This window comes from Pagrus pagrus (assembly GCF_965226575.1).
Source record: "Pagrus pagrus genome assembly, chromosome: 20".
In the NCBI taxonomy this organism is placed as follows: domain Eukaryota; kingdom Metazoa; phylum Chordata; class Actinopteri; order Spariformes; family Sparidae; genus Pagrus; species Pagrus pagrus.
The window spans coordinates 13,926,454-14,061,839 of NC_140207.1; the positions used below are offsets into that span (position 1 = coordinate 13,926,454).

General features: G+C 42.4%; 3 protein-coding genes across 8 annotated transcripts; all 3 read left to right on the forward strand.

The window, feature by feature from the left end:
• The first annotated feature begins 28,196 nt into the window (after positions 1 to 28,196).
• neto1l (neuropilin (NRP) and tolloid (TLL)-like 1, like) lies at positions 28,197 to 98,712 on the forward strand. Of its 6 annotated transcripts, XR_014621111.1 has the most exons (13): positions 28,197 to 28,906; positions 29,680 to 29,736; positions 29,858 to 29,992; positions 30,408 to 30,656; positions 74,802 to 74,843; positions 75,866 to 75,993; positions 82,457 to 82,539; positions 83,199 to 83,344; positions 90,517 to 90,630; positions 92,932 to 93,559; positions 94,437 to 94,511; positions 95,963 to 97,814; positions 97,917 to 98,712. XR_014621111.1 is itself a non-coding variant. In XM_084339826.1 (12 exons), exons 1-11 carry the CDS (start codon positions 28,879 to 28,881, stop codon positions 94,495 to 94,497), a joined length of 1,671 nt encoding a protein of 556 aa, XP_084195952.1. In that variant the 5' UTR covers positions 28,197 to 28,878; the 3' UTR covers positions 94,498 to 94,511; positions 97,917 to 98,712. The 6 variants fall into 6 exon arrangements, 5 of the variants coding, with proteins under 5 accessions (XP_084195952.1, XP_084195953.1, XP_084195954.1 ...); XM_084339826.1 differs by lacking the exon at positions 95,963 to 97,814; XM_084339827.1 differs by lacking the exons at positions 94,437 to 94,511; positions 95,963 to 97,814.
• A 2,240-nt stretch (positions 98,713 to 100,952) lies between these two features.
• On the forward strand, positions 100,953 to 103,332 carry timm21 (translocase of inner mitochondrial membrane 21). The gene is made up of 6 exons (XM_084340426.1): positions 100,953 to 101,504; positions 101,832 to 101,894; positions 101,990 to 102,087; positions 102,278 to 102,351; positions 102,634 to 102,739; positions 102,858 to 103,332. Exons 1-6 carry the CDS (start codon positions 101,219 to 101,221, stop codon positions 102,975 to 102,977), a joined length of 747 nt encoding a protein of 248 aa, XP_084196552.1. The 5' UTR covers positions 100,953 to 101,218; the 3' UTR covers positions 102,978 to 103,332.
• Positions 103,333 to 104,155: 823 nt separating this feature from the next.
• LOC311249546 (uncharacterized protein) lies at positions 104,156 to 114,292 on the forward strand. Its single transcript, XM_084340656.1, has 5 exons — positions 104,156 to 104,692; positions 104,980 to 105,079; positions 105,183 to 105,342; positions 109,190 to 109,322; positions 111,978 to 114,292. Exons 2-5 carry the CDS (start codon positions 105,060 to 105,062, stop codon positions 112,196 to 112,198), a joined length of 534 nt encoding a protein of 177 aa, XP_084196782.1. The 5' UTR covers positions 104,156 to 104,692; positions 104,980 to 105,059; the 3' UTR covers positions 112,199 to 114,292.
• The last annotated feature ends 21,094 nt before the right edge of the window (positions 114,293 to 135,386 follow it).

Consider the following 135,386-nt stretch of genomic DNA (forward strand, 5'->3'; position numbering starts at 1 on the left):
GAGATATCTACTGAAGTTAGCATGCTAACTGGCTAGCCTTGGCCCATCCTTACTTGTAATACCACCCCTAGCTCCCAGTTTGGACCGCTGGCTACAAGGCTAACTGAGCTAAGTTGTTAGTTAGCGGTTACTCCAGTTATATCTTGCCCCCTGTTTGTTTGGAGTATGAATTTGAGAGGCGGCCATTTCTTAGATATTACACCTATTGTGCTTTTTTTCCCCCTTTTTTTTTTCCTTCAGCATTTCTATAAAGGTTCCTTTGCATGTTAAAGATCATAAAAATTAAGAAGTCTGCACCAACAACAGCTCCTCTCTCCCACAGAAAACACTGCTCCTGAAACACCTCGTCAGTATACTCTCTACTCTCTACTCTCTTATGACATCACACCATGTCACCATGTCACACATTTGCATAATTAATGCTTAGCGTCTAGTTTGTCTTGTAAGAATTGATTTAGCACAGCTCCTCTGTTGTTGTTTGCAGTGCTTGCTCAGACATGTGTGAGCTGACCAATCAGAATAGACTGGTTACAGGTGATACCGGTAATAGGGACAGCATATCACCAGTGTAGCTAACGGCTGCTAGCTGTATTGTGTTTATGACTGTAGCCACTCTTAGCTTGTTAGCTCAGTTAGCCATGAAGCTAGCTGAGCTGTTGGTGTTTGCACAGCTAACGCAGCAGTGTTGAACGGCTGGGAGAAAGAGGATTTCAAGCCCAGCTAGCTGGTTAGCATGCTAACTTCAGTAGATATCTCTGCAACTCAATACATAGACGTAACTCTTTCCTTCACACTCCGTTGATAATTTTACATGATTTTTGAACGCTTTCAAGTAAAACAGAGCGTCTCGGACGGAGGGGGGAATACAGTGACGAAGCAGCTGGACAGTCTGAGAAAACTGATGCGTCTTTTGAGCACTGAAGCATGTAAACCTAAACTCAAAATAAAATGAACCCAAAAATGAGCATAATGTCTCCTTTAAGAGCAAACTAAAAACTATATTCCTGAGTGCGATAAGTTAGCAGGTGTTGCCAGCTTCTCTTTACACACACCATCCTGTGTGTTAATGAGGCAAGGATACGCTCCCTCTCCCTCTGTTCTTCCCTGATTGACTTCCTATTTCCATCCCTCATTCTTAGATAGGGTCGTTATTAAGCAAATGAGTTGCCGCTCCAGCGGGCTTTGCCATCAGATAGCCGTGACTGAAGGTTAATGACAGAGTTGTTCAACGGGGAAATAGAAGCAAAGGGAGCGGAGGGGGGCCCCACCAAGCATGACGCCCTTGCTATGTACTGTACATGTGCCCTTTGACCTGCTGTCACCTGTCTCACGCTCAGGGTCCTGACTGCCAGGGGCGCACGATGTCCGCGCACAGGCGGCACCAGATGCTCTACGCTTAACCGAAACAACATCATTAATCAGAGAAGGTAAAGGTGTTCTTAGTTTACTTCGTGTTTATTACAGTAATGCACACCAAGCAGCAGGGTGGCTGTCATACAATAAATTAGCTAGAAGTCGAGGCTAATGCACCCAAGACGCAGAGGAGAGGGAGGCTGACTTGAATGTGCCTCAGGTTGTTCTAAATCAAACTGTTGCTGTAATTTACCCCGCAAGCTCACACTTAATTGTACTTCTTAATATTTCCTATTATGTCAGCAGCAATAATCTTGTGTAAAGATGCTTGCCTGCTGGCAATATGCTAATCAGGTGATTGCTGAAGTATGTAATGACAGAGCGGCATGACATCAGAGCTGCGCTTGAAATAACTTGAATGCGGCTCAAATGAATCGCTCCCCGTGTTTGATTTACTGTTACTACTCTGCAAAACTTTCCCCCTTGTACCGATTTGTTGTTTAACTTCATTTAAGTCGCTGTGTTGTTAAAGCCGTTTGCATCTGCTCTATAATTAGGTTCTCTGCCTCGCTCCCTTTTTCCCGTCAAAGCGAACCAAACAGCAGCGAAGGAGTTTAGCTTCCCTTTTCTGACAAATCCAAAATCCGCACCGAAAATCTTTTGCCGCAGGTTAATTGCCGCGTTTGAAAAGTCGACCTCCTTTGCCGGTCTTGAATGAATCCTTTCTTTGTCTCCTGTGTGCCAAACATAAAAAGAAGAAAAATAAATAGCTAGAATCCTTAGGGCTGCCAGTGCCAACAGACATTGTGCTTGGCTCCGTGCCTGGTTTCAAGAGAAGATTCTTTCATTTGCAGCAGGCTTTCCTCCCTCAACAGGGGGATAGAGGGGGGATAGAGGTGGATTTTCCTGCATTACACCAGAAAATCACTCTTTTAATTTGAAATCTGGGTATTTCTTGTCACTTTTGTCTTTAGTGGAAAAATATGGCAGCTATTCTCAGATGAGCAGCGGGATTCACAGTATATTCAATTTGGTGTCTCAGTGGCTGTGAGGAAATATTAAACTAGTAACAGTCAAAACAAAACTGAGATAGCTACTGTGGGAGATTTACACGAGTCTCCAGGTAGCAAACACACAAATTAAACCTCTAATTAACGTATTTCTCTCTATGTTGAGTTCTGGTGTACAAACATTAAAAGAAAAAAACATGCTGATGTTGCAGCGTTAACACTTGCAGTCAGATAATCACAGCAAAACAGTACTTTAGGCAACATTTCTGATTTCATCGAACTACATAAGCCCTGCCTTAGGTAGGCTTCTGCAAAGACCTTTAAGTAGATAAAGCTTTCTGGGATGATCCCTCTTCTTATTCATGTGTGAATATGTGGATTACAAGACACTGTTTCTTACACAAATTCTGATATTCTCTGATAAACATGAAAGAGTGCGCGCGTTAAAATATGAGCCGCGATCTTGAACAAAAACTCAGGCCTGTGGCTCTAATCATCAACTGAATAAAGAAGAGTTTGCAGGAAGTCGTGCACGTTATTGACGCAATATCATTTATTCCTCACATCATGTTGCCAGAGAATTGTTTTAATATTGGACAATTCTGCAAAGCCGCAGAATGTGATGAATATGACCGCATGACTCTGTGAGTCAGTCAAGAGAGTGCTGTGGTGGTGACTTTGTATTTTTTGTAGGCTAACCTTGAAGTTAGCACCGCCCTGGTTCCCTCAACAAAAAGCCCATGGGAGTTTTCAATTGGATTTTGAATTATGATACTTACACATTTTTACTTACACACATGAACACCACTTTAATGATTCTTGAAGAGTTAACAAAGCTGCCAAATGTAAAAAGCAAAAGTAATGATATACACGAATTGAGAGTCAACGCCACTAAGCTCCCTGCTACTCTATACTTTACGCACTTTAAAAGAATGACAGAACATTCAACAGAATATAAATAATCAACTGAAGTTTGCATGCTAACCATCTAGCCCTGGCCCGTCACGGCCCAAAGCCCCAGTGCTAGCGGTGTAATCACTGGATTTGAGTTCAAAATATAATGAAATTTTATTGCATTCATCCAGTAAAACAGAAGAAGTTTTTGGCCCGACATAGTTCACATAAAACGCTCAATATGTGTGTAACGGACCGAGCGTGTGACTCTTTGCTCTGGAGTGTGGGGAGGGTTAAAGTCTATAGGGCTGGTTGATAAGGGTGAATGCTGTGGGACTGACACTTGTCCAGCTGTGCGTGGTGCGGCTGACACTGACGGACCAGAAAAGAGGCAGTTGTTTGTATGGAAGAGGTCAGAAGGAGCCCTCTTTTCCTCTCGGCTCGCTCTGACACTGAACACAGCCATCAGCCAACGATGTTCCCAGCCAGTCAAATGACATGGTTGCAGATTTTGCCTTGCAGTGGGATGGAGGGAAACAAGGAGAAAATCGACTGCATTGTCTTCAGAGAGTACAGAGACATTGATTGCCAGTCTGAGATGAGCCTGTCAATCAGTCCTCATCTCCATATCCCTGCGCGTGTTGACATTTTCAGAGAGACGGGAGCTTTTTTTTTGCTCATTTCATGAATTCATTTGCTGCTTTACATCTGCGGATCATTGCTTTTATCTGGCCGGCAGAGCACAGTGTGCCAGCCACATTATTAATTACTTGCTCAGTGGTTAATTACAACAGATTAATAGGTATAGAAAAAACAATTTACAATGTGATTAAGTGCGTATTTACATGGCACAATCAATAAAGCAGCTCATAATCAGAATTAGCAAAAACATTCATTAATTAATCAGTCTATTGATTATTCATTATTCTGTCTTTGAGCTTTGAATACATTTCGCAATTTATGAATGGATTTTGCCAAATTATGTTGGAGCCTGATATTGTCTTCTATTCTAATTCAGATATGCAAAACACAATTGGCAGTTGTTTGTTCAAAGTTTCCTGTATTGAATAAATTAGCGGTGTCCTGAAGTGTTTGCGATGGCGTTAGGAGTTTAGCAGGAGTGAATAAAAATGAACTGGCCGTAGAAAACACTTAAGATTAACTGCAGCACAGCCTCTTTCACACACGCCTCGCTTTATGTAAATGCGTTGGCAATAATTATACATGTTGGCCACATGTCTATATAAGTGAGCCAAGTCACTTTTACATAAAAGAAATGATGTTAATCTTAATAGGCTGGACCTTCAAACACAAATCTGGATAGAACTGACATCGTTTTAAAGATCAACATAAAGACCGGGGTACTTCAGGGTTAAATACATCGTAAGCCCCTTCCGCACTTGCAGTCCATTCCTGAAATGATCAGGAACATTTCCTGCATGGGGTCAGGCACTGATATTCAGGGAAATCTATACCACCCAAGTGACCTTTCAGGGAGACTATACAGCTTTATGTGTTGTGAATCAAAAACAGTAACATTGCAGGAACAAGCACGTAAAGGGTTACGTCCGTCTGATGACACGTTCACATGGTGCGGATTAATCACACAAGATTTCACTTGTTTGTGGTTTACTTTTCTTGCAAACATGCTGAATTTAAAGGAAACCTATTATGCTTTTTCATTGTTTTCCCAAGTACTTATAAAAGTCCATGCCGATGAGCGCTCTCCTCTCCCATGGAAAACACTGCTCCTGAAGTGCATGAAACACCTCGTAGCTGTCCTGCCTTTAATCCTGTGACTTTGTGACATCACTCCGAAGTGTGAAGTGAAGTGAAGCCAACCGGTGGCTGAAAACACCACAGAGCCGGCCGGAGACACAATGAGCGGTGCTGGCTCAGGCGTGTGTGAGCTGACCAATCAGAGCAGACTGGGTATTCAGGAAGGGGGGGCCTTAAAGAGACAGGAGCATTTCAGACAGAGGGGGAATACAGTGCTAAAGTTGATGCGTTTTTGAGCATTAAAGCATGTAAACTATTCTAGTAATAACCCAAAATAAAATTATGAACCTGAAAATGGGCATAACATGTCTCTTATATCTTCCTTCTGTCCACCTGACAAAAACAGCTCCTTGCACGCCATCTTCTGCATTTGGCCTTGCCCCATCTTCTTCTTCCTCCTCATTTGAGTTTTACAAGTTTATATTTCGAGTTCTGCTGCTTTGATTTGGATGTTTTTTTTAAGAACTCTCCTTCACAAGTCTGACATGTTATAAGAGTGCAACTTTAAATTGGCGTAAAACTCTTTCAAGTGCAAAGTTGGATGTGGTCTGACGGATGCTGCCATATCGCCGCAAGCTCATTTCTGGAGCAGTTTTTGAAGACACTGATAAACAACCTATTTTGCTGTTAGGTATGAGAACTCATTGCCTGGATACAATAATGCTGCAGGGTCAGTCTTTGTAAATTAAATAAAAGATACAGGCAGCTTTTATAGAAATGAGTATCAGAAGCCTGGACTCTGCAAATGAGTAGATGATTAAAGCCTTTCCGATTGATTTTTTCAGCACATTACCTGATCTTACTCTCCATTTGGCTCCTTTATTACAGACTTATGACTAATAGATGACACACGAGGGATGGCTGTTTCAATTCCATTCACCTTTTTCAATTAGAAATTAATTATTCAGGAAGCTATCTCAGTTAACTGCCAAACCTTGCCACTCAGACATCTTTCATTGCCCATTTGATTAGTGATCATTTGTTCATCGGCTTGATAACGTTTAATAGAGTGTCCACAGACAGCTGAGTCTGCGATTCTGAAGTGAGCCATCTGAGAAAGAAAAGCCCTGAGGGGAAATGATTATGTCACAAGTTACTGCTCTTTTCTTTCTTTCTTTCTTTTGCCCTTTTCTAGCCCAACTGAGCTCGCCAGCTCAAGATCAGCGCTTTGGCCCAGAAGTTCAAACATTTCATTTCCCAGTGAGGAAGAGGAGGAGGCAATTAGACCCATAAATAAGAGAGAAGCCCAAACCCAAAGGGAGCCAGGCAGCCTGTTTTGTCATCGCGCCGGGTTCATAAAGAGGTCAAGTGTTAAATACGGTCCGTCAAAGCGAGGTAGCAGAACTGTGGTGAGGAAGAAATGTCCGGAAGTTTGTGCGCCACACAATATTGTCAGAAGACGCCACAGCCTGCAAATATCATCTTTAATCATTTATGTATAAGTTCCCATGACAGCATGTTTCTTGCAGTTGGAGTTGACCTATTTATCAGGCCCACTGCGGGCAGTAAATTATGTCTTGTATTATTAACACTGTCTCCGACGGACAATTGTCTCCCCGTGTAACCCACCATGGAGCATGGTTCCCAATGCATAATTTATACTGTGCAATTAAGTGGGATCAAGCAAACTAGCTGGGTTTTTTTAAAATGTATGATATTTGAGTTTGTACCCTCTGTAGAGGCCATATATCAGCATCGAGTACGACACAGAGATCAGACCTTACTTGAAAACGTCGCACTTTCATCCCAGATCCAGTGTCCAGTTTGAAAGTGGACTTTTTCTGTATCTAATTTGAATCTCTAAAGCTGAACTTGCCGGATTTCTTAGATCAAAACCAATTTATTTTACAACTTGCAAGACTAATCAATTGAACCTCTCTTTTGTGATTCTTTTCTGGGGCAAATCAGTTTCAGCACCTACGACCCCATTACCTGCATCGACTCGGACCAGAGTGACAGTGCAAGATGGAGTTTATCAAAGACTTGAGAATAAAGGTGAACTGAAGAAGAAAGTTAAGGTCAGTGCCAGCTGAAGACAGGTACGGCTTCACTTCGTCCTACTTCTGCTTGACCTGTCCTGCCGGTGTGTGTTGCGTACGTCTGTGCAGCATTATGCTTGACTGCGAGCTGCAGCGAAGGAAAGACAGTGGCCCAGGGGACACTGATGCGGTATCATGAGGGTCACAGCAGACCAAGAGGAATTCAGCAACTCTTTATCACCAGGGAAGGGAAAGGACAGAATGGGAGGTCACATGTTTAAAGCATTGTTTTTCTTCTGAACACAGTCATTCTCTCTGCTGCTCTGTCTGTTACCAGTGGCAGTGAGGCTGCAAGTTTTTATATTTTGAGCTGGATGAATTGGGGAATTTGCGTAGGACTGATGCAAAAGGTAAGATTGTAAGCTTAGTGTATGAATGGTTTGATTTATCTAAGTATAAAGCAAGGAAGCTCTATATGTCGATATGTTTGCATATCTCAAGAACCATTCGTCTGATCTACTTCACACTTGGCTGAGGACCTAAGGAAGTGCAGTGTAAAAATTTGGAGCATGCAACACATTCGATATTAATACATTTTAAATAAACAGCTTCAGCGCTCTGGCATCACGGCTTTGCAGTCTGAAGCTGGGCTCACATGTGATCCCTCTCACATGATCTCATGGGGAAGCAGACTTAAACACAATGGAGATTAGTGCGGTGCAACCACTTCCTGTGGTAAAAGCAGAAGGTGGAATGAGTCTGGGTGACTGGGAAGACACCAACACAGGTTTTCGATTTTTCAGCGAGATCTGGAGGTGAGATTGAGAAGTTTCTGTCGACAGTAGCATACTAGCTAACGTAAGCGTCAAGGGCTACAATGTTTACCGTTGCTTAATGAACCTGTTAGCAAACACTTGCCTATGTATAAACACATGGAGAGAAATATTACAAATTATTTGGATTTGGATTTGTCTAAATCCAATATTTCTTTGTTTTGAGTCTCCTCCTGAGAGGAATATCTGTTCCTTTAGCTGCTAAGTGTTGCTAAATGCTAGCAACTTGCTAGCAACTTGCTAGCAAGCGAACACGGTACTTTGTTTTTAGAGTGTTTTCTAATAAAATAGCTTCCTGCTGAGGCTAGAGACAATGCTATGACAACGAGGGAGATTGATAGAATTCGATGAAAGAGTGAACGGACAGGTATCCACTTGAAGGAGAGCGTACATGTGTTGTATCAAAGTCTGTACCCCAATTTGGGTTCCCCTTTACCAGCCCGGCTTCAAAACCGGTTCAAAACCGACATTCTTTCTACTGGATCAGTAAGGAACAAAACCTGCCGACTTACTAATACAGCCAAGTGTTTTACTCTAACTTTTTGTCACACCGACATTAGGGTTCTGAGTTGTTTCTTTGCTTCGGAGAGTAGACGGGCTGCTAGCGGTAGCCATGTTGCTAGCGAGAAAGTTGAAAAGTTGTCTATTTTTTGGTGTTGTGGCAAATAGATTTCCATATGATGCTTTACATGTTTGACTTTTCTGTCCATCACTTTCATGTTTGCTTGTTAGAATCTGTGAGCACCACACTGTCCAACAACACATATGCAATCCTGCACATAATAATATTAGAAACGTATTGTACCAGATCTTGCAGGTCACTAGAAAAGTTTATTGCAGATACACTCCCTTTACTTTCACACAAATTTTAACCCATTAAACTTTTGAGGAGATTTGAAAAACATGTACGGCAATTTCATGGCTGTTGTATTTTCTGCGAAGCCACATTTAATTAGAAATCGTCTGAGTGTGAACACGATCAACAACAAGCTCGTTACAAGCCTACAAATTACACTTACGGCTGATAATTTATTCAACAGACAAATACTTACTTGCCTCCAGATTCCAGGTTTATTTTTACGGGTGCAATTTTAGAAAACAATCAGCATTATTCCAGTGAATAATCAGAATTTATGTGTACCCTATTTCAGACTTTTGAGCCTTAATTTTCCAAAAATAACACGTGTGCCTCGGGAGACAGGATTAGTGGGAAAGTAAGAGGGGATTGTGAAGTTTAAAGTGTGGTCAAGGGAGCATGGCTAGATGCTGTTAGTGAGTTGAGTAATGACTTCTATTAGTAAGCCAATTACAGGAACATCAGAAGGAACAGCATACTGATATAGACATCTATTCATCATTTAGAGCTGAACAACTCTGTAGGTAGTAATAGAAATACCCATGCATCTTAAAACTAACTGAGGAATGGTAATGTGTGTCATTACAGCCTGTTGATTTCTCTCTCACTGAAAAGTGTTTTCAGTCAGGATTGTGGTCACATGATTGATGGAGATGGTAAAAACTGTTATTATCATGTGATTTGTTACTAATCATCATCATCCATCTCTTCAGCTCCTGCGAAACCTCTTCATCCCATTGATTTTTCATTAGACAGTAAATTATAGTGTTTCCAGTGTTTGTTCTATCTACTTTTTTTCTGTTCGCAGTTAATATTCTCTGGAGATTTTGGTTCAACGTAATTTGGACTTCAACGTAAAACGATGACGCACCGAGAGCATTCACAGTTTCACTGCTGACCCTTGTATTTTTTGAGTGTGTGTGTGTTAATGTGTATCTGACAGGTATGACAGAGAGGAGATGGAGAAATTACCTCAAACATATACTTTCAGCCACAGGGACATTATGTCTTGGGTTTAGCGTGAAGCTTCGGCAGCAGCTATGAGTCAGCCTCCATAATGACTTCAGACCTTCAAACCTTCACGATGCAGAGGTAGTTGTGTTTGTAACCTAGTTACCACAAAGTGTGTGTGTGTGTGTGTGTCATTCATCCAAGACGGCCGAGCCAAGTGGCTCACTTAAAAAGCAACACATCACCCTCACATCACAGTCGGGCTGTCAGTTTTTATTCAAAATTCAAACTGCCATTTGAACATGGGGAAACATTTTACATTTAGTGTAATCTGTTCAGAGTGTTTAGGCGCAACAGGCTTGTAAAAAGCACTGACTGCAGCAGTCGCCAGAATAAAATGGTGGTATTTTGTGTACGTCTACACAAACCAAATTCAAATTTGTACATGTCATACAGCACGAACCATCAACATGGATGCTAACCAGTTCTCAGCCTCAAAACCTCCTCCTTCTGGTGGTCCAAAGCTCCTACGCTAGTGGTATAAACACCAACACCGGTGGTCCCAACTTCCAGACTCAAGTCAGCTGAAAGGATCGCTAGCTGCACTGCTAACTGAGCAAACAAGCGAAAAGCAGCCTCAATTATCAGCAGTCAGAGATTAATCTGGTGATATGCTGTTTGTTTTGAGTATGAATTTTGTAAAGGAGGCCAATTCTTCCATATCGCACTGAAATATTTACTAATTTTGATCATTTCGAGCACATTCATTTGCTTGTGAGAGACACAGAAATGTTTCATTGCGTTTATTTTGGAGGATTTAACAGCTCTTTCCATTGAAACGAAGCTGGTAAGTGGCCAACTGCTGTTAAACAGATGGTACGCCATACTTTCTTTTTTCCATACTCCATTCAATACATCAAAATCACAACGATAGCCACCAATGAACATAACATGAACATATACAGATGTGATTCATGCGACGTCTGCATAAATATAGGAGGAATGGTAGGATCTTACACACAGAGGGATGGCGTTGCACAATAAATTATCAAATAAGTCCACGTTGTTCTGCAGCAGGCGTAAAGTCTTAAGTAACGCTGAAAGTAAAACAAATATGGAGCCTTCTCATTTAGCCATATAGCTGCTGTGCTGAGTGGTGTGTACATGTCAGTGTGTATGTACAATAAGCCCAAGTGGATGGCGTGTTTGTGCGTGCACCTGTTAGATGTACCCACATGCTCGTAAATTACAAGTGCCCCCACTCCAGATCCTTTGGCCCCAATAATTTCAGTTTGATTGTGTGGCTGTTTCACTCAACACGAAGGTCTACAGAGGTAATAAATATGTGGGGGGATATGTGGATTGGGGACACTCGAGCATGAACGTCTGGAAGAGCAAGCACTCAACAGCTCAATTTCAGCTTTAATTTGTCTCCCACATGAGCAAAGCTATCACACGCGAGCATTTTTTCATCCCTCCGTCGTCTCTGAGCACTTTTAAATGGCTCACCTTGTTGTTCGAAATGCATCGAGTCAAAAGTGGAGCCTCCTCGTTCCCTCTCTATTCTGTTCAGAGAGAAAAGGGCACAGATGGATGCACCTCAGTCGACAACTCGACACACTTTTGATTGCTCTTTCGGCTGTCATATCTCTGCTTTTTCATTCAGTCCTTTATGCTGCTTAGCGATACTTCTAATAAGAGCCATCAGTGGACTTTCTTGCTTTCTTCCTCTTCTTTTAATCTTACGACAGTATAATCAGATATTTCACACCACACAATAAAAGGCCAAGGGCTAAAGGAAGAATCCCCGTCTACTGAGTTTGGTAGCTAATCACCCTCAGCGATCTGTGGGTAATATGTGCAACCTTCTGGACATTAACAGTGGCTTATTGGCTGCAAGTGACAGCAGAGTGCTGTTTTTCAAGGCTGGGGATGCGGGGTGCTGTTTAATATGCAGGGACTGACTAATTACAGCCCTCTTACTCTAATGATGTGGCCTTGAGACTGGCATGCAGAGGAATGGGTTCAAATATGTATTCACACACACACACACACGCGCGCGCGCGCGTGGCCTGTCTTTTTCACACGCCCACACACACAAGTCGCCAAAACACACAACAGTCAAGCTGGATAAGTTCGAATCAATCTGAGGAAGGATACCCTTGAGCAAATCAGCATGTTAGTGGAAATTTGAGATGGTGGTGCGTAGGTTTGCAAAGCGCATACGCCATAACAGATAAAACACGACACGGGCGCGCAGGCGAGAGCGACAGAAAAGAAACATCTGACCTGTTCTTATTCATGGAAATGTATGTGAAAAAAAAGATAAAACGTCTCTCCCAGTATAGGCCAAGGTAATTTCAAAGCTGTTTTTTTGGCTCTTTTAAAGGTTATAAGCTGATTTGTTTTCCTAACCTTTTTAAAGGCTCTGTAAGCGCAATAATCTATAGCAGTTTGAACACACTGAATATATTATTTATTTTTCTCGCCTACATTTTTCAATGCAAAAAAGAGCCTGCAGATGACCTGTAACTGCCCTGTTAGCTGAAAAATACAATGGGTCGCCATCATGCAGTCTTACATGGTCCAAGTTCAAATTAGATAACAATATCACTGAAAATTAATCCTCAAAACGTGTTTTTCTAGGGAATTATCCAGGGGCCTGGCAAGAAAAATGCCAGTGTGTGACCTGAAAATACCCCTGCTTGAGAGAAACAGGAGCATAAACTCATTAGAGATCTCTATCTGTTATGTACACTAACGTTAGGCATATAGAATAGTCAAAAATAAATGCTTAGGTGGAAAAACAGCCTATTCAAAGAGTAAAACGTATAAAACGACATCATCTTGCATAACATCCAAGTCTACGGCTTTAAAAAACTGATATAAACTATATATTGGTGGATTGGAAATCTCATTGGCTACACGATGCATCAATCATCCGGAGGCTGGCCTGTAAGTCTTGAAATGGTTTGCAGGAATAGAATTATGAGAATCTAAGCTTTCTAATGATATATGGCGTGACTGTACACTTAAATTGAGGCATTAGCCCTTTTTTTGCTTTGTTGTGGTTGTATTGTTTGGCGAACTAGCGGAAGGAGCGTGGGCGAGCCTGTGTTTCGTAGTTAAAAATGAAAAAAGAAACACTATCTAGAGAGATCCATACAGATATAGCCGATTTATGGCTTACCGAGAGAAAATTACAGAAGAACACAAGACGCCCAGAGAAAATTGATATGTCAATCGGCCGATCAGAAGAGTGATTTTGCTTTTCGGGTACACGAGGTTCTGATTCTGTTCCTCCTCCAAAGCTGACACTAGGACATGACATGAGAAGCCACCTAGCACACTGTCACAAGTGTGAGAGAGCAATCTGAAGTCTTCCCTCCTGACGCCCTAATCAACCATCTATCATACCGCTGTCTGCAGCTCTCCAGGAAAAACACTGCATGTACATCACACTCTTTGTGCCTGCGCACAATTATTTATCTGCCCACGTCTTTCCCTCCAACGTTCAGGCACAAAAGCTGCAAACTCCCCCGGTACTTTTGTTTCTGTCGCTGTCTCTCTGTCACTTAGGTAAACACACACTCCTTCTCTCTGGCACTCTCCGAAGGCACAGTGGGAGCTTTGCCGCGGCGGAGGCATTAAACACATGGAAGCAGAATATCCTGTTTGAGCCAGGGCACACTGACACGACAATGCAGCCACGCTCTTTGATGAACGCCCAGCTGAAATTTAGAAAACACACTTCAGCAAAAAAACACAGCGGATTCCGAGGCTGCCCCTGTGTCGTGGGAGGTGATTGCATTGTGTTTGAATTATTAATTCACACAGCACAGAAAACGTATTCCACAATTGTCACGCTGTGTCGCATTACCGTGAATTGTGCCACAACGGGACGTGTTTTTTATTTCATTTTCTTATGAAGGGGTCTTGTACGAAGATGCTCTGGCAATTCCCTTGAGAGAGCTCAGGCTGAAATTGAAAGCAAGGCATCCAAATTGTTCCTCAGCCCTCAGCAGGGCTTCTGCTGCTACACGGCAGAAATTCCACAGCTCCGCGCTGCACCGCGGCTAGCAGAGGGGGAGATTACAGCATTGTGCATGCTTTTCTGAAGCCGTATCTTCGCCCCCTGCTCTGCGGGTGGCTTTCACACCCACAAAATGGATCAATTATCCAGTCACAGACAGCCATCCACACCACTCTCACACAATTAACTCAGCTTGACACATGACGAGAGGACTGGATGATTTGGGAACAGCTTCCTCAGTTGCAAAATCGATCTAAATGCATACCCTCTCAACCTTCTCCAAAAATAACAAATCTGTCTTTTTTTCTTTCTTTTTTTTTTTTTTGACTGTTTCACTGTGGCTTTCCTTCAATCACAACCGAGCCCATCTGTGGTCGCCTCATGTTGTGACAGTAGTGCTGATGATCCCTTAACGCTGCCATATGTAGGAATGTGCCTACCAAACTGTCTGGACTTAATGAGATGCGAGCGAAGCTGAGACGCGCAGTCGTTTGAACGGTCTCCAGCATTGACCCAATTGGCAGAGTCATATTGGTAACAAAGCAATATGCTCTGAATGTGAACCCCCCCCTCCCCCCCGTGGTTCGTTGACAGGGAACACCATGTTGTTTTAACTGCTGTTTTTGCAGAGGACGCAATGAGGCAGCCAGGGAGACATGTCACAGACCAGAGTGATACACAGTGTTATAATGTTTGTCCTGATTGGCCTAAACTTAACTGTAATCATGTGACGTTTACTTTCATTATAATAATATAAAACAATATGCGAGGAATTGCCCTTTTCTTATCATAGGTTTCATAATAACAAGCGTGGCTTTCAGTGAAGGTCCGAGAAGATAATAAAAACACACTGACAAGGTAATGCATTACTTTAGCGCAAGAGTAAGAGCTCTGCATTGTTCCAGTCTCATAAGTCAGCTAAGAGCACACAACGTACAACATGAAAACAAAAATGAGTCACATTTTTTTAGCTTCTCTTTTTAGCTTCCTTAATCCCATATCTCCAGTTCAGGCGCAGAGCTAACATGAGGCAGATCAGTCCGTCAACTGAAAGCAGAGAGAGGAGTTTAAATACAAACCTCACATCAGGCTCCGAGCACAGCACACAAGTAAACACCCAAATTGTGAGGTAACGACAATAGTGGCATGGAACGGGTCCGCAGGGGCATTTTCCAGACGTGAGCATCGGACACTTGACCAACGCAGGCCACAAAACTCCTGGATCATGTGGACATGTACCGATGGGGACGAAAATGGAAAAATGACTAAGGCATTGCTTTGCATTGATTGTTTCTGACTTTCTGACATTCCCAGCTTTACTTTAAAGTGACAATTATCAATTGTTTTATTATAACTATGTGTGAAATGACAATGTCTAAACAAAAATATGAAAAGGATCGCTCAAAGTGTTTACAGCGACTTTCAGCTGCTCATTGTTTAGCTGTCCGCCCCGATCTTTTACAGAGCTTGGTTCACTCCACAGTAGTAGTGCTTCAGCTTAACTGCGGCGGGTTCGGACATAAAAAAAAACAGATTGCCTGTCGAGTTCGGGTTGGGCTCGGTCACTACTCTGGACTCGGTCTGGTTCAGACAGAAAAAATGCAGCCGAAGCAGCACTCTGGTTTGAATCTGTCTTTTAATGTAGCCGGGCTAGAAAAACAAAGTAATGTAACTCATGAATTCTGCTCATCGTGTAATTACTTTTTCATCGAGTAGTTGATAACATCTTTACGGTGACTTTCCCAGCTCCGGTAAGGATACACACAAACTAGTCCGCGACACACGCGCACCTCTGATGAATCGTCGTACCTTTCGAGCCTGATCTTGCAGGTTAAGAGCATGTAGTCATTCATCGTGCAGCCCACTGTGAACTCATGTGTGTGTGTGTGACAGTAAAGAGAGGTGTTGGAGGAGAGGGGTAAGGTGGAGGGAAAAAGGCTCTGTGAAGGACAAAGCTGGCTCAGCACTCCGAAAACTCCAACATCCTCAACTAGATAACCTCATCACGCTTGGGGGTGATCATCACAGCATCACACTGCACGAGCGGGAGTAACAACATCCGCTTTGCTACATTCAATACGATCATTATATGAAGTCATAAATAACGCCGTCACATTGTGGCAATTACTTTGGTACAAACTTTTCGGAACAACTCACATTTCCATTAGCATATGTTCCGCCAGACATTTTATTGCCTCCCTGGATTTTTTTTATTGCTCCAGCAGATGTTCTAGTGGCTATCATCAAAGAGATTTATGCAAGCTGATTACAGCCAAAGAGTCTCCAGAACTGAATAAACATATTCAAGCCGGAAATGGACCCAGGCTCCTTCTGTAGCTGAATAAGGTCTGGTCTCCTTTGGTCTGTGGTTTAACCTGCGTGTGGAGAGAGTCTGACGTGCTGGAAGTTAAAAAGTCAGGACTCTGCTCAAGACTTGAGTGTGCTATGTTTTAAAAGTAAACTGTAATAAACACGCATAAAGTGGCTGCACATGAAGACTTGTTTTCCCTCCGTTTTTGTTTCCTTTTTGTTATTGTGTCATCTCAAGTTTGCAGTTCAGTCCTATCCCTGCGATGTCGCTGCAACAAACTGTCAACCAGTTAGGAATATTTCACCAATTATCACCCGCTATTATGAGTAGAGGTCAAATAAAATCAACCGTGACCTCAACAAATCCTGCATTCTTCTAACCAGAATATAATATAATGTCCCCCCTGACGCAGGCTTACTCAATGTGTATAGCTCCCAGCGAGCATCACCAATTAATATGTCAGAATGCTAGATGTAAGCCTATAACTGCACCTCCAATATCTATATATATAATATAACATCTAAACCCTCCATTTTATTTAAGAGTCATATTGGGAGTTGTACAGGGAAATAGGTAGTACCTCGTACTAAAGGCTTGATTCAATATAGGGCCCAAAAAAGTTAACAAAACCAAACATTCGGCACTAAAAACTCAATTTTTCCTTTTGGAAATGATGGTAAACATCCAGCTATTAACATTTTAAAGCTTACCTCATTTTCACCGGTGGACAACAAAAGTGCCCCCTTGGGTGCCCTTCCAGTGGACAATGGAATTCCTGAGTCCGCCACTGCTCATTGTTGTTTGAGCAAAATGAAATAAAATCTCACAAACACTTTTTCATTATTGGCTGTTTTTAATCCAGTCCTAACCGGGCTGCAAAAATGCGTGTCCGTGCAGTCCTGTCTGTGTTTGTACGTGTTTATTTCCACATGTTCTATTGTGTCCTGGTGAACCTGCTGCCAATGCTTCAGTCAGTGACTGTGAACAGCCAGGCCAAGAGTGGCAGCTGACAATGCTACGTGCCCGTTCCCTCTCCGTGCCTCCACCGCACCACTGACGGCGATGAATTAAGCAGTAAACAGGTTGTTTGTCTACGCCGAAACATTTAATTAGAACCCTCCGACTGCATGCCTTCAAATAATGATAATGGGAGTCCCCATTGGCCTGTGCAGGCCTGTGGCTTGACCTATCTATCAGTATTCAGTAACTACTGGAAACATTCAGCATAAAGTGACACCAATTCATTACAGACGGGCAGCGCGAGAGCCGCTGCTGCCGTCTCCTGGGCTCCGGGCTGTCAATATGAAGGACAGGAAAACAGCAACAGTCAGCCCAAATCAGCAATTAACAAATAACCTTTCACATTAATTTATGGCGAACTCTTAAATCAAACTGGGAAAGTAAATACCGTACACTGTATAGCTCTCATGAGTGTTAAAATTCACTTTTACTGGCAGCACTGGGGCATTGGGTTAATGAATTCTACTTTGAAAATCCAAAGCAGAAGAAATTCACGAGTAATATGATAATCAGCGAGGATGAGATAAGTCATGTTTTGGATTTCCTCACATTTATTATCCTGAATGTTTAGTATGTAAATAAACTGTCAGTGAAACAACACTGCCTTTTTTTTAAAGAGCTTTATTCAATGTCACCTGGGTCAGATTTGTATCGCTGGTGTGTAATCACACAGAGCTGTTTCAGAGACTCAAAGGGGATTTTAATTCGTAATAAAAGTCTATTACGGATATATTTAGGGCAGAGGCATTTATTATTAGTTTATCAGAGAGGTGTGGCAGCATTTTTTAAAGAGAGTATTTAAAACCAAATTGCAAATGTTTTCCACTCAACTGCTCAGATGTTCATTAGTCGTCTGATGTGTGAGTTTTACAACATAAACGCTTTGTTCGAACACCAGAGTGGCCCCGGAGCAATTAATGTCTTCTATTAGCGAGCAAAAATCTTATCTGTTACTGACACAGCACTATCCTCCTCCAGTCCGTGGGGGGTTCTGCTGCTTTCATGATGAGCTCTCGTCGAGGGCTGAAAAGATTGATTAAAACACCAGAATTATGTGTCTCGCAGCACAATTAAAATCATTGATTTTCTAGAGGGCGGCTAAAAGGGATTTCTGTCCTCATTGATTGTTTGTCCATTCCAATTTGTTGATTATTTCAATTGATTTGAAGCACCGGTGTGATGACACTTAACTGAGTTAAGAGCAGTTTTTACACTAGACTCAGACATTCAAGGGCTTAAGTGTAAGGAATGGATAAAACTGTATTACTAAAGTGATAACAGTAACATAACGTCACTTCCAAAACTATCCTCTTCTACTATCTGGCGCCTGTGCAGGTACTTGCGTCATCGTAACTTGGTTTTGACCACATCCAAAATATTCACCAACTCTCTCTTCGTAATTGTTTCCAAACCAATGCTGCTCTTTTATTTTCAGTGTCTTCTAAATGGATATACATCTGTTATTTTTCATAAACCTGTTGCTTAAGCCCAATGGTCCATATTACCTGCGTGAGCAGCGCTTGACGGCCCTGTTGCTAAGTGCTGCGACTCTCGCGCACGTGTCCACGATGTTTTTTCGTGCAGTTTGCCTTTGATAATGATCAATAAAGATGTTGACATGATTTTCCTTTCGCCTCGTTGAGGGAGAAGGAGAAAGAAAAAGAGAGCGCATCAGAAAACTGTTGTGAAACGCAGGTAGCATGTCAATATTGCTATTGAGCCAGGGCTGATCGCGGCCGTTCTTGACAATGCTCGTGTTTGCGATACAGCACGTTTCAGCAGCGTCCCAGAACCGAAGATTACGTGCAGAGTCTATTTTTGATGGAAGTGGACCGCAGCTGATCAAGCAATACAGGAAGTCGGACAGCAGAATGGCATAGTGCATCCAGTCAATTTTAAAAATAAAACATCCTGTGCAGACTCGGGATCTATAGCACAGCAAAGTTGGAAATATTAACAAGAAATACACAATACAATCGGCAGTATCAGTCAGGCATGACGCTCCGCTCCTGAAACGCTTCCAGTGGGATATAAAGCCGTGTGGAGGACAGGACAAAACAACACTGCACACGGGTAACTCTTTTAGCATTTAAAAAGCTGTGCGCACTTTGTTCTAGTTTCGTAAAAGTCAGCTAGACAAAGAGCTTTCGACCAAATCACTGCGCCAACGTTAATTAGCTACTTAGCTACAATAAAATATGCTCATGACAGTTGTCAGTTCAACCATCAAAACCACAGGTTACACTTGTTTTTACATACTACATCGAGTCTATTTCTCAGATTGCTGCAGCACCTACATTTTCCTATGCTTCACGCTGAATTCAAGCCAAATTCCAGCTTTGAAGATGTTTACATCCATATGCAAATCTTACTTATGTCTGTATTTGCACCTAACAGGTCTAAACACACACACACACACACACACACACTCACACAGAGAAGTTGGATCTGAGTTGGTGTGGGCCTGTGAAGCACCTTCTAGGCTTACTCCCTGTGGTCTGCTGCTGGCTAAGCCTCTGTTAATTCCACTAACCACCTTGGCCATCTTCTCCACAGTCATCATTAATCATCTCCTCTCCTCTCCTCTCCTCTCCTCTCCACACCCTCTCCTCTATTTTCCCACTCCACAGTATCTTTTCCGCTCTCTTCTGCTGTCTAGTGCTCCAGCATTTGTGCAAGAGCTGCAGTGATGAGATAACACCAACAGGCCTAATGGCAAGAATGCAATAAAGTTGACAAAGAAGCTCGTCCATACAAATTATACAGATAATGCGCTGCTACGCTGTTGTGGAACTGTGTGAACCAGCGAGTGCAATAAACCATCTGCAGCGAGAATAAAACATATATATGTTTTTACATGACATCTTCATTATGCAAGTCTTTAAAGGCTGCGGACTAAAGTGTTGACGGGTACACAAATCTAAGCCTGCAGCTTCTGTCTTACTCGTTATAATTAATGACATACACTGGTATAATGTTATGTTCCTGAGCTGCAGAGGTCAGCGCCTGCATCAAACAGATTGATCTATAGTCTCAGTCAGAGAAAGACCTTGAGGCAGACATGAAGAATAATTTACCATCATGACACTAAAGCATTCATTTGGTCTTGTGAGATGAATCTGTTTTTAATATAATGGAAGCTAGTTTACATACCAAACAAATATACGTGCTATAGAACAGAAAATGGGATACAAGTCGGTTAATTCAGGTGAGAGATCACAGAAAAATCATCCACAGCATCCAATGAAGTGTACATGGTAACGGATCAGGGCAATATGGCAAGAGCCCCCTCTTTGATGAATTATTGAACTGCCATATTGCAACATTTGGGCAGGCCTGTGATTCACTCATGAATCCATATGCCACCGCGTCCCTTTTGTTTTTTTTTTTGTTTGAAATAAACGCATGTGAAGACATCAAGTTCTCAGCTCATTTGCTCACGAAATCTGCCAAACCGTTAACTGTTTACACCACACATTCACAGATGGGGAATGCAGCTGTCTCTCCTAAAAATTACATCGATATGATTATATTTTACAACGGCAATTGTAACATAATGCCACCTGAATGATGTTCAGCGAGAAATGTTTTTATTTCTGCACCATCAGTCTGTTGAATACTGCCACAGCAAAGACCATCCTTTACATCGCCTTCATTTATCTACACTGAAGGACACGACGGCGGCGTAACGCTGTGCCGGTGTGTGCTTTTAGATGCCCGCGTTCTGCAAGCAAAAGCGGGTGACGTGTAACAAATAAACACCAGCCAGCGCTTTCTGAAGAATGGCAAAGCACGGCAGTCTTTTTTCAGCTCGCTGCTAACTAGCTGAAACGATCACTGACAATAACATCCAACACCTGCTTATCATAAATAGAGCATAAATACCGAAACAGTGAAACTTAACTTTACATTCTTGTGTCCCAAGTTTGTCATTTATTGTTCTGGTCCAACTCTATTGTACACACATTTTCATTTTGTGTCAGAGATTAACATGGTTTTATCTAAATGGCTTTTTAACTAAGCGCCAAACTCTTGAGATTAAACTTCAATAAAGTTTGTACAAAACTTTGCTCTTTCGCTGAGACAAAATCATTTCTTCCATTGTAGACATAAACTGCTGCCCTGCGCCCCAGAAAACTGAATTTGTCACACATCAATGACTTGACTTCACACATCAATGACTTGACTTCACATATCAATGAGTAGGTTAGGACTATTTCACATCGCACAGCTTCTAGCCCAGCAGTGCCTCTAAGGAAGATGAGAAAGCTCTTGTTGGAAAGTCAAGTTATGTTACAGAACGCAGTTTGTATGTGCTGAAAGAAATGAACACCACTGGATCTTTACCTCTACATTTTATTCCTCACAACCAAAATCTCCCATATGATCCTGACTTATTTCCCCAAAGAATGCCTCACTGTGACATTTTCAAAAGCAACATCACTTGCTGCAGTTCAACTGAATGAAATGTACCATGCACAAACACGGAGGTAACAGACAGTGTGAAAACGGAGCTGGGATGTTTAAGGGTGAGAGGATCTCACCAGCCATGCTGCTTCTTCAAACATTGGGGCCAATATAAAAGGTCATCTCTCACCACTACACACAGCCCACCTGGCATTTCAGTGGAAGTGATCTCTATCCCTGCCAGGCTACAGTGGGGCGCCTTGAGCGCAGGGCGGGGACGGATAATGTTTTAACACCTGCACAGAAGGTGCAGAGCAAGTGTGAATTAAATATTCCTGTTTTTTGTCATTTTTATTAACAGAGTGACCTTGAATTTTTGTTGAGGTTATTTTCACTAATCCCTTCCCTTCTTTATTAATGTTTCTACTCCTGTTAAGCTATCCCTTCATAAAATGTATACGTGAAGCTGCTGGTAATATACCTAGCAGTGTACTTAAAAAAATGGGCCAGTCAGCTAGCTGATGTTGTTACTGACATTTTTAAAATCTCCCTCTCACAGGAGACTGTTCTGTCTGTCCTCAAGACAGCCTTCATCGTCCCTGCACCTAAAAAGTCTGCTGCGTCTACTCTTAATGACTACCGCCCTGTGACACCCTCATCCTGATGAAGTGCTTTGAGAATCTCGTTCTCCAGTACGTCAAAGACAAAACCCTTGCCAGCCTGGACCCTTGGCAGTATGCTTTTAGATCCAACAGATCAACAGAGGATGCCATATCCACTGCCCTCCGCTCAGTCTTCCCGAAAATGGAGATTTAGAGCAGCTACATCATAATGCTGTTTGTTCATTTCAGCTCAGCACTGAATACAATCTCACCCATGAAGCTGATTGGAAATCTTCACACTCTGGGCTTGAGTACCACACTGTGCATTTGGATATTGGACAAACAGACCTGAGGGGGTTCAGATTGGCAGTCACACCTCCTCTACTTTAGTGCCCAACACCGGAGCCCCCCAGGGTTGTGTGCTCAGCCCCCTCCTGTTCATACTCTTTACCTATGACTGCACTCCCAGACTAGGAGGACTCTATGGTGAAGAATGCATATAAATAACAATGTTCATATCAGGAGGGAATAAACAATGTTGCAGAGTGGTGCAGAGAGAGCAATCTGCTGCTCAATGTCAGCAAAACCAAAGAGCTGATTGGTGATTTTAGAAAAAAGGAGGAAAAAGACACACACCCCTGTCTACATCAGTGGAGCTGAGGTGGAGCAGGTGAACTCAGACTTTGTTTTGTTTTTGAAACCCTAGCAAGAAAATGACAAATAAATGACCTAGTACTGTGTGACTTGTTTCCACATGCGGAGAAGGCTTGGCTGGTCTGCTGTGCTTGGTTAAAATCGCTAAGCTGTGATTAGACAACCACTGTTCGGCACGGGGTTTGATTAATTGTCAGTTGCAATTACTTTTCTAATAAATACAATTAAAATTCACATCATATCAGCAGCTCTATTATTTTGAAAAGCATCTGATTTGAACCATGGCCTCTAGATGCCATAAATAAACAGAGGGCTGAATCAGTGTCAGCTATAATTCTGGCTTCACTCCCCAAGCCTCAATCCAAAAAAGCATGTGTGTTTGTGGCGGTATGACATCAACCCTCCCATCGGGGGTGTTATGGCCCACAGAGTGTCTGTGGCACCCCCCCCACCAAGTGGTTAATGAGGTCAAATGACAAATTACATGCTCAGTTTAACCCAGGAGCTCAGGGCTTCATACACAGAGGGTATATTAGCCCAAATCCAGGACACCTGTGAAGCAGCACGTCACTGTTTCCATCATGCTGGATCATATGGACGGGAGGGCGGAGTGAAAGACATCCAGAGGAAACATGAAGACAAAAGATCTGCTGAAGTGTTAAAAGAAATAGCCCTTTTCATTTTACTCCTCTCCGTACTATAACTAGAGCAGAAAACTGCAGACCAGGCGTAGCAATTCAGCAGACGTTTAGGTTCATAGCCAGTGCAGCTGCCCCTCTTGGGCTGAGATTAATTGCTGGATGGATAAAGCCACAGTGATTGACAGATGAGTTGCGGCATTGAAGAGACATGAGAGAGATGAATGTGGAGCAGTTCAAAGTGAAATTTGCACTCGCGACTTTGAATTCCTCAAAAGAAAGTATGCTGGAATCAAACATTTTGGAGTTTATCTTGCAAAATATGACTTGAGCTTCATCAGTGTTACCAACACGGGGCTGATTTATAGATGTCACAGGTGTCTGGGGTTTTGTTCCGACTGTGCAATCATTTGCAGACATTTTTGACAACCACTATAAAAATGTCTGACAACCCAAAACCTTAAAAAAGAACATGCTCGGGCTGTTCTGCTGCGTATCCATGCAGTATTAAGTGACTCCGTGGCAGTATGTACAGTATTTTTCACCTGAAGGTCATGTTGTTCATGTCACCTCCATCTGTAAATGTGATAAAGGTAACAAAGCACATTTGACCTTCTGGAGGTTCTACAACATATATAGACTGTGTGAACACATAATGAAGAGAGAAGTGACAGAAAGCACTTCCCGAGCTTTCATCACGTTACAGTCATAACAGCCTTTTCATGCAGCCACATCAACATGTCAGCTCTAGCCTTTACTGTTACAACAACAACTTTGCTCAGTTATTTGCATGTACCTTTACCTTCACAGGCTGAATAAATTATCTTCAAAGCTGATCAACAAATCTGTTTAAAGGCGTTTTTTTTAAGCAGAGATGCCAAAAATCCACAAGATCTAACTTTTAAAATGGGACTATTTACTGGTTTTCTTAGCCTTCTATGATAGTGAATTTCAGACAAAACAAGCACTTTCATGATATCAAAGGTAAGTATGTAAGTACTGCCACTTGGGGTCTCTCAGTTAAAACAATGAAAACAAAAAGTTATGTAAGAATTTTGATTGAAAACATTAAAATATTATACTAACATTATCAACAAAATTGGAATAATAGTTCTGACATCACGACGTGTAAGAACTATCTACTGAGATGAGCTGTGCCAGCAGTGTAAACACCAACACTCCCCCAGTTCCCCAAACTCCCAGTGCAGACCGCTAGATGCATGGCTAACTGAGCTAACTACCTAGTTAGGTAGCAGATGTTAATGTTAAATCAAGTGATATTTATGGAATCCTCCAAGTTCGAAAACTGTTGCAAATATTAAGGATAATGTAAGTACACAAATAAATATAAAATATACCATATGAAAAAATATATATCACAAAGATCTGGTTGTTTTTAGACAAAAATGTTACATACCACATCTTTAACTGATATTTTTAGACCAAACATTTAACTGATTTAATTGAGAAAATAATTGGCAGAATAATCATGAGTTGCATCTCGACTACAATGTCATTCCACAATATTATTATTTTTCTTCTACACAACAGTTGCACACCTGGCAAATACATTTTTATTTTCCTCCTCTGAGAAGTTTTGTGTCAAACACAGTTCACTTTCACCATGTGTCCATCTGATTTTTCACACCTTCCCTCATTTTTTGCATAATATAAGATGTTCTACTACTTTAAATGGAGAGAGCGAGAGTGAGCATGGGGCTTAAAATGGCATGCTGTATTGCAGACTAACAAAGGCACCTCGACAGAAATGGAGCCACAGGTAGTTTTCCGGCCTATCATCTGATGGAATTATTTCCACACTGGCTCCAGGTGCAGGGCCGGGATAAAGGCAGTCAATCACCAGAGACCCAGACAGCTAATGTAGCATAAAGAGCAGCTCAAAATTCGCCCGTGGTCGGAGCGACCCTTTTCTTGTAACTGGGTCTTGCTTAATGAACTACAAGGCGCCTTGAATGACAAATAAATTGTGTTTATTTTAGGCCAACAAACTGCTCAATGCATCACTAATAAGGTTAATTTGAGTCCCACTGGGCAGAAGGCATTAGCCTAAGTGTTTATCCGCTTTAGAGCTGTCCCCTGTTAGACTGACAAAAAGAAACAGTGCTGGCAGTGTCATTAGAATGACACTAAGTAGAAGGTGAACGCCCAATTTACTCATCAGGTCTGAGTCAAATGAACAGGATGCAAACACGACTTACTTGCTGGTTCGTATATGCGACAAGGTGATGTAGTTGTTGTGACTGTTATTCTGCATGTTTTACAGGAAGTGAAGCTCATGAGCCTCTGGGAAAGTAGCCAGGGTGACTGTAGTGAGGAAACTGAAGCTGGACTCGGAGCAATAATGTGATTTAATGGACGGCCTTGTTCCTCTGACATCAAACTCAGCTGAAACGTTGTTGGCCTGCTGCTTTCTAGGGTGCAAGTTATATAAACATAAGCCATCTGACTAATTGTTATCATTTCACTGTTTCCTGAATGATTAGCAACTGTAAAGACAATGGATGGTTTGATCCGGAGGGACATCGAACCATATTTCCGTGGCTTCAGTGACAACCGGTTAGCTTCCATTAGACAACAGCTAACGTTAGCATACAACCAAAGTCTAAAGTTAACGTTACTCTTTGATACGATACCGTTTATTTGCTATGATGGTGACATTTGACTAAACCCTGAACGCACCGGATGTGATCAAATGGTGATGTTAGCTGGGAAGTAGCTGAATGCTAACATCAACAAATGAGTTATAAAAACTGCTGTTTTACCTACAAATATGGCCTGATGGATCTCCAGATTGTCACTGTTCGCCATTTTTCCAGCTGCTAATCAATTGGGAAGCTTTAAAATGACAACAACTTGTCAGATTACCCGCGTTTACACGACTCGCAACCTTGAACACAGCATTTAAGCTTCCCACCCAAAATGGCTGCCGTGCCAATAAGATAAAACAGCAAAGAAGACCAGTAAACGTGTAAAATATTGATTCCTTTACCTGTCCGTGTGCTGTATGTATGTATTCTTCCCAGCCTGGATGTCCCATTTCCCCAACCTGATTACAATTACAACTTCAGCTTAGGCCGACGCAGCACAACAGTTATCTCCGGCCCAAATGATAGACTTCATAATTAAAAATGGCAGACTTTGAGACTGCTCTTGAATGCATTTCTTTCCCCCAGATGCTCCCACCATTCAGTCAGTTTATACATGCCGGAGAGCTAAACCGGAGGCTGCTGTTAAATTCACCAGGGCTACTGTTGCATACAGTGCGCCAGATAAGCCTCATTTGAATAATTCCCATATAGCTCTGCCGCTTTATCTACGAGTTTACCCATCAGAAACGTGTGGTGCTGTGCTTATAAAGTTGTCCGACACCGCAGCAGCACCACTGTTAATCAATAACAAGCTCTGGGCATTGCATTGTATTTTGGCGCAGATATTACTGACATCCCCTCAGACTTTAAGATCTATAATAGGCTTTGCCTTTGCGAGAAAAAAAATGACATTTTAAATTCTTTCTGGCCGTCTCTGTTGTTGTGTTTGTGAAATTTGAGAGAACGCAGAGTGAGGCCCTCGCCACACTGCGGGCTTCAAGCTTCATGGGAGTTGATTGTACAGTAGCAAGAAAGTGACTGGCTAAGCTCCAGATCTCGCGTTGAGGGGGTCTAAATCCCAAGTCCATTAAATCACTCTGTATAACAGATTAGCGGGAGCCTATTAGGTGAAAAGAGTTCTGAGATTTCCCACTCCCACATGCATTCTCAGAGTCAGCGTGGCACCCGCATTACCTGCTATAAAAACCCTCCACTTTTGGAGTGGTGAGTAAGAGGCCAATCTCTGGGACAGGATGTAATTAAGAGGAGGACGTTGGAGACGATAGCAAGTCTTTATCTCGGGAATCTCAAGAGGGGGAAAGAGCGCACGGAGAACAGACAAAGTCACTGTACTCAAGTCTGTCATGGGCATAACAGCATCCACTATCAGGGCGGTTCATTAGCGGTGTATTTTAAGCTGATCCAAATGCTAACCAGTGACATTAACATACACACAGTGGGAGGGAGCGAGTCCAAGACTGCCTCTGCTCTGCAGCAGGAGTATCTGAAGATGGATATTGTCTGCTGGGTGCCAAGACTATTTTTGGGAGCCTGAGCCCCTGACTTGTCCCTGGGCACCCTCTGATCAGCTTTGTCATCAGGTGTGTGAGGGCGACTACACACTGCGCACACACCCGGACACTCACACATCAGGAAAAGTAGAGGGTTTTTTTTTGTTGTTGTTTTTTTGACACTTGAATGCAGCTTCTCCGCCTACTTCACTGCTCTCTGTTCCTTTCTGGAGAGTCCTGCCATGTTGCACTTGTGCGGCTTTTGCTGTGTTTTACATCCCGAATAGAAAAAAGAGACATTTTGATGAAAAGCAGGACTTTTATGTGGTTTTAACAAGAAATAAAGCTTTGACAGTGGATGAGCAAAACCAGGATGAAAGACATGCTTTGATGCTGTTTGAAGCTGCATTTCTATTTCATTCCTGTGTTAGATCAAGCTGATAGAAGTCACTCTGACACCTCGTTGCTTGTTTGCTTCATTGCTCATCTCATTGCCTTGTTTTTTTTTTTTTTGTCTGCTTACCTCTCCATGTTCAAACATCAGCTCTTCTGCCTTCTCTACTTTTTACAGTGCGCGTTCACGGGCGTGTGTGTGTGTGTGTGTGTGTCCTGGAGAAGTTTTTGCAACGCGTGCGTCAAAAGGCGCGTGAGGATTGCGGCGCGTTGGACGGCCGTAGTGTTGAATGAGCGGGAGGAGGAGGAGGAGGAGGAGGAGGAGGGAGAGATCATACATTAACTCCTGCTGGCTGCGGGGACTCTCCAGTTGAGAGAAGCCAAGACAGACACGCAGAGGGATGCGCTCACAACAACACTGACCGCTTTCTTTTCTTTTCTTTCTTTACAAGAGAGCCACAAATGAAAACCACGCGAGGAGCCACTTGATCATTTGGGCGTCTTTTCGGCGGATCTTTACGCACCAGAAGAGAGTGGAAGAAAACGCTGCAGAGATGAGTGTTGCGCGGTTCCCCCCGCTCCTGAAGGACCCCCTCTCCTGATAAAGGGACCAAAGAGGACAAAAACAAGGCTGTCCATGATATTTTCCAAAAAGAAGACTGCAAAGGTGGAGCGCTTAGTGGAGGGCTGATGACGGGACTATTAATCCTTTCAGTGCACCAAAGGCACCAAAGGGTATTAGAAACGCTTGGATGGAAATCGGGCGAGTGTTTAGAACTGTTCTTGGTTCTGTATGAAACTGGTGATTAGTTGATGTGACATATCTGCAAGGATTTTCTTTTTTTTTTTGGGTTGTTTTCTTTCTTTCTTCCAGTCCCAACTGAAGATTTCTGATGGAGGAAGTCATGTGTTTCCCCCTGCTCACCGAGAGGTTGCGTCGCATGGTGTGAAAACTCTCCTCCTCTATCTGTTTTTATTTTCCTCTTCAAGTATTCAATCTAAATGGAATTAGTTGAGTCTGAGGCCGGTTGTGAAAGGAACAGACATGGTACATGGGCACAGCTTCCCTCACGGTAAGATCATCACCACCGCGCTCCGAGCTCCTCGCCGCTCGCACGTAGAAAATAAGTATAGTGATGCTTTAAGGGACGCCAAATATTAGAGCAACAGATCAAACTGAGAGCAGAACCAGAATTATGATTTGCTGGCGTGAGCACAAGTGCCAGGAGGTGTCACACAGCACAGACATGCTGCATCCTGCAACCTGTAAACTCACTGTTGAAGGTCACGCCGTAAGTTCTTGTAGGCTGTTTTCCAAAATTATGTAATTTTTTTTTTTTTTTTTTTTTGAAGGAGAAAATACTCATTAATTCAACTGCTTTGTGTGAACTCGTGATAGAAATATCATTCTGAATCATTTGTATGCGATTTTCTTTAAAAACACTATTTTTTTAAACGGAGTTTGGTGCAGGCTTATTGCAGATGAAGGTGATAGGTGTGCAAAAAGTTACAATTCAGGCGCACAGGTTATGTTTTGAGCTTTTTTGAGTCTGTGAGCACTGTAAAGGCTTCCATTCTTTATGTTACAGATAATATAGATCCCCATTTTTGATAATTTATTAAAAAAAAAGCCCTTTCTTATGACTAATGTAGGTATTGTGTGCTGTTTCTGGACAGCTTTAGCATTAGCATAACGTTGGTGTACAGCCCATGAAATCCAAAAGCTGGAATTCTGACTCAACCCTCCCCCAGCTGAGATCAAGCTGTGCACAAACCAGAGACAATAGCAGGAAATAATAAATAAGCAATATATGCATCATCAAAAATGTATTTTTCTGTCTTACAGTTGTTGCAAGTCTTCTCATACTTGGGTTGTCTGGGGCAACAAGGAAGGATTCAGCAGGTAATCTCCATCGCCGCAGCCGTGCATCTTTGACTCCCCTAAATACCCACCCCGCTTCGCTTCAGAGCTTTAATCTCTCACTTTTTTTTCTCCTTTCTGTCTTTTGCTGCGCATGTTTCAGTGAAAAACAACTCTGGAGTGAAGCCTGCAGGTCAATGTGGAACGTGGGTGAAGGAACCAGAAGGAGGGCTCTTCACGTCTCCCAACTACCCAAACAAATACCCCCCAGACACAGAGTGTGTTTACATCCTTGAAGGTAAATATTCTCTTTAAGCACAGCGGCGGGCGAGAAGAGTCGAGGAGATGAGGCAATTTATTCTCTCAAGCCGGAGCAGTCCTGGGGTTATCCTGGAGGGGGAGACTGATGAGATGTATTGAGCGCGCGAGACAGTGAGAGGCTACTTCAGGCTGGTGTTTTTCAAATTAAGAGCTGATTCTTGATTGATCAGCGCAGATAATAAGGTTTAAAGAATCACCAAAGTGAATGCAGGAGCTGAAGCCCATCACAGCTCCGGTGTTGTAGAGATGAATTGACTAACAGCCAGGGCTGGTATTGAACGTGTGGGCGTGCTGATAATGAAACAAGCAGAACGTTCGTCAATGGAAAGCATGACTAATATCTCACTCCCCGCTTTGTGCTAGGTGGTAATTATTTTCATTGTGTCTTCCAGCCCCCCCAAGGCAGTGTATCGATCTGCACTTCGAGGAGAATTATTCAATCGAGTCCTCTTGGGAATGTAAATTTGACAACATCGAGGTTCGGGATGGACCGTTTGGCTTCTCCCCAATGCTCGGACGCTACTGTGGTCAGCACAGCCCGCCCGATATCAGGAGTAGCGGCCGATATCTGTGGATAAAATTTGTTACGGATGGCGAGCTGGAAGCGGTGGGATTTTCGGCGAATTACAACTTCACTGCAGGTACAGTTTTTTGTGCTTGTTTTCCTGCCTTCCTGCTCTTGTCAATTCATGTAACCGAGTTATGTAGCTGGAACAGCAAGGCTCCAAATGAATAACAAACATCATCCAGGGAACTCGGCCATGTGGGAGCTCTCTTGCAGTTTTATTGATTGTCTGTCTGCACACACTCACTATTTCCATTGGCAATATGCTGTCATTGGCTGGGACAGCCTTGTGTTATTTCTTTCCTCTCTTCCCGACTGATGTGGAGCAGCGTCAGGTTTTTCAGTTCAGCAGCACCACTCCTCAGTTTTGCAGTTGCCGGAAGAGGCAGCGAACTGATAGGTATTGTCGAACACAACCGTGGCCATTATGGTTGTGTGTAAAACACTGGCTTTCTTAATTTCGCCTCGTCTTTGGTTGAGGATCCCATTACTGGAGCAGCGTGAGGATTGATGACAAAGAATCAGGGCATGGCCGTGATTTAATATTCCTTCACCTACACTTGACTGGTTTTAATAACACTGTCAACTTTTTCAGTGCGTTCGAGGCTTGAAAGGCACAGTGCCAGGGAAACACGAGCAGTGTGCCAATTTGCCTCCACATCCGCTGAACCTTCAGGGATATTTTACCACTGGAGGTTTAAGTGTGTCATTGTTTATATGAGGAACGCTTACGCAGTACATCGACCTCTCATCCGCAAAACATGCTACTAGCCACGGGCTATTGAAAATAAAGCTATCGAGGTGAAGAGGGAGTATGGATTTATCTCTCAAGGCTTTTGTGCGCGTGTTTCTATCGAGAGATCAGGATGTTGAAGCCCTTCATGGGAAATTAGGGTGAAGAAGAGCAGTCAATGGCACTGTGATCTACTGAGGGATAAAGTGAAGGACTTCATAACATGGGTTGTTAAGCAGAAGTACTGCTACTTTTCTGATATCTGTCAGAGAAAGTCAATATAAAACCACAGGAAGGTAAAACCGGAGGAGTTTGAAAGAAAAAAAAAACGAGCACAAAGAAAGTAAATCATGAATCGACAGTGTCAGGTGTGGATATGTGCTGTGTTATAGATATTGCCCTCTGCTGAGGCATGAATCTATAATCCTGCAGCTGTGTCATACACGTCAGCTGCTCTGTCAGCTTTGAGTTTGAGAAGTTTTATTCAGGAATACACCCATATTGTGAGCTTCTTGATGCTCTTTAGCAGCAGTGTTATAGTAAGTAACTTAGTAACAACTGAGCTAAACATTTACCAGACAATAATATCATCGGATGGATGAGCTCATGTTAACTATGTCACCATTAAAGGTGCAATATGTAGGAATTTTAGTTGAAAACACTTTTTTTTTAAAATTAGCTAAAATTATCAACACTGTGGAGAAATAATAGTTTTTACATTATAACGTCAAATTAGGTGATTGTGTCAGCAGTTAGCATGCTAACCAGCTAGCCCTAGCCCGTCCTGGACCAAACACACCGCCATCGCTCCGAGCCCCCGGTCACCAAAGTTAAGACGGACTGAAGCAAATGAGTATTTTTGAAAATGTTGCACTATTTCTTAAAGGAATTTGAGCAGTTAAAGGTCCAGTGTGTAGGATTTAGGGGGATTCAGGGGCTGAAGCCAGAGCCTTTTATATCTACAAAAGGAGCGGGTCCTCTTGCGGGGAGTCTGCCATGTTTTTACGGTAGCCCAGAACAGACAAACCAAACACAGGGGACGAGAATGCTACTAAATCCTACACACTGGTCCTTTAATATAACCATATGTTTTTTAATCATTATCATTTTATTTTTATGATGACATCTACATTATATGCTTATCCAGGTTTCCTGGTGAAGTGAGGAATAGATAACAAAGTTGCAATCGCCAATGGATATGACTAAAAATTTAAGTACATCATTGCATCATACTGTAAATAATAAAAATAAAATAACTACGCAAGAAGGATCATTGTTCCCTCCAGCCCTGATAGTCATAGATGGAGAATCGGGACCACATTTTCTGTAATGCGCAGTTGAAGTATTGTTTCCCCCGCCCGCTTCTCTCGGGAGTCTCATTGAAAATTTGCTGAGAGGAAAGAAAAAAGCTCTGCCTCTCGACTTGATAGGAAATATCTGTGGCATATGATTTACATAATTAGAGAAGATTAAAGTCCTGAATTCACTCGACTTGATACTCCGAAAATCTGGCTGTGTGAATAGCGTCTCACATCTGCAGCTGCTCGGCTAACCGCGCTAATTCGCACGGCCCTCGTCTGATGAATGGGAGCGGGAAAAAAAGAGGCAACAAAGGTGACATGAATCAGCCCCTCTTACTCTCTTTGCTCAGTCATTTTCGGAGCGGAGAGATAAAAACTCTCATGCCTCTCCTTCACATTCTGCCAGTGTCCTTTCAGAGCCTCGTGCTCTTGATGACTAATGCGGTTAGTACAGCCGCCAGTGAATGGAGGAGCAGTGACTGGAATCTCACAATATCCGGTATCATATTATATGTTGAGGTACTTCAGCTGAGCACTTACAGTCTGCAAAGGCTATGCATTTAATTTATATGTGGCTTCAGAGGAAGGAAGAGACGCTGCTGCAAAGGCTCTAGAGATTCACTCAGAGGACTGACTAAATGAACTTGGCTGCCGTAGTGATGTGATGCGCAATTTACTTGTCAAACAAATTACACCCAGATGCCTCATAGTTTTGTTTTCTTTTTCTTGTCTCACAAAAGTTTTTGACACTGGTCCTTTTTTCCTCCGCAGAACACATTGTACCTTGTCTTTGCATGGGTTTGAAAGCTAAAAATCAAACATTCAACTTCACGCTATTGAATTAAATCAGCTACGACGAGCAGCTGAGTGAGGATCCGTGCACGAAAAGCTTACCAGGCTGCATGTGTGACTCACTTTACTTACCTGACTGAAAGAGTGTACCTTACTCTGTAGTCAGGAAATACCTCTGCCCATCAAACAAGCGTGGACTCCCAAGTGAGTCATGCAGTTCTTCATAGACGCCATCCTAACACGGAAAATACGCTTATTCGCTTTCTTGCTGAGAAGATTGTCACAACTTTTACATGTCTGTATGGCGAGTAGAGAGCTAGTGCCAGCAGCTGGTTAGCTTAGCTTAGCATAATGCCTGGAAATAGAAGGTGACAGCAAACCCGGCTCTGTCAAATGGCAACTCGATAAGGAAAAACACGATCGGTGGCGATCAGATCAAACACCACTCAGTTGCGACCACAATCGTGACAAGAACATCCATCACCTAACTCTTCTTCAAGTGCCCAGGAAGAGCGCCAGGCTTTCGTAGTGGTCAAACCTTGTAACTACAATGTCACGTGACGTACGGGGGGCCAAAATTACTTTTTCCGATAAGCTTACATTACGAAAGAAGTGGCTATACAGCGGTGGATTATTTTTTTCTAGCGTCACAACCGCCACAAAATGAGCTATTCGGTCCAAAAACATTTGGAAAGTCTAGAAGATTCAATCATTACATCCAGGAAGTTGAGCTTTTTTGGTTTTTGAAGCCTGTTCTCTGTTTTCAGTCATTGTCTAAGCTGAGCTAAGGTAACTGGTTGTTGGCGGTGACTTTACATTTACTGCAGTGACATGGAAGTGGTACCAATCTTCACATCTAGTTCTTGCCAAGAAAATGAATAAACATGTGAACCTCCCCTAGATTCACATCACATCTGAAGGTCAGTGACAAGGCCTTTTTCCACAAGCAGCCTTGTAGTATAGACACACAAAACTGCAGCAGAATAGTTGAATACATCACGTGCAGAGGGGGGGAATTGCTGTCCTGAGAAACCATTGTGTGTACATTTCTGTGTGTTTGTGTGTGTGCAAGTCTGTGGGGGAATTTGAGCAGCGTTCTGCTTTTCAGGTCGTCCTAGGGCGCCGTGACCTTAGCACCCTGTGGACCGGTAGATTAAGTGGTGTTTCGGCAACTTAAGCCAAAGCCAGAGCAAATAAAAGCTGCAAGTTCTCCCCCTCTCGCCTCCTGCACCTCCGATCGTTGGCTGTTTGCAGAGCCAAGACCCGCTGGTGAGGCAGATGCTGCTATACGGAGGATCAGGCGGTATTTGTGCATTTACCTTGATCTTAAGACTTGTGATTTATTGTTCCTTCATTGCAAGCATTGTGTGGGAAAAAGTGTTTTTACACAGTATGCTTATGGAGCTGATTAGGGTTTCAGATGCTTCTAAGATTTTAATAAAAATCTCTTTTGTGGGTCTGTGAACACATGTAAAGATGAACTCTGTGTTGAGAAATTACACAAATGAGTTGGATTTGTGTCGTTGTGAGTTTATAATGTACGTATCTGAGTTTGTAGGGGAAATGTTTGTTCAGATTTGTCGGGCCTTGGCTCCAACATTTGTCACTTAAATGAGGAAATGATGCAAATTTTGCCAAACACAAACTAATATTCATCATCATGATAAACAACTGATCTCTGTTTTGCTTTCACGAAATGAAAAGGTGAAATAGAAACTGGTCAGCGTGCAGTTCCTTCCCTCCACCTTCAGTTCCTCTGTGTGTTTTATGACTAATGACTAATGAGTCAATAGTAAAGATGACACTGATTGATCTGCCTTATAGCTCAACCGAGCTCTAACTGGACTGAGAGTCTTTGTGCAACGAGATGACTCAAATGGCATTTAAGATTATGGCTGGAATAGGATATATGGGCCTATCATAAAGGAGGCAGGGCCATGAGATTGAACCTAGATGGGCTCAAACTGGAAAATTGGAAATTGAACTGTAGAGATCGAATCTCCGCTCGTGGACTTTGGCGGCGCCACTGCTGGAGCTGGACAGAAAGTTCAGCGACTTCCCGGTTTCACATCTACCTCCAGAGTCACTCGCCAGTGGCAACACCCGACATTTAAATGTTTGAGTCGCTTTTTTGTTCATTCGCATCCTCTGGATTTGCAGAATGGTGTCAAAGTCATTGACATTCATGGGACTGGCAGGAGGCATATTATATTTCATGATGGTTTTCATTTGCTGGATTTTAGGGCTGAATTTAACACTAACCCAAGTAATACGATGAGACAGAGGTAGCTAGAGAGGTAGATCTGAGGCTCGTACTGGCTCTTACTACTCTGAAATTTCAATTCAATAACAGTCAGGATAAATGAGCAATCCAGCTGAGCATTATTCAAGTATTTTGCTATCTCGGTATTTTACTTTATTGCACAAGTGTCCATGTATTTTTTGATGCAGACACAATGAGATAAGATGGTAAATACCTAGTGGTACAAAATCATCAGTGAAGTAGCTCACAGTCTTACAGACCTTTACGAAAATAACTTTTTTCTCAGACTTCACACTTTTTTGGTTTAAAGTCAGAATTCTGAGAAAAGTCCGAGGAAAATAAAGTCAGTCTTTCGTACTACTGATCATCCAAAGAAAAACGTTGTAATTATCAGGTGAGAAAAAGACACTGCAGTCATGACAAGTACCGAAATTTAAACAGATGTCATACAGGAAACTGAGCTTGTGAGATGTGGTCTGGCTTCTTCTCTTGTGATACCCCTCAACCTAAATCCATTAAAAACATTGTCAAAACTTTGTCCCACACTGGTTCAGCACACTGGTACAGCACCTCAGGCACTAAGAGCAAAATTTAATTTTCCACGGCCCAACACTGGCCGAGGCTCAGACTCACAAAGGAGCACAGAGGAAAGGTAGCTGGAATTCATGAGTAGAAATGATGGAGAGAGGAGTCTCGTGGTGCAGCGCCGGGCGATTCATCACATTTTTACTTTCAATTACAATTTTGGCTTTCAACCATTATGAAAACAAAACAATCAAGATAAAACGTTTAATATCCCGCATTCTGTTCTGCAACAACGCTCTCGTTTTGTCTTGTGTTGTCTGTGTTTCTTTCACAGCCATGCTGCACCCCTCCCTAAAAGCCCAGACTTTACTCTCAGTCAGGCTGTGGCCTGCTCGGTTCAGCTCACTGCGGTAGAGTGAGCCGTTGTTTTCGAGAACCCTTTCAAGCCAGCCGCCCAGCTGCTCTGTCGCTGCTTGGAGCATCCAAAATAAATGAAAAAGTGGTATATCACCAATCCTTTCTCACATTTTATATACCAAAAAAGAAACAAGATTATAATACACATCGTATATTAAAGCTGCGGCAGGAAACTTTAATCTTTTGTTGATTCTGGCGGCCCCTGTGGACAAAAGTGGTATCGGCACCACCGCCTCCTGTTTTGAAGATCTCGATCTGGCAATTGTGTGCTTTTATTTTGGAAGCGAGTGAAAGAAAGCCATTCGCAGGATGCACGGTGATGAGGTTTTGTGTCTATCTAAGATTTAAAGCTGTAATATGACAACGGAGACACAAAAGACAAGAAGGTTTTAGTGCTGTGCTGTATAACGGACGACAGAGCAGCTGTATTTCATCCTCAGCGCCCCGCCATTAAAGAAAGAGCTTAAATTTTAATGACTTTTTTGACCCGGATGAGTCAGAATCTGACCTGGTGATAGCCATTAATTATAAATATAATCATTATATAGAAAATAGCCAATCTTCTTCCTGATGGTCTCACTTCTGTAGGTCATAGAGGCATCAGCATTAAATGGTTTTAGCTTTAATGCTTTAAGTTCCATGTAGTACATTGAAATAAGTCCTTATCTTTGTTATGTTATATTATATTACCATTATAAGACATTTTGTATTGTTTTTTTAGTTGAATTATATTTAAAGGTCGAGGGAATGGATTGTTAAAAAAACAATTTAAAAATGTTTTCCAAAGTCAGTGAGTAATCATGTCACATAGAGGTTATTTCAATATTTAACCAATAATAAAACATATAAATAATCCTGATAATTATTGTGACCATCACTGAGCGGACTTAATGTGGTGCATTCTCTGGTGTTTTCCCAAGATCTCAGGGAAGAGTGTGTTTGCCTGAATGAGTTGATAAATCACAAACAATAAAGACCTTCCTTCCAATGTTTCGCTCTAATGCTTATTGTCATTAGTGCTCCCGACAGTGCGAGCGACTTTCCCTGGGAGTTTTCACCCTGATTGTCTGTTGCTGCCTACTGTTTCTCTGATCATCATTACCCACAGTGTAGGTATGATCCTCCCGTGTGACTTACTTCAATTTTAAAAAGCTGATAGCAGTTTTGGACAAAAGGAACCTGGCTCTCTCTTTTTTAGTTTTCCTGTATGAAACACCTTGCGTTGTGTTTTTGATTCCTGGCTGCCAACATCAGTCTCATATCAAAAAGAATCTCCTGCACTCAGAGAATGACGATTGCTGCGTTTGAGCTCGGCTGAAGACACCCTTTCCCTCCACACTGCCTCTGTTTTAGCAAAACGAGATGGATGGAGTGAGTTAGCATTGCAGGCACACCTCTTGCAGCTGTGAAAGAGGTCGATCGCACCCTCGCTCTCCTCACTCATCTCTCTGTCTCTCGTTTTCTCAACGAACACTGCCTCTTTTCTTCTCTCCTCGCTTCTCCCCCCCTCCGACCTGCCTGGCTCATGCTTCTCTGTGTGTTATGCACCAGACCCATGTGAAGGGAGACATCCACACATATATATTTTTAAATGCTTTCTGTGGTGCTGCAGGAAATTCAGTTTTGCAACTACAAACGGCCCACATTAAAAGGGATAGTTCAAGTTTGTCACAACCTGTTTCCTATTTTTCCATAGCTTTCTCATCAGTTCTATTTGCAGTTAAAACATTGGACTTACCAAGCTAATAGCAGGAATCTGTGAATGTGGCAACAATAAAATTTGTTATAGTGTGGTTTGAAAATACGTTAGAGACAGCAGTCAGTGGTTAAATAAGCCACGTGTCTTGAAACTGTGAATTAATTTAGCAACAAAGCTAACTAGGCTAGCTTGCTAACTGACAACATGACAACTGACAAAATAACTTCACTAGCTAGTAAACTAGCTGGGTCGGAGAGTTATTGGGACCAATTAGCATCAGCATGTTAGCAGCTAGCTAGCCAGCTACAGTAACAGTACCTGTGAGTTGTTAGTCCAAAACAGGGGATGCTAAGTCGTAGCTTATGCGAGAGAGAGGCGTCATACAGGCGTAAATTAATTTGGCAACCACAGCTAACTAGCCTAGCTTGCTGATAACTTTAAGTCACTGGCAACATAACACTTGATAAAATATCTTAACTAGCTAGCTAGCTGGGTTGAAGAGTTATTGCAATTGGCGATGTTAGCAATTAGCTAGCTTGGAGTGTGGTTGGTAAATAGTTAAGCTAAGCTAAGCATAGTTAAGCTAAGTGTCTTGAAACTGTGAAATTATTCAGCGACCAAGCAAAAGCTATTGTAGTTGACTAGCACCAGGCAGGACGTGCACGTTTTCAGTATAAAAGCCAGCAGTACAAGCTGCGAGACGTGTGGCTAAAACTTCCCGTGTCTCATTCTGGTATACTTTCTTCTCTTCCTCTTCCTGTCCTACTTCCACTTTACTCCACTCCCGTCCTGCCCCTCCTCTGACTTCACACCTTGCTCCTTCCTGCCCGGCGGAAAAAGTCCCGGCACAAAATGTTCACCAGCTTATCAGACACGAGCCTTCACTCGGGGGACAACCAGTCAGAGTTTATCGCTCCGTGGAACTTAACTCACCGTCCAACAGGATGGCTGATATTTATGTCCTTTGGCTGTTTCAGCGGCTCCAAGCCAATTACCCTGCAGATCAATCAGTAGCTCAGCCTGCCTCCTGCCTCCATCCTCTGTGGCAGTTTGTTAGCCAGGCCTGCTGTTCAGCTACAGATGCTGTGGGGGTCAGGGCACCGCGCTGTTGTAGCTGGAAGTCTGCAGTAATGTAAACCATGCTGCGTGTGGGGGTTTGTTTGTGGCCTGGTTTGGGAATTGTGAGTGAAGGTGTTGCAAGTGTATGTGTGTATCCAGTGTACACACACACCATATGTATCAATACAGTATAGTGTGTGTACATGTGTATTTATGTGTGTGTTTGTACACACCATGCATCTTTCCAATCTGTAGCACAATCTTGGCTGCTTTCCTCCTCAAACCCCCGCGTCCTTCCTGTGCTACATCCACAATAGAGCGACCTATTGTGTATTCACACAGTGTTCACCACATTAAACACATGATGCATATGGTCCTCGCTCTCAGAACTGCATTGGAAATTAGCTGTGTTGTTGTAAGTGTGTGTTTTTCCTTTTTTTTTTCTTCCGTCCTCTGTAGGTATAACAGCTCGCCTAGGGCTCTTCGTTTCATTAGCCTATCACCGCGGTGGATCCTTGGCTGTCACGCTGAGAGCCTGACTCTCTCCATTATGCTGTATTAGGCAGCCACGAGATTGAGCTGTGTGTTTTATCTCCGCACACATTAGGGCTTCAACCCGTCGAAAATGTCTCGAAGAATTATTCTCTTAAGAGTTGATTGAAAAGGTCTTTACATTTTTGGAAGGTGAACGAGGTTTGTTTGCTCATCGCTCCTGATTTGTACCCCCTGATTTCAAAGGACATCACAGAGCACGTTGCTTTCCACGCTTGGCGAGTTTTGTTTTCATCTTTGTCATCAGTGGGATACGTCCTGAGGGAGTTCCTGTATTAACATGCAGGGATAAAAACTCTGAAAATCATCTGAAAAGGACGTGCAGTTTCTGTTTCTGTTGTGTACACGTCGCTCCCGCCCATTTCCTCCCATCCTTCTTGGCAGTGGATTGGACTCCCAGCTTATCATCTAAGAGCAAATTTCAAAAGGGACCTAAATCACATTTGGCATCGGGTAATCTAATAGGTAATGGCAAGCTTTTGTTTTGCCGCTGGGAGAATGATGTCAACAATGAAGGAGGGCAAGACCATGATGGGATTATGAAATGTGGAATTTGAGTAATCCTCACAACATTTCCGAACGATAAAACAGTTGTGGATTCGAGCAGACGCCCACAGCAATATATAATACTCCCTTATAGGGAATGACTTGATGGTGCATTTCATGAAATGAAAGTGCAGCTCGTGTCATATACCAGCTGTCCCATCGTATATACCGTTGGAGGGTTAATGCATATCATTACCGCCTGATAGGCTTATAGAAAAGCCATGACAAGTGGTTTATGGTTTACAACTGGCTCTCCAGCTCCTCTCATACCATCACGTTCTGTTTATTCTCAGCTGCAACCGAGCAAGAAATACTCAATGTGATAATGGAACCTACTTGTATACAAAGCCGAATAGAAGAAGTCTGTATCTGTACTGGGTTTTGCAGCTCATTCGTAACCATAATAGACCATAGTCACATGGCGGCCATTTTCCTCAAACATTAAGCTCAGGGTGGGAGGCTGAAATGCTGGGATAGTGTTATACTGTTCAGTTCCAGCAGTGTACAAACATAGGAAACCAAATTATGAGTACAAATAGTTATTTCACCACTTTCTGATGAAAAGATGATGTACATATTTGAGTAGCATTAGCTTCTGTAAGACAACTACTAATGTTAGCATTCAACCACTTCCTAGCTAACGTTACAGTTTTATAGTGTTACACTATACGACAGGAAAGGCCTAAATTAATTTAAAAATATCAAAACACACATCTCGGACAGATTTATTTAAGCCTGAACAGGAAACACACTGGATTTAATCAAACAACAATGTTATCAATCACTTCCCGATTGATCAGCAACTGAAAAGATGATGGATAGTGGAAATTTTGAGGGACACCGGGCCATATTTCAAAATAAAAGAACCCTATTCCATAACCCATTAGCTAACGTTAGCATTCAGTCACATCCTAGCTAACGTTACAGTTTGATTATATTCTGCGCGTTTCGCTTCCAGGCTTAAATAAATGTGTCAAGATATCTGTTGATGTTTTACAATTCATTTAAACGCTCCCAATCCTATCTGTTTGAACGCAATCAAACAGTAATGTTAGCTCGGAAGTGGCTGAATGCTAACATTTGCTGTTGCTAACGGATTATCAAATGTGTTGTTTTACCTGATGTTCCTCTGGATTTCTTGCTATCCATTATCTTTTCAGTTGCTGATCATGAAATAATATCAATTTGTCAGATTTCTATGGTTAATGGACGTGCAACCTGGAACGCAGCTGTCCGCATTGGAGCTTCCCGCCCTGACTGTGATATCAGAAGGAAAGGGCCGCCGCCTGAATATGGTCTACGGCAGTTTCCAGCAGGCCAAGGCTAAGTTTTCCACCAAAAAAAAGGGATCAGCTTGGTCGTCCTGGCCCCCCCTGTTTTCCCCTGTCTGTTTAAAGGACTGCTATAGCCCCCAGCGGATTTATCATGGGAGCTCGTGGGCTCTGCCAAACAGTTCCTACAAGATAGACCAGGTCAAATTTGAATGTTTACTCTTTGACGTCCTAAAGGTGAGCGCGGTTGACACTTGGTTTCCTGCAGGCATGAGACAGATTGTGCGATGTTCTGTGCAGTTGCTTCATTTCACTTCCAGCCTTTTCGCTGAAGGTGTCAAGCGTTTGCTCGGCTCTGAAACCTTGAGTCACGAAGGCTGAAAGAAAGTGTCAAGATGACAACATAACAAACACGAACCCGTCCCTAGCGAGGTGTTGCTTTCCATCAGCCTCTTTTCTGGCACATTCTGTCTTCTTTCGTCCTTGTCAGAGCTCAAATTGCTCATCCATCTGTGATTATTGAGGTGCAGGGGGTGTGCGGCAGAACATTTTTATTTCCTTCTAGGTCCACTGACTGTACACCAATGGAGTCCAGCAAGTCAATTAAGACCATCTTCTTCCGTTGGGGCGACTGGAGCCTTTCTGGCAGATTGCCGAGAGCAAGGACCTGGAAAAGTCAGGAAGTCGATCATGTGTGTTCATCTCTGTTTCTCACTCAAACAAACACTAGCAGCCTCCTGAACAGCATGGCCTTGCTGGCATTTCATTTTCCATTTGGCAAGCTCGATTAATCACAGCACTCCTATACAATGCGACGCACGTGGCCACCCATCGCTGCTGGCTCTCATTATTCCCCTACGCTAGGAAAATGCACGGGCCGGGGGAGAGAGTGAGGCTGAGGAAGAAGGAAGAAGAACGCCGTAGCTGCTCTGCTGCATGTACTGCATATAGCGATACAAGGAAAAAAGAAAAGGGAAGAAGAATTCAGCGATACAGAGAAAGATTTGGATCGCTGTGAATAGGTTATGGCTACGCTGTGAGGAGGACTGATAAAAGATTGGTGCTGCTCCATGTCCCCTCAAGGCTCTGCTTCCATCTGAATATTCATTGAGCTGACACTGGCTTTTCTCGCCACCGTCTATAAAAGGATGCCAATTGGCTTTTACCTTGTGGCCTCTAATAAGCCGCTGTGCCTAACATGCATACAAACGACTCCTCATGATACACAGACGCACGCAGCGATTCCCGCACTTCCTGATAAACAGCCTCGAAACAGCTTAAACTGTCTTAACAGTTTTGCTCCGCGTACGTTTAAACTGCCGCGCTCGAAAAAACACATTACTGCAGCACATAATGGTTTTACGTGACAGTCGTATGGCTTCAAATCTCCAGGATTGACATTGAGACTTGCTGACTTTATCTTCTTTCATGCATGCACCATGGTTGTTTCATCATTCTGTAAAATGAAATATCTGATCTGCTGCGGGGGGATCAAATTATTTAGGGAAATCCTTCGGTTTGTCGTAAAAAAAAAGTAGGTTATTCATCCGTTCAGCACGTTCATATCATTTTAATTCCATTATGTGATCCTGGAATTGTAACTTTGCGCGAGACAGAAGCGTTATTTGCTGACAGCGCTGAACCTGAATCTGTTTTCTGGGAAATCTGATACAACATCCTTCATACAACCTTCATTGTCTATGTAGAAAGCCGCGCAATGCGTCCTGTCAGCGGTGCGTTGTGTTGCTCGCCGTATTCAGGGGCGCGCGGCACGATGCCATACCTCTGGAAACTAGTGAAAAAACGATAAAAACTAAACACTATCAAGTTTAAATGAAGAAAGTTCCTGCTACTGCGTGGCTTATTGACACTGAGCAAACACACGAGTGGCGTTCATCCATTCAGGTGCAGCCAAAAAAACCCACACCATATCATCGCAAATTGGCGTGTCCAGCCAGGTGTTGTGTTTCCATCACAGCCGCTAAACACCCAGCGAATGACAATTGCACCCATTCACATTAAAGACAAAAGCCAGATGTTAGTGGAGGCTTTTTTTGTCCGGTGTGAAAGGAGTATAGTCGTCATACATGTGCAAAAACACAAGGTCGCTCTTATTTTGGCATCCTCGTGTGCCGGAGAGGACATCTCTCATCCAGTGCTTGAGTCAAGCAGGATTGCAGCTGGGGGAAACTACTCAAATCTGTATGCTGCTCCTAATCCCTGCGCACAAACACAGACATACACGCTGGACCTCCGCTGAGCAGCTACATCAGTTCAGATCAAAAAATCCTTTTCATTTTGCACTCCGGTTTATTTGTGCCGGCTGCGAACACGGGCATGTTTGAAAGGAAGAGAGGAGTGAAATAAGGTGAGGCTCATCTTCATGTGGAATAAACGCACAGAGGACAGCACCGCACACATTTCCCCTTAAAAATAGTTATTCACAGCCACCCCTCGCCGTGTACAGCAATCTTAAATATTCAGGCATAATCCTTTTGAGGCTCTTCTGGTAAGATGTAGAAATCAAGTGAGATTGAAATCACCATCCCTTCCCTGGATAGCCGTGTGCCACGAGGACATAATTTTCTTTTTCTTAAATTAGAAAAGATTAGGTCGAATCTGCGGGGCTCGGCTCGGAATTTTGTCGCCCTGTGGGCAACATTTTATTTCCTGGTATTTCGAAAAAGTCTGCCAACTTTACCTTCTGATTTAGTTGATACTTCACAGTCTCTCTCTAACTCTCCGTCTCTTTGTTATCGGAGGGGATAATATGTGTGTGGGTGCTGCCGGCTGCACCGGTGATTCATAAGAGAGGAAGATAATTTGTCTTTGTGCGAAAGGAACTTCACTTAGGACTTCAGAGATCTTCTCCTCTGGTGCTGGACGCTCTGAAACCACATTTCACCGCACACACACAGCATTACATTTACTGTGTTTGCAATCACACATCGGTGAACTAATCTCCTCTGCCACAGCATTTATTTCACCATAATGTCAGCAGAGTAAGGTAAGAGGGCCTTAAACAGAATTACAGGGTCATACATCACAGAGAAATAAAGAAATGTGGGAGATGGCGGTGGGATTAGGTTTAAACCCCCCGAAAAAAAAAACCTCATTGTGTGTTCGTAGCTTATAGAAGAGATTGACTGTGATCAGGAGGGAAGTCTGACTCATTGATTTTATCGTGTTTTGCCTCTGAAGAGGCGAGGCTTTGTGGAAACTTAGATTGTGTGTAGAAAAAGCTCAGTGAAAATGCTTAAATGGAGTGTGTGGAGAGGAGGGCTTTGGTGTGGCTTAAATATTCATTTGCTGGTGGCACCAGCTCCGGGGTGAGCTTTTAGCTGCTAGCGGTGGATCTCCCGACACACGACTTGTCAAGCGTCTGTGGTCGCGCGCCTCTGGCTGAAACAAGGGGTGTTTTAAAAAATCAGGCATTTTCATATTGTTGCAAAATATTCAGTTTTCTGCCATTTTGGAAACAGAGAGAGTAGCCACACCAGGGTTTCATGTGTGACTGTCTTAACATGTTCACACATATGTACTCAAAGCAGCAGGTTCAGGTGAGCACTCACCTCAGACTGGACACTTGTACTTTGCTGTCTTTACAACAAGCTGCTACTTTCTTGACTTACAGTGTCTTTTAAATTGACAAACATCATATGTGTAATTCATGGCACAAGACAAAAGAGATAAAAAAATCAGCAACAACCAGATTTTCAACACATCTATTTAAAGTGCTTTTACAGGGTCAAGCTGGAGTAAAAAGAACTGCGGTGCTTTTGTGTCCCAAGATGATCAAAACAAGCGTGATTGTTTGGGCAACCCAGATAGCAAAATGGTTGTGGCACAATCTGGCCCACACCAGACACGTTAATCCGGCCCATACTGGCCGAAGTCTGGGCTAGATCCAGCCCACCAGAGTAGGAATGAACTGTGGCACAGACTGGGTCCAGTTCTGGTGCATTCAGTTCGCTCTTGGCAGACGTGTGGCCATGCTGTGGGCTGCTTGTGGCTCAGATCTGACCACCCGAGTGCCATCATTCCACGCGGTATGTGGATTGGATGAAGGTGATGGGGAACTTTTGACTCCATGATGTTATTTGGTAGCACCCGCTGTTACTGTGAGATGCCTCAACTAGCAGGAGTCGCTGGTCTAGTGCCAAGTACGTGATCCCTCACTGGCTTACCAACATGTGAACACATTCAGCTGTTTTAGTTGAAATGTGCTGCCAAGCCTGAGACAGCCCTCAGTGGTGAAGGTTAATGTAAGTTTAATGCTAAATTGGGTAATCATTTTAACTTAAAGATATCCCCAGTTGATTCTTACATCAAGGCCGTTATTTTTCTGTATTACAAGTTTTCTGAAACGTTTTCTGAACATACCTTAATGTGTATTTCTAATATTTTCTCTCCCCTTGCCTGAGAGAAGACACGTTACGGAAGCAAAATCTGAAGCCTAAAATCCCTAAATTGACCTGCGCCTGAAAAAGTGATGTTTTCCCCGCTGTGCCCGGCCTTAAAGCCAACAACTTTCCACACACCGTTGCCCTTTTCAGCAGCGGGGGCAATCGCAATGATGTTGTTACGATACGATCTACAGCGCGGACGGCAGTTGCCGAGTCGGCAGCTGAGTTGTAAGAGTTGTGAAATTGAAGGAGCCTCCGCTAAAAATGGAAAAACACGACAGCTAGCAGACACCGAACTGCTCACCCTGTTGAATTTGATGCATTTAAATACAAACATGCTGTGGAAGGCATCTCTGTGAGTGTGCGGAGTCAGTGTAGTTTTTTTTCCCAGGTGTTGTGCTTCAGCATCACTCAGCCGCGCTAAACTGTGGAAGAAAACATTGCTTTTTTTTTTTTAAAACAGTGAGTGTTGTGTTAATTTGTTTGGCACAGCTTGTGTTTTATGCCTCAAAATCTCTTTCGGGTGTTCGCAGCGCAATCTTGATTGGGATTTGGTTTTTCATTTCATTAAATGTGTGGAGGATTTCATCAGCTCGAGGCTACAGTTTGCCTGGGGTTCAAAAGATGTGTGCAGCAGCAGAAATGATGGTATTTTCCTCCACAAACTAACAGATGGGATTATACGAGAGGCATTAGACACCGAGCGACAAAAGAGTTTACGCGAGGGCAGGCTGTGTCAACCGATGAGCCCGTCTCTTGCGCCAAAGCTTTTATTACATGTTTTATAACAGCGGGTTGCCATTGCATCTTAATCGCCTTTTTCCCACCTCTGTCATTGCACCTTTTTTGGAGCAATCCGTGCAGCGGCGTGAAGAGCAGCGTTTCATTACATCGGAGTGAGATCTTTATTTGATCCGTCTCTTTCAGCATATTTCCCTGTTAATACCCCTTCTGATGTCTGATTCAAACTCTTCCAGTAATGTGCCTGCAACCCACACACACACACACACACACACACCCTCTATCAGACACAAAAAGCCAATTTGAGAAAATTAAAAATCTTTTAAAAGGATGTAGTTATCTCACCCCTTTCCGACGGACATTTTTATGTAACTCAATTGATGCATGACTGCTTCCATTAACTTCTGATCCCTAAGTTGGTATAAATACTCTTTTCAATTTAGATAGTGGCGAGTGGTGAATGGGGGCGTTGCGTCGGCGTGCATGTAGAGTACCGACCTCCGCCAGACTTCCTGACGAATCATTCATTCTTTTATGATTGAGCTCGTGTTCACCTACTGCGGCACCCCAGCTGTCTCCGGTGACGCTGGAGATGTACATCTGCCGGTCCTTTATGCTTACTAAAGCCCGAAATTGCCTATGTAAATCTCTTCGTGACATGACCCCTGACGCCTCGATCTGATTCCTTTCACTCATCTCAATCAATTTGCCGTCTCTTTCTGTAAGCAGATGCCGGTTATTTATCCTCTCATCAGTCATCTTCTTCGCTCACTTACTCAGAATTTATGCAGTGTCGACGCAACCTTGTATTTTTGCCCTCACCCCCTCGTTCCTCTGAGGCTCATAGCCTGTAAGTGTGTGCGAGAAAGAGGAAGTGAAAGAGAGAGCGGGAGAGAGGGACACTCTAATAGGGTTTATCAAAGTCAACCTGAATACTCTAACAGTCTGGGCCTCGACATCAAAGCCTAGTCTCCACTCCACTGCCAACTACTCTGGACATCCATCAAACACCCGGGCAGGAGAAAGCCCAAATTGACTAAATTGGGTGACGGAAATGTTTGTATTGTAAGGACAAATACTCTGACGACGGGCTAATCGCGGCGTGTCAATGTCACGGTGATAAAACCTGACATTTTTTCGGGGGCGTTTCGGCTCAAAGGTGTCGCAAGAAGCTCCTCTCTGTTTGAAACTGTGTGAAAGAATGAAGAAGCAGTCATCCTCTTCGGTAGATTATGGCAGAGCGCTGCGAGGTCTGCTCCAACATACTTTATGACATGCTATCGATTCAAGGGAAGATGAAAGGAAATGCTGTGTGATTTGATTTCTCATTCAGGGGTCTTAATTCCCCCTGACACGCGTTGAGAAACAGACGGTCCTTTTGATTGCAGTGAATCTGACCAACAGGGTTATTCTCTCTGGGAGATCAGAGTGTTTCTCCCCATTTTTACTAGACTTCAAAGGTTACATACAGAAATAAATGCAGTGCATATACAGTATGTAACTATATCTATATATATATATCCATCTTTTTGATAGCTGTAGGCAGACTTTAATCCATCATGTAGCGTGATGTTTGCATACTGTCCTGACAGTGATAAATAAAACTCTACTTTTATGATAAAAAAACCGTCGACGCTTTGCATGTAAGGGATGGAAATCCATTATGTGGAGTGCACTTTGCATTCCTCGCAGGTCACAGAAACATGTATTTGCATAAAGCTGATCATGCTTCCCTTTGAATTGCGCAGTGACATCTTCTCAGCGGCCATATTTTGCCGCTCTTAAATGGAGCTCCCCAGTTAGGACTGGGCATCAAATGGAAATGGATTTTGGTATTATGATGCTCAGTGAGATTACAGCTCCCCCTTCTCGGCTGTATTTATGGCTGTAATACTGTGAAAGGAGATGAAAGGACCGTATTGACCTCCTGCCTCAGTTTGTAGCCGAGCGGAGTCTTGATGAGAAGCAATTCAGTCCGTCCTAATCAATTAAAATGATTTCTTCAACATGTTTAAAGAATTGGCACGGCAATGATGCCTCATAATGAAAAAGGAAATGCAGTGAATTTACCTGCGCCCGCAACAAGAACAAGCAGCCGTGTTAGCATTTGTGCTGAGGCTGTGCTATGCATTAAATGACAACATGTGATCGACAATGCTAATATGTAAAATGTCTACCTTGCTCAGTGTCTTGGTTGAGCATGTTAGCATGCTAACGGTAGCTAAATAGTCCTAACACAAAGTAGGCTACATCTGAGGCTGAGGCTAGCTGCAAGGCTAACAGTAGCGGTACAGAATACAGTCAGCAGTTACTCTGGTGATAATGTTGCCCCTATTTGTTGGGGGTATGAATTTAACAGGTGGGTAATTCTTACATACTGCATCTTTAAAGAAAGTGAGAAATAATTCCTGGATTTGGTCTTTATCCGGATCTGCACCAAAAGTTAATGGGGTCTATTCTGGGCTGAGACACATCCTCCTTCCAAGTTTCGTGGAAATGCGTTCAGTAGTTTTTGTACAAGCCTGCTGACAAACCAACAAACAAACAAACAGACAGACACAAGCAAGGGGTAGGACTTTTGGCATTAAAATTGCTCGATCCCGCAAAAGAACGGTCGCATCTGCTAACTTGTTTAGGTTCATACCATTAGCGGCCAGGTCAGGGTTAGGCTGATATGCTGATGCTAGCTCGGAAGTTATTGTTGTTTGCCGTAGCAACAGTGATTCTGAAAATGGTAACCTCTAGATAAGGGAAAGGAAGGAGAATGCAGACTGATGGTGGGCAATGGCAGGCTCTCTGCCCAGAGGCTACCCGGTGAGTCAGAGTAAGACAAATAAATTAGCCAAAATTACAATAGGTTATTGTAGATAGGTGGGTATCAGTGTCACCATTACATAACTGCTACATAATTTGTCCACCAGTTCAAGTAAAATGTCCCTCTCACCATATTAAAAAAAAATCTACAGGAGCCACATCAGGATTATTTGTTTACGCTATAAAATAAAAACAAAACATCGGCTGACATCTTGTTTTTTTTTTTTTTAAGAATTCATTATCGATGAAAAATTACTGACAGACGTGCTCGTGCACACACTCACATATCACTCTCATAACCATATATTTCTGTCCAATTGCAGCACCGTGAGTGCAGCGTAAGCAACCTGCAAAGCCCACTGCACCAGTAACACACATGCACACACAGTCACACACACACACCTTAACTGTATAGTTATTGATTGCTCCTCTCTATTTTGCTGAGACAGATGCTGTTTCTCCCAGGATGCTACTAGACCACTTGGCTGGTGGCCTTTCTCTCTCCCCCGTTCGCCTCTCCCCCTTTCCTGCTAGATAGCTATCCTTCATCCGTGGCCGCGTGCACACATGCACACACAGACGCTCACCTCAAGTCATCACATCACCACTAATCACCTGCCTCCCTCTCTTCTATTCAGACAGCTTGCAGTCCTTCACAGTTGTCTTTCTGCCTCTGTCAGCCTCTGTTTTTCCCATTTCTCCATCAGGTTTTCCCCCCATTTCACGATTCTGTTTCATAGCATGTATTCTTTCACTTCCTCCCCTCTCTCCAGCCGCTGCCATTTCTCCACCATCTGCTGTTACCTTATTCTCTTTCTTCTCTTAAACCCCTCCGTCTCTCTCCTTCACTCACTTTTCTCGACAGCCAGGGCCAATTTTCTCTCGACCGTGTCACTCTTTGTGTGTCAGCCTGTTATTCCTGCCATTTTGCGATGGACAGGTTTTTACCCTGCCTCTGTCTTCTTAGCGCCACGCTGGGCATCTCGTCGACGTACCGCTCACCCTTGGTCGATACTGTCCGTGTCATACGAGGTTATTTACAAAGCTACTGCTCTGTATGTCTTCCTTTTTATCGCTTCATTGCCAAGCTTCAGTATGGTTTAGAGCAATTAGATGAATGATTTCCCTGCACTAATTATTTCCTAAATTAAGACTGCAATTAGGGCTTTTTGATTAAGCAATTCATTTTTTTTTTGTCAGTAAAATGACAGGAAATATTAAAAAATGCCCATAAAATTCCCAGCCAAGCCCCAAATAGTCTTCAGTGTGCAGTCTGAAATCCAAATATATTCAGTTTACAATGATATAAACCAAAGCCAAGCAGTAAATCTCGACTTTTAAGATGAACTACAGACTGTTTGGCATTTTTCCTGGACAAATAAGTTAAGATGATCAACTGGTCCTCAAAATTGTTGTTCATCAACTAATTGTTTCAGCTCCAGCCTGAATACAGTATCTAAACGCAGCGTGCAACGTGAAAACATCTTACATAATTACATATTAACATATCAATGTGATCAATTGAGAGAAACAGAGAACGATGTCTCTTTCCAGAGACAATATCCTGCTAACTCTGGATAAGACCTCACTGTGAACAGTTGTAATTGAGAGCAAAGTTCATGGTTTATTTTATTTTTGTTTCCACATCTGGAAATTCTATCCACATGGGCAAAAAAGCTTATTGTGTATGTTAAAATGTAAATTTCTTATGTCAAAAGTTGTGCTTCAAATGTGAAAAAAAATCCCTAGTGAAATTGTCCAGTTCACTCGTGACATTAATGTATTTTCACGTAAAAAAATTAGGTCATGTGTGAAAATAGCCAGTCCCGTGTGATAATGTGTGCAAATGTGGAATTCACATGTGAATAAGCTATCGTTACGTGATGTCGTGTGCCATGTTTTGTTGCTGCATGAGGACATTTTCATTCATACATGAAAAAAAAGACAATTACTTGCGAAGATGTTGAGTTTACATACAACATTATTTTAGTTTATACGTGAAATTTTGATTATGTCGGTGACCACTCGAGGGGGCAGATGATTCGAAAAACAGCTGCGTTGTGATGTGCATGCGAATGCAATGGTGGGGGGGGGATTGAATGCTACATTCACTGTCTTTATGTGATCAATAACACCTGTGTATATGTGTATATTTTCTGTGTTATTAAATAGGAAGCACACAGGCATGTTTTTCGCTCAGCAGTTGGTCGGGATACAGGATTAGTTGAGTGAAAACACCATTAGGTTGTTTTTTTTTACATTAGACTGCTGATGGAGAGACAAGCGGTGGAGGAAATTGAGCTGAGCAATGAATTCAAACGTATATTGAACGCTGTCCTTTACGAACTGCCGTTAAAGCAAGAAAGAAAACCTCCCCGGTGTAGGGGAAGTGTTTACAAGACTTTGATGAAACAAGCTTCAGTTAAACCCGACCAATGGTGGAGCAGCAGCTGATGTTTTCAGCGTCCGTCTCGTTCTCGGAAGGCTCCCTTGTTTTCTAACAAGTGAACTGTGACCTGTTGAGTAATTTGGTTGTGGGACCCACAGTCGGAGCAGCTTAACCCGCAGTAATCTCCTCATCTGGCACCAAGCGCTGTGTCAAGCACAAGTGGGCTTTATTTCACTTATTCGTTGGCACCCATCAAAAATAGATAGAACTATTTTTAACTTGGCACCTGTGAAATAATGCATGTGAGGAAAGGATAATGAATGATCATAGCAGGTGTCAGAAGTATTCTGGTTTAAAGCCTCCGGGCTGAGGGAAAATTGGACAGATCTTGCTGTGTTTACTTATTCATGCTCGAATCTGGCAGACACGTAGGGAAAGCTATGTTGCGGTACAGCTTCCCTGCTGCTTAGACCCCTACAGCCAGCGCTGAGAGCTAGTGCTTGGCTAGCTTCCTGTTGCCTTCTTATTGTGCTGGTGGCAGGCAAGCGTCGCACTGCCAAGTAGGCCTTATCCTTCCTTTAAGCTGCAAGTGTTTTTTTGGGGCGGGAAAGCACCATCACTGCTCATAAAATGAGGTTGATGGAAATTTTTAACTCTTTTAAACTCAAAATGTTGCTAAATGGTCACTTTCAAAAAGTTACAGTAGTTTCTTCTTAAGCGCGTACAAAAACAAATTATCTTTACAAATTATACACTTAAGGGGGCACTACGCCGTTTTGGAGAAGAAATTTAAACTCAGAATTTTTATATTAACAATATTAATGAGGTAATAGTACAAACTCAGAAATATTTGTTTTTTCCATAACTGAACAAACAAGCTGTTCTCAGAGGAAAATAAGGTCCCCAGAACACTGTTTGAAGCTAGAAAGGTGGCAGGGCCCGCCAAATATAAACAAACAGTATGAAATCTTGTTGTCCTTTAAGGTCCGTTTGTATATTCAGTTTATTCAGTCATGAAAACAAAGAGAGTTTATTTATTTTTATTGTTTAGGCATACAACAGTCAGTCAATGAAATTTCTTCCCCACAACTACGTAGTGCACCTTTAAAGTAAAGTTTAATCCAAGCCCTGAATAACTGTGATTAAAAACAAGGTGCATTCCAAGGCATCAAAACCTCCTCCTACTGTAATGACAGCTCAGAAATTTTAATTTCCAGTGACTGAAAGTGGAAAATAAGACTAATTTGAATTTATGAATCTTGTTAGTCAAATGTTCAAGAAAGCGTAAGAGAGAGAAAAAGCCTGTAGTTGTACTCACCAATTAGCTTTTCACAACTGGTAAATAGCTGCACTCTTACTACTTCCCTCATAAACAAGTGCACACACACTTGCAGTAAAGCGCACACACACAGTTGCAGTTAAACACACACACACACGCAGGGAGGAGAGCCTGTCACAGGAACTGCATCAGGAACTGCATCAGTATCTGCGCTGACAGGGTAGATATTTTGCAGAGCTTGTGTCAGTAATGATAAAATGTGTTTCAGGGTCTCGCTGGAGGAGGTTCTAAATGTTTTCTTGACTTCAGATAGTTTTCTCTGCAGTGGAGGTCCGGCGTTGTGCTCAAGGTGTTTCTGTGTGTTTTCAGCGAGCTCAAAGAGGAAACCTCAAACCTTCACGCTGCTGTCGATCTCCCCTGTAGAGGCGAGGCGAGGCGAGCTGGGGATAGATTAAATGAAGTCTCACACACACGGTACACCAACACTCAGATTTATGTACCGAACATCTTTACCCACACAGCCACAGTGTGTGCATAACATATGAACTGTAAAACACACGCAGTTACTCAGACACGCACACTAATCCGACAACAGCCTCCTCATAAAGCTCATGATGCAAACTCATAAAGCAAACTAATATAAAGTCGTTCATTTACACTCTGTGTTTTACAATATGAACTTTATGAAGTTCTCATATATTTTGCATGTCTATCTGTAGGATATACAGACCTGAAGGCGGTGTAGAACCGACTAAGTGGTTCTGAAGGTCGTTTGAAAACCTCGTTGGTGACGTAATTTGCTCCCCGGCTCTGATTCAGCTTTATTGATCATCAGCTCAATCATCCGACAGCGTCAAGTGGGCAACTTACATAAAACGACTTAAAATCTTTGCACATATTTTAAAATATTAAACTGACAACTAAGAATTTTACACTGAAAGTTGTTGCTGCAGGATGTTCAGACATCACAAAGTATCTGGGCCACAGGAGGAATGATGTGAGGAGCACTTTACTGTGTTGAGAATGCAAATGTGGAAAAGATTCGCCTCATTACCATTCATTTTAATTTGAATCCACAAGAGTTTTTTTTTGTTTCTGAATCTAATTATATTTGATTTATTTTCATTCTTTTGTGTCTTTAATTACAATCACGACACTTTATTTGTCATAATGAAATTATCTTAGCTCATTTATAATGTTAAATTAAAGGAGCCCTGTGGAGTTTTTGACCACTGGCGGCGCTGTGGAGCAGTGTTGACATGAGTGGGTTAGGGTTTTGTTTTGTTTGTATCCTGGAAACACATGAGGACCCACATGTCTGCGATAGAATGGCTGTGTACCTGTGGCATCGACGACCTGAGAACGTCCACCTGTGCGCCCCTGGGCGTGGTGGTCTTAAAACAAGGTGTGGTCAGGCGGCTTGATGGCGGATTGCTATCTTGAGGCAGCAGACAGTGACAGCGCCATAGAACGACCAAAAGCTGGTCTAAAGTCCACAGCGCAGACTGTTTCCTGCTATTCAAAGGCGGGTTCACACTGTTCATACACTCTCATTTCATGATTTGAGAGGCTTCTATCAGTTATTTTAAACATTTCCTTGAACACAATCACATACTGTAACATATGTCGTGACACATTTAATCAGCAAAACTGAAAGCTGTAGTCATAAACTCTCCAGAGGAAACGAGTCAGGAGTTTAAAATAATTAATTGAGTTTATCAGCTGTTCCTTGTGCGCAGAAGCGCATGTTAATGTAGAGATGCACACATCGTTTCTGCTGCTGGAGGATCACTGCAGGTAATGTCATCCATATTTTCCTCATTAAGGATGTACTTCTCCCCTCACATCCCACCCGTTATTGATCAGGATGATTTTTTTTTTATGATCTGTGCTGCCTGATCCACGGACTGAGAAGGGGACGCAGCAGCACTGCTGTTCCTCCTCAGTTTGATATCAGTTTATTCTTCCATATGCATTCAAACAAAGTGGTTGATGGGACAGATGATTGTCAAATGGTGGGGCAGAGGGTCCAGCAGCCTTGGATCACATCCCTTTCCCTCAGCGAAGACGAGTGATACTGTTTAATATGTGCCAGGCCCTGGCGCACCTGGCTCTTTAAGGGAATGGGAGAAGACACTTGGATTGGTTTGATTTATTTTCCGCCCAGAACACACCCATGACTAAATCAGAGTCTAAATACCAACTCTTTGCGCCACACTTTGCACCCACATTATCCTCCATTTATCTAGCAAAATGGACTTGGACACGCCCTAAACGCAATAGCACGATGTGCTTTAGACCACCTGAGTAGGGTCCCATGTGTGGAAAACACCAGCTCCAATACCATGGTTAGTAAAGCCATCATAAAATATGGAAAACTGTCCACGTTAGTTAAGCTGCCATAATACCTTGCGCAAATTACGGGCGTGACTTCCGGCGTGTCCTGTTGCTTAACCGGAACCGGCGTTTCCCATGGTAACAGAATGCTAATCCTTGTTTGTAGAGTGATTGGTATATTCATTCATTCGTGAAGATCTGGGTTAGCGACTCTATTGTGCAAATACGGCTAACACTATTGTTATTGCTTAGCCACTTAGCTTCTAACACTTCTAAAGCCTCGAAAGCGCCACAAATGCGACGGTTACTATGATACTTTGTGACTGACGGCAGTTCTGACAGGAACCGGCATCTTTTATTATCTGTATGTACGAGACAGACAAGCAACTCAACATCCACACTGTGATAGATGGAGAAAACAGCTATGTTACCAAAAATACAGACAAGACTGTGCTGTTCGATCTAAACAGCCAGCAGTCTTGGACAGGGCCATTGTAACTCCTCTGTCTGCTCCTGTTCACCCTACTGCCTGGTCTTTCTTGGCACGTAAAAAGTCATTTCACTTTAATGGACAGTTAAAAATGGGGACATTTCTGGGGACAGGTCCAGCTGGGGGCAGATCACCAAAGAACTGTCCCCGGAAGACAAGGACGTCTGGTCAGCCTACTTTAAGTCTTGGTGAAAATAGAGGTAACACAATTTTGGAAACAAGCTGTTGAGAGAAAATGACAATACAGAGCTTCACTGCTCGTGTAAATGTGAACGTATGTGTGACTTGCAACCTTGTGCAATATCATACTGACATTGTCGCTCATGAAGCCGGGTGCCACCACACAGATGTCACATTGCTAACAAGGCGACGCTCGACATCCCTGATGCGACGTGATGCTGGCTTTCTGTGTGACACGTAGATGCAGACCTCAGGGTCTTAGTCTGACGTCTCTGTTTCTGGGTTATCATCGCTCTCACAAGTCCAAGGCTAGTGACCTTAGACCCTCACAATGACAGCGGAGCACAGAGACCACATATCCAGAAACCTTTTGCCGAAGCTGTCTGAATGAATCCCAAACATATGGAGCTCGGATGTTAAACGGGAACCAATGCGCCGCCTGTGTTGGACACGCGATTTGATGGGCGAAAGCGTTGACAGTATATCATACAGTGGTTCAATGGCAGTCTGTCTGACATTTCCAACTCAAGAGTGATGGGCAAAGGCCGGAAGATGAAGGTGGAGAGCGGAGAGGGGAAGAGAGGCTTTCCTAACCCCTCTCTGTTCTGCACCATGGGATAGCGAGCACCAGCAGGAGGAGGCTGACATGACAGAAGAGAGGAAGGTTGGCATGTTGACAGCTGCAATCTCTCTCTGTCCCTCACACACAAACATGCATATGAAAGAAGAAGGGCTGATTTAAATACAAAAATCCTGCTGTCACAGGTCAGGCGCACGGCTCTTTTCATCATAATTTGTTAAAAATAAAAAAAAGTAGGTGCCCCGTCAACACTTTCACCTTGACAAGTGAACTATAAAGTTCGGTTTTTTAGGATGCAAAGTGTGCCACGAGCTCCCTGGAGAGCATTGTTAAAATATTTTAGCTAGGATAATAACACAAGTGTGCTGCAGGAGCCGATAGAGGGCAAAGCCATCAAAACTGAGAGTATGCAGAGCCCTTAGGGAGGATCTGGCACGGGTTGTAAACTTAACTTTTTCATTGTTTTACAGATTAAAATCAACCAAACCTTTATCGAAAAATATAGATGATAAATGGTGGTTTAAAAAAACACGTGGTAAAATATTGTTTTACTCTGCCTCCACAGTATATAGGCTGTAATAAAAAATCCGCAATCTTAGTAAATCTACACAAAAAGATTACTGTATTGATAGCCACTGTAATCTGCAGTGTCTCTCCTTGACTCCTTGTATCCTTAGCTGATATTTCAGTGGGGTGCTGGGGGTTGAGTGCAGCGACTTCAATGGAATTGAAAATAGATACTGAAGAAGCGGTAGATGAAAAAAAGAAAGAAAAAAAAAGACACAGGATATGAATAAGGTCCAAAAGAGGCAGTGCAACATTGCAGTCATTAGACCTTTCCCCCTCACGCTCGAGCCCGTGAGTGTCCACGCTTGGAGCCGCTACATTTCATGGACATCCTAAACACAAGAGACACGTATAGATTAGCCCTCAAGGGCAGTCTCACACTGAGCCCTTTGGTGCTGACTGATTAAAGATTCAGCTTGACGGTTCTGCTCCTGCTTCGACTAAGGATATCAGTAGAGGGGGACGCCGCCGCTGGATCCTTCCTAAAGTCACAGGCGAGATTATGGTGGATATTGTCCTACAAAAACTTTAATCTCACTCTGAACCCATTTCTTTGTCAGTCAGGCTGCACCCTGTTTTATATTCATATGCAGCTATAAACTTTCCCTCACTGGAAATGCTCACTTCAGGCAGTCTTCTAGTGTTTTTACAATGCAGCTGCAGCTTATTTTGGGTGTAAAGCAGTTGGAGAGGTGGCTGGTGGAGTGTAAGATATTCACTTTAATCTCTCTGATTTGAGCAAGTGGCCCTCAAGCCTGGTTCTCCAACCTTTGAGCCTGTGTCAACTAAAATGCTTCCATTGTATATCATGAAATTGCTTCCGATGTAAACGAGACTCAGAGCCTGCAGCCATGCCAGCATCTCTTTGAGGCTGCACTCGGAGCGTAAATGCTGACTGCAGCATGCTAACATGGTCACAATGGCGATGGCGATGCTCGAGGAAAAGTCAGAGGATCACCTAAAGGTCCCATCTCATAGAAAGTGAGATTTCCATGTCTTTTTGATTATGAAGCAGGTTGAGGCGCTTCGTAAACACTGTGAAAATATCAAAATTGATCCGCGAAGAAATGCACACAACCCGTTTTCAGGAACCGCGTCATCGAATGAGCCGTCAGGACCACAATTGCGCCAAATTACATGGCAACCAACAGACGCACACTGCCGTCCCTTGAGCCAGTGTTGCTAGCATGGCTAAAAATGTTACCTTCAAATGATAACACAAGAAAACTGTTTTATAGCGGGAACTCTGGCTTTTCTAATGTTTTTCTGCATTTCATCAAGGACTGTAAGACCTATTTTAATTCAAACCTCACTTTCATATTCAAATGAGGTTTTATTCTTCTTCTACACGTAGGTCAGATTGTCGGGTCAGCAACAGAACAGCGCATCTTGAGAAGCTTGAAGCTACGCCTCAAAACCTTTGCATTTTGGCTGATACTTACTTATACATTATACAGTAGGAACTTTCTGCATAAGACCAGCAATATGCTAACTACTTCAGGAAATAAATGAGAGACTCTTTCATTATCTGCTGAAAGGCTTTCTTTCTTTGTATGAGTGCTTATCAGATTGTCAGCCTGACAACCCCGAACACAGTTGAATATGACTGTCCATCAGTGGTTGGAGCGCAGACTCTGGCAGCAGTCCAGTCTTATTAGAAGGCATTTCAGGGGCCTTTGCTGACTGAAATTATGAGCCTGTCAGAGAAGATGTGTCCATATGGGAGCATGTCAGAGCAGTCGTAAAAGCAATGACAGCAAGCCGTACGACAAAATGGAACATCTGGGCACTTAAAGCCGAGCACGCATGCAAATCTTGAATGTACATACGCACCCACATAATTGGATGAGGTTGCTATTGCATGCGCCCACATACTTGCACACATATAGGCACGTATACAGACGAATGCAGAGTCTCTTCGCTACAGTTTGATCGACCACAACACCATAACAACCTCATATCTCACCCTCCTCTCAATGAAATCTGTCGCTGCTGACAGCGATCAGTCATATGCTGAGATGGGGGTGCACCGAAATTTATTGCGCGATGCTCAAGCGGCCTCTCCCCTATAGCGTGTTGTTGATGGCGAGGAGGAAAGATGGGCACGGCAGTGTTGGTGGGCTTCGGCTGATGGTTCATCAGTAGCTCAGTGTGCATGCTGATATTTGTTGCTGTGCCAACAGGGACTTAATCAAGTGCCACTGCAGTGAGTGGAGGTGTATTTATGTGTGCACACCTATTTATGTCCGTATGAGAAAGCGGTGGGATTGAACATCTTGTTTTACTGTCGTGAGTAAATCTCAGAGGTCTTTCCTGTTGCGAGGGTGTCGATGTAAAGGAACAGTTTTTGGAAATACGCTTATTCTCTTTCTTTTCTGCTAGTAAAGCCAATCACCACACCATGTCTTTAATCCTAAAGAAAAAAAACGAAGCTTAAAATCGATAGCGTTGCACATAACTCCGTGTAACACCACAGTGTGCTGTTTTTACACTTGTTGGTTTAAAATAAGTGTTAAATAGCTCTATATTCCAACAGTAATCACTGTAGAGCGATGTGGTCAGTGACCGATGTCTCTCCTCCCCTTGCTAAAAGAGAAAATACACTTTCTGGTATCCCTGCCTACTTTATCCAATCAGGACAGAGAACTCCATAAAGAGGCGGTCCTGTCTGCTCGCGACCGCTCAGAGAGCAGGATCCTCCTGTTCGCTGCCACCGAGCATTCATGTGGTGACGTGGAGAGGAGGGAGAACAGGCCCCCTGTTTTCATGATATCTTTACGCTATGCTAAGCTAACAGGCTCCTGGTTTTAGCATCATAATGAAATAATGAAATAATAGTGGTATAAATCTCTTCATGTAGCTCTCTGTAAGAACATTTTCCCAAAAATGTCAGTGTTTTCCTCTCGGGGGCTTAATGTTTGTGTTAATATAAGCTAGGTCAGGTGCTAAAACTTAGCACAGGTCCGTGACTGCACGTAATACTTGTCGCTCTGATTGTGAAGGTGACACCACTCTGTAGACTATACTGTAGGCTGGGATATAGTATATAACTTATAGTGTATAGTTTAGAGAATATTATAGATCCTTAATGAAGCTGACAGAAGGGTGGGACTGAGGGGAGAAAGACGCAATTACAAATCCATCTGCTACTGCAGCACCACGGGCAGCGCCATGGATTTATCAATACACGGCAGTTAGGCTAGTGATATTTCAGAGCCGTGGTCGAGGCCATGGATTCCAACTCGCACAAACTTCAGTCAGATAGAGGATAAATGATTCAGGAAGACTTGACAAGTATATTCATCTAAACAACCCGGCGAGATGGCGGGGTAACAAGGGGGATGCATTTTTGGTCATTTTGCTAACAAAGGGGACGGCACCCCCCTCCTCATATCGCCTAGCCCATGTCCTTGTATGTGTATATTATGCATATTTGCATTTGTGCTGATATCAATGTCGTGTTATGGATTATTGGCTTCCAGTGCCAGCCATAGGTGAGACTGCAGTCTCAGTAGATGAAAGCAAAGTAACCCTGACTGTAAAAGTACATCAGTGCAGAACTTTTAGACCTGGATCAGTGGGAGTTATTGACAGACACTCAAACAATCTGACCTCCTCCGCTCCGCTGTGAGTTCAGGAAGGATATGCTACAGTCAGCATTTTTCTTTTTTCTTTTTTTTACACGCAGTAGTAGCTGCTGGAGAAGACTTTCCCTGAGAAACACCTGCAGGATTTTCCAAACAGGCCCTCTTGGGGATGAAGCAACAGATAAAGGATGAGATAAACCTGAAATTAAAATTCAGTCGTTAACTACTCACCCTCATGCCTCATAGCAAAACAGAGCTGCAGCATTCTCCTGAACAACTGAAACAGACGGGGAATTGTTTTAAAGCATGAAAATCAACCCAGTAAAGGGCTCCATACAGCTCCTCCACCATTATACAAGTCTCTGGAAGCCCCAAGATCCAAAATTGATTTAAAAAGACAATATCCACACTCTCGACCTGCGGTTGAGGTTGTGCACCCACTTCAAACACCTTTAGCTTAACAACTGCAGTGAGGATTTGGCTCTATAAAGAGTTTAAACAATGTTTTTTTAATCAATTTGGGATCTTTAGCCTACCAAAGACTTGGATTAGGCCATGGAGCCATTTTATATTTCCTTTTCAGTCGTTTCTTTACGTTTTAAAACAAGTCCCCATCTACTTCAGTAGTTTTGGAGAATGCTGTTTTGCTGTGAGGCTCCAGAAATGTTTTGTGGACAACGAAACTTCACCCGACTTTTCATCAACATGGGGGGCGATTAGATAACGACTGAATTTTCACTTTTGGGCAAACTTATCCTTTAAGGAGGCATGTTCAACAAGGGACTGGGTTCTGTGTTACTCTCAGCGGATATTTAGCACATTCGGTATTAATCTCAATTACCCAAAGTGAATTTATAATAAGATGAACGCACGCTTGAGCGCTCGCTGTCGCTGTGATCCTACGGGGGCACAGGATGTGTGAAGAAAGAGACAGCAGGGAAATGTCCTCATCTTTTCTTCGACAAAAACTTTGATGACAGATTCTTTCTTTCTTTATTTTTTTTGTCAATACCAGTTTGACTCATTTAACAGCGTAAAATGCAAATAACAAAGAGTTCAAACTACTGAAATACTTAAGGGTGTGGATTTCTAAAGCAGCCCCCCCATTTCATTTCAGTGTTCAGGCATTTCAGCTGTTTCATTGTTCCCAAATCGCTGGCGAAATGAAGTCCAACACCGCGGTCACCCTCCATTACCCTCTAGCCTGCTCTGCTGGGAGTTGTTTGGAACAGTAAAACCTGAGGTTGCAAGTGTAAATGCAGTTTTCAGCGTGCAGATAGAAATTTAATTTCTATTAGTATGTGACTACAGACCCACCACCCTCTCTCTTTCTCCGCTGATTGCATTTACTTATTTGGATGTAATGGCCACAGCTTGAAAATATGCCATGCTGCAAGGAAAGCACTCAGCCCTGGGTATTTGCCACCATTATGTTTAACCACTCTGGGTGATTACTTACCTGGCAATTTCATGCGATTTCATACTTAATGTGACGTTTTGGGAGAATTGACACAATCTTTGATGCACACAAAGTGAATGTTCTTCTTCTCCAAATAATATCCAATGAAATGAGCGTTCCGGCGGCTGTGACACCAGATTTGTCGGTTCACTGCCAGTCACCCCCGTCGAGCAGTGTGTCCAAGAATACTTTGCTGACTGGCATAAATACTTTCTGCCTGTTATGGCCTTAATGCACAATCAGGGTTGGCTAAATTTAGCAGGCTTAAGTGTTTTGGAAATAGACTGCGTAGAGAGAGCCGGGGAGGGGGAGAGCAAGGAAGACAATGGCACAAAGAGTGCAGTGTATTACTTTTATGATGAGCTTATGATTTTGTGGAGAGGAAATGAATCCAGTTCAAACAGATCAGACCATCGTTTATTGTCATGAACAAAAAAATACTGCAAGAGGAAATTAATCCAGTTCCGTTTGAACAAATATGGAATGAATTAACACGAGGGTCAAAAATGGCCTTCTGTGTCCCCATACAGCTGCTGTTTCCATCATTGGTTGAAGAGACTCCAGCCCTGCATGGATTATCCTCTGGGCTCAGTGGGGAGAGACTCAGACCTAACACAGGTAGCCCACCACACTGAATATTTCCATTCTGATTCAGCCAATTTAACACCTGATGTCTCCCAACAGACAGGGGTCAGAGTGAGGAAGACAGGAGATCGAAGCTTGTGGGTTTGTGCGAGTCAGGGTCCGGCAGCCTCACTTCATTTATCTCCCATGACGGGCTCACTTGGCTCGGTTAGCTTTTTGGATGTTGCGCGGTCAGAGAGGCTGGTGTCTGGGGTTTGAAAAGAGGCTGCGTGTCCCCGCATGTGATAGCAGAAAGCAGCATCCTCCTGACGTGTTTAAAGAAAGTAGTTGTTCAGGGGGAAAAAGTCCATTAGAAGTCCAGTCACACATGTAATTCGATGGAGAGAAGATGGGACTGTTATTTTGTAATATATTATAGCATGTTAAGACTTTTGAAATGATTATTGAACTCTTTTTTTTGACTCTGAGGATGCTGCATCTTGGCTTCGTGGCCAACAACTTTATTGTTTTGGTTCAGTTTCACTGCTCTCATAGCATGCGTAGCTACTTTACGCTACACAACTTAGCAATTAGCTGCTGAACAGAGAACTTAAAGGTGAGTCAATATTGGACTTTCAATAATCAAGTGGCCAGAATCACAGCCTCAAATGTTGCTCCGTGTCTGCTGGACGCAAAAATAGCTAACTGCCAACAAGTTCACCACATCAGCTTTAAACGTGAAATATACTTCCTTCCGTTGCCCCTATTTGCAAAAAAAAAGTGTATTAAAAGACAAATTCGCCATTGCAAAATTTTAACCTTTCTCTGTTTGTGTCTTTTCCAAAACTACATAGTGCGCCTTTAAGTCTTGCTAATAGGTAAAACTCCAAAAGCCCTGGACCCATGCAGTGTGATAGGATCTTTTCCATGAAAGCAGCCCTGCCTTGTCACATTCACATCTTTTCTAACCCCACGTTAGAAAAGTTTGTTTGCAGGCTTTCTTGTAAAAAATAAATAAAATAGCAGTCCAGAATTCCCTGGTGACATAACTTCTGGAGCCGCAGAAGCGAAATACTGTCGCTTTGGGTAACATTTGCTGTTTTCTCAAGTGCTCAATGTTCAGAATATCTCCCTTGAGATTTGTCCTCAAAGTGAATGTGTCATTCTCTAAATGCCTCACTTCTGTGCACGAGTTAACTGCACTCCATTCTGCCAGCCTTGTTTCTGGAAACACATATTAGAAGTAGCTGTTGTAGTCGCTCATGTGTTGTCGGGATTATGTTCTCAAAGGGAACATGAATGTTGGAAATGTATCCAGCACAGCTGACAGTTGTGATTGTTACCAGAACTGTGGGGTTTTATAGCTTGTGCTGCCTCTGGTCTAATGACCAGCTCCCTTTAGAGCTCTTGTTGTGCCACACAGCTGCACTGGTGGTGTAATATTCTTAATGCAGCTGTAAATCCTATTACGCTTCTTTTCAACAATATGTCAATCACTTTAGTGATGGAGAAGTGTTAGAAACTGTGGCTCTTGGAGGCCAAAATCTCAATCTGCATCCTTCTCTCTCTCTTCCTGTTTCCTAATCTCTCTCTCATAATCTCACTCTGCCTCTGTCAGTCTCTCCATCGCTCTCACACAACCCCAGATTTACTTTTTCCCCGAACTCTCTTTTAATTTCCTTCTGCTCACTGATTCAGTTTCTTTAAAGGCTAATATTACACGCAATTTCACCCAAAAATCACATAATTTCTCATCTTAAACCATGTTACCATGACTGTTAGTGCACTCACGCGGCAAGCTGTTTGTTCTGCATTCCCTTAAATCCACTTGTGTTTGCATTGGCCACTAGCTAAAGTGTGTTTGGCTGCGGTTTATAACCCCACTGGGTCAAATTGTAGCCTGTTGTTGGCATAGAGAAGTCTGTGAGCCATTGATTCTCCCCTGGGCCCTCAGGAACAGATGCAGAGCGGCAGTGAAAATTGAAACAGGAGTCGGCTACCTCTCATAATTGACAGTGAAATGAAACACTATCTCAAGAAAGCAATCAGACTCTCAAATTACCTTTTTTGGGGGGGGCATTGTTTGCAGATCAGCACAACTGTCCTGGCTCTGTCCCTTTATGTCATTGTGTGTCTTTTCTCTCTGTGCCTCGCAGACAGTCTGTGTGCAGTAATGAGTGGCAGAGAGGCGATGTTGTGTTGATTTATTGCATGGTTGCCCAAATGGAACCTGGATGGAATGTGTCTGTCATTGGGGCATCACTTAGATAGAAACACCTGTGATGCCTAGGGACAACTAACTGCTCCATCAGGAATGGGTTCCTGCGTGAGCCATCAATGCATCTCACACACACACACACACACACACACACACAAAACACGAGTTTACACAGTTATCCTACACACACAAAAAAAGTTTTTTCTCTGCATTGACAAAGCTTCACACTCATTTACACAAATCTGCTTGAAATCAGATGTAGCCGTACATACCAGAGGTGTAGTGGTGTGTATATGAAGGTATATAATGTATGGCGTGAAAAGATACTCCGCAGTTTAGCACTGCACTTCCGTAATGTGTGCCGGACTCGGAATGGACAGTTCAAAAATAAAAGTATCAAAATCGATGCAGCAGAACCAACAATAATGTCTTTATGATCCCAAACATCCCTGTTCCTTGTCAAAATATGGTGCCTCCATTACCCACAACGCAATTCAGGACTTGGATGTGTTGTGCAAGTACCGGCCAATGTAGCCTTTAGTGGCTAGCCTCAAGCAGCAATGAGTAGCGGGCTACAGACATCTGGTAAGCTCACCTCTTTGCAACTCCACCGTTCCAGATTCTCAAACTCGTAGTCTTCAGCCACAATGCTACGCAGAGTCAAGCAACATCACTTGAGTCAGTTTTATCAGGTTAAAGATATAACATGTGGTAGTTCTGCATTAAAATGTCTAAGTTGTGTACATTATCCCAAATGTTTCCAACAATGTTCAAACCCAGAGACGTTTACTCAAGGTAACGGTGCCCTTCTTTAGGTTGAAGTCGGCGACTGAGACTAAACTTAATGCGACTAAGACTTTAAACATTACCTCATCTGTGAACATTTGTTCCTGAGTCTCATCAGAGATTTTCATCAGCAGTGGTGGTTGCTACATCAACAGTGAACGAGTGTGACACACTGAGGGTGTGTGTTTGTGTTTGTGTGGTTGAATTCAGGACAACTCTCTGTGAACTCAGTAGTCCACTCACCTGAGACTCTGGTTCTCTCTCTTCTTTCCCCCTCTTCTCTCTGTAATGTTACGTTCATGAGGTATAGCACATTTCCCTCCAGTCAGCAGTCAACAGTACAGTACATAACACCCAACAATGGAGGTCAGTTCCGCAGACATGTACAATCAGTAGCGTTACCATTTAACTGTGAACGGAGACTTTTGAACCCTGACCTTAGCCTTTAAGGTAGTGCTTCCTTACAGTCAATGAGTGGCCTGTCTAGGCTGTCACCCATGATGTGGAGAACCACTGTCTAATGGATAAACTCAATGGAAAAATGTCCCTTGCCTCCCTGTCGTTTCCATAACTTGCGATCTTTGTAGAGGGGTATGAAACACTAGTAACAGTAGCCAACAACAAATGAAATATAACACCAACAACAGTCACAAGCCAGAGGAAGAAGCATCCGCAGATGGTGATGTGGCAGCCACTGAATCACAGTGTTTCACAAGTGTTGGTGATCAGGGCCACTCAGACTGCTGTTAACTGAACGTGTGCTGTTATTTCAAGCTCACTTTTATAAGTAAGCTGGTCCTTCCTCTGTGTTTTGGTCTTTGGAATCACCAGTTGTGGAAAATAACTTGATACATTCAATCAAGTATGTCTTTAGGTATAATTTTGAGGTACCTGTACAGGTATTGCAGTCCTTACATACTAAAGATACGGCAGTCTTCTTGCTGCACTGTTTCAAACAGTAAGCTTCACAGCGTACCCATCTACCAAGACACCACTGCAGTATTTTGTTCCACCACATCCACATGGGATGGGGGATATTGTTCTGAAGGTGCTGGAGAAGAAGCGCTGTTTCAGGATCAGCTTTGTGTCCTTGTCAGTGCTTCCCAGGGGCCTTCTGGGAGGAAGGAAGGAGGAGAGAAGGAGGGGAGCAGTTAACAGCTTGACCAATAGACAGGATGGAAGAACACACACACACAACACAACTATGAACACACACACACACAAAGCTGCACACACACAGCCATAAACAGATTTCTCAAATCCATCACTGTGAATAAAGCTGCAAAATGAAGTGAAACTCCATCCCAGCGACCGAATTCCCTGCTGTCCTTTGAAAGCAAAAATCTTGATGGACAACTTTATTTGATGTGACACGTACAGTGTGAGCGTACAGGCGGCTGCAGAATGAGCTCAACTCCGAACAGCAGAAAATGTTACAGGAAGAGAGTATGGACAGAAGTGTGGACAGAGAGATGGGTGAACGGACAAATGAACAGATTAATTAGCAAATAAGAGGTTTTCTCCTTCAACACGGCAGTGCTCTATGGGCTGGAGACCAGAGCGACATTTTAGTCAGTGCAATCAAAACTAATTAAGAAAGTAAATGAACAAAACAAACAGCAGTGTATTTTTAAAATACAATGTATTGTATCTATACAGATATCTAATATATGTAAAGTACGTCATACTGTATGTTATTTATGTTTATATGCTGGAATCACTGATATGCCACATGTTTGAAGGCTGTATATGTCCATATACATAACTGAATATACTAATATATGCACATATATCGTATGTTATAACAATAAATCTATTCATTCATCTCATTCATGTGTCAGTATAATATATTTGGCATATATTTGAATGAACCTACACTTTAACACATGCGTTCTACAAAGACTTTACATAACTCAGTTGTACATTACATATATAAACCCTATGTTGCTTATATGTTTGTGTTGTACAGTATATGCCAATTTCTACATAATGTTGTTTTAACACATACAAAAGAGGGCACCGATTTTGGTGGCAATCTATATGCTCTGTTTATCAGTTGTACTTATGTGAACCTACATTTTTGAAAAAAGGTAATGTATATTTTTGAGATATATGTGGCATTTATGTCTGTTATCATTATGTGGACATATAAAAGCCTATAAAAGTCCATTCAGAAACATACGTGAAATCATTTTAAATAGTATTTCAATTCATGGGGCATTGTATGTAACACTATATGGGCAACATACTGTATGTGTGTCATACATATAGCGTCCCATATTTTTAGATATTTATGTGTCTACAGTATACTGTAACCACCTTTTCTATTAGAAGTAATGTAAACATGCCTGAACTGAACTAGGCATTGACATTTCTATCTACCAATACTGTTAAATAGCATCCAGTGTAAGATCAATACAAATGAACCGATTTGAAACACGGTGCGAGGTGTTGATGAAGCTGAAGATGAACGAGATGACCCTGAGAGTCACGTGCTCGCTCTGCTGAGTTGTCCTTGAGCAAGACACTGTATCCCTGTCCACATCAGGAGCTGCTCTACAGCTGCTTCTTTTATGGAGATCAATAATGTATCACATGAATCATTGGTTCACACACAAGGGCAGAGATCACACAGTCCTTGTAATCTATATGCCTCTGCAAGGCTGCGACTGTCCGTCCTCGGACGTTTATTTAAGCTGATACGTCTGGACACTGAACACCTCCACTGGAACGTACAGTATTGGGGTTAAGTGCCTTGCTCAAGGACACTCTAACTATTGGTGGTTGAGATAGGAGTGGGGATTAGTCTGTAGCTTTTTTCCACTGAGGTTTCGCAGGTCCTCACTGCAGTCAGTGTATCAATACAGGTCAAGGGCAGGCTGTATTAATGCCTGTATGAATGTGAGGCAGTGAGTTAAGCCTCCCTGGATAAATAACAGAAAATTTGCGATTCATGTCACAAGACACACTCCTTTTCTTCCTGTATTTCCCTCTGCAGTCCAGTACAGTTCTTAGCGGGATCGTTGGTGTGTAGCTGTGGCGTTGGGGTACACATCGCTGCTAATCGCTGTTCGGGGCACGGACCCAGCTCACTGGCCATGACACCCAGGGTGTGGTGAATCCTATCAGTCCCCAACAGATCCTGTTGCCCCCTCCTTTCACAGTCACCGTCCTGTATAGTCGGGCTGTCATCCGTTGGGTCAACAAAGCCCTGTAGAATGGGTATTAGCTATATAGCTAATCTTTATAGCAGCGTTTGATCTAAAAAATGGGGGTTTTCACAATGGCCTTTTGTTTGCTCAGGCAATGTTTTTTAAATAGTGCCGTATGTAACATGTAGGTTTGTTTTGGGAGAGCTGGGCGAGATTGAAAACCGCGGACACGCACTCAATACAGGAAACTGTGAAAGTATGACAGAGACAATCACCTCTGCCAAAATTGTTCTTTAGTCGTGATTGAAAGGGCTGGAAGTAATCAAAGTGAGGAAAATCTTTCCTCCTCCTCCTCGATCTCCACCTCTCTGCCTCTTCTTCCGTCTGTCTCCTCAGCTCCATCCATCCACAGCTGCGCCTGGTGTGATTAATGGCAGCCATTCATTAGCTTGATCAACCACTTTAGCAGAGATTATTAATCAGATGCTTATTTAAATGTCACCGCTGAGCAGCTGAGAGGAAATGAGGCCACTGGGAAATTGAGTTTTTGTGTGTGGGGCTGCTCGTGTGTTTGTTTGTGTCCTCTTGCCACACGGTGATAACCACGAGCCTCATTCATAGGGTGCTTTACATACATCGGGCTCAGCGGCTAATACTGAGGGGAGGTGCGGCGACGGAGCCTGATGTTCAGCTGCAAATGAGATGAAATGAGACGTGTTGTGTTTCATTAATGAAACATAGTGCTGTGCCTGTATTGTGAAGAGCAATAGGAAGTTACCAGGAATTTACAATCCCCTGACAGTTGTGTGTTTCATGTGTGTACGACCTTATAATTCTGTATCGAGCCGGCATTTGCAGGCTGCTCATGCTCGCTTCCTGGAGCATTTACACGTCCGTACATTCAGCTTTATCTCTGTAAATCTCTGCTTTGGCTGGCGATGCTTTCGCATGGAGGTGCATAAGTACTGTACAATGGTGTGAGTGTATTTTTTATGTCAGGATTAAGTGTTGTAGGAAGATGACAGCCTATTTTTTTCTCTCTTTGAGGAGCTCAATATGCGCAGTGCTGTGGGGCAACTTGAAGTCCTGGGCTTTAAAGTGAGCATTTTTCTGTGTTGCAAAGGGTAAATACAGTAAGCCCCAGAAGATTACACACTTAGACGAGCTTTATGAAGAGAGGAAGGAAGAGGGTGTGGCCATGTGTGGATGTGCTCTGAATTCAGCTCACTCAGGCGGAGGCATTTGTACAATGCAGTGGAGAGAGCGAGCACTAAAGAGGAGCTGCAGTGAGAATACAATGGCAGCACAGACTGCACATATCCCACGTGTCCACACGGGGGTATTTATTATGATGTTTAATATTCGACGCAGCAACACGCCGTGATGCTTTTGAAGTTTCCGGCAATCAAATATCACATAGGTGCGACTGAGCCGAGGCATCCGGCTCATAAATAACAAGGTTAAAGCCACGGGCTGCGGAAAGAGTACACGTACTTTGTATAGTTCATCAATCATTTTATCAATCCGCGCAATTGATTGAATCGATTAATCAAGGAGAGCAGCGAAGGAGAGGAGGTGATTGATGGCGGCGGCAATGGAAGCCGACCTGATTGAAATTCAGAAGCCGGAGTCTAAAAAGGTCAAGGGTCACGCGAGAGGCATTTATAGGCATAGCAGCCTCTTAGCGGGACCTTGTTGCCAAGTTAAGGATAGCCTTTATCAAAAGTGTTTGTGCGCGCGTGTGTTTGTGCGGACATCATGCATCCATTCCTCCTGAGGTTGCTTGGCCTTGTGATCGCGGTGGGTTAAGTGATGCCAAAGCCCAATAATAAATCTCTGACACAACCAGCACACATGACCTGAAGGTCACCGTTTCATTAACTGTCTTCCACTTTGATTTTCTCATCCCTCGTCCCTGTCTGCCTCCCCACCTGCCCACCTGCTCGACACACACACCTATGCATCCAGTGGAAGGCAACATGGAGGAGGCGCGGGAATAGTCTGACATTTTGGGAAATGTGTTTATTCACTTAATTGCTGAGAGTTAGAGGGGAAGGTCGATACCACGCTCTTGTCTGTTGGTTACATATGAGGCTAGAGCCAGAAGATGGTTAGCTTAGCCTAGCATAAAGAAACACTCAGGGAGTGTCAGACTAGCTCTTTTCCTCGTTTCCACCATAGACTATATAAAACAGAAAATGTCAGTAAGAATTGATTCAGCACAGCTGCTACATTGTTGTTAGCAGTGCTGGCTCAGGCGTGTGTGAGCTGACCATTCAGAGCAGACTGGGTATTCAGGACGGGGGGGGGGCCTTAAAGAGACAGGAGCTAAAACAGAGCGTTTCAGACAGAGGGGGATTACAGTGCCGCAGCACTGAACAGTATGAGAAAACTGATGTGTTTTTGAGCACTAAAGCATGTAAACCTATTCTAGTCGTAACCCAGAATAGAATTTTGAACCTGAAAATGAGCATTTTATGTCTCCTTTATCTGATTAATCAGGAACATAATTAACAGTGGCGTTTGCGCTGTCTCATGCCTTTGTACAATGGCACATTTATTAAGCATTGAGCTGGAGGGCAGAATTGGAGACTCTCAGCGGAGCAACAGTCTGTGTTGTGCTGTTGAAAGAAAAAACAATCACTTTCTGTGTTAAAACTCGCCACCTCTTCAGATTGCGAGCAGCCATGTGGGTGGATTTGTTTGTACCGTACGAGCAAATAACGAATAAAAAAAATTGTTGCTCAATCACACATAACTATCCACGGCCAAAGGAGCCACGTGTAAACTGCATGGTATTCCCCATTCAGCTTTTTATAGATCAGATCCTTTGAATCTTAGTTGAAAGAAGCAATTAATCAGGAAGGGATTGTAGCGAGAAGCCCTTGAGTCGACTCTAAGCACCTCTCTTGACTGCTTTTCTGTTCACATGAATCTTTTACCACGTCCCTGTTGGTATTGGAAGCGCCGAGGAGAGAGAGGGTTTTCTGCAGCCTTGCTAGATTTGCACACAGGTATTCAACGGGCTCTTCTTCTTTTCACCATAAGGGGAAGTTCAGCTCCTCTGAATCCCCACAACAGCCCAGCTGAAATCGTGCCAAGGATCTCTCCCCTTTGATTATAGGTTTTATGCAGCGAGTGTCATCATCAAACACAATGAATGCTCATCCTCCCTCACCAGCCATTTCATTCACTTTCTTTTTTTTTTTTTCATCTGGTGTTCTGTCATCAGGCGTACAAGCGTTGTCAGGTATATACAGGACCTGCTCCTCTGGTCCGGCTCACAAACACCGAAGCGCTGACTCATGTCTAGACAGAAAAATTAGGGCATACATACAGACAAGAAAAACTGTGACATTTAGGCAAGGTGTTCACGCTGCGCAATCAGACCTCATTTTCCACACTGAGCTCAGTCAGTGGTAGCCATGTCTCGATTTGCAGAGGGACAATCAGATTTAATGTGAAGCCCTTATTTCCGCAGGCTCTGTCCTCAAATGAATGCAGCCTTGAGCTCACAGCTAACAGCGTATCTTTGAAAGCAAAACTGCCCCGTCACTACAGGCTGGAATAAAATAGAATCAGCAGGAATGCATTTAACACTGAGGAGTTTTTGATTTCAAGCACAATGCTGCGTGTCATAGCACGGCGACAAGGTGACATGCCACGTCGTCATGGTGAAATTTGAGCTCCGCAATTAGTCCAACGACGATTATCCTGTGACTAGTTTAATGGTTTCCATCATTATTTGCTTTGATTGTATTGAAAACTGAGACACAGCTATTCAGAATAAGTTTTGAATAAGTGAAAGGCAGGTTCTTAAAAATTAAATGATTTATTTTGTCGTTGTAAAAGTGAGTATTTTTCTCCTGGAGTTTGGTGGGTAGAACACACAAAGGTCTCCGCACAGCACACACACACGCACACAGAAATGATGACGTGAAAGAATGGTAGAAAATGTTCAAGAGTCAATTTCTGTCTTGTGTGAAGTCATCTGAGCAGCGATATTGAATCTTTGGGGGATAACAGACGAGACTGTGATGTTTCACTAGCAAGACGAGGTAACACACCTCAGCGAGGCCGCGCCTGTTGATGTAATTTATTGCAACATTATACCAGAAAAAAAAAAAAGAAAAAGTGTTCAAAATCCTTTTCGTTTCAAGCTGACTTTCAAAACTTTCACCAGACGCTTCCCTTATCTAATTTGGCTGACAAAATGTACGGCCTCAGCTCGGCTTTGTTCAAGTTTTTATTCACAGCGTGTAAAAGTTTGGTTAAGGATTAGATTCACATCCCCCAGTGGTCCGCCGGAAATTTCTGTAACCTTTCTTAAGGCCATTTCTAATGTTTCTGCTCTTCCATTTATCTCTGTTAAGCTTCAGTTCTGTTTTGTTCTGACACTACAAAAGGGAACAAAGATAAGACTTCAACATATTTGGTGAGCTCAGAGGAGTTTTCACTCATATTTACTAGGTCAGGTCAGCCCAAAAAAAAACAAAAAAAAAGATCAGTTGTATTCTTACGGCGACTTTTTGTACAAGTTAACTGTGACATGACAGTGACCTTTTGTAATGTGCCTTTAATTGGCCTGGCTGTTATTCCCCCAGAAAACAGCAGCTGTCTTGGTTTCAAACCGTACCGATGGTGTCCACAGCTACTTTGTCTAAGAAAATGTAGCTGGTTATACTATACTCAACCTAATTAAACCAAATTACTGTCAAAGTTGCTTTAAAATACAGCTGCATATTCTACCGATTATCATGTCGAATGAAAGCCTGGGAGATCTGCACTAGAGTTTGACCTTGATCCTCTAAATGTGCTTGCAAAAGCCGTAATTGCCAGTAAATTTGGTTGATTCCATATTTTGACGAATAGCCTATAGCTCTAATGAAGGCATTTTACATCATTTCAGAGGAGTGGGGAGCTGTGGTGAGCTCGTTCTCTGCATCTGTTTAGCATAAGAGCAATTCACAGTTGTAACTTTGTGTTTTTCAATGCGCTGTACTTCTTTTCACATATGGTTGAAGGACAGACCCTGTAATGAAACTAAGAAACATAAGGTTTAATCACTCCAGTAAAGGTCCAGTGTGTAGGATTTAGCGACATCTAGTGGTGCGGTTGCCACCCTCTCTTACGTCAGCCATTGAAAATGTGAAAAACACAAAATGCACTCTCTATAGTCGGTGTTTGGTTTGTCTGTTCAGACTACTGTGGAAACATTGTGGCAACATGGCTGTTTAAGAGGACCCACTACCTCTGTGGATGATATGAAGGACAGCTAACGTGGCGGCAGCTTTGTTCTTTAGAGCTGCAAAGAAAAGAGCGTAGGCTAGCGAAGCACTGAAGGATGCCAAAATAATTTGGGAAGTGGCAGCAGTAGTAGTTTTCTCTGCAGGAAGCTCCTCAGTACATTGTTACACCTGCTTGTTTTTGCCTTAGTGAGGATCCTGATTTTGTAATCATGTATTAAAAATGAACGCCCCCACCCCTTCCCCTCTTCTTCTGCTCTCTCCTCAGATCCGGACTTTGCAGACATGGGAGTACCCCCACCTCTGCCCTGTAGGTATACTCACTCTCTCTGTCTTTCTGCCTCTGATTCTTCCTCTCTACCTTTCTGCCTCACTTGTTTACACATTCACGCTCTCTCACTGCTCTTTTAATATCAACAAAGCATTCTGTGGTTCCTCCGGTTATGTATACTGATCGGCTGCAACATTAAAACCACTGACAGGTGAAGCAAATAACATTAATAATCTTGTTACAATGCAATGTTCTGCTGGGAAACCTTGAGTTCTGGCATTTATGTGGTGTCACCTGAGACACACCACCCACCCATACACCATTGCAGACCAAGAACACCCCCTCGAAACAAGGGCACTCCCTGATGGCAGTGGCCCTTCCGGCAGGACAGTGCGCCCTGCTACGTGATGAATACGGACTTAGGAATGTACTGAGGGACATGACAAAGGGCGCAAGGCGTCAAATCGACCTCTAAATTCCCCAGATCCCAATCCGATCGAGCATCCGTGGGATGCCCTGGAACAAGTCCAATCCATGGAGGGTCTGACATTGATCGGATTTGGCTCTGACCAGTTGAGACATGGACTTAGGACCTCTGGGGGTGCCCTGTGGTGTCTGGCACCAGGGCGTCCAATGGGTTGCGAGGTGGAGCCTCCCTGGATCAGACTTGTTCCAGTACGTCCCATGGCTGCTTGAATCGGATTGGGATATGGGGAATTTGGAGGCCAGATTGATGCCATGAGTTCTTTATCATGTTCCTTGGGATGTTCTTGAGCAGTTTTTGTGGTGTGGCAGGGAACATTGTCCTCCTAGAGGGACCACTGCCATCGAGGAGTGCAGTTGTGTTCGTTGAGTGCAGGGTTGACTTGGTCTGCAAGTGTTTGGGGTTGGTGATTTCCACATGGTTGCCGGAACCCAAGGTTTCCCAGCAGCACATTGCACTGTAGCGAGATGATCAGTGTATATTTTTGCTTTGTGAGTCCATGTGTGCCTTCTTGAGCCGCACATGTGTATATATGTGTGCATGTTTGTGTGTGTTTATGCATATGCGTGTGTTTCAGCCTGTCAGTATGACTTGGTTGGTCCAGAAGGTATCGTTGAGTCCCATCAGATCACCAGAGACGGGAAGGCTGGCGCCGCCGAGGCCGTCGACTGTAAATGGTACATCCGCGCTCCGCCGCGCTCCAAGGTTAGTGTGACATAAGCTACGCTCCCATCCAACTGCGAATTAGATTTACTGCCAAATTTTTTGAAATGTCACATAAAATGAAATGGTAATGAAATTGTGTCCCCGTCAGCTGGCTCGATGACAGAATAACACAGTTACATCAGACAACAAATCAACGGGAAAAACAGATGCTGCAAGACAAATACTGCGTGTCTTCATTCCCGCTTCGAGATTCTATTGAGATATATTAATTTGCCGTCTTCATTCATGCAGTGAGATCAGAGGTTGCATCAGGAAGCTTTGATATTACATGTGGGTTTGTCTGCAGCTGTCAGCAGTGTCCCAATGTGAGTGTTCGTGGCTGCGGGGGGACTTGTTCCCCTGCTAGGGTCAGACAGATAGGCAGAAGGGTTTATTTGGGGTCAGGCCCATTTTTTTAATCAGCAAGCTGTTGCCAAGAGGAAGAGAGGGATGGAAGGAGATAGAGATAGAGAGGGAGGGAGGGGAGTGGGGGTAAACCGGACAGACAGAGAGAGGGAAGGAGCCTTACTGCTGATGAAATAGCGTTGCCATGCAGTTTGACCCTGAGGCCTGCTACAGCCGGTGTTTGTTTTCTCTGCCAGTGTTCGCCACGCTGCCCTGCGTGCATACACATACACTGAGTCACGTCCGCACACACGCACGTGCACACTTTTACCACATCGCCTAACACGCAGCAGACATGCTTCCTTATCTGCCAGTTACCTGCGCTGCATTAATGCTACGGGATTAAAAGTTTCCCGAGGGTAGAGCAGCAGTGCAGGGAAAGGCCACGTTTTACAAATGCTATAACTTCTGCTATGAGTCCATAGGGCTCGATCATATGGGCACATACACAGCCCAGTCCTTGACTGCAGTAAATCTACTGCAGAAATAGTGTCGGCCCTCTGCTGGGTGCTTTTGCAGGGTGTTATTTAATAGAAAAAGGCAACATTTTTACATTGACTTTTATGGTTAGAACAGTTGATTCAAGGACAGAAGCTCTTATGAGGCCTGCGTTTAGAGGATTTAAAGGGATTGGCTATATTTATAACACTGTAATTGTGAATGGTGAGGTAAAATAGACCTGCAATTTATGTTCTGATGACTAAAGGATGCTCAAAAAGCTTATTTAAAGGAGCAGTTCACCTAAAACTGGTTGAAGTTTTGTCCTCCACTAAGTTTCACAGCAAAACAGCACTGCAGCATTCTCCTAACGAACTGAAGTAGATGGGGACTTTAACATTACGTTTGACTTCTACATTTATATATTTATATAAATATATTTTATATAAATATCAAGTCAATACATATAAAATGGTGAATTTCCGTATAGCTTTGCATCAGTGGGATTCAGTTCAGAGAATGTGTGCATTCTCCTGTTACTCCCGGGAGTGAGATAAGGCAGCTGCAATGTCAGCTTAACCGTGTCACTATTTGTTTCACTAATTCAACGCCTGTTAATGATACAAGATGTTATCCTTCCCTTTCTGAGGCCACCGCGGAGATCTTTTCAAAGACATACAGTCCACATTTGGGAAGCTATTAAGCTTCGTTCCATCCCCGATGAAAACTCTGATTTGGTTGATAGTAGTTTTTCACGCAGGTTTTTTCATACCGTATGATATGATAACACTGTGACTGTGATTCATGGCTGCAGCAGTTGCTCGGCTCTTATCTGACGTATCCTTTGGGTCACATATTTCTTGCCTGCGCCCTTGTTTCCCTTCAGAAATGTCCTTTAGATTCAGCTGCTTTAAGGCCTGAAGGCCATAGGAGCTATAAGGCTGCGTCACCCACCTATAGCCATTTTTTTTCACCATAAGCACTCATGTGGAGCCTTACAATAAGTGGAGCATTGAAGCAGGTATTAGAGTGGACCCTGGCAGTTACAGTCAAATCACTCTTAGTGGAGCTGCGTGAGACTGCCAGGAAGTTGTGGCTGTACACAACCAAAGACGACAAAAAAAGTCAGTTCTGTGTGTTTTGCATACGTGCCTCCGTGTGTGCGTGTATGTGCGTGAAAGGGTGACAGAGTGAGTGAGCCCGGCAGTATGATGTATTTTACCTGCTCTGGATCAGTGTCATATTACGCCCTGCAGGAGTGTCTCACAAGGCAAGTCATGGGCCAAAGGCTGACAGTCATTGGCACTGATGGACAAGTCGGCAAATAAAAATTTTGGCACAAATCTATCATCAGTCGCACACAGTCCTGGAGCTCTCGCCTCCATCAGCAACTGTTCACACTCGGTTACACATAAAATACATAAAACGTGCCGTATCACTCTGTTCCTCACTTCCTCTCTCTTTCCAAAACACACACACATGCATGCTCACACGCTACCGCAGTGAAGCCCCGGCCCCGTCGCTGTGTTTTGTGCACGCGTGAGGTTGTGCTGCGTGCAGGGTAGGGCTTTCATTTCCCTATGCTGATACAGTACTGCACTGTACCCACTGTGCCAGAAAACAGCACAGAGATAATGACATCCTATACCGGAGGCTCTAATTAGACTGCACCGGAGCACTCCAGAGAGACGGGAGGAGAGGAGGACAGAGGAGGAGGAAAAATGGGAAAGGAGTGGAAAAGGCAAAGATATACTTAATAATGCATTTTATTGGAGATCTGAATGTATAGGGATGAAGTTTAGGGGTGAGATGGCAAATGGTGGAGGGAGGAATGGCCTGAAAGGTAAGGAAAGGGGAGAGTGACTGAAAGATACGTGCAGGTAAGCGAGAATGATCATGTGTTGTTGCCAGAAGTGACAGCACTGCACCAATATTAATGCCATAATGTGATTGCTTTACAGCCCCAATGAGTCAGTTTTCATTTTAGCTCCTCCTATAAATAGATTTCTCAGAAAAATACCTAAAAAACAAACAGATTAAAGGGGCACTGTGTAGTTTTGGAGACAAAATTCAAACTCAGAGTTTTAATATTTACAATATTAATGAGGCAATAATACAAACTCAAATTTTTCCGCAACTGAATAAACAAGCTGTTCTCAGAGGAAAAGAACACTGTTTGAAGCGAGAAAGGTGGCAGGGTCCGCCACGTATAAACAAAGCAAAACAGCATGAAACTGTTTGTTTATTCAGTCACAAAAAGGGAGAGAGTTTGTCTATTTAGTTTGCTTAAAAAAAGAAATCAGCCATTGAAGATCTTTCTCTTCCGATTGAAATTTCCTCCCCAAAACTACATAATGCCCCTTTAATTAGCTTCTACTAAAACATCAACGCGCAGCACAAAATCACCTTTTAGGATAAAGAGATAATCTGTGTTTTAATGACAAAATTGGATAATAGGTTTAACAAAATAACTCCCATCAGTCGCAGTGTGTGTTTTTCTCACAGTTTGTTCTTCTTGTCTGAATTCAGCTGACAGCGGTTAGTTGTGGAGGAATATGTCTTTCACATTCTCGCATTGACTCATCACAGTTTTTTCCCTCAGACATCATTTGTGTCTGCTTCCCAGCACACCTGCCTGCACTGTCTGACACCTCCGGTATCTTTTCATGAACATAATGGCCACAATATGGACATTCATTCTGACTGTAATGAACGGCGCGAAACACAGCGAGGACATATTCGTGCCCCCGATCGCTGATGGATTCTGCGTCGTTATTGGGCGCCGCAGAATCAATGGCGAGGCAGCCTGTTTTTCCTGCTGGAGCCAATCTCTCGTCCTGCAAATTGATGATTGTATCTATCTGATTCATTGCCGTCGTTTGGCTGCGTGATGCCATCTGCACTCGGATTTTTCTTCATCATTGGTCAGTTAGAGGAGTTGCCGTGGAAAAAACAACCGAGGAGCTTTGATTTATGAATACGTGGGGCCAGGAAATGAGGCCTTTACAGTCAAATCTAGCAGACAGCATTTTAGTGAATGTAAAGGTTGAGCAAAAATCTCACAGGTATGAAGAAGTAGCAGTTATTACATTATATTTCCATGCTTAAACAGCAGGATGCAAACGACTCTCGTCCCATCGACGCCATTTCATGTCGTAAAAACGATGCATTTCTGATCTAGGCTGTCGTCTTTTACAGCATAAAAGGGTGCATGTGGCAGCATAGTGTGAAGGCTTTTCTCTTTTATCACTGTGTTGCCCCTCTCCACCAAATAACAATAATTGAAAAAGCTTCTGGTTCTTGGTCCTTTCAAGTTTAGCTCGCAACTATCAGCACTCACAATGGCAGCCATGTCCAGAGGCAACATCTCCGTCCGTCCTGCTTTAGTTTTTCAGGTTTTACGGTTCTCACTGCCGGCAGCAGAACGACAGCAGTTGGATTTTTTGGAAACACTGGTAGATCTCTGATGCTTATCGTCGAGGTTAATCTCTCTGTACTGTTCTATTTAACTCATCCAGGAAAATAGATCTGTGGATTACAAACCCATAAACTGTAGCTGTAACATGAGGGATTAAGAAAGAATATTACACCTGCAGGAATGAGCATGAGGGTCCTAATTATTATTATCTTTTTTTTTTTTTTTTAACAATAATTACTATTACTTTCTTGTGAAACTGTATCAGGAGTCTGCAACAAGTGCAACTCATAAGTGATATCAATGAAGAGCTCATATTCGGGTGCACTGTCCTGCTGGGAGGGCCGCTGCCATCAGGTCGTGGCCTTGCTTCGAGGGGGTGTTCTTGGTCTGCAGTGGCGTTTGGGTGGGTGGTGTGTCTCAGGTGACAAGTTATAATGTTATATGATTTTTAATTAGTGCCCCCTGGTTGAATTAACTATTACTGGTAACAGCCTGCTGCTTTAACTGCACACTTTGTGCTGTGCGTGGGAAACTTCCTGTATAATTTGGCTGCTACTGTAACTGATGGCAGAATGACTGGGCCTGTGACCTAATTATTAACATGCTTACAGGTACTTTTCCCATCATTGACCTCTTGAACTCTAAAACAAATATAGCTAAAGTTGGCCGAGAGCCCCTACCCGTAATCTTAACCTTGACTATAACCTTAACAAAAACACATTGAAGCAGGCTTCTTTGGCAACATGCCGCGTGGAACGCAGCCAATTTTGAACATCCTCCACTCATGAGAATCACTTCTTTTAGTTTTCCGTGTGTTACTTCCTCCGGTGTCACGTGTTGTTCCTCTCAGATCACTGACCTAATCACTGTGTCATCCACTCTGTCTGGAAACCAAATTTTGCATCCACCATCTCAATCTTTTGATCTCATTAAAAGGCGCTGTATTGGAAATCCATGCAATATTGAAGAGACCACAACAGCGCTCTGCATTGATGTCTGCTGAGAAATTGCCTTCCATCTTCCAGCCCTCCCTGCAGGGATTCAGACATTAATATCAATACAAGTCCATACAGTCAGTGTGACGAATTAATTTTAGGAAGGCCACACCCTCTCTACGCACACTACCGTATATATACATCCATCCATCTTTGCGTTGTGAGGCTAGCAATGACATTGAGCGGTATTTCCTTCCAGTATCGCAGCATGGAAGATGAAAAAAACACTCTGATTCATGTGACAAAGCCAATATATCCAACAGAGTGGATGAATATGACAGATTTTTATTAGACGGAAGATTATTGACACCAGTACGAGAACCTGGGGGGAATTGGCGAGCCTGTTACCCCCTCCGATCCGTTTCACTTGTCATGTTGTTGAAGCCAAGTTGACATTGTGAGGTCCATTATCCCGCTCCATCTGCGCCTTTCGTCTTTGGGCATTTAAAGCGTCACATTTCCCTGTCACAGTTCGGGAGCGGTCCACTCATTAACCGTAATGATGGCGGGGTGCTGTGCGCAGCCGACCGGAACCAAGGCTGTGATTGGGCGATCGCGGCCTGATGAATGAGTGACAGACAATGATGCGCAGGCACTCAGGAAGTGTTAGTTTCGCCTAGAACGGCTGCTGTGAGGAGTCAAGGTGGATAGCAAGGTTGATATTTGACTCAATGAGGCTTTTTTATACTGAAGAATGATACAAAAAAGTTTATACGCTGTGTTAATCTGTCATGGTTTCAAAGAGTTTGTCGTATACTGCGTATGTTTGGAGTCCATTGGTGAAGACAGTGAAATGAGCTGTAAGTAGATGACATTTTCTCTTAGCTTGTGGCAAAATGTCCAAGGTCTCCTTAAACTTTAACAAGGTTGTAGGTTTTGTGTAATGTCTTATCTTAACAGATATGGATAATGAGTCTAAAGCTAATAGACTCTGTCTGTCTCTGAGTCCTCATTTGATATGCGTATGTAATGACTTTGTACAAGCCGCAGTCTGTCAGTCTTATTTCATTACAGAGCCGCTATATCAGGCACCGGGATAATGAGTAAGATGCACAGGCCATAGGAGGGATCTGAAATCTTTCCTGTCACCCCTCTCTGTTCTGTTTTGTTCACCCTTTTTTCTGCTGTCATGTCTTTCAAATTTCCTCATTTGATCTCTGCTTGTTCTCTTTGTATTTCCTCCTCGCCGCCTCCTCGCGTTGGACAGATCTACCTGCGATTTCTCGACTACGAGATGGCCAATTCCAACGAATGCAAGAGAAACTTTGTAGCAGTGTATGATGGTGGCAGGTGTGATTTTTATACATGTTTCATCTTTGTCTTTTGTTTTGATGAATCATACGGAGGCTCAAAGGGGTCATTGTTCTCAGCTCATTCCTTTTAGGCCCTTTATTGTGTGATCATGGCTTAATCATCTCCTTATTCAAGGAGAATAATAAATTTCAAGTAAGTGTTTACTTACAGGACAAACTGTTTCCTATGTTTCCAGTGAATGCTAAGGTACAACTATCTATAGCTTCATATAGTACAGTCACATATAGGACAGGTATCGATCTTTTCGGCAAGCTGTTGGCAAGAATATCAAAATATTCCTTTAACAGAACAGCCATACAACAATTTTAGAGGTAACTCACTCGCAAAACAAATTTGTTTTTTAATCTTAGGATAATAATATAATATTCCAATATTTGATATCTTGAGATATGGATATAATTGAATCACTAACTACAATAGGCTTACAAGGAAGTATGAGCTCCTCAACAATCTGCTATCTTGACATAACCAGAATATAAAGTTGTGATCACACGATAACAAGCCCCCAAAAAATATGAGCCACCACGGCCGCTCTGAGCCTCTCCTCAATGATGTGGATTATTGAAATGCGCAGCAAATAGCCGTGTCACTTGATAACAATCCTTGTGTTCTTATCTCATCCTGTCTCGTCTCAGCTCGGTGGAAGACCTAAAGAGCAAGTACTGCTCCACGGTGGCCAACGACATCATGCTGGTTTCCACGCTGGGCGTCATCCGCATGTGGGCGGACGAGGCCAGCCGCAAGAGCCGCTTCCGCATCCTCTTCACGACCTACCAAGAGCGTAAGACGTGGCGGATATCTGCCCTCACACACATGTGCTGGTCTTCATAAAAAAGATGTTTACTGCAAAATGACCCACCTACTGAGGGAAACTGATTAGCTTTATTAATCAGACCACCGCGCCGTGACAGCGTCATTGACGCCAAAATAAAACAGGTCTCGTCTTTAGTGGCGGCCATTAAAGGAAGACGGAGGAACATTGACCGCTTTTATGGCACGTTGTATCGTATGTCGTTTGTAGGAAAGGTGCTGTCAGAGGTTTCCATTTAGTTTTATGACCATTTAAACAGAAGCAAGCAGGAAAGCGAGTAATATGATTTCTATTATGGGGAATATTAGCCTGTGGGTGAATGTGAATATGACAGTATTGGTGGATTTTAGCTCAGCACTGCAGCGCTGCTCTTAATAGAAAAGGTAGACAAAGGATGAGCTATAGTATGTTGACATCTACCCGTTTTCCTTCAGACACACACACACACACACACTTTCTCATTCACGGGCTTCTCACCGATGGAGCTTGTAGTTTGACAGGGGTTGCAGAGGGCATTCTTTGTACTAGTGTGGTGACTGAAGAGGGTCTGAGGCTTGTGAGTATACAGTATGTCAATGTCACTGGCAAAGAGCTGCGCGCATACGAGGCATTACTGAACGTTGCATCTGCATTATCCGGTCTTGAAGAAGGAAAGGCCTGCACAAAAAAATGCATTATAACATGATTCAATACAAGAATTATGTTAAAATTATTCACTGGATTTGTCTTACAGCTCCACTGAAATTTCAAAGCGGTGCTTTTCGTGCCAGACGCCTCTTTTCAGAATGCTCTATTAACGCCACAGTGCGTCATATCTGTGCCAAAGTTATTGAGAGGAACACAAAATGTGTCTGAATTTTCCTTTGGGCTGCATGGTTGCTTGATTGAATGACACAAACTACCCCCACCTACTCAAGGATCAGTCATCGCACCTCGGATATCTGCAACACGGCTTAATTGGTTTGTATAAGAACAGAAAAAGTGGCTAGCTTCCACAGAGCAGGCGGAGGACAGCAGCGGCGGCGGAGTTGTTTGTGTTGTGAAGTCAGTGTCCCTTTTGTAAGGCCAGGATGTGCTGTTGCCGGGGCAACACTTCTGCCTAAGTCACTGAGGCGATCCCCAGCCAGACCTCAGCCTTTAGAGCAGCATCCAGCACAGCTCAGCAGCACTGCACCAGCGCCTGTCAACAGTGGACGTATATACAGGTGGAGGACAGGAAGCACACGCAGCAGAAGTAAGTCAGTGTAGTGTGCAGTCTGAACTCCGTTCTAGTGCAGAGCAGCTTGTTGGAAGACGCTTCAGAAGGTAAAACACACTGGTAACAGTGGAGTCAGGCAGCTGTTTAAAGAAGAACATGGTCATACTGCAGCGTATCTGTACTGTAGAAAGTGTAATTGCATTTCGTCCTGTTCAAGTATTTTAAAACTATATTTTAAATATGTTAAATGACATTAAAATGCCATATTTATATAACGTTTTTGTACGGTTCTGACAAGGGCTGCAGCAAACTATTTTCATTGTTGATTAATATGTCAAATATTTTCACAATTGAAAAACAGTGATTTATTGTTCAGTCTATAAAATGTCAAAATGGTGAAAAAATGCTGATCACAGTCCAAAACCATAAGACAAGACAGATTTTCTCCAGCAAATGGCGATAACTGATGCCTTACCCACCTCTTATGGGTAATACCAACAAGTTAACCAATAATTGCATTTATACATTTTTGTATATATATATAAAAAAAAAAAAGTTCTTAAACTATAGTTTGCTCACACCTGAGGGCGAGGAAGGCTCGGATGTAGTGAGCAAAAACAGAGGATTTATTATTGTTTGACACTCTAGTCTACATGACGTGGCTCCACCCGGGTGCAGCAGTTGGATGTCATGAGCACGACTTTGCTGCGCTTCTTCTGTTTTTGTATTTGTTGACAAAATGAAAACCAGTTTTAGAGGAGCATGCTGCCATCTACTGTATCGGAGTGAGCAGTCGTTGAAAGCGATTCGTTTTTATCGGATCCACTTTTTGGCTATAACTTTAATCGATACCGATGTATAACCGATACAATTTTTTTTACGGGGCTGATATTTTAAAGGGCATACACTCTTAATTTGCTGTCATAGATTACAAAGCAGAAAATCCTTCATTTAAAAAGCTTACAAGATTATTCTGCTATCGTTGCAGCGCTGGTATTGAATAATTTTATGCATTCTGTCACTTACATGGAATATGTTTGATTTCATAATGTAAGAAAAGTCGTTGTTGAGGCACAAATAGCAGAACAAATGATTACACAACATTTAAACATTTCTAAAAACTGAAAGTAAAGTATTTCAGTGACTCAACTCAGAACATTAACATCATTCCACTTTTCAATGAAAACTCCACCTCAAACGACCCCACAACTACCGATATATGTTCAGCGTACCAATTCTAGGAATCTATAGTGAGTAGTAGACAGGCCTCAGTGAAACTAAATTTCTCTTGACTTAATAAAACATCATCTTCGTGTTTTAAACTAAACAGAGAAACACAGAGAGAGATCACCAAGGGAAGGTGCGGTTGACAGAAGGGTCGAGGTAAGGTGAAGTGTTACAAGTTATTTAATTCCCCTCCTCAGGTGAAGGGAAGTCATTGTGTACCCACTACAAGTGAGCGTGTGTACTCCGTTACAGGTGCACCAGCAGGATTTGCAGCTTATAGAGCACTTTCTACAATAAGCGCTCCCTTGCTGAGCCTTTATATGTTTGTTCACAGCTGCTGGTTCCCAGTGGGACCAGCAGCTTTCATACAACCATTCACAGCTGCTGACTCCCACCGAGACGCTCCAATGGGGGAGCAATGTTCCCAAACGCAAACATCCACCTTTATCGTCTTTGCTGCGTTCACACCTGCCGATGCTACTGATCTCGCTCCGTATCCAGACTCACACACACACACACATGGACGCACTCCTGCTATGCAGAGCTCCAGCGTAGGTTTACCAATTTGAAGCATAAGAAAGTGAAGCCTATCTTTACCCAAGAAGCAATTATGTCCTAGGTGATAAATGTGCTTGTGTGACATCTCAGCTGTCAGCATTGTTCCGCTTCATCAACAGATACCCGTCTCTGGGGCTGCAGATGGAAATTTGCTCTGGCTCCACTACACACATCAGTTCTCGTTTCCCGCAAAGCTCCTTTACTGTATGCATGAAAGCATTTGAGAACAACACAGTTTGATAACGTCTGTTAACATACGGATCTCTGCTGAGTCTCAGATCAGATTGCATCATCTCTGAGTACTTGTTATCTTGGTTGCTTTTAAAAAGAATACTGTGGGGATATTAGATTGCACCATTGTACGGCAACATACACTAAGATAAGAAGCAGCACTGGATGGACGGATGGATTATTGATGGATAATTTAGTTACATGACAATAAAGAGGTAAATAAATAGTTACCTACACGTAAAAGTAAATAATACTGTACATATATTTATATAGGCTATATACTGTAGACAATGGGTTGACACAATTACCCACACATTTTTTATATATTTATTTATTTATTTATTTATTGTCAGATTGCCAATAAAATAGATTAATTTTAAAATGTTTCGGCTCTGATGCAGCATTCCATCTGCAAGGCAACTAGTAACTTATTTTCAAATAAATGTAGTGGAGTATAAAGTGGCAGGAAATGGAAATATTCAAGTTAAGTACAGGACTTTAAAGTGATAATGAAAGGGGAAGCAAAGGAAAAAAACTGTTACACATTCTGGGAGAAGATTTGGAAAAAAGACTCCTTTGGGCTTTGAGGATCTGCGGGGTCTGGATGTACAATAGGGACTAAGGAGATCAGTGATGTGAGCTGGCATCAGTCCATGTTGTGCTTTAAAAACAAATAAAATCATGAATGTAACTATTCTGCAGTATATGTCTCTGGTAACCAGTGAAGGGAGGAGTAATTAGTGACAGTATATCTTAATCCTCCATGTAGACAATGATTATAGGGAAGTGGAGTTATAGCACTGAAACGTGACAGTGATATTTCAAATGAGACCGAGTGAGAGATTGTATGACTGCAGGTGTGAGTGCTGAAAAGAGACTGCTTTTGCGAATGGAAAACATATCTCCCATAAATAGCCCGACTGCACTCATATAGAGCAAAAAAAACAAAAAACACACGCGAAACAAAGATCTATAATGGTTATTTAATTTGAAAGAAAATTCATTTCAAACCATGTGTTGCTTCCAGCACTTCACTGCAGAAGCCTCCCTGCTCCCTGAGCCCCCCTCTGCACAGACACCCAGACTATTTTCATCAGCCACTCATTTAGGAGTTAATTTATGCTTTCAGCAGCGACTGTGAACGGTTCTGTGCGGGCAAAAGGGCACTTTTATTACAGAATGTCTTGAAATTAATTTCGCAGGAGATTAGTGTGGATCCTGCTCTTTATAACGTCTGGTCTCGCCCTGTGGTGTGCAGAGGCGATGCAAGGGGGTGGGCTCCCTCTGCTGGTTACGAGTACGCAGACTGTGCCAGATTTTTGGCGTGTGCCGCATGAAAGGAAAAGGATGAGAAAGAGGGAAACGGCACGGGGAGAAAATGAGAAGAACACACACAGAGAGCCAATATGAGTCAGGAAATGCTGGCAAAGGCCCAGACAGGATGGGAGACAGATAGAGATAAGTCACTCTAATTTGGTGTGTTATTATTCACTTGGGACGAGTGCTGGGATGAAAACAGCCATACATCACAGCGGTAACACTGTCAAATAGTCCCCAGCTCTGCCATACCACTGGCAAGCTGCTTTAGTACCCGGTGCCAGTGTTGTGTGTGAGAGGGGAGAGAGTGAGAGATAAAGAGAGAGGATGAGAGACATGCAGACGGAGAGAGAGAGAGAGGGCGCTAAATAGAGCCATCCATTAAAGTCACATATCGGTGGCACATAAGTACCTTTTGGAACATTTAGAAACTGAAAGTGGTTTTAAAAGACTTTTACCCTTCACATACTTTTCTAAAAGATCATGGATACTAATGGGTAGTACTTGTATGAGTGATTCTTTAATGATATTCTGCAATGGTGGACATAAAGGAAGACATTTACTCAGGTACTGCACTTGGTACTTAAGTATTTCTATTTTATGCTACTTTTTAAAGGCTAACTCCACTAATGTTACGCATTAAAATGTCTTAGGGAGTACTTTTACATATGTGAAAAGTAGTATAAAGCCTTTCGGGCTTTAGAGGAAGCTGCATTAAATCTGATTAACTGCCTCCAGTGGTGTCACTCAGTGGGTAGTTGCATTGTGGGTAATGTAGGCGCCAGGTTTTGAAAAGGAAGACAAATGCCTGGAATAAGAAAAAACATAATCTCCGGTTCCCCTGTACTGATTGTGATCATTTGTTTGTAAACCGTCCATATTGAGTCTATCAGTGTTATAGCAGTGCAATGCTAGACCAATGGACTGCTTTTAAAACCTGGTGCTAGGTTTATGACAGTTAGCTCCCCCTGGTGCCCCACGTTTAGAAAAACATTCAAGAGGGCGCCCCTAAGGCAGATAAAACATGATACAGTGCCCTCAAGGGTGCACAGCCAATGGACAAAACGTGTTAAAGTGCCCTCTAAGCATGACTTTCTACACGATGGTGCCCCAAAACATAAAGCTGGTGGCCTTTTCATTTTTTTCGCCCTTGCCCCTCAAACATCCTGAGTACACCACTGCCCTTGACGAGCTATGATATGAAAATGTTGCTTGACACTTTAACATACTTTGACATACTTTTTAATTATATTTAATTACATTTTGCCATTAACACCTTTACTCATAATGGAGTAGTTTTACTGTGTGGACTTGGATGGGGATCCGAGTACTGCTTCCACTTCAGTTATTCTGACATTGTGCGTGTATATTTCTGCCTCTGGTGGACAATATGGCGACAATCATCTCACAATATATTTAACTTCATACGGTGACGCTGACTTGATACAAGAGATGTTGTGTTAATTCTGTTTAGACACTTTTACAGATAAACACAACCAGATGGAAGAATGTGTGTTTGGCTCAACCAGTGAAATAAATCACATCACACTGATGCAAGAATCCTCTAAATTCAACATTGCCATATGTCTGGATTGCCTACTGGAATACAAGATGGGATAATAAAGAAACAACTACAGCTGTATAAGTCCGACAGTAAAGTGTCTACCAGGTGGCAGTGAAATCACACAACACAGTAGATTAAATACAAACTACTTGAGCTTGTGGTTAGCTTACAGGAAGCGGTGAACTGGCCAATCAGCTGGCATATGCATTAGTATGATTGGTCGCTGAGAGTAAGGGCACCTTGGCTTTAAATTATGTAGCGCCGCAGTCATATATATGTTACGATGGAGCATGTAACGCACGGGTTTTTACGGCCACGTCTTGCTGATGGCTCGCTCCACCTCTCATGCTGCAGTCATAGGAAGGTGGAGACGTGACTGCGGTGCTGTGTCTCAGACGGCGTACAGCGGCAGGGCAGGTGTCACGGTGATGATCATGTGTGTGAGGACATTCTCTTGTTTATGGCCCGGTGTAGATTTGTGTTGACAAGGGCTGCGCACCGAGGACGAGTAAACGACATCTTGCATAAACAGGACGCATTTGTTTGTGTGCAGGTGATAGTGAAATGTCATGGCTGTCTTTCTGAATACCTCACACACACACACACACACACAAACACAGGCACACACCAGCAGGCTGGCAGGCAGGCATACACCTTCCAAGAAATCCATTCACATCCACAAGTTGTCTCGGCAAATGTTTGAAGAGGAGGATGAGGATGAAAATTCATGAAGAACAGATGGGTTCAGGGGGAAGCAGATCTGATTTGAGTAATGCCCGTCCAAATTTATATTCCTCAAGATCTGGCACACTGGAACTTCTCTTCAGCTGTACTTCAAATGCTGATTTGTGTCGCAGCTCCCCACACATTTGCAGCTGGTGATGACGGGAAATGCACTAAAAAGAAACAGTTTCCACTGCTCCTTATTACATTACAAGTGGATAATGTTTCAGTTAAGTGAGGATAGTATTAAAGTAGATTTGTGTAATCTCTGAAAAGCTCTCAGTGTGATAATTATTGTGTTCATTCGCTCCGTCTCTTTCGCAGCTCCGTGTGATGCAGATGCCTTCTTCTGTCACAGCAACATGTGCATAAACAACACGCTGGTGTGCAACGGCATGCAGAACTGTGTCTACCCCTGGGATGAGAACCAGTGTAAAGGTGAGATGTGACAACTCAGCTCAGTAGTTTGAGCTCCATGAAGAGAGAGCTAGATGTGAATGTTTCAGCACCATGGAGAGCAGCAGGCAGACAGCCGGTTTGAACTTAACTGACTACTGCTGCGACGAGTAGTACTGAACAGCTGTAGCTGTGTGGTGCTGTGACAATTTTACATTAAATCTGTTTTAGTTCTTTTCATTGTTATTTTTGGCAATAGTTTCACATATCAAGGCCATGAATCACAGTTTTTTTCGATGTGATTACGAGTGATGGGATCCAATCTGAACACACTGTTTTCTGCCAAAATCAGAACATTTGGGTTATTTCATTTAGAGATCTGTGTTTTTTTCTCTGTGTTGTTCTCAGTGGTTTTAAGGGGGCGGGGCTTAGTTTGACTGTTATAACGCGTTAAATGTTAAACTTGTTATGTTTTTGTTTTTTTAGTCTGATTCTTGATGATTTAGTCATATTTTCGGGAAGAAATACTTAAGATTTGAAGCCAAATATTCAGAGACTTACAAGGTGAATGGTGTGTTGTAGTATTTTGTATTGGAAATTCATGGATAGAGTGGCGATGTACGTATGTAATGCATTTGAACGATTCATTTTGCAAATCAAGAAAGTCACAGTTTGCTGTAAATATAGAAAAATACCATTTAGCTTTGTGTAAACCCCTCTGTGAACAAGATTTTTCGGTTATGGGGAGCCTTAAAGGAGATGCACCATCAGTATTAACATCAGTAATTGTAGATCAACCAAGGAAAAATGAAAAACGCGGTGGACGTACGGTTAAAAGAAAATTTATAGATAAAGGAGCTGAGGAGAGTATTTTTTTTTTTTCAGTTTTCAGGCTGTAAGCAAATAGACAAAAGAGTTTATTTTGGACACTGATTATATAATTCCTTTTTTTTGTATGATAAATCACACAATTTAGAAGACCAGCTTTTATATTTGACCCTCAACTGATCCTATTCTTGGTCCAGGTCAGTGTTTAAGAACTGTGGACACTTGCTGAAATGTCTTGCTCCGCTGTCTTTGCTTTCGTTCTTTGAAGCTGTTTTTATTTTACCCTGCTTCCTCGCCTCAAGGCAAGCGAGGTCCTGTCTATTCCCCGACTTTTTGATACCATCAACTCTTTTCATTTCCTCTGTAGCGCGATCCCTCACTCCACTCAGAATTTTAAAGCCACTGGATCTATACATTGATCCCCAGTGTGTTGCTTCTGGCAACTATGCACTTTATCTGCACCTCAAACTGCACCTCCATTATTGCAGCATAGTCCTATATGATGCCATTGCGATTATGAGCTGAGATATGTGAAGACTCCGGGGATCAGCCAGTTTTTCTCTGCATTATACCGCCAATCGATATCCTTCTGTTCCCTGACCTTTCATGACCCCTCGCTGTATTCATAGTACATAAGAAGATATCTACACTACATCCCCTGAGCCCTCGAGCACTGAAACTCCCACGTCAATAAATACAATGCGTTTTGATGATCATTAGGCTGTTGTGCTTGGCTTGCAGTTAAGATGTGTTCTAGTTTGTTTTTCCTTCGAAGATTGGCACGCACACACAAACTTCCAGCCACTGTTGATGCACACAGACGTGCCTCGGTATTCTCTTTATACTGAAGCTTTAAGCAGAGCCGGTGACAAATTGAATTAATTAAGTAATTCCCGCACAACCCATTCCTCACTCTGACGAAGACACCTTTCTTCCATACAGTCTGAGTCTGAAATTGTGCAGAACTCAGAGACCATGTTTCTCAGCCTGTTACATCTTCCACCTTCTCTCCACTCTAGTCATGCGTGGGGCCACCGCGGCGCCCGCATTTGTCCTCATTAGCGGTAAAATGTCAAGTTTTATTCCTTTCTCCTTTACACTTGTAAAAAGAGGAACCATTTGCTGTCACTGAAGCTCAGTGTGCTGCGCTACATGTTCCTCCAGCATTTAAATGTCACAGATCTCCCAACGGATTGCCTCGCTACACACTCTACTGTGTGGTTCCCCCTGTGATAAACAGACCACAGCCATGACCCAGTGTGACCTTTTTGTTGTTTTGATAGCTAATGAGAGTCATGTCCTTAATCCTGCGTATGTTGAGGTCCATTTGTTTTAACATGTGAGCTACGGTATCTCTTTGTTTGAGCTGTTGCCAGGTAAATCATTATGACCATTAGCTGAGTCCCAACCCCCGTAGTTAGTGTCGCTATGCATGTCAAGCTTTCCATTCACAGATAGCACATATGCAGTTCTTAAATGTTCCCTCTCTTGTGTTGTCTCTCTACCACTCTACAGAGAAGAGGAAAGCCAACATCCTGGACAACCTCAACAACACCAATGGTACCATCATCGGTGTCACCTGTTGCATTGTTCTCATCCTCCTCATCGTCTCCGTCATCGTCCAGATCAAGCAGCCACGTAAAAAGTACATCCTGCGGCGCGAGGACTTTGACCCCACCATGTTCCAAGAGGTCTTCGAGCCGCCCCACTACGAGCTGTGTACTTTGCGGAGCGCCACCACAGCCGCGGCGGCCTCAGCAGACTTAGTCGACCTGGCGGAAGACTTCGAGAACTACCACGCCCTTCGCCGTGCCTCCTCCCGCTGCGTCCACGATCACCACTGTGGCTCCACCTCCAACCCCGGCTCCGCCCACATATCCCAGCTGTCTCTCAGTGGACGAGGAAGCCGCGGGAACTTGAGCGCTCGAGACGCAGCGGCGGCCACCCTGCTCACAGACCTTCCGCAGCCGCCCATGGCAGTGCGGCCCTTGCTGCCGTCCACCGGAAACCGCAGGAGCATCCTGGTCATGAAGCACAGCTACTCGCAAGAGGCAGCGGACAATGGATGTGACCTGGACGACGACCTGGAAGAAGTTCCCACCACCAGCCACCGGCTTTCACGCCACGAAAAGGCAGTACAGCGGTCAGTATCCATAGATTTCTGATGAGGAAAGAACAGCAACTTTAGAGTTAACTATGGGGATGTTTGAAATGTGTGTGGGTTACTTGCATTTACTTTTGTTTCCCTCTTATTTTAGCTTCCTCCTCCTCCTCTCATTATTTTTTTAAGATTATGAAAAGCCTCTTTTTTTGCATTGACCCTTGTTCTTTCTCCCCCTTTCCACCATTAAAAACGTTCTCGATTTCTCACAAAGGGCTAAATTATGACAGCCCCCGCTCGCATGCTCATCTTTGAACATGTCAAGCTAATTTTCCTCAGCTGCTTATTTATAGCTTACATCTATTAACAACTTTACTTTGAGGTTTGTCAGAGCTCTTTATGCAAACACAGACCTCATTTTAGAAGACATTATTTCTGTAATCAGTCCAATTTTGACTGTTAACACAAGGGCTTGAATCTGTGCCTCACAGAGAATACTAACGTCATTGACATGAATGCAGATTATTATAAAATATGCATTTCTATTCGGAACTGTGAAAAAATATATTGGCATGAACAAGATTTTCTAGAGAGAAAAAAAGAAGTATTTTACTGTGAACTTGCACCTTGACTGCTTGAAAAGTAACTGTACATGTTTACGAAACCAATATGTGAAGGTATCAAGAGTACATTTTTGGAGAAAATACTTGCAGCCTTCTCCTGCATGCACTTTCTATGTGCCCTTTCCAGACTGTTCTTGACTGTTTATTAATTTTTTTACAAGTCTGCATGCAAAGCTCCCAGAGACTAGCACTAAAGCACTAATGAAGTTTATTGCTGTTATGTAGCACATGATGCATTCTGACCTCTCTATGCAAAAGGAGTTTTGATATTAAACGAAAGAGCCATGACATTTCAGGTTCTGCCTCATTGGCTCTTTGAGCAAACATGAATCAGAGTACAACACAACTAGGGTCTAAGAGACAATCTCAAGGTAAGCACCCCTATCCAACAATCAACATCTCTATATGTTGTGTAGTCATCATTTGCCCAGTCAGTATATACTTTTCTGTAAGTTCTTTTTCCTTTTCTGTGATTTTTGCGCGGGTTTATATTTGATTTTTTTTTATATTTTCTTTTTTTTTTTTATTGTTCATTTTCCACCAAGATGGTTTTCTTGCTTGCAGCCATCTTGCCCTCCTAGTGAGTTTGTTTGAAGTCTTTGTGATGCTCAAGTTTACTGTATGTCCTCCCAAGGTCATACATTGTGTCACTGGATGTTCATTAGCATGGACTTTTTTCCGATCATCTTTAGTTGAAGCTGTTATCAAATAATATGTCTAACCTCTGCACTTTTCTCCCAGTAGGCCTACAGCAAATAATTGATATCAGTCGTGTAAAGACACTTGTTAATCCCACATAAAAGCACAATATTGAAAACAGAAACAACCCCCACGTGTTTAATTAAAGGAGACCTATTATGCCTTTTAGTTTTTGTCCTTTCCGTCAGTGTGTTATAGAGGTTCTTGTGCATGTAAAAGATCTTGGAAGTTGAAAAGGTGAAAGTCCAGGAGTGAAGCTCCTCTCTCCCACAGAAAACACTGCTCCTGAAACGCCTCGTCTGTAGTCCCGCCTTTAATGGTTTAGTGGCAAGTTTGGCACGTAAGAGTTTATTTAGCGCAGTTGTTGTTAGCAGTGCTGGGTCAGGCGTGTGTAAGCTGACCAATCAGAGGAGACTGGGTATTCGGGGTGGGGCTTAAAGAGACAGGAGCTAAAACAAAGCGTTTCAGACAGAGGGGGGATACAGCACTGGACAATATGAGAAAACGGATGTTTTTCGAGCATTAAAGCATGTAAACCTGTTCTAGTAGTAACCTAAAATAAGATTATGAATCTGAAAAAGAGCATAATATGTCTCCTTTAAATTACATCCGTGGGGTTTTTTGCACACACTAAAGAGAGCACATTGAGATCATTTTAGTATCTCGTAAATCTTTTTGTAATTTACAAGTCTTTTCTGCTCACACACTGACACAGAAGTCCTCTGTAGTGTTGCATGATTTGTGTCTCTTGTAGGAATTGATTTTGTGTTTGGTTAATTGTGAAGCATAGCATTTATGCCTGTGTGTAACAGTTCATGTGGATGCTCCACGACTGTGCGTTCATGAGGTCGCAATAAGCACAACAGAACTCGATAATATACGAGTCAGAGATGAGACAAACAAAAACAATTAGAGGAACTCGCCCATTAAAAAGTTAAATGTGGTCGAAATTCAATTCAGAGCTGTGGAAGTTTGTGCTTGCAGCTTTATGTATGCATATAATGGAGCAGTCACATAAAGTGCTACCCATTGTTTTGTCTTTTAGTGTGAAAAATGTGCTGTCCTGTTGTGTGTGTGTGTCTGCTTATGTTCTACATTATGTTGCATTGTCTCCATCATGTAGACTTCTTGAGAATAGTGCAATCCTGGATCAGTACGAACGGGCGTCACTGACATATGAGAAAGCGGAGCGGAGATTTACACCAGCATGATGCTGATGATGAAGGGACACTTTGACGAAAAGGATGCTAAATATGTGTTAATGTGAATTCATATGCAAAGACGAACACAAAGGACTAGATGAGAACACTCCAGCTGCGATTACTGTGAAGCGGGAGAGTCAGTCAGCTCTGTGCGTACTGTAGTCAATACAGAATTTTTTCGCCCCGCTGGAAAGAAATGGACCTTTAGGATGAACACGACGACTGATATTTCATTATTAAACTTTAAATTTGGGATGTTAGTCAGAAACATATGTGTCATTGTCATAGACTCCCCACTGATGACTAAATTAATGTGATCAAACATCTTTAAGTTAACTTTTAAGCATGTATTTTTCAAATTAGTAGCATTTATATTATTTTAACAGCAAATTATAGATGCTTGCAGTTGGAAGATTTTATTTTTTTTATTAGTGAAAAAAAAAATGGAATTAACTCACTTAATTAATTACTAACCTAATTAAATTCAGTGCTGTTGGAATAACCAGAAGCAGTTTAATTTGGATAACAATTCCAGGCCGAGGTGTATGGCTTGTGCATGCTTCTTTTATATCCATTAAAGCATTAACACACTAACATTAAAATATGAAAAGGCCACATTTACTAATACACAAGTCATATGGACATAATAAGTGGTGAAAAAAGGCATCTTTAAAATTAATTAAATGCATGTTGTTGCTTAGCTAAATCATTAGGCGATCGCTCAGATGAACCTCACCATTTTCACTCCCTTTAATATGTTGGCTAAATATGTTGACAGGCGTTTTTCTTTCTTGGCAAACGTATTTACTTCAAGTCTGTTTGTCTTCTAACTCTCTTCTACTGTAGGAGCTTAATATCTTTGTATTAAAACAGACTTTTTTACTCGGGCAAATTGAGAGGATGACAGTTTTTACAGTTATTCCAGTTATCTTTCAGGGCTGATTTTACTGATGCTTTGTAAAAATAAATAACAATAAAGCTTCACCCTTTTTTTTTCGTCAGTAGTCCCTTTTAGTGTGTCCTCAGACTGTCACCTATCCATGTCTCGCAATCACATGTTTTTTAAAGATGTTGGTTTATTTGTTGTGGCTGATTTGGCCAGACCCAAAACCGAAAGGGATTCGCAACAGGACAATAAAAACGAGTCCCAGACGGTTCGAATAATCCCAGGTAATCACAGGTATCTGACAGACAAGTTAATTGACTTTTTGTGTTTGTCCTGATGAGATTAACCCCGTTTGGGATGGGATCAGCCTCACACTCTGATAACACTCACTGTCGGCGGGCTGGTTTTGTAGAAACAACCTGCATTTTGTGGGGAAATAATTAGAAAAGAAGATCAGCTGTGAGCACAATGACATTCACACACATAATGTCTTTTTTCTTACGCTCTGTCACTGTCCGAGTACTTATTTTCTTCTTAATGTGTCGATTTCTATGGTATCTACCATCTGTGTGTACATTATTTTCTGTACTCAGTGTCATGTATGTATTATTTACATCCATGCTCTCCACTCTCTTTTTTCTCCATATATTCACAATCACACGCAGCCCCATATTTCTGCTGATACTGAATAAAATGTTTCTTTTCTACATATATACACTGTGCTGATGTCTGTGTGTTGTCTCTCTATTTTACAATTGTGACAAAATTTTCTCTTACATACACATATACTCTCTCTCCCTCTTCTTTGCTCGCACACTTCCACACAACCCCGCAAAAAGTCACAAACTCATCCGCCAGTAGATAGAGGCAGACACCTCAGTAATTAAGTAAGTCTGAACCAATTTGATCGCAAGCAGCCCAGGCAGCAGATGAGAAAGTCGGAGGGCCCAGGACAGACTTAAAGTAATAGTGTTTTCATTTCTCTGCAGATACATCAGACAGATGCATCATTCCTCTGCATCTTGCCAAGTTTGACAGCATTCGGAGCTAAGGTTTCTCTCCCTTGCATCTTGAGTGAACTGTTGCCCCGAGCAACTTTACCAATATAGAGTGTTGTGATGAGAAAAATCTTTAAAAAAAATAAATAAAAGGTTTGTGGTGTATGCATCAAGTTTTTCTTCTTTGCTTTGGACCGCAGAGGTGCGTTTTTCCCCCTTCCTGTGCTCCACACCTGGCTAGGATTGACGAGCCATGGAACACTGATAATGTCAGACACGGGACTGAAACGTTGGTTTTTTTGACAAATAGAGTACCTTTAATGTAAAGTTGTTCATGGAGAAAAAAAAAAAAGAAGAAGAAACAGAATCAGGTTTTTTTAAGTCATTGCCATGTAACCATCGAAAATTTGAAATTGCATATTTCAGCTGCTTATTTCACGTTATGTTTCTTATTTTGATGTCATGTCTTTACAATAGAGTATCAGGTTGTTTTTTATATCTAAACAATTACAAGAAGCCTTGTTCAGCAGACGAAAAAGCAGAATGTTTGAAATAAAGTGATGTTAAACTGAAATATAGGTGCATATACATGACTCTACTGACCCGTCAACTAACCTTTATTTCTTCCCACTTCCACTGATGTCTGAACATTATTTGTTTTTTCTGTCTTTCTCTTTGTCAAACTTCATGGCATTGTGGAGTTTTTTTTAACCCGTTTGCATATTTATTTGATAAAACATTAAGAAAATGCTGGACAGATGTTTTCAATAAACTAATGTTTACTGATTTTATTGTGCTTATTTATTTTGTCACTAACAAACTCATTTTCTATTCTGTTCAGGGCCATGCAGTACCTATACCACTGAGGATACTGAGGTCATGACCTCAGTGTTTTCTGGGAATTTGTGGGTTTTAACAACATTTAACAACACACATTACACTGATTAATTTGAACAATTCAAAAACACAGAGTTGATATTTTATATGCTGACCCCAGTACTTTTAGACCCAGAAGATCAGATTAGATTAGATATTTCGACCCTTGTTATTTTTAGCAGGCAACTTTTTCTTTGGCAAGAAAGCTCCAATATACACACTGCACACAACCTGCTCAGTAACCAACTGCAGGCAGACAAAGTTAGCAACCAGCTTGAGTATATATATAGCAGAGTAGATTAGCAGTTACAGTGACAGATATTTCCCTCAGGAATTGATGGAGACCAAAAACACAGCTCAAAGGAGAGTTGACATTGGGCTCACATAATGGAGAACACATACCATATGTGACTACCTGCACTCCTGAAGCAGCACTCAAAAACCAATCTGGCATTTGCTGTTTTAATTGGGGGAAAAAAACAAACAAAAAAACATAAAAGGACTCCAAGCAGCTCATCTTGCACAATCCAAGTCTCTGTAAACACTGACATCCAAAATTAATTTGAAAAGATGTTATTTACACCTTCAATGCATGGTTGAGTTCCTGCATCCACTTCAGACCAGGTGCACGCTGACGCTTGTAGCTTCACTACAGTGAAGATTTCAGTTTAAAAAGGGTGTAGCCTAAATAACATCTTTTCTAATCAATTTGGGATCTTTGAGCTTTTTCCAGCTGTTTTTCTTATTTTTTAGTCTCCATCTACTGAGTTGTTAAGGAGAATGCTGCAATGCTGTTGTTTGTTGTGAAGCTACAGATGTTGTTACAAATGTTTTATGGACCACGCAACACTTGACTTCCCATCGGCATGAGGTTGAGCAGATGACATATACATTTTCATTTTTGTGTGTACTGTTCCTTTAAGATCATTGTACAATTTGTAATGAAAAAAAGAAGTATTAATAAGTATATAAACTCAGGGCTTTATATATATATATATATATATATATATATATATATATATATACGGAATATGTACGGAAGCCCTAAAGGGCCATGCATTCATACATTTTATTTCCTCCGTTTTCCCATGATAACGAGTTAATTTCATTTGTTTTCTCGAGATCTCGAGTTATTATCTCGAAATAACAACTGCCATTTTCCCAAGATAATGGGATAAGTTTTGTTATCTCGAGATCTCGAGAAAATTATCCCGTTATTTCGGGAAAACAGCAGTTGTTATTTCGAGATAATGACTCAAGATCTCGAGATAACGAAACTTTGTTTTCCCCGAGATTACGATATAATTAATTCGAGATCTCAAGATAATGACTGTGATATGATAGGCCTGAGATTATAGAGACGCCCGGGACCTTGTAGCTGGTCAGCTTTGTAGTTAACGACGACATCAGGCTCACTTAGATTGCGCCACTGATATAGCTGGAGCCTTGCTAACGTCTTTTTAGATTACGCACACTAATGTGTATATTATCTGTAATAGCAAGGCATAATGCTATTTCAGCCTGTGTCAGGCCTTGATTGAAAAGACATGTGACGTGGTGATCGACATGCTCCTGCTCCTCTTGCTACACTGAATGATGTTTCCTGCAATGATTTAATATACTACACTATTGTTTTGTTTTCTCGAGATCTCGAATTAATTATATCGTTATCTCAAGAAAACAAAGTTTGGTTATCTCGAGAAAATTATCTCGTTATCTCGGGAAAATGGCAGTTGTTATTTCGAGATAATAACTCGAGATCTCGGGAAAACGGAGGAAATAAAATGTATGAATGCATGACACAGGCTGAAATAGCATTAGTATTACATATAATATACACATTAGTGTGCATAATCCAAAAAGACGTTAGCAAGGCTTCAGCCATATCGCCGGCGCAATCTAAGTGAGCCTGATGTAATATCTGTAAAATTCCGTAATATATATATATATATATATATATATATATATATATATATATATATATATATATACTTTCACCATTTCACTGTAACAACATAATATCATTAACGTATTTTTACCAGTCTGTGCAGTTGTGCACACTGTTTTTGTACATATGTTTGACAACAGTTGGTGCTACGTTTGAAAACTCAGTCTCCCATAATTCCTACTGACTATGCGTGACGACATATACATGCGCCTCTTGAGTACAAACACCACTTGACACGACCGACCCACCTGCTAGCAGTATGTTCGCGTTGTATAGTTAATGTTCATGTATTCATGTCGTAAAATAAATCACTTTTATGTCACCTCCGGTAGTTTTCGGTAGTATTCAATGCGTTAGCTCGCTAACTTTAGCTTTTAGCCGTGCTAACAAACACTTAGCTTAGCCCTGCTCGCTAGCTGGCTGTGCAGACGTCAACTGGAGTTTAAGCTAACTCACAGAGGACACAATCATGGCTTATGTGCAGATACTGAAAGCTCTGCAACAGACAGCCACACAGAAATGCGTGCTCGTCCACACACACAGGACACTGTCAACAGTATCAAGACTGACCTTCCACAGAAGAGTCGAGGCTCCTTCGTCTGTTCTCCCAGCAGTGAGCTGCTTCATTCAGGCACAGGGACGGCGGACTATTTCCCTCGACTTCAGAGCCAGGCAGAAAATCAGCCCCGAGGAGAGAGACAGGTCAGTCTCCAGGTACCAGAGCGGGAGCCCGAAGCCTTCAGCTGCACAGAAAGGTACTGACACAGATAAACTGCATGATAAAATAATCAACAACTGTCAGAGCAGTTACAGAATATATACAAAAAAGGTAATGACAATGCTATCAACAGGTCTTGCATTAAAATTCAAATCTAGGTGGACTTTCTCCATATGCACAGTAGTTCAAAAAGTTCATCTATTTATCTTATTTGAACCCTAATGATGATTGAGTCTGTACAGTAAATAGATTCTGAGTGTAATGCAATGCAAGGGCCAAAAGGCAAGATTTATTTATTGAATACAGCAGGCACCTGTTTGCATTTGTGATGTAACAGCAAACGTTTTAATCATATTTCTTTCAGTGAAAGACGCTGGCAGAGATTTCACCTACTTAATAGTTGTCCTCGTCGGGCTCGGAGTGACAGGTGACTACAAGAGTTCCCATTACAAATGTTTTAACAAACATTTAACATCTCATTTCAAATTAAACAACAATAATATGTGTCTGTGTGTGTTTCAGGTGGGCTGTTATATGTGGTGTTTCAGGAGCTGTTTTCTTCCTCGAGTCCAAATAAAATCTATGGAAAAGCCTTCAACAAAGTCAGGTTAGACCCAGAGGTAAGAATGAGAACGACTATACTGTTCATTGTGCGGTGCTACAATCAATGCACACATTTATTGTGGTAATCATTGCATGGTGTTTTACGTAAATGCCTTTTGTGACACTATATGAAGTTATGTCATGCGATTCTTTAATTCTTGTTTTTCGTGAAGAGCATTAAAACATTTTTGTTATTTGAAAATGTAGGTGATTGGTGCATTCGGAGAGCCAATCAAGTGTTATGGGGAGACTACCCGTCGAGGGAGGAGGCAGCAAGTCAGGTGGGAATTTTACTACTCGGTTCAAATAAGCTGTTGATTTATAGTGCGTGAGATAATAAATAAGTTGCACATAAATTTGTCCAATTATTACATTAAACTTTTATTCCTAGGATCAATCTGTGAGTTAAATAATAATATGACAATCAAATCAAAAGTTCTAGTGTTCCTTTCAAGAAAAGGATTATTAGAGGAGAATTACATAGGTTGCCTAATACATAAGTATGCATCTGAGTCGTGGTATTGGAGGTATTGCTGGGTTTTGATGATGTGTTTCCACTGTAGTCACATGGAGTACCTGAAGGACGGACGGAAGCACATGCAGCTGAAGTTTTACATCGAAGGCTCCGAGCCCGGCCTCAAAGGAACTGTACATTCTGAGTCGAAAGAGGTTGGTTTATGCCTTTGTAAAAATGCAATTCATAAATTTGATGTGGCATCCTGAAGCAGTAGTGTTCATGTTAGCTATCCTGATATTATCCCGGTTTTTACTTGTTGTGTCTTTACAGAATCTTGATGGGAACTATGAGTTTCGTTACATATTTGTGGACGTAGACACCTACCCAAGACGGACCATCGTTGTGGAAGACAACCGAAAAATAATGGACTCAGAAGTGTCGCTTTACTGAAAAAGTATTGTTTGTTTTATTGGACAAGTAGCTGATGATGTACTGTTAATTTAACTTTAATTTGCTATTAAAAACTGCTATGATATGCTATGATACATCAACAGTTTTTGGCAAAACAATGTGCCGGTCGGGTTTTGGTGAAGAGTTTTGCAAAATTAGTCTCTTTCACAGAACATGATCATTGACTTGTGTGTGTTATTGGTTTATAAATCAGACACATGTCTGACAAATAGCTGGGTTTTTTGACAAAACACTGCAGGATGACTTTAATATTGAAATAATTGTCATCAAAGGTGCTTTTAAATTGTAATAAAAAAATGTCTATTCGCAGGAACGGACAAAACAAAAACTACAATATCATTGTTGTCTTTTTTATGAGACTGTTGGATGTTGTCACTATGATTGATCTTTAACCTGTTTAAGAAGAATCTTTGTGTTCTACTTCGAAATTAGCCCAGTCACAAATATCTCATGTATTTTTTGATAGGTCTGCTTCTCTTTTCAGTTTACATATTTATCTTAGTCTTTGTTTACTGTAAAACTCCATTTGGATGTGTTTTGAAACGATACGTTGCATTGTGAAAGAACGACCACTAGATGGAGGCAAAGAATCAAGAGGAAGGAACAACCTGATATGACCTTTGAGATTATTGTTGGTATTTCCCATTCAGTAACATTTTTCTATGTATTTAAAAGGGTATTTTTGAAAAGTTTTTCAATATTTTAAGGTGGTGTAAACACATTTTAAAACATCAATTGAGCGTTTGATCTTAAATAACCAACGGAATAACTGTATAAATATATTTTTGACATGTTCAAATAGATGTTTTTCTGAATTTGGTCATTTTAAACCTTTTGTCAGATGAACCTATGCTACCTTCACAGACCGTCGGAGTTAATGCAACGTTCAAAGGACAACTATAAAATGTACTAGCAATAACACGTGAAAGATCTTTATTTCAGTCGCTTTTTTTGTGAGATGCGCTCTCCTCAACTTTTTAATACTATTTTGAACACTTTAACAATTGCACTGTTTATGGTAGTTTTCTTCTAAGGACCATCCATCTTTTTTTGTAATAATTAAAACATCAGCTATGAACCTAACGTTACCTGAGGTGGGCGTTCATCATAATTCCCATCATAATCCTATGACACAAAAGAAGCTCCATGTTGCTTAACTGACAAAACGGTCACAAAAGCGCCATTACAGCAACAATGAATATGCAATTTAGAAAAAACAAAAACATCCGATTAATTGTAATGATTAACGTTACGTCTGTGTTTGAGGAGGGGGGGAGCAGTTTACGGGAAGCACCGAGGAAGACGATAGTCCAGTGAACGCCGCCCACAGTGAAACCAAAGGCAGTATTGAACGCACAGGGATGAGCTAAGTCAGTAAACGCTAGCTAAAAAGTCTCTCGGACTACTTCAGGTGTTTCCTTAATGTAAAGTGAACGAGTAGCAGTGACCTTGTATATAATACCAGGAAGATATGTAGAGAAGGTCAGTTTCAGTGGTTGTTTTGTTTCGCGGCTCGGGTAAGTAGAGTAGCGGCTGTTGTTGTTGTGGCCTGCTGCTACACGTTAGCCTAGCTAAACCCAGCTAGCTGTAGCCTCAGCTGGTTCCTGGAGCTCCACTCGCATCACGTCCCCGGAACGAAAAGAGACATGGCACACCTTTCCAGCTAAGAGAGAAGGTCGAGCTGTCGTCGTAAGGTAAAACCAAGTCCGTGTGTGTCCCTTGTTTGCGTCTTGCTAAGTTAGGTAGCTGGGTTTTTTAAGGAGGAGCTGTCGTGCTAAACTTACCATCTGTTCTAAGTTATAGAAAGTGCTTGAAGATTTAACATTGAACCTTAGCTTGAGTGGTGAGATGCTCAGAGCTTCTGAGTTAGCTTTACTTAGCTTTACTTATAAACTGTGTTATTATAATTTATTAAATAAAGTAATGTAGTGATGACATTGCTCATAGGGGGGAAATACTGAAAATTATTTCCCTTTTTCAGGGTGATTAGTCGTTTTGGCCAGGGATCAGCAAGTTCCCCAGCAATGAGAGCCTCTACTCTGTGATTGACATCTCACAAAAATGGAGCTGTACTGGTACATGTGAGTATATCTTATATAAACCCTTTTTTTGTAAATAGAAGATGAGTTTGAAAGTTGATCACACTGGTCCCATTCCCTTTTCCTGTCCCTCTCTCTTTTTCAGAGTTGTCATCATATTCATCATCATCAAGATATTCTTCTATGTGTGCTGGTACCGATCAAGGCAGAGGCAGCTGGCAGCGTACCTGAGCAACCCTCGCAATGCTCAGATTGTCATCGTAGGAGGAAGGGCCTACCTTCATCAGATGTGTGAGCGGCAGAGCGTAAGTGCAGACCCCAACGTGGACGTACACAAAAAAACTCATAATCTAGCTGTCAACCACTGAAGCAGTGTAGCGCCTGAGGATAAGGTTGAGAATGGCCTTTTGTAGGATCAGAGACTTGAGTTTGGGTCACTGAGCAGAGATGTTGCACTCGAGGCAGGATCCTGTTAAACCGCATGTTTGTTTTTGTTTGAGACAGTTTTCGGTTGCTTTAACTAAAATGTTGCTGTTGAACGAAGTTGCAGTGACGCAGCCTTCTCCAGAGTGAGCTTAAATGGTAACTGCACCCTCACAAGAGTGATGAGCAACGAATGCAGGAGGCATTACATCATGCCTACGTAGTGTGTGAGGCAGGGGGGTCAGGAGACACGGGACAGCTACAGTCAGACTCATTGTTTCTCCACTGAGTCTGATAGAGCTTTGTCACTAGAAACACATTTTATGACCTAGAGTCGCTAGTATGGGTTGCTGTGTGGGTACCTGTGTTGCAGCTGGGCAGTGTGTGTGTGCCTGTCAACATACATTACGTAATAAACCATAGAGTCTTGCCTGTTTCTTCACAGTTAGAGAAGGACCAGAGAATTTAGCTCAAACAAACTTTCAAATCCAAGCAGACACTCGAAGACTTGGGTCATCCACGCTTGTATCTCTTCTAGACTCGACTATTACAATGTACTTTATTCTGGAATTAGTAGGAGTGTTGTCCACAGGCTGCAGCTGATACAAAACCCTGCTGTCAGGCAGCTCATTGTCTTGCCCAAGGATACTTTGACATGTAGACCACCATTGAACCACCGACCTTTCATTTGGACGGCCGCTGCCCCATGGTCTGGCTCCTGCTTAAATCTGTGATCTGTTAACTCCCTATGAGCGCGATCACTGCTCGAGATTCTCTGGCAGGGCCCTAGTAATGGTTTGTTTGTTTGTTGCATACATAAGTTTCTAATCATTGTTATTATTATACAAATATTTTTTATCAGAAAAAGCAGCTTTTTTTACACAATTATGGGCACAGTAAAAAAAGTGTGTGTAATCTTCTTTAACTACTTTAGCTTGTTTTTTTGGCAGAGCGGCAGCGCCGACACACTGAAAGCAGAGCATTATAAAGCAAAGTTTGGTCCTTTTTCTCAGAACTGTTTACAGGCCAGGAGTAAAAGAAAGTCAAATAAGGTCACAGCAGTCGTGTTACATTTTTGCAGAGGAGTTGTTCGTTCTCTCGAGTGGGCATGTGGTTTTCAGCCAGTCAGCTTTCACTTGCGTCTCACTTTCGGTGACGCGTTGAGCGGTTGTGTGGATGTGCATTTATAGATACAAGCTTGTGGTTTGCATGTACAATTACGCATACATTTTTCTGTTAAGTTTATTTAACCTTGCTGACATCAGAGGTCTGGCAGGGCAGATCACAGCCATGATATTTTCCAAGTTAGAAAGTTACAGTGAATGTGCGACTGGGCGCCTTTTTTTGTGTAAAATTTCAACCGTGCCTGTGAGATTCTTTTGTGCAAATACCATCAGAAAAGACACAGACGAGAAGACTGATTTACAGACAACACATGCCTCTTTGAAGGTCTTATTATTCCTCTACATTTGTTGTTACTCTGTCTTGTCTAATGGAAATCATAAGAGATGTTGTACAGTCCCTAATAAGATTTAATTTGCTTTAGATTGTGATTAGTTTATGTAGTTTGTCTGGTCTGCCATCTTAAGTCATTTGATCACTGGAGTGACCTTGATTGTTGTCTTGTTTTGTGAATTCCTTTTTACTGACACATGCTTTTCAAAGATGATTTTTATTCGTGTCAATGTTTTCAGTGATACGTCCAGAATAGTAATGCCTTTCCTTTCTTTTCTGTGGGCTACACCACAGGTTCAGACCATCCTGGAGCCTTTCCGCTTAACTGCCTCTCTAAAACACCTGGAAGCAATCTCCATGATTCAGAACCTTCCTAAAATATGCTCCGTGAATCATACGAAACAGGTTTCCAACTTGCCCACTTAGTCCACTTCTCAGTAGTTATTTCAAAAGATGCTGCAGAGACGACTGCTGTATTTTTCTCAGAATGATTCATCATAAAAAGCCAATGCAGTCATTTCCTGTTAATCTTGATACTGGCCCGTCTTTTGAGTTGTTTTTCTTTGTGGCAGAGGCACAGACTCTGATATTTTTAGCATTGTTTGGATTATTTGCGTAACAGGAAATGCCCCAGTTCTAGAAAAATAAGAAGCAGTTAAAACTGAGAGATTCCTGAACTATTGACCCTGGGTTTTCCCAGGCCACCTATAACATCCTGTGTGTTATCTGAAAAATTTCTCTGATTTTTAGAGGAAGCATGAACGCTATTCTTCGAGTCTTATCAGACGTGCGTATACTGGCTGATTTCATGTTCAGTTTCACCCCACAAGTCCTCCTACCTCCTCCTTGTGCCACGGCTCTTCGATTTGCTCTACATCCTTCTCTTTTTCTCCGCTTCCGTTTTTTTTCTGCTCCTCTTCCTTTCTTCCTCTGCCCCTTGTTCCCTCTGCCGTCTCTGGTGTATAATGTTCCCTGTTTAGATTTTAATGGAATGTGCAGCAGGGAGGCCCCACGGTCATCCATAACCCGGCACCCTGAAAGTTTTCTGGAGAGACGCCAGGACGACTCGAGTCCTGGGTTTAAATGAATCAAACATAGTAGGGGCTAGAAAGTCTTGATGTAGTATCACTCAATCTTGTTCACGGCTAAACTGAAAAGTGAGGAAAAACCTTTGATACATGCAGGCCATGGAGAGAGATTGAAGACTTGAATAGGTTGTAGATTATTCGATTATTAATTTGTTTTGGTCCACTTCTTTAAGATTACAGAAAATGTGGTGATTCTTCCCCATGCTGCAGAGATGTGACTGCTCACCTGGCCACCAAGGATCCAATTTGATTTGGCAAAAACGTGTTGCATAACTGTGTGACTCTGTAGATCATTATAGGTCATTTCTGCAGTGCTAACCTTGAACGTGCCATGATCTCTCCGTGCTCCATCTGTCCTCATCATCCGCTATCACGCCCACAACAGCACGATGGCTGTTTTGTAGTCATCTAATTGCATCAACCAATCATCGCCTGCAGTGGATGTTCCTTCTTCCTTTTAACATAATCATTTCGAGCATCTTCAGAACAGGTAGAGGAGTTAAAGGAAGAACACTTGCCTCTATAACTGGTCATTTGATAAGACTGACTGGGGCTGATATACTGAAATATATCACGGGAAAAATATATATAGCGAGTGTCACAGCCTGGTGAAATGTGCACAGCCAACGCCTGTTTATGTGAGCCACAGGCAGACGTCTCGCTCCAGCGTTTTGTGTAAACGACTTTATGAGCGGTTAACGTGGGTCATCGGGTTTGGGGTGAAAACGTTCCATCCTGGTCAGCCTGATGTTAAAAAAAAAAACCCATGTTTTAAACACAGGAAAAAAGTATACCTGAAGCCGGGCACACCTGCATTTTATCCCTCTCCAAGAAGAATGTCTTGCTGTTTGTTTAGTGATGTTTGTGCTTCAGACTCGGTTGCCAGTCTTGGCCTGGAGCAAAGAGTTTAATGAGGGAGGCTCTTTGGAGGAGCAAATGTGTTAATCCAATATTGTCACAACCAGCAGCAGTGTCCTCTCTAGAGATGTGTACAGTCAAACCAGCTGACTGAGTATCCTCACAGTGGAAGCAGTCTTAAATGGGAATTGTTGGCTTTAGCTAAAAGATTAAATGACTGTCCCGGCTTCATCTTTTTGCTGACTGTGTGTACATGTATTTACACTTTTATTAGTGCTTCTGCTTCTTTTGTATGTGTCATTAACTCTCTGTTCCTTTTCCTTTGTAGCAAACCTCCGTCTGGCCAAGTTGGTATGGTGTTCAGGACGACCTGTCGATAGAGGAGCCCTCCACAGCTCTGCCACCAGCTGCATCCTTCTCCCACTTGGACATGCCACCACCATATGAGGCAGTCTCTGGAGGTAGCACACACACTCTTAAACACAACACTGTATAATGCGTCTGCTGCCTCCTCATTCACTAAGCTGATCTGAGGTCGAACCAGGAAAATCACTTCCTCCTTGGTTTTCCCCTTCTACGTCTTTATTCATAATTTCCTGTGAGCCACAGGTCTTGGCTGCTATCCACTTGTGTATTTTCTCATTTAAAACTTTAAATGTGAAAGGCTCACCCTGTATTTAGTCTTAAAAATGAATTAGATTTTATGAAAATTATTTCTGTACATTTCTATTTCTGATGTCACAGATATTTAAACCTACCACTGAACCTAATGCTGTCTTTTTACTTTATACTTGTATTTACCTGTTGGCAAAATGTCCCTGTAGATGAACCTAACTCACTCTAATAACCATATTCCTACATGAAACCTACGTCTGCGGAGGACCACATACAGTATATATTACTTACCTTTATACTGACAAAGATGATTTGTCCAATAATAAGTCTTAAATGTGGTTTAAAACGTATTTTGAAAAGGTTTGAAAAGCAGTACATTTTAAGTGTCTGACACCTGTAGACACCTTGTAATGATATCCACCATAGTAACTATTTTTACATCGTTTCAGGCACTTTGTGTAACAAGCGACACTGTGAGAATCTGCCTTGTTCCATCACTGAATATTCCTGTGGCAACATCTTACCTTATTTGGCATATTTCCCACAGGAAATTTTAGCCGTTGACATTTATGTTTGCCAGACGTCTACACGTGATAGCGGTGGATAAGGTGGAACTATTGTGACAAAAACTGCCCGCCTCCTTCACGACTCCACCAGAATCAGTGCAATGATTGCCAGTTTGGATAATTCATGTCTTACTGATTTTAGGGGCCACTGCCAAGAAATAAAGACCAGATGGAGTCTGCAATTGCTACTCTAGAATACATTACTTATATCTGTAAACTAGTCTCTTGTGATTATAATGAGCTCACACGAGTGCTCACATGGAGTACTTTGTTTGCTTTAAAAGTACACTGTGCATCGGTTACTGAATAAGTATGAAACCAACAGCTTGAGGATTTTCTCTGTTGAGTTGTGGTGTCGAGTTGACTTCTTTCTGTTGTAGCTGTGCTGCCAGAAGCAAAACCAGTAAATGGTAAGCACTGTAGTCTGACTCTTTTAGCTAAGAGGGGCTCAAGTACTTGGCTCACTGCTGATGTGTTGGTAGCAGTCATATCTTTAATACTGGTTGAGTTACTTTACTCTTTTGTTCCCAAGTTATTTCTCTCCTAAGTCACCTCTGATGTTCCCCTTTCTTCAGTCATATTTTAAGAAGAGTAATCAGAGCCTCGGTGCTCTCATCATACTCAAATGTCTGGTTATTTCACATGACTAACTACAGATTTGGATCTCTCAACATGTCATTGTGAGTTTGTGAAAAGACGACACAAGTCAGTCCGGCCACTTGTTGTAATCTTTGTATCAAGTTTCACTCTCCTCTTTTTGCAAATGGCATCCCATCTGATCTGTAGTGCTCATTCATCTGACAGCAGGATGTGGTTATAGCGGGTGGAAGTGGAGACATTTCAGCACTAATTGTATTACTTGATGTTGCTTGCTACCTCATTTTCTCCCCCACGTACAGTACGATCTTTTTTCCATAAAGGATACCAGATGAGAGATATCAGGTGTCTCGGGTCTTGCTGTAATAGAAATACTTGTACAAGTACTGCAGGTCTGTAGGTCTTGCAGCCATACAGCATTGTTCCCTGCACTTCCCTTAAGCCTCTGTCACACAATTTAGCATATTATTGTTATCAGTGTGTGAGTCTATGACCATTTGAGAGATCAGAAAATATGCCACACCATTGTCTTCCAGGCCAAATACTCATACGTAACTTTGAAACATTACTGTAGTATAGCGTAGGTCATTTTGAGGAGTTAGATGTAAATCTCGTTTATAGGTTGATCATGGGTTTTTTGGCATCCAGTCTGATTGAGAGACTGTGAAGCAGAGTTGATTTGCAAAAGGTCGTAATAGACAAGTGAAATCAGAGCGTTCCCCCTGCTGTCCTCAGGAGAAAACCCATCTTAATCCATCCTCTGCACTTATGCACTATTAATCAAAGCAATTAACACATTCTTTTTTCATGTTTTTCTACAATTAATCAGTAGTTTGGTCTGACAGAAATTGCTAAAAAATATCCATCAGTGCTTCCAAAAGATCCCTAATGTCTTGTTTTGTCCACAACCAAGAGATGATCAGTTTAATATCATAGAGGAGTAAAGAAACAAGAAAATGTTCACATTCACACAGCTGGGAAATCATTTATCAAAATAGTTGGTAAATAATTTGAGTTGTCAACTAGTCAATGAACTGCTGCAGCTCTACTTACTTACATTGATGTCCACGTCTGTGTGTGCACTGTTAGTCATGTGAAGCAGCACACGTTTGTCATTTGCTGAATGCAGCTGTGGGAGAAACTGAGCGTTTGTTTCGGATGCACTGGATCTCCTCGCTAGGGCAGAATCATTGTCTCGTAAAGAATTAGATTTGCAGGAATGAGTCAAGGTTGTAATGTTATTTTGATAAATCGTGTAACCGTGTTGTTGAAGCTAATTTAACCCACTTCTTCTGCTTTTTTAGATCAACTGACCTGTTTTCTCCTTTTCCCTTTCAGAGGACGATCTGAAGCCGCCTCCATATAGCGAGTGCGCACATGGCGACGAGGCCGCCGCTCCCCGTCCCTCCCCTCACACTCCTCTCATTTCTGAGGGAGGAGACTCCATTAGCGTGAACGAAGCCCCGCCCCCTTACACGCCCTCTCCCCCGACACAAGCCGACCACCGAGACGGCCCCGTGAGCCACAGCGAGTCACGGGCGGAGAGCAGGTCCACCTAATCAATCCCTGATGCCAGTTTTGCCTTTTCCATGCACTGCCTTCTTACATTCAACCTCAGTGATCGTTGCCAGCCTAACTCTCATCACATGAGAGCAGATGTTTATTTGGATGCGAGTGAGTGAGCGAGCGAGTGAGTGAGTGTGTGTGTATGAGTGTGTGTTTGGTGGTTTTTAAAACTAAGTTGTTTTTCTACTTTGTATTGTTTTAAAAAAAAAAAAATAAAGAAGTGGTCATCTGACGAGTTGGCAATAACAGATGAAGATCAGCACGCCTGTGTGCCTCATAACCTGCCTGTGAGCTAGGATGAGGATGATACTGCTGACCTCTAAGCTCAGAGGCAGTCAGTGAGCTACAGATAAGCAGAGAGAAAGATACTCTAAAAGGTGTTGTGTTTGTTTGACCGAGACCACTTCCTGTCACAGACCTAAAACAATTTCCCCATCCTAACAGCACGATTTGGGGAAATGAGTCGAAGCTTGACATGTTTGTAGTTCCTGCCTCTGTGGTACATTACTTCCTCTGTGAGTGTCTGTCTATAGACATTGTTCTCAAAACAGTAATTCAATAACAGACTGTCTACGCTAGAAATTTTCTATCAGATTAATTAGATTTTCTGGCAATTTGCTGCGTACGTGTGCAAAGTGAATAAATTATCTTTCGACTTCTTCGATCTATTGCTCTCAATGCTTCATTAATGCTGCACATGTATTATTGAAACACAAAGTGTGTTGACGGAGAACTATCTGATAATGAATGCTCTAATTGTTTAAAGTAATGGTCTCATTAGCATAACTTGTTCTGTTTTAATATATCAGGGTGATTAAACTGGCACATTTAGGCAATTCAGGCCACCTATTAGATCTGTGAATGGAAGTGAGCGAGGACGAGTCGATGAGATAAATGAACGATATGCGGCAGTAGACGAGAGGCTGTTTTCTGTTGGTTATCACCTCTACTGCTGCGTTCTGTCTGCGACTGCTTCACATGAGCACCTGTAAGCCAGGAAGTGTGTGTGCAAACAGTATAAACAAGTTTTGTTATTATAAGTTGTCGAATTGGATAAAAGGTCCTCAGAAGTGTGAGGACAAGTTGTGCTTTGTACCTGAACACGTATGAAAACAAACGTTCTGTAGTCGCATTTCCAGCTGTGAGATAATCAGGTTTGATGTTATGAATTGTAATTTTGAGCTAAAGGCGTGAAATGAGGAAAATATTATCAAATTAAAAATGTGTAACAATCCTGAATAAAAATACACACGACTGAGCTAAGGCTTAAAACATTTCATGAAACAGAGCTTAAGGCTGCATTTTTTTAAAAAGTTATCAACAAATCTCAGTTATTAAGTTTCTTCGTGTTGTTGCAAAATGACGACTAACCAAAAATGTTTTTAACAACCGCTTGTGTTCCTTGTAATCTTCGTGTTGATCTACCACAGGTTGGTAGAGGTCCACAAACTGTGCATTCTTTGTTTGTATTTCCTGGTATTGCATTGCTTTGTTAAACTTTATTACTGTGCCTTTTGCTTTTTTTCTGTCACTGCATTTCAGATAATCTGTTAATGACACTGTTAGGAGATGCTCTAAGTGATCCACCTCCCGTGTTTGTTTCCGCAACAATATAATCAGTGTACAGACTCTGAACATTACAAAAAAAAAAAAATAAGAGAAAGTAAAACAAATGTAATGCTGTATAAATGTGTTTTGGGACTTTGGGAAAAGTGCACAAAGTGTGTTTTAATGATAATCCCTCGTATTGTGATGACAAATCGTGGAGCGTCCGTCACTGATGCCTTTTAAAAACCCTTTTCTGTGTATGCAACAAGACGCTGCAGTGTACAAACCTGAACTTTGAACTTGGTTGACGTCACTAACGTAGCAGCAGCAGCAGCATGATGATGATCTACCTAAACTATAGTGTTACAGGCTCCTACTGTAACAAACGTCCTGTTTGGTAACTTCATGTCCATTCCCGTGGTTGTTGGCATCAGATCTCTCCAGTCAGTAGCTTTGTGAGTTGAGGGAAATTAGATTTTTTTTTTTTCTTTCTGTTTCGGGGAAAATGCGTCTTCTGTATTAAACTGTTGTTTATAATCCTTCTGGTGTTGTTTTCTTGTTTAACCTTGTGTGTGAAGCTACTTCTAAACAATGTTCCTGCGCTGTAGAGGAACAATAGCTCCACTGTGGTTTCCAAAGTAGACTTCATTTACTTATTATCACACTCTTAACAGACATTCCAGGTGATTTGTTTCTGCTGATGTTATTTTAGGGGGGTGTGCCAATTCTATTTTTAGCAGCCTTATAAAGGTGTTTTTGGTCTCTAGTATAAGATGTGCTTCAAAAAGATCGGATCCTACATTTCCCATAATGCATCTCGACTGCATACTTCAATAGAGCACTCATGCTTCCTAAATGACTTGTGGCGTTTTTTTTCTGAATTAGATACTTTTTACTTTTAGTACATACTGTTGCATGCAGTATGTATACTACTTCATCATGACAGTGCACCTTGAACATTGACCCTCATGCTCGCATATCCTTCGCATCCTCAGCTAACATTTTGGAGTACGAAGAACATAGCACTTCCACTTAAATGTGCTTTTATCTGTCATTCTGTAAAATCAGCTGACATCTGTCAGTGAGCTGTCAAATGTTTGTGCTATCTCGGCTTTGTTTACAATTGCGTGACACACCATGGTGTAGAATAGCCAGAAAAGCTTGCTGGCTTGCATACTGCAAAATGCTATTAGATGTAAGGACATCCTGGTATTTTTGGCATGCTGCCTTTCACATTCGTATTGGGTGTACTAAATCTTTTTTTGACATACTAAATAGTATGGTAGTATGGGTATTGGAGAGTTAGTAGGGTTAGTTTAAGCCCGCACAGAGTCAACCTTGATTGCATCATCAGGGTTATTTTCCCAAACCTTGGGGATTTCCCTCCAGAGCCACAGAAGACATTATAAAACTGTATGTACAGGTTGAGCTCTGCTGTCTGAGACAAGTGAACAGAACTGTGTGTAAAACTGCCTGGAGTGCCCTTTAAATGCACCGTATGAGGCCATTTAAACTAGCTTTTCAGGATCAGCTTCATTGGTTGATACTGTATTAAAGATGTGTGCACAATTCTTACTACATTCAGAAGGCCTTTACTGTTATTATAAGATAAGCATACAATGAAATTAAGGGTGCAACACCAAAATCACAGGATATAGAATAAAAACAGGACAAAAACAATAAACAACATGGAAATATAAATATGAAAAGTAAGTATAAAAAGTGAAGTACACACAATAAATTAGAATGTCCTTACAGTTTAAAGAAAAACTTTCAGGAAGATGGATAAAAACAGACACCTAGAAGAAAAGAACAACAAAGCAGAACAAAGATGGGTAAAAAAACAAGCATTGAACTGTAATGTTCATACAAGCAGGGGAAAACAGATATATATAAAATATATACAGTGTGTAAAGCAGCAATAACAAAACGATAAAGTCCAGCGGTTTGTAAGTTGTAAACAAGAATACATTAGTGTAAGGGTGCTGAGTGCCATAAATACAAATATGGAATAAATACTGAATTATTAATGCAATCATTTATATACTTAAGGGAGGTGGTGATATACAGTATATACACAGTGATGTGGTGTAATTTAGCATATGTAAGTGTATTTACTAAAGTACTGTACTTTAAATGACTTTTGATACTTAATATACAGTAATATCAGATACTGTAACTTTTGGGTACTTTTACAACACTATATACATGTTTACATGTCTGTATACAGCCTACATACACAGTTTATTAAGGATTGACCGGGTGTGTTTTTCAAACCACCAACTGTGACGTTCATTTCAAGTGTTTTCTCAGTTCCTACAGACAGACAGAAGATAGAAGTGTGTAGAATCTGATCTGTGGCTTTTGGTCTGTCACTCAGGAGATCAGGAAGTCCCCATCTTTTTCTTTATTCAAATTTTACCCAGCCTAAGTTACTGTGATTTTGTTTTAATGCCAGGTTTTGAATACCATTTTTAAAATAGCACTGTTTGTAAACATCCAAAATGGACTGTAAACACACAGAGTTTTGGTGGTGGTTGAGTTTGAGCGAGAAAACAGAACCAGACATTTGAAATCTGCCATCATCAGACGCCTAAAGGAAATGAAAGGTTATCTGCAGTTTAATCCACACTGACTTTCTGTTGTGCTGTTCTGTCAGACCTGCTGGTGTTAGTATGAGGCTTCTGCAGTCTGATTTACCAAAATCAAGCGAGCAGCTTCAAAAGTTACAGCCCTTTCAGGGCGAAAAGAGGCAAATTTATGCTAAAAAGACGAGAACTTTGGACGACACTTGGTCGATTTGTCCAACTCAAACTGCTGAAGCCTCACATTACCTTTGGATTGACTTCTGTAAACATCGATCCACCAAAACCTTACCATGGATTTAATCTCCCATCTGTTATCAGAATCCTGTTAGGGACTGATCCCTTCACAGCCTGTTTGGATTCGAGGGATGACTACAGTGAAAACAGCATGAGCCTGTGCCTAAAGTAAACCTGTGACGTGCCACTAGAGAGCAGTATCGCACCGACGATGACTTGCCTGATCAGCCTGCACCTGTTGCTGAGCCCTGAGACGGGAGCGAGGCACATGAAGTGAGAACATCAGTACAGATTGATGTCCTTTATCACACATTTTTGTGACAGGGAACAGCATCGACATTTGTTCCAAAGTGTTACACTTTAAGATGGAACAAAAAATAATTGGGCTCGATCGAGATCAATTGTACGGCCCTCTTGTGGAATGTACAGCAGAGTAGATACTCAAGGACGTCCATTTTTCATATCTTAGCCTCTCAGCTGCTGCATCACCCGGCTGCATACAAATGAGCCGAGCTGGAGCAATTCGCACTGTGCACGCTCTTGATTGTGGGGCTTTTTTGGGTAAGCAAAATATTAAATGTGAGAGGACATGAAGAAGAAGAAGAAGAAGAAGAACGAGCCACAGAATAACAGTAAATAAATGTGAAACTCCTCTCATGCCTCATATATATATTTACTTGCAGACTTTATAGATTATTTATTGTTTTGTGGCTGTTATTCAGATATCACTTTAAACATTGAGATGAAGGCAGTCCATCACCAATGAAGCCTTTATCATTGATTCATGTATGTGAGTGTATCTGGAGTCGTCGTTAAATACAGTTGGATAAGCAGTCTGTGCTTGTCACTCCTCTATGCAGCGCTCTCCTCTTGCTTTGAGTAATTGATGCTTTCAGGGGAAATATTTGCATTTTGGAAAAACAGGCAACTATCCATCATGTAAACTGCTTTACTAATCATTACATCTCGGTATAAACAGCTGTATAATAGATACAACACTCTCCTCAAGGATGTTCACTGAACCCCCTCTCGAGATGATCGAGGTCTTCAAGGCCGTTTGAGAATCAGAAGCGACGGCTCAATTACCCTCCGTTGTCTTGTCAAAGATGTATTGCACTTCGAGAGCCTCTCACAGAGGCGCAGCGCCTCTCAGACGACGGAGGAGGAAAGCCACACCTTTTGAGTTCAGCACATTCCAGGCATGGGTGAGGATGGATAAGGTGTCAAAAAATAATACTTCTGTTCACTGATTCCCCCTCCTCAGAGTCATTTCAGACGAGGATGCCCATCACCGGCCTGACCAAAGGTGTTATTTTACACAGTTTAAATGTTTTATCTTGCCACACAGTCATATTACAAGGACAGTGTAACATGACAACACACTACAGAGTGAACGTTAATGAGTTTTTCAGGTCATTTAACTGCTGATAGATTTCCTCGTTTTCTCCATCCGAACACCTTCATCAATTTTTCTTCTATGTCTTATTTTACTTGTCAGAGTGGTTCAGGTTGATGTAAATATCCAATTAATTACAGTTTGTAATATGTATTCAGAGTATATGAAACAATAATGAATAGGAACTGCTCCCGTTGTGATTATAAATTGATGACTGAGCGTGCCTGATAAGCTTCAGTTCTTCAGCAGCCCCTCTGGCAAAATCGTCTTTTTCAAACCATACCGTTATTATTATGTAGTTGGCGTGACGTCTTTGTCCACGGTTTCTCTCTCATCGGGTGCACAGAGCTTACAGATCAGGTTGTAGAATAAAAAATACAAGATGTGTTTTCGTCAGTGTTTCGTCATGTCGTCAGCTGTCACTCTTATAGCTTTGACTATAAGCTCCCGCATTTCAGTGGCACAGAAAAGCAAGAAAATGCAAACATGATAAACACGAGAGTTTGTAAGAACATTTATTCAAGCACTGTTCTTTGGTACATTTCTGACTTGAGATGTCCATTTTATTCTACAAATAAAAGAGGTATTTCCTGTTTTATTTTGAAGATTATGTGTCATGATTTCTTCCCACTTCCTGCCTTTGTCTGTTTTCCTGCCCTTTTTCAGCGCACACCTGTGTTTTACTTGTTTATTTGCCCATGTGTGTCTGTGTTTTTCCTATAATCTTTGTTGATTCGTGTACCCGGCATCTCCTCGTCCTCTGTATCCCCACTTTGTTTGTTGGGGGCTCCTGGTTTGTCCTCAGTTTTGTATTTGTCTTCATTTTTCTTTTCTTTGACTTTCCTTTGCCTGCTTTTTGTTTCTCACATTTTGGATTCTGAACTTCAGCTTATCATGAAAGCTTGCCTTTTATTATTCAACCTGCCTGCCTCTGTGTCTGCACTTGGGTCCTTGTACTTTAATAATATTGTACTTTTTATTCAACTACATTTATTCAACAGGTGTAGTTATACCTACTTTACAAAAACATGTATGACAGCCTATGCTGTGTTAAAAATTAAACCAGTGGTTACAAAACACGGCGCCTACTTGCATTCTTGTCACGTTGCAGGTGTTTATGAGTTGTTAGCAGTTTCACCAAAGAACAAAGAAATTTCTTCTCCATACTTTTCAGATGTTTCAACCGTTTGAAGCCCATAGAGGTAAAACACAAAAAAAGCAAACTTCAGAGAACATTGCAAACAATGAATACAAATTTCTTTATCAGAACTTTACCCTCCCTTTCATGAATCATCTCATGACCCTGCAGATTTATCTCGTGACCCTGATCCTCAGGTTGGGAACCACTGGACAGAACGAAACAAACTGAATAGAAAGTAGGTGAAACAAGCTCCTCTGCACAGCCAGTACTTCTACATTTATTAGTTTATTTAATACTAAGTCCATTTAGCTGACAGATCTTCTGTATATTCTCTTCATTCAAGCCCCTTTGTTTTGTTAGTACTTTCACCTAAAGGTGCAGTATGTAAGAATTTGCCATCCGTCAAATTCATCCTCCAAACAAATTTGGGGCAGCAGATTACTAGAGTAACCGCTAACTGCTACTAACTGTAGCTGCCATTAGTTAGTTAGCTCAGTTAGCATTGCAGCTAGCAATCAGGACCGGGAGCTCAGAGCACCGTGGAAGTGTTGCTGTTCACACCGCTATTACTGGAGCTTCAGACTAGGACGGGCCACGGCTAGCCAGTAAGCATGCTAACTTAAGTAGATATCTCTGCAACACAATACATGTCATCAGGTGTCCAATACCTCAACATCTGTTCTGATTGGTCTTAGGGCTTGAACTCTGGTGTGGGCAAGTATCTAACAGTACAAGTTTGAAATATTGCATTTGAATTAATGGGAAAGAATGCTAAAATTGTGTTTATTAAATGTCTTGAGGTAAGGTTTTACACTGCACACTTGTGCATATCTTTGATATTCAGCATCTCACGAGTTAATAGGTACCAAATACTGGACTGTCCCCCTGAACATGTGTGTTAATTGAGCCAGAGAGCGAGCTTCCTTTATGCATCTGAGAGTCAGTGGTTATCTCAAAAAACAAGAGCTGAAGTTTAATAGAAGCAAACAGACCTACTTCCTGAAACTGCATTGACCCTCATTAAAACTAATGGAAGCATGACTCCTCAGGTGAATGTTTTCACCTGCTGTATGACTAATGAAGCTCTAGAAAGAGTTCAGTCAGGAAGATGGGGCCTTTAGTTTATTACTCTCACAATCCTGTAATTCAGTCCTCTCACGCATGCTCACTCAGTTATCTCTGGCTGTCAATTGATTCCAGCTGTTCACTTCAGCAGTTCACATCTATACATTACCACAGTGTCACACCTTCACTGTTCGCCTTTCAGTACTTGCAGTTATCTTTTTAAATATGATCCTCTCCCTGCCTTTAGTTAATTCGTGCTGCTGTTTTGATCTTCCCCATCGCCTTCCCATTACCGCCCTGTCTTCGCAGATTCATCAGCCATCAGGCGTCAGGCGTCAATCACAAAATTAGGGTAGAGTCCAAGCGCCAAAGACTTTCTGGCAAGACTCAGTTATCACATTATCAGCTGTTATTTCTTTAAAGAAAAAGACCAAAAAAGCACAATTTAAAGGTCCCCTTTAAAGGTGAAATATGTAAGAAATGCTAACTGCTGCTAACTGTATTGTGTTCCATGACCGTAGTTACTGTTAGCTAGTTAGCTCAGTTAGCAGTGCATTCAGCCGGACTACCGGGGAGTGTTTGTGTTTATACCACTTTCACAGGAGCTTTGGACCGAGGAGTTCAGGCACAGGGCTAACTGGTTAGCATGCTACTTCAGTAGTTATCTCACACAATACACACAGCCATCTTTGACATAACGTCATAACTGCTAACTGCTATTTCTTCACATACTGTTGATACATTTGATACATTTTTGAATGTTTAAAACTAAAATTCGTACATATTGCACCTTTAAGTAAAGGATTTGCCTATTTATTCCACCGCTGATGACAAAAATCATTCTAAATTGTCTGATTCAAAGGGTCAGAGTACATTTTCTCTTCAGTTAAAGGACTGAGTGTGTGGTTTGCCTCACACAGTGTTTTTTTTTTAAAACACTGCTGTCCATACTGGCTGTCATCGACATCAAGTGTCAACAGCATGATAAGCAGGTTCATCAGTTCTCCTTGGCCTGCCACTGTAGATATAATCTAGAGGGCAGGGACACGGCTGCTGTTGTGTCTGTGTGATGACAGGATAAGTGAGGATGTCTGAATGTCAGGAGGGGACGATGAGCACCTGGTGCAGACAGGCATGTGTTTGAGCAGAATGATGTGGCAGTGAATTTTCTTTTTAAGACATAATCATTACTAGTTTTCCTCAGGACCTGTTCTTCCATGGCCTCGGTGCTTATTGTCGTCCCAGGGAGCAACAGCATCTTCCAGGAAGGTAATTTGTTGGTCACTGGAGTCAATACATTTTGCATTTTTAATCCCAGGAAATGTCTCCAAATGGAAAGTTGTCATCCAGGCAAGTGAGTTTGTGACTTATATCCACCACTCGCTGAATCTGAATGATGAAAATTACAAACTCCTCCTGGAGGACCTGCCGCTCGCCTCGGCGTTGGCCTGTGAAGCAAAGCATTCATCTATCCCGCTGGTCCTCCTTCAGCGCTGTCAAGAAAACCAGCTGAGAGCTGGTGCAGAAACAGTTTGGAAATACTTGCAGAAAATGTAGTAATTCTTATCTGGATCCAGCGTTCCAAAGTGTTGCGTTTGCCCTTCAGCGTATTGAGTTTTTGACGTGACGTGCATTGCTGACTTTTGAAAAAAAAAAGGAAATCTGCCATGAGTCGAAGAAGTGTGTCAGCTCCCTGCAAACAGTGTCTCTCGGCTTGTGCAGTTTGTAGAGAAACTTCAAAGGGCGCAGGTGCAGACCAGATTGAGTTTTTCTGGGAGCTGTCAATACAGCAGACAAAGACCACAGAAGATACGTGATGTGCAGGAAGCGAGAGAGTCAGCGAGGAAAAACAGCAGCAAATCCCTGAGAAATGGCCCGAGTCCTGCCGACCTCTCACCTTATGTTAATTTCCTAATTTTACCTGCTGGGCCTCGTTGCTCACATGCTGTCCTGCACAACAACTCCCAAGTCCTGTCGTCAGAATAAAAAAAAAAGACGCCTCCTGTCTGGCGCCCGAGGAACTGAGTGCACTGTTGTTCCCGTTTATCAGCTTAGCGAGAATTTACATTTTAATTGAATCCTGATGTTTGAGCCAAACTATACTTGCTGAGTAACTGGAGCCCCTTCAGAGAAACAACTTACAGGCTTGAAGTGTGAGTCCACTGACGATGACAGGCAGTCAGACCCGTTCAGTGACAGTGCAGAATTCAGCTTCATGCGCCAAGATTGCTCACACAGACATCACCAGGAATATCCTTTGATTGTGTGTGTGTGTGTGTGTGTGTGTGTGTGTGTGTGTGTGTGTGTGTGTGTGTGTGTGTGCAGGAATGTCATAAAACTACAGCTGTGCTTTGTGTGCCCGTATTTACACATCAGCCTCTATGTATTTTAATGAGTTTGATTGTGCCAAGGTTTTTCATGCTTCCATTGCCAGGGATATACTTGGAACGTGAGCGAGACAGCAGGGAATTAGAGTTGGGCTCAAGGTGTATGTGTGTGTGTGTGAGTGTGTGTGTCTCAGATCACTCGCATATCAGCGCTCTATCATACTAATTAGGATGGACGCGTCCACTCCTACACTCTGTTTGATGTGGCATGTTGGCCAACTCTGCTGATGTGGGAGATTCTGTCTAATAAGATGTGAGATTAAAAGATATGATTCGTCAGCACCCGTCTTTGTTTGCTCGACCTTTACATCCATTTAGAATATTGTATCAGACAACATGAGGGCGGATTCTGGCAAGTGAGGAAAGTTCATCCAAGTTTGTCTGATGTTATTAATGTAACCGGTGTTTGTTATTTAATCTAAATCCAGAAATAACACCTTTACCTCATTTATAGTTAAAGTGCAGCAAGCACGTCGTCAAACTTTCAGCAGCTGATCTTCAACACTAAAGTGAAGGGCTGCAAATAACCGTTAGTTTCATGATTACCAGCCGTGACATCATCGGGGAGTTGTGGTCCTGGAGACACCTTTTGTAGCAGGAACTATCACAGAAGCAGTTTTGAGAAGTACCGAAGTTTGAAGAAGGGTGAACTAAGTAGTCATTTTCATCGGTCGCATCGGGGCAAAATTTAGCATTTTATTTTTTAAAGCAATTTGAGGTTATCGGAATTTTGTTCACCTTTATTTCTGTTTGCATTCATTAACATAACGTGTTAAGAAATGAAATTAAAATAGATATTTGAGTGCACCTTAATGATGTGCTGGTGCACCTAAATGAAAGAGGCAGCCACACCAGTGCCCCTGACGGTCTCTAGTTTATTAATCTGTGGGTTATTTCTCAATTACTTAATGAACAGATTGTAAAATGTTTCAAGTTGCAGGAGTATAAATCTTAAAATTTCTTTTTTTGTCTCCAGTGATGACCCCAAGAGTCCAGGGGTGCCATGTCCGCCCTGATACAATAAGTAGCCACCCCACTCGAGTGCCCCGCCCCTGAGTGCTGTATGCATAGTATGCTTTCATTTGATATTTGACATTAGGTACTATTTATTTACAGTCAATCTGCGATGAAAATAAGTTGCATAGTGCACCTTAATTGCTCTGTGTAGTTTATATCTTACTCTGTTCATATTTTTATTTTTAGCTTCTGTATCTTCTGTGATTATTTCTGTCCTTGTTTAGTTGCTGTAACAGCTGGATTTCCCCCTGTGGGGGTTAATGAAGGATCTGAAATGCTAAACTCAGCATGGTAACGTGCTCACAATGACAATAAAAGAGTTTCTGTCTCATTCTTTCTCTGCTCTCTCCTCACTTTAACTCCTGTTGATTTGCGAGGCTTAATGCTAACTGATTTCAAAGTCTTGAAACAAGTTAATAATAAAAAAAAAACCTCTGTTTACCCTCTCTGTTCTAAGACTGCATCAAGCGAAGAGTGTTTGCAAACGTCAGCTCTTTGATTTTCTCATTAGACGAGCACCTGCGTCATTTCAGCGCTATTGTTCTGTGTTTTTCGCTCCACAAAGAACGAGGTAAGGGACTAGATTTACTCTATGTCTCATTTACAACAGCGTGGATGAAAGCCCTATCATTTACAATGCAATTAAAATGCATTAAAATGCTAATTTCCATTGTTATTATTACATTATTTCCAGCCTGTGGCACCTGCAGCCTCCATCCAAGTGCTGTACATAGTAACGAGATAGTGATTAACTTCTGCAGTATCACACTGATAAAGAGCAACTGAAAAGTCAAGAGCATAAATTGAGCGACAGACTGCCGGCGCCAGTTTCCAAAAGTCATTAGGATTCTGACTAATTACATCTAGTCCGACCTTCCGCTCTCATTGCTTCAGCCCGAGCGAATAGATGTTCTTCTCTCTGATTTTACCTCGTGCATATGGAAATGAAAGTAAAAGTTGTGTTAAGAGATGGCGGCGGCGACATTGTAACTTAAGCAGATTATGCTCCAGTGTGACACGGGGAAGTGTTATTGTAATAGCAAAGCAGATAAGAGTTAATTAACTGATAATGGCACTCTATTCATGGAGATGAAAGTCAGTGAATGGAAATAAAGGTTGGGAGTCAAAGAGAAAAATGGACATTCTGTACAGATCTAAAAGAAAAGCAGATAATTTTATTCCCCCTGATTAAGTTTCACATTGGGTCGGCGTGAAAGCCAAGAACGCTGAGTAATCTCCATCACAGCTGCCACAACAATGACCTCAGCGAAGGTGTATGAATCTCATCACGTCTGCTTCTATACAAATTGCATGACAAGCTTCTTGGAGAAAACACAACACCTGTCACATCTGCGCCTTTGATCTCTCGATGATGACCTCTTTTACTCACTCCCGCTCTTCCTCCAAAACCCAGAGTAAGACGGCAGAGCGAATCGATAGCAGCAGCGCCGGGAAACCCGAGGACGTGCGCACTTTGGGGCCGAGTAAACTGAACAAGGAGGCAAGAAAAACACAATTCTTCCCCCCTGTGAGCGCAGCTTTTGATCAACTTTCCAGCCGGGCAAGTCGGAGGGGTTTTATCGGCTCTATCCTCCTCGCTCGCAGATGAGAAACAATGTGCTTTATTCCATTACACTGTAAATCCAATCTCATGCTTCACGCTCTGTAGGCGAGTGGCAGAGAGAGGGGATGAATGAGATGGCATGGGGAAATGTTGACACAAATCCCACAGTCCCTAAGGCGACACCAGTCGGTCATCGGGGTACAGTTGACGGATTCCGAGCAATTAACCAATCAATCAAGGCGTTGATTGGGCCCCGTGTAGCCATTATGGTAATACAAGCGAGGAGTGTGCACTTGGCTCGACAAAGCGCCAAAGTCAGGGCTGTTTACTCGGCCCGCTGCCTTTTTCCAACCATGAGGTCACACTCGGGAAATCAGTGCTCTTCCTGAGGGAAAGCTCTCAAGTATACAATTAAGAAATAATTGCGATTTTGCTTCCTAAGATGTAGACTTGCAGAGATCATTTTTGCAAAGTTATCATCACACAGGGCAGCAGAACACATTCTGGTCTAATGAAAGCGTATGGACATTTCTGCACTTGATTGGCTTGAGTGTGAGTGTCTCTGCGAGCCCTCCATTACTGCTGTTGACTCTTCCAGACATCTGATGAATGTCTGAATTAATAATGGATCCGGAGGAAGTAAATATTTAATTCATTAAATCTGTTGCAAACAGCTTGTAATATTCACTGATCTATCTCCAGCATGATTCACACTGCTATATAATACTTTTAAAAGCCCCGCAGCTATATACATTGAACACTCGCGAACACCAGACTGGCATTTATCTCCTGGCATCGGTTAACAAAATGCCTCGCATATGGAACGGTCTCCATTAGGTGTTGAACACTGCTGAGTGCTGAGGAAGCAGATGTATGACTAATTGCTGTAGAGGCTGTTATTGCTGAAACAAACCCGCTCGAGATCTAATATTGAATATTGCAACATCAGAGCAGGTCTATTCACTACAAGCTGCAAATATCATCTCACATAATCGACATCTTCCCTGACTGATGCCACTTAACTCGCTCCAGGGTTTAAATGAATTTAGAAATATGGTACACTGTGGGCTGAAATGTCTTTCCTCCGATTAAAGGAGCTGTCCGTCAGAATTTTAGTTTGAAACGCTCAAAAACGACAAAAACAAAATGATGTGATGAATGTGAAGGAGTGGGAGCTTTTATGTCGCGTCAAAGACGTTTATGTGTTGTGCTGCAGAGATGTCTACCGAAGTTAGCATGCTAACCAGCTAGCCTCAGCTCTTTATGTCTTGTAATACTGCTTTTTACTTCAAGAGGTGATGGTAACTGTGGCTCCCAATCTGTCCAGAGTAAGTGACAATGTCATGTGATACTCACTGGCCCATAAAGACTTTTTCTCATAAGCTTACATTTAGAAATGCTGGACACATTTCTGTTAGCATCAAAATCCCTGCACAATGACTAGTTTCAATATCAGATTTTGAGCTATTCGGTCCGTTAACATTTGGAGAGTCTACAAAACCCATACCATTAAATTGTTTTATCCCCATTCAGGTTAGCGGAGGGCTAAATTGGAAGTTAGCCACTCGGCAGGAGGAAGTCTCTTGTGCGCACGCTCTGTGCGGAAGCTACGCATAACATCTGGGTAATTTACATCCAGGAAGTCGATCTTTCTGGGCTTCATGCACCTCTGAGCAGCTTTCATAGGAATGAAAAGGGCTCCATGTCCGACACCGTATCCAGATTTTTTATTATTAAAACCACGTCTGGTGGGAAAGAAAAGAAGTAATACAAATAGAGGTAAAATAAGAGTTAGTTAGTTTGAGTTTCACAAATGGTTTTAACTTAAGATATTAGACAGGCATGAGACCACACAGTTGTTTAAGTGATCACTGTCACCACCTTTGAGTCTATTACCAATTACCCAGACTGATTAGTTACGTGACTTCATTATTATGCCGACCATATCGGCCCACTTAACACACTCACATCTCTCTGCTCATGAGTATGTTTCTTCTAAAATTCGTACTCCACCATGTGATGATGCTCTTTCAATTTAAAGCAAAAGCATGCAGTCTGGCCGCCACCATTAAACCATTATGAACTGTCAGTACGCTCTTGTTCTCCTTTGAATTCTTGCTTTTAGAGGCACTTTACTTCACATGGGCTCCCTCCATATAGTTTGTCTATCACACCCTGACTGAAGTGTTCAGACATTTGCTTTCATCTTGTCCAAAGGCATGCCTCAAAGATGTGGAAAGGTGAAAGTGACCGCGGGAGGCGTGTTGGAGGGGGGGCCATGTTCAAAGCCAAAGCGAAAGAGTTTCCTCCTTTTTGCAGAGTGGCCTAAATTTCCTGAAAACAAGCAGGTGCTTCCATCTTATAATGCTATTTTGACGGTCCCCGGTCTACAGTGTGGAGACAGACAGACTCTCCTGAGCTCTCTCTCTCTCTCGATCAGTAGGCAGAACAGCTCTTAAGAACACTTCAGAGGGACGTCTGCCTGAATATATTCACAGGTAAATCTCCAACCTAACGTACAGTTATGTCTTCTTTGATGAATGGAAAAACAAACACCAGACTCCGACTACCTCCCCCGCACAGCCGCGTCCAGCACTGACTTCTAACCTACAGCCGGAGAGCTGAGTGTAATTGAAATTAATTAACTTGTCTAAACTGAGGCAAAAACAATTACCCGAGCACCCCCTTGCTTGTCAACAAAGCTCGTTTCTCATGAAAAGAATGGATAGCGTGTTACACTTCCTTGCAGTTGGCCTCTACAGGAGACGTGCAGAGATGATGGATGTCTGTGTTTCCAACGGTGCCTTCCTTCTAATGAGTTCCTGTGCCATATTGCAGGCTCATTACGAACAGGATCTGCATTGCTGGGAATAATATGAAACGATAATATCCCGGTAATGTGTGTGATTATTATCAGTTAATGCAAGTTTTGTTTGCTGTTGTCAGCCTCATGGAACACAGCCATGAGCTACATTTACCGCGAGCACATATTTTGTAATGCAAGTTAAACATTTCTTTCCGGAGCTGCTCTATTTCTGCAGTCTGTGTAAATCCGGCCGACCAGCAAACTGTGAAAGCTCCTCAGAATTTTGACATTTTTCGTCTCTTCGAGAGGCACACATAAATCAAGGTCTCCAAAAACTCTGGAGATAGAAACGCAGCCTAGCGAGAAGACCAATCTTGATTTCCTGTGCACACCTGCTTAGAGTGCATCACGGTTCACGCAAATACCAACTCCCTCTGCGCCGGCCCGTCCGCGGGTGTAGCTGCTAATTGTGTTTGCATGAGAGAGCAAGCAACGCAGAGACCGGGGCGCAGTATGAAGTGTATATGTATGAATGTGCTCTTATACATTTTTTAAGCAAGCGTTTGTGTGTGATGTCTGTGGCCTCAGTTAGTGCAAGAGACCAGTGAAGTCGCTCCGAAACATGAGAAACAAATTGCTTTTTGCTGAGTTAGAAATTGGCAGATTTATTCCTGTTTCCTGAGACAGTTTGGTCAGTGTCGGTGAACAATCACGCCGGATCCCAGTGGACACAAGATCCAGTGCACAGTTTATTTTTCTGCTTAATACGGTATGTAAACCACAACAGAGTATGACGTGGAAGTGGGAAAGTGGCTGTGATGATTGTCAGCAGATGGGGTTATGTTTTTAGCTGATAGCATTGCTGTAGTACTAATACAAGATGCACACAATACACATTAGGTGTCCTGTGGTGGTTCATATGTCTTAAGTGGACATTTAAAAGCTTTATAAATTAAATGTTAATGCTTTAATTGAGCGGTATTCTCAATCTAACTGCAGGTGTCCCTTCAGAAGATTACGATGCACAGGAGTTGGCGGTAGTTTTTTGCCCGCCGTGGCTCCTCTGGATTATACACGCCTTGAGTACTTACATAAGTGGCTTTATTTTTCTATCCATTTAGCCATGGGTAGCTTCTGCCTACTTTATCTTCACTTAAATTGCTTTGGGCTTCTTAAAAATTACTGACTGGGAATAAAATATCTTCTTAACACGGAGACGAATCAGCAGACTGCACTCTTTACTGTGAATGGCAAACACCATGGCCAGCAGTCACATACATAATTGTCCTCCACAGCCTCACCCTTCTCCATTTTGACGTTAATTAATCTGAAGCAATCTCCAAACTGCCCATGGGGCCAGGACCTCACGCCTCCAAACCTTCAATTCCCGTGATTGAATTTCAGAGTTCATCTCTCCAGCCCTTAACTTTGCCACTTCGCTAATGGTGATCGAAAAAAAGGAAGATAGTAAAAAAGAAGAAGAGCAAGAAAAAAAACTCTCACCATCAGCCATATTCTTTTTACTATCCATCATGGGCCATAGAGGGGAGGACAAAGACAAATATAGCCGGCCAGAATCTGGACAGAAAGCGAGAAAGATGACCCCCATGGACTCCGGTGCTGCATTTCATTATCTCATGCAGTCCATTCATTCACCACCTTAGGACGGACCGGGCCCCAAAAACACTCTATCATTCCCATACGCTGCATACAGCGGGGTGAGGTAGACTAAACAGATCTGCGAGAACAAGATGAAGATGGAGTAAACTTTCATTATGATGTTATAAGTTAGAGCAGGAAGTAAAAACTTCAATCTCTATGACAGAGGGAGTCCTGGTTTAACATGTTAAGAGAGGACAGGTCAGTCATGCTGGCAGCATGCTGGAAATAACACGCTAACATTGAGTTATTTATTTTAGAAGCATTCTAGTTATATTTGTAGAACAGCTCTTAACATAACAAATGCTAATTAAATGATTGGATGGCCTACTTGCGTATGTACCTATACAGGGTCGTGTTTTTAATTTTGTGACTTCCTGTTTTATGTTGAAAGTATGACATGCTTCACTTTCCACATCCTCTCTTTGTCTGTTTTCCCGCCCTTTTTTTGTGCACACCCGTGTCTCATTAGTTAATCCCTCCCTGTGTATTTTCACCCTGTGTTTTCCCCTCAATCTTCATCGGTTGATCTATTTCTTTACTGTCTCCTGTGTTTCTGAACTGTTCGGCCCTGTCTTCCAGTTGTGCTTTACCTTCGCCTGCAGCCCGTGTCCTCGTCTCATACTGGTTTGTAAGTTGTTTTGTTTTTGGTTTGCTCTGAGTTTTGTTTTTTGCCCTTGAATACTCTTGTTTTGATGCTAGCCTTAGGTGCATGTATTTTGGATTTTTGTACTTTTGACAGTCGGCTTTTGTTAAAGCTTGCTTTTAGCTTTTAACCTGCCTGCCTTTTTTTGTGTTGTGTGTGTGTTTGACCTATTGCTAAAGCTATAGCCAGCTAATCGCACAAGACTGGCAGAGTAGTGCTGTCAAAATGTCCCAGTAACAACATGCTAGCTTGGCAGCGGTCAGTACTAACAATTGCGATGTTAGTTGTGTGCGTTTTAAGTGTTTTCTTATGTGTGAATGAGACAAGAGGTAGTTGTATACAGTTAGCCACGACAACAATACATAGCTGCAGCGCCGAAGAACAAGCCGCTGCAGCAGTGACAGTAGTAACGTTAGCATAAGGTAACATTAGCACACCCACCGCAGTGAGCAGTAACTGCCAGGCCGGATAGCCTTTTGGACTGAGGTACGTTCATGAAGGCTATTATAATCGTGTTTACTTGATTGTGGCATTACATATGTGTTTATAGACTAGAGATTTTCATCATCTTAGCTGAACTTCGTAGCATGCTAACATTTGTTGGTGGCTGGGCGAGTTCTGCTCCTCTGCTCCTTTTTCCACATAAGGGCTGTCACACTTTATTTGACAACAGCAAGCAGAGATTTTAAATTAATTCGAGGGAATTGTGTGTCACTTCAAATTTGTTTGACCTCGACAGCCCTACACAAAGAGCTGATCTTTGTAATAACTTTGTGATGTTATAATGTACAGCCTTTTAACTGTTCCTGGATAAGTGGTTAGTTTTATTCCTCTGCAACAATGAAGTTAAAAAGGACCATAGGCTTGTGTGATGATGAGATCACATACATCCTGAGGGGACATGGATGTTTAAACCAAAGTTCATAGCAGTCCATCCAAAATGTCCACCTGCTGCTGGCGCTAGAGTCAGGGGATCGACAAAGTCATTAAAATGTATCATGTGGGAACCGTGAATATCTGCACAAAAGATTGTGCCAGTCCATTTAGTAAATGTTAAGATATTTCACAGGATAAGTGAAAACTTTGATCAGCTGGTAGTGCTACAGGAAATGTCAGGAGATCACCAAAGTTATTTGAATTGATCCTCTGGGCACCATGAACGTCTGCCACAAATGTGATGGAGCTCCAGCCAGCAGTTCTTGAGATATTTCAGACATTGCCTCGCTGCTAGCATGATGAAAAAGATGTGAGGGGTCACAGTATCAATAAGTATTATCTCAGATCTTCAAGCTGATAAATTTGCCCCCACAGAAACTTCATCCTCTTTTGCTGAGTCTGTCACCTCCAGAACTGCCGTCCCCGCTGTCGCAGACATACTTCCTCTGACACTGTGACAGTTACAGCATCATCGTCCAATCCTTCCTCCCGTGGAGCGTGGCAGTGAAAGTAGACTTTGCGGAGTCCTGGCACTACAAGGCCCTGGATGCTGCTGCTGCAGGGGCACAGTAAGGCTGAGTAAGCCTGAGAAATCGCATGGCTTTGGCCCTGCTGCAGCGTGGGATGGCTCATTGAGTCTGCAGGTATGGAGCTGGAGAGTGAAGAATGACTGCAGTCTTTCACAGCTGGCCGGCTTTTCTCTCTCTCACCCTTGCTGTCTTCTCACACTCTTCTTCCTTATGTCCCCTTGCTTTTAACCCTGTGGGAAATGACCCCTTCTCTTCCCTCACTCACCTGTACTCTCACCTGGCCGAGTCGGTCAAATGTTCTTGCACAGTCATGCATGTGTGCGGGCATCCAACCTCTGCATGTGAAAAATGTTGCATTTATGTGTCAGTGAGCCAGTGTGTGTTTTGCATATCCCAGTGGTTGGCTTTTTGGCTGGCTGTGTTTGCAAGGTGCGGGCTGACCTGGGGCTCGAAGCGGCAGAGAAACTGCATGACAGATGGCGTGTTTGGGATGAGGGATCTGGGGCCTCGGCTACGGTCAACTGAGGTTTGGCACCAAAGCAAGAGGTTGGCCTGCTGTTGGTATGTATACAGACACACATAACATGCACCTGAGCCGTTACAGATGCACACTTTCGCGCGCACAGCCATTATACGAGGATGGGAAAAGTCCCACTCGGTGCTCTTTTCAGAGCGTTCCTTCTGTGCTTCATTTGCTATTAAATCCATTACACGTACTTACTGAGAGAATGTCTACATAAATGAAACTCCATACCACGTTTTTACTGCTACCTTGACACAGTGTAGATTGACACACAGACTTACACAGAGCACACGTACACATACACACGAATGCGCAGCACACTTTAACCAGTCATTGAAGTGCCGATGACAGGCAGCTGAGTCACACGCTGTCACCGCTCTCGTACAAAGAGAGGAAATGAGGTAGGAAGAAGGGACACATGACAGGAAAGAGGAAAGTAAGATGGCAAATGAGACTAAAGCAGAGGGGGAGAAATGGAGAAGTAGAGAAGGAACCGGTGAAGTAAGCAAGATGGGATAAAGGCAGGTGGAGCTTATATTTTGCTATTATAGCCAGATAAAATATGAAGCCACCTGTTAAAAGGCACCAGAACACATGAAATGACATCTACTCTACTCAAAAATGTATTAAGTTAAAACCCACATTTAAAATGCCTCCTTCGTCCATGTTCACATGAAGGACATAGATCAATAATAAAAGCTTTGAAATATTCTCTGCATGTCTTCCCTCCCCCGAACAGATAAAAGTTGGCCTTTAGTTGCTTTTTATGACTTTGAAAATATGATATGGTCACCGTGCAGTAGAGTTTAAATAGTATAGAAAACCCCATTTGTGCAAAAAGCTGAGAGACTAAACACACACACACCCCCTACACAGACACACACACACACCAGCACACACACACTAGCACACACATACACCCTACTGAGATCTTATATGACCAGGTGAAATATAGTAGGCTCCTCCTGAAACTGAATTTTTGCGGTTGCCTGGCAACTTGAGTGCGTTAGCCTGACATCAAAACAGGGATGCTGAGCAACAAAGGTGGCCACACTCACACTCACACAAATGCACACACACACATACGAGAGGAGACTTGAATGCCGGTGTGGGTTTGATTCATTCTGTCTCGGGCCTCCCATCATGAACTAATGTACTCAGATATCATCCATCACTGAGTCTGATGGCTGCATTGTTTTTGACTGATGAAACCTGCTCCGTGAAGCAGCAGACAGCTGAAGCCTCGTTCTGAAGTTTAGCTGGAGCTCTGTGGGTTACGCTTTTGGCTGTGAGGAAGTGGAACATCTATTGTAGGAGAGAGCGAGCCATGCCGAGAGGAGAGAGAGTCTGAAATTCCTGGAGCGCAGAGGAAAAAAGTTGTGGAGGTCACAGCACTTTTCGGTAGATGAATTTTAAAATTTGACGGCTGGTTTTGTAACTAACATTTGACTCGAGCTTCTTGTTAGTTTATTGTTTAATTTAGTTCCCACATTATATTTGTCACCGCCTTTGGCGTGCTGCGTTTTCATCCAATCTGTTCTGATATTCAAAGAAAGCAGAATCTGCTCCCTTTGAGTCTCCATGCGCAGCAACAGAAAGGAAAAGGTTACCCACGCGTTTCCCAGAGTTGCACAGAGGCCACTCGAAATGTAAATCTCAGCTTTACTTCCCCCCTCTCAATCGTGGGTAGCTACATTTTTATGAAAATTACCTGATTTGAATTTAGATGTGGGTATACAGGAGCCGAGGCGTTCACTGAGGCACGTTCCTGTTGAACGAAGAGGCGTATTAACAAGCTGTTGTTGACTCGGCTATACGTGTCTGTCAAAAAGACAGACACACACTTGCTGTCGCAGCCCTAAAGCTGTGTACGACACTCTCCAGGCTGTTGGAGCTTGATAGAGGCTGCATTCATTCACCGGGGGGGATAAATAGGTAATTGAACTGGGGATGTCACTATTAAAACACACAAAGGCAGCGAAACACAGAGCTGCCACTCTCTATCTGCTCAACACACACAGACACCACCTCATATGAGACATTTACTCTCTGAAAGGATCCATTTGCAGGGTTCAAAATAGAGCTGAATGCAGCACTGAACCTATTTTCTCTGTTAAAAACAGAGGTTACAGGTTACAGATATGTATGGCAGGGATCGAGCCCCAGCCTCCTCTCTGCTTAAGTGTCCTTCACAGTGAATTTTTACCAGCTTTGTCAAGAAGGGCACAAGTTTGAGGATTTTGCCGTGTTGTTGAATGAATAATACCGGACCAGTGCGGGCCAGACAATCACATGACACGCACACACAATAAAACGTGGAACATGCAAGGAGCTGAAATGAACCCATTTTTATTCAACAGTCCTTTCACCGTCCAACTAACACAATACAATTTTTGTGAAATCCAGACTGCTTTTCAAAACCTGGCGCCTGCATTACCCACAATGCAGCCTAGCCACTGAGTGACATCACTGGAGGCAGTTTATCAGATTACATGCAGCTTCCTCTGGAGCCACAAAAGGCTCGATACTACTTTTTCCACAATGCAGTCGTACTTGTCAGCACCTGTAAACACACTTTAATGTGTACTTTTCCATACTTTTCAAATAATCAACTTTAAGGTGTCTCTGAAGCTCACACCTGGATGAAGGTGCAAAAACTTTAGAGGCACTTCCACCAAAGGCAGTCGAGGAATGAGGTTCATAGTTTTATGAGAGAAACAAAGAGGCAGCTCACGCAAAATAGGCTTATAAAGAAAAATGTTCCATTCTATGATTGCACGAAGGAGACCAATCAACGTTTTCATGTGAGCTGCAGTGATGTGAGCACACATTTGCATATACTGCATAAAATAAATGACAAAAATGTAACTTAGTTTGTTTTTTTCCCTCGCACTAAAAGAAAAACACTTCCTGAGCTTTTTTGTGCGACACTGATGTTTAAAGGGGCACTACGAGTCAGAACTTTAATATTCAAAACAATAATGAGTTAATAATACAAACTGAGAAATATTTATTTTTTTCATAACTGAATAAACAAGCTGTTCTCAGAGGAAAATAAGGTCCCCAGAACACTGTTTGAAGCTGGAGAGGTGGCAGGGTCCGCCACATATAAACAAAGTAAAACAGTATGACATTGTGTTG

What these genes read in the sequence shown, in the direction of transcription:
- neto1l (XM_084339826.1), top strand. Translation starts at nt 28,879, where the DNA reads ATGGTACATGGGCACAGCTTCCCTCACG. An exon ending in GTGTGTTTACATCCTTGAAG is followed by an intron (nt 29,993 to 30,407) that starts GTAAATATTCTC and finishes TGTGTCTTCCAG; the next exon opens with CCCCCCCAAGGCAGTGTATC. An exon ending in GCAGTGTATGATGGTGGCAG is followed by an intron (nt 82,540 to 83,198) that starts GTGTGATTTTTA and finishes GTCTCGTCTCAG; the next exon opens with CTCGGTGGAAGACCTAAAGA.
- timm21 (XM_084340426.1), top strand. Translation starts at nt 101,219, where the DNA reads ATGGCTTATGTGCAGATACTGAAAGCTCTGCAACAGACAGCCACACAG. An exon ending in GCCTTCAGCTGCACAGAAAG is followed by an intron (nt 101,505 to 101,831) that starts GTACTGACACAG and finishes TATTTCTTTCAG; the next exon opens with TGAAAGACGCTGGCAGAGAT. An exon ending in TACATTCTGAGTCGAAAGAG is followed by an intron (nt 102,740 to 102,857) that starts GTTGGTTTATGC and finishes GTGTCTTTACAG; the next exon opens with AATCTTGATGGGAACTATGA.
- LOC311249546 (XM_084340656.1), top strand. Translation starts at nt 105,060, where the DNA reads ATGGAGCTGTACTGGTACAT. An exon ending in ATGGAGCTGTACTGGTACAT is followed by an intron (nt 105,080 to 105,182) that starts GTGAGTATATCT and finishes TCTCTTTTTCAG; the next exon opens with AGTTGTCATCATATTCATCA. An exon ending in AGATGTGTGAGCGGCAGAGC is followed by an intron (nt 105,343 to 109,189) that starts GTAAGTGCAGAC and finishes TTTCCTTTGTAG; the next exon opens with CAAACCTCCGTCTGGCCAAG.